General features: G+C 41.5%; 10 protein-coding genes and 1 long non-coding RNA gene across 18 annotated transcripts; 2 read left to right on the forward strand and 9 right to left on the reverse strand.

The window, feature by feature from the left end:
- Positions 1-2060: 2060 nt before the first annotated feature.
- Positions 2061-15342, reverse strand: LOC308121870 (uncharacterized protein; the record flags this gene model as incomplete). The annotated part of the gene is made up of 19 exons (XM_080483396.1): positions 2061-2088; positions 2864-2999; positions 3090-3272; positions 3814-4028; positions 4178-4278; positions 4840-4966; positions 5151-5322; positions 5514-5668; positions 5755-5858; positions 6718-7141; positions 10721-10856; positions 11045-11227; positions 11432-11646; positions 11844-11944; positions 12862-12988; positions 13818-13989; positions 14111-14265; positions 14362-14465; positions 14935-15342. 19 exons carry the CDS (start codon positions 15340-15342, stop codon positions 2061-2063), a joined length of 3246 nt encoding a protein of 1081 aa, XP_080339522.1.
- A 3160-nt stretch (positions 15343-18502) lies between these two features.
- On the reverse strand, positions 18503-23126 carry LOC308121751 (organic cation/carnitine transporter 2-like; the record flags this gene model as incomplete). Its single annotated transcript, XM_080483196.1, has 9 exons — positions 18503-18642; positions 18832-19014; positions 19216-19430; positions 19628-19728; positions 20659-20785; positions 21602-21773; positions 21895-22049; positions 22146-22249; positions 22719-23126. 9 exons carry the CDS (start codon positions 23124-23126, stop codon positions 18503-18505), a joined length of 1605 nt encoding a protein of 534 aa, XP_080339322.1.
- A 1323-nt stretch (positions 23127-24449) lies between these two features.
- LOC308121871 (uncharacterized protein) lies at positions 24450-38263 on the reverse strand (the record flags this gene model as incomplete). The annotated part of the gene is given in 20 exon segments (XM_080483397.1): positions 24450-24814; positions 27719-27854; positions 28044-28226; positions 28430-28644; positions 28851-28951; positions 29328-29454; positions 29581-29752; positions 29874-30028; positions 30126-30229; positions 30699-31122; positions 34678-34813; positions 34979-35161; positions 35976-36190; positions 36296-36390; positions 36629-36755; positions 36871-37042; positions 37134-37288; positions 37661-37767; positions 37771-37824; positions 37826-38263. Coding segments are annotated over 20 exon segments (3366 nt in total). The 3' UTR covers positions 24450-24747.
- Positions 38264-45584: 7321 nt separating this feature from the next.
- Positions 45585-55682, forward strand: LOC308121749 (organic cation/carnitine transporter 2-like). The gene is made up of 10 exons (XM_080483193.1): positions 45585-46018; positions 46481-46584; positions 47397-47551; positions 47643-47814; positions 48562-48688; positions 50704-50801; positions 51855-52069; positions 52170-52352; positions 53340-53475; positions 55170-55682. The coding sequence occupies exons 1-10, from the start codon at positions 45617-45619 to the stop codon at positions 55249-55251; spliced, it is 1674 nt and encodes a 557-aa protein (XP_080339319.1). The 5' UTR covers positions 45585-45616; the 3' UTR covers positions 55252-55682.
- A 2626-nt stretch (positions 55683-58308) lies between these two features.
- LOC308121750 (organic cation/carnitine transporter 2-like) lies at positions 58309-71242 on the reverse strand (the record flags this gene model as incomplete). 2 transcript variants are annotated; one of them, XM_080483194.1, is made up of 11 exons in its annotated part: positions 58309-58414; positions 58673-58808; positions 58936-59118; positions 65447-65661; positions 65795-65895; positions 68285-68411; positions 69041-69209; positions 69296-69450; positions 69538-69641; positions 69783-69965; positions 70981-71242. In XM_080483194.1, 11 exons carry the CDS (start codon positions 71185-71187, stop codon positions 58345-58347), a joined length of 1650 nt encoding a protein of 549 aa, XP_080339320.1. The 2 variants fall into 2 exon arrangements, with proteins under 2 accessions (XP_080339320.1, XP_080339321.1); XM_080483195.1 differs by lacking the exon at positions 58309-58414 and having other exon boundaries at positions 58669-58808; positions 70981-71187.
- Positions 71243-74621: 3379 nt separating this feature from the next.
- Positions 74622-87595, reverse strand: LOC308121872 (organic cation/carnitine transporter 2-like; the record flags this gene model as incomplete). Its single annotated transcript, XM_080483398.1, has 11 exons — positions 74622-74769; positions 79964-80099; positions 80218-80400; positions 81289-81503; positions 81637-81731; positions 84136-84262; positions 84897-85065; positions 85152-85306; positions 85394-85497; positions 85639-85821; positions 87389-87595. 11 exons carry the CDS (start codon positions 87593-87595, stop codon positions 74622-74624), a joined length of 1722 nt encoding a protein of 573 aa, XP_080339524.1.
- Positions 87596-91325: 3730 nt separating this feature from the next.
- On the reverse strand, positions 91326-99218 carry LOC308122333 (organic cation/carnitine transporter 2-like). 2 transcript variants are annotated; one of them, XM_080484096.1, is made up of 12 exons: positions 99170-99218; positions 98305-98549; positions 97447-97629; positions 97202-97305; positions 96960-97114; positions 96705-96873; positions 95948-96074; positions 93385-93479; positions 93037-93251; positions 91965-92147; positions 91701-91836; positions 91326-91442 (listed from the first exon to the last, which is right to left on the reverse strand). In XM_080484096.1, exons 2-12 carry the CDS (start codon positions 98545-98547, stop codon positions 91373-91375), a joined length of 1680 nt encoding a protein of 559 aa, XP_080340222.1. In that variant the 5' UTR covers positions 98548-98549; positions 99170-99218; the 3' UTR covers positions 91326-91372. The 2 variants fall into 2 exon arrangements, with proteins under 2 accessions (XP_080340222.1, XP_080340223.1); XM_080484097.1 differs by lacking the exon at positions 95948-96074 and having other exon boundaries at positions 91336-91442; positions 96851-96873; positions 99170-99205.
- Positions 99219-100885: 1667 nt separating this feature from the next.
- LOC308122334 (organic cation/carnitine transporter 2-like) lies at positions 100886-110242 on the reverse strand. Of its 2 annotated transcripts, XM_080484098.1 has the most exons (12): positions 109926-110242; positions 109416-109782; positions 107979-108161; positions 107734-107837; positions 107498-107652; positions 107285-107360; positions 106650-106770; positions 105480-105580; positions 105131-105345; positions 101926-102108; positions 101653-101788; positions 100886-100989 (listed from the first exon to the last, which is right to left on the reverse strand). In XM_080484098.1, exons 2-12 carry the CDS (start codon positions 109506-109508, stop codon positions 100920-100922), a joined length of 1437 nt encoding a protein of 478 aa, XP_080340224.1. In that variant the 5' UTR covers positions 109509-109782; positions 109926-110242; the 3' UTR covers positions 100886-100919. The 2 variants fall into 2 exon arrangements, with proteins under 2 accessions (XP_080340224.1, XP_080340225.1); XM_080484099.1 differs by lacking the exons at positions 107285-107360; positions 107498-107652.
- Positions 110243-110967: 725 nt separating this feature from the next.
- On the reverse strand, positions 110968-125364 carry LOC308122332 (solute carrier family 22 member 4-like). 5 transcript variants are annotated; one of them, XM_080484095.1, is made up of 13 exons: positions 125087-125364; positions 124453-124635; positions 122964-123067; positions 122440-122594; positions 122145-122316; positions 121745-121871; positions 119821-119921; positions 118522-118736; positions 117653-117835; positions 117366-117504; positions 116388-116439; positions 115484-115568; positions 110968-111423 (listed from the first exon to the last, which is right to left on the reverse strand). In XM_080484095.1, exons 1-12 carry the CDS (start codon positions 125294-125296, stop codon positions 115512-115514), a joined length of 1698 nt encoding a protein of 565 aa, XP_080340221.1. In that variant the 5' UTR covers positions 125297-125364; the 3' UTR covers positions 110968-111423; positions 115484-115511. The 5 variants fall into 5 exon arrangements, with proteins under 5 accessions (XP_080340221.1, XP_080340218.1, XP_080340219.1 ...); XM_080484092.1 differs by lacking the exon at positions 115484-115568; XM_080484093.1 differs by lacking the exon at positions 115484-115568 and having other exon boundaries at positions 110968-112145.
- Positions 125365-128775: 3411 nt separating this feature from the next.
- Positions 128776-130209, reverse strand: LOC308121320. Its single transcript, XR_013936094.1, has 3 exons — positions 130138-130209; positions 129710-129903; positions 128776-129396 (listed from the first exon to the last, which is right to left on the reverse strand). It is a non-coding gene; the product is annotated as an uncharacterized lncRNA (long non-coding RNA).
- A 1741-nt stretch (positions 130210-131950) lies between these two features.
- Positions 131951-135728, forward strand: LOC308121873 (sodium-dependent phosphate transport protein 2A-like; the record flags this gene model as incomplete). Its single annotated transcript, XM_080483399.1, has 12 exons — positions 131951-132086; positions 132192-132335; positions 132431-132542; positions 132745-132940; positions 133198-133299; positions 133516-133567; positions 133839-134006; positions 134170-134286; positions 134592-134716; positions 134842-134954; positions 135063-135346; positions 135463-135728. 12 exons carry the CDS (start codon positions 131951-131953, stop codon positions 135726-135728), a joined length of 1815 nt encoding a protein of 604 aa, XP_080339525.1.
- Positions 135729-139704: the final 3976 nt, after the last annotated feature.

Below are 139704 nucleotides of genomic sequence, written 5' to 3' on the forward strand. Positions count from 1 at the left end.
CCAACATGAGAAAAAGTGGACAAAGAAAGCAGAGCGCTTGGTCGGTGACTGCGTCAGCGTTTTGCTTTCACTTTTCTTTTTAATCGAAGGTTCGTGCCAAATACGGCTGAGGGGTAAAACTCGATCGGCCCCCCCCCCCACCCCTCAATACAGTGCTAATCACTTATGCATAAAACAATAACCATGTATTTAATCACTTATGCACGAAAGAATAAGTGTTTTTTGGTTGTTTTTTTTATTTTTTTTTAAATCACGTATATGTATACAAGAAGCCCGGCGGAGAGGTGAATGTGTTTATGTGTTTGTTTAAATACGCCTGCGCGTGGCTCTTCGCAGAAAGTGAAAGACGCTCCTCGGAAACAAATGACGTGTTTCTTCAGAAATGTTCGTTTCCTGATTATTGAAACCAACAGCGTTCTCAAATCTGTTTTCTTTGAAATACTTTTTTTAGAAACCTGGAACAAAACCGAAGGTTTTTTTTTTCTTTTGCTTTTTTTGTCCTAAAGTAAAGGTTATGGTGCGTTCCTGTACGTGGGAGTTTGGAACGATACTATTCGGTAAAATTAGCATCCACTCTATGAACCAGGAGTGTCAAAGAGGTTTCAGTTCAGGGGCCACATGTCATCTTGACTGAGCTGGATGGGTACAATTTAACCTTTCAATTTTAGCTCCAGGCATAAAGGGTTTCACAATTAGTATAAAAAAATTATTCCAAACTCAATATGGCAATTTTAGTTATAGTTTTTGCTGCAAAACACAGTGAAATGTTAAAAAAAAAATAAAAAATATCCGTTAGAACATTTTGCAGCATTTCACATAAATTTTTCATAAACTTGCAATACAATGAGTAGCTCTAGTAAACTGGTAAAAAAAAGTCAATGGTTGGTGCAGTATTTTGTTTTATTATTTGCTTGGTCATTTCCTGGGCCGTATTGGCGCCTTTGTGGACTGATTTTGGCCCACAGGCCTCATGTTTGACACCCCGGGTATAAACCAATGCATAAAAAGGATTAATGTTTGTAAAGTGTGCATCATTGTAGACTTTCATTCTAAATCGAGCTGTGTGTGCTAAAATAATCTGTTCCCAGCTGATCTTTGATAATGCTCGTCTGTTGCACAGTGCATCATTAACTACTCAATCATTTTGGGGGGCAAATGCTGCAAATCCCAACGACGACTAAAGTTTCCATCTGGTTTAAATAACCAAAAAACACCACAACATCCTGAAATGTCCCTGTAAGGAAATGGCAGTTCGTTCCTGATTTAAGAACTCGCAGCACTTTATTCCAGCACTGTAAATGTTCACCAGCACTTTGAGTAGCACACAGCACTTTAAGATCAGGCTATTTGCACATATAAATAAGTTTGCTCACAATTGTTGTTTTTAACTTATTTATTGAATTTTCTGTTGTCCGTAGATCCGTCCATCTGTGGAGGCAACGCAACAATTAATTGATGAATTGAGCATTGTGCAATATATGTGTATTTAAGACTGGCTGATTCTTTTAGTTGTTGATGTGTGTGCTGTGAATGTTTTAAGATGTGGGTGGGAGTGTTGTGTAGTGTGTGAGGAGAGTTTGCACTTATCCTCTCCTCTTGTGTTCAGGCCGGTGTCCAGGCAAAAGAGTCCCCCTTACACAGACACTGCTAAAGAAGGTTCCGGGCTGAACCAAGAGGAGGAGCAAGTGGGGGGTGGCACATAGTTTTAGAAGGGTTTAGGATTTAATTTATTATTTAGGTGTTTGGATTTTAGGTGTATTTGCTAATATGGGTTTTATTTTATTAATTTATATTTATGGTTTTGGTTGTGAGGATTTTAACTTAGTTTTAAGACACTAAGGTTAACTTTTATTACCTATAGAGTTTTAATGGTATCACCCAGTTGAGGAACTGCATTTAGAGCACCATTTTACGTCATTCAGGGTTTTGCTGCTGGAGAAGCCACACTCCTGAGTCCTCCAATGCACTTTTTTAGCACTTTTTGTTGTGCACTTTTGGAAAATAAAAAACAAAAAGATGTGGACCACCCAAAAACCTGACTCGGTCATCACTTGTTTTTCTCACTGCTCAAACCGCTCTCCGGCCAGTCTGAGGCCATATCGGGGATCCGAGGCTCACAGTCCCTATGTTTTGTACTTCACTGAGAGGGGTCCAGATTATTGGGTTTTAACCTGCAGCCCCATGATTCAAAACACTCCCTCATGGCATTGAGTTTGACTCGCATAACAAAAACAAGGCTGATCAAAATGTCATATTGATAGGTAATTAAACACCTTTTTAATATGCTGTGTGATCTTGAGATCCTGTGAACAGCTAATTACAACAAAGTTATACTCTTTTACAGCTGTTATACACAAACCTGTATGGTTGGAATAACGTGATCTAGTAAGATCGTACTGTAATACAGAAGAAAACAAACACAAGAATTTGAGAGACTTTTTTAGCGTCACAATGGTCATATCATTCTAAATTTAAGGAACTTGAAAATATGTGCAAACATTGTTGACATTTGTGACAATATTCAAGCTACAATTGCAATTACAAAAGAAGACATGTCAACATAAACAACATAATACATTACAGACAAATACATGCAAATAATGGAACATAAAAGTCATCCACCTAAAACTTAGTGTCTTTACTCTGGATATCAGATGTCCACTCTTGACTTTCAGCTTCCTTTGTCTTTTTGCCACACCTGGTAGGACATCAGGAAGACAAGAGTGAAACATTGAGGTATTTTGCAAAAAAATCATCCAAATAATGCAATATTGTTTTTCGGAACCTCCATGGAACAGTTAACATAGAGCCTCACAATAACCTCCTGTGATTTATTTGTGGTTTAGTGCAGATTTGAACTCACCTGCATATCTGTTGCATTTGGGATATTGACTCTGGCAAAGCCTTTCTGTACGTCTCTGGCAGAAACAGACATGAAATAGCCCCCAAAATGGTCAATCCTCCCATGAGTATGTAAGGAAGAGTTTTGAAGTATTGTCCTACCAAAAAGAAATATAAAGGTGAAATTAGTGGGTCCAAACAGACGGGAATGAATAGATTTACAGCTACACATGGCTCCGATCATTTACCCAGGTAAATGATGAAGGGGGAGGCAATGGTGCCGATACGGGCAGACATGGAGCAACACCCCATGACTGTATTTCTGATGACGGTGGGGAAGAGCTCCGATGTGACGGAGAACATCACACAGAAAGCTGCTGTGATGCCAAATTTTCCCAACATCTCCAGGAAAATAGCCACGCCGGGTAAACCTACAGAAAAGTAATGGTAACCAAAAAAACACTCTTATGTTGGCTGACGCTTGCAAAAACAATCAACTGAGATGGATGCAAAACTGATTAAGAATCTCAATATGTCTTACAGTGTAGCTCTGATAATGTTATATTGATCATTTTCATCAACAGGAAGTATCTTTTTTTTTTTTTTTTAAATGAATATATTTATAAAGGAAACCTTTACAAATAGTATTTGTTTATCTAATTATTTATACTTTCATTTAAAAAAAAAAAATCACGATGGAGGTGATGCTCAACATACACAAGCCTCTCATCTTTTATTAAAATAAAATAAAATAAAATAAAATAAAATAAAATTAAATTAAATTAAATTAAATTAAATTAAATTAAATTAAATTAAATTAAATTAAATTAAAATAAAATAAAATAAAATAAAATAAAATAAAATGAAAAACTTTCGAGTTTCAGTTATATGGACATACAGTAAGTAAAGCGTTTAGTTGTTTGTTTGTAGATCCATTGTGGATTTTACCAATGTCTTTTATAAAATGCCTACCTATTGGAATGAGGTTCACACAGAAGATCATAATGCCTCCGAGCAGGAGTGTGGAAGACTGACAGATGTGCCTGGAGCAGTACTGGAGCAGAATCAGGGCAAATGTGTAAGCTGGCACCTCCGTGACCGCTGACAGGAAGCAGTTTAGGTAAGGATCACCATGCAGGTTTGAAGTGTTGAATATTAATGCATAGTAACTGCTGGTGGTGATGAACCTGCCGTAACAATACACACAAGACACATGAGAGAAAAACACAGAAAAATTGTTGGCGCTTTAATCAAACACAAAAGCAAAGCGCCAATTGTGATGTTTGACTGAGTAATGGGCAAAAATTCATATGATGTGAGAGAACAGTATACGCACCACAGAAATGAACACAGTAATGTAATAGAGAGAACATTGCAGGATTTCAGAATGACGAGTATGTTGGATTTCTCTTCTTTCCTGACCATTGCATCTTCAACCTGAAAAAAAGAAATTTTTGAAGCAATTCAAATTGTCTGATCTTGCTTAAGGTGAATACTACAACAGCAAAAAAAAAACCAAACCTTTATAAGGAAAACTGAAACTCCCAAACCGAAAATAGAATATTGTGCCAAAATACAATAGTGCTTTGACTTTAAAAGACTTTTAAAAGGATTTAATATTTTAGTTTATAATGTAGTGGTGGCTTAAATCCTATGGCTGTGGATGTGGTTATTACATATAGAGTTGCACTGATACCGATAACGGTATCGGTATCAGGTCCGATACTAAAGGCTGTTAGGCTGTTGTAGGTGCGTCAATGCAGAGGCTTTGCAGAGGTGGTTTGTGGTGATGCATAGCCTTCACATATCATTTGTGTATGGAGTATAAATTAGGCTCAATGGCATTTGATAAGCACTTATATCAGTACTCGGTATCGGCAAGTAGTTAAAGGTATATACTAGTACATGTACTCCTCCTTTAAAACAGTGGTATCAATGCATCCGAATTACATACTATTGTTAGAATTCAAAATAAAATGAGCTTGTTCATAACAGTACCTCAACTTTAGTGAAAATATCCAGGGGAGCTTCTACTTTATTCAGCTTGGCGGCCTCTCTCAGAATGGCTTCAGCTTCCTTCACTTTCCCCTGAGAAAACAGCCATCGAGGAGATTCCGGGATCAACCTGATCAGATGAACACAAGAGTAAAACAATAAATAAGAGCTTAAACATAGTTGCTAATAGTATGCAATATTGAGAGTGTTATGAAGAGCCAACATTTCTTAGAGTAAAATAACATGAGCGATCCTCACCATCACCATCGTCAAGTTTTAAAAAAAAAAATACACCAACATATGAATAGTCTCACCACCACAGAGGAATGTAGATCAAGCCTGAGGCAGCCATGGGAATCATTAACATCCGCCAGTCACGGAGGAAATAGGCCACTGCAGGCATCACCATGTACCCCACAGCCGAGCTCATGAAGACTCCAAGAGAGCAGAAAATCACTCGGGTTTTAGGGCTGAGAATCTCTGAACCTGCGGGTGGTAGAAGTCAGAAGAGTATGGTGTACTTTATGATGCATTCATCTATAACTAAATATCTCCAAAGAAAATCACAAGGAGCGATTATCAAATCTTAAACACAAAATGATTTTTCAATAAAAAAAGTCCTTTCCAAGATCTCCATTTGGCTTTGGCTTACCAAATGAGGTTGTTAATAAACATACCGAGCACGAACGCAACAATAACATTGGAGTATCCGCCACCACCCACGAAGAAGAAGATGAGGCAGAAGAGCTCCCAGCTCGGGGAGAAAATCTGTGCTGTGACAGCCACAGTCTGAAGAACCATCATGATGAAGAGTATCGGCTTCCTCCCGAACCTGTGTGATGAAATCCTTTTTTTCACTCCTATCAAGAAAATTGTAAATATTGAATTGAAAAAAAAAAAGACATCTTCATTACAAACCTGTCCGACAACTGGCCTGAGACCAATGTTCCCACCAGCACGCCAACGTAATGAATAGATGTCGACAGAGGAAGTTTGTATGCATTGTCACACACCAAGTCCCACTGCAAATTGAAAAATAAAAACAAACATTTAGTGACATTGAAAAAAAAGTCTCTCTGAAAATAAATAATGCGTCGTTCTAGTAACACAACTGTAATAATAACTGGGGAAAAAGGCAGTTTATGAAGCTCAGACACTGATTTGCAGACCAAACGCAATTCACGTCAAACATAACGACCGTGTTAAGGATTGTTAAGGAAGTGAAATGGATTCCATTAAGACTTGAACCCTGCAAACATAATAACAGAACATTGAGTCATTGCAGCGTAGGACTTAACTGCCTCTTTGTGCGTTTAGTGGAACCTTGCTGAACTGGCTCTTTTGATAATTCACCCATGTTGAAATGTAAAGAAAGCAACAACAGCTGATTACGACAGAACATGTGAATGTGCTTTTCCGTCATACCAAAAACAAACACCTTTTTGAAGTTATTGCTTTTGGTGCAATAATGTAATTAAAAAAAAAAAAGAAAATCAATCAATATATCAATCTGTGCTTCCCAGTGTCAGCCAAGCAAGCAGCATTTACACCGGAAACTGATCTTTAAATTAAACATAACAGTGCATCTATAAATCATCTATAAATATTCAGTTGTAAATCCCTTAATGGCCACTGTTCTTTCACAAATTATAAATAAATGTATAGCTCAAAATGCATTGTTGAACTTTGCCTGCTTACTTTATCAATCCAGTTCTTAGTGGTTATAAGCTGCATTTACCAGACTTATTCCGCAGATCTAAAACACTAAATCTACTTGAGCATAGAATTTTTTCAAAGAACAAGTTTTAAGTTTTGAAAGCTAAACAATAACACATAGGAAACAAACGTGTTGTAAAATGAATGCACTTCACAAAAACTCACCTCTGTTACAATAGTTGACTGGTAGATTGCTGTGCTGTATGTCCAGCCATGGAGACAATGCTCCAAAGGAATTTCACTCACGTTCACATCTACATTTGGGATGAAGTTGTTTTGGGAGTAATTTTGAACCATTTCCAGGTTAAGCCTCGAACAGGAGCTGCGCTTTTCCACACCACTGACCGTTTCCAGTGGAATTGTCACGTTTCTCCACATCTCACTAAGTGTGGAGTCTTCAGGAATATGACATTCATGAGGTGGAGTGTCTCCAACAAATACTATGTAAACACCAGCAAATCCATTGGGGAAGATGCTGATGGCCAGAGCAAAGAAAATCCTTCGTTGGAAGGCTCCCCAGGAGCCGAGAAAAGATGTGACGGTGTCATAGTCCCTGATATTTTCACTGGCCATTATGCCACCAAAAAGTCTTGATGATTTTAACAAATGAAAATGAATTAAAAAAGAAGAATCAAAGTCAGATCATTGATGAGCACAAACACTGAGTGTGCGCCAGAGCCCGTACGACATGCATTTGAAATCATTGTTAACCATTAAGCTGGCTCTGCATTATATATACAGGCTTCACCTGATCTGTGACCGTACACAGTTACATGATGCGCTGTAAATATTGCGAAACATTCCCAATGATTTATGCTGATCCCAAATTAATTTTTTAAGCCATAAAACATGCGAAGGATGTGTTCTGCTGGACAAACATTATATAATACCTTTCAAGAGAAAACCAGTCATTTGCATGAAAGCTCAAGCAAACATTGGAGAGACCGTTAATGATTTGCAAAGAAACGTAAACCAGTTATGAGGAGCTATTATCATTTAACTGGTCGCTGACATTTTGCTTAGATGAGCAGTTTCAAGACTTAGGAATTTTGCTCAGTAATCATTGTTCATCTGTACTGTCTTATCTTTGAACACGTGTTGATGCTCGCCCCTTTAGCCTCCGCCAGGCATGGATTGAGATGCGGTGTTAAGTATATGTAATGATTACTTAAAGTAGTATTTTCAAGGTCAACGTGACTTAAAATCAGTTTGTATATTAAATACCTGTTGTGAGGACAATACATTTATAACCAAGCTGCAGGGAATGTAATCATCATATAAAAAAAATTAAATAACAAGCCATTCCTAGTTACTCGGTGAGCTTCAGATATGCTGGTAAGCAGTTTGTCACCTTTAGAACCCTGCAGTTATCAGTCTGTCTGCTCATCAGCACGTGGGAGAGTTTCTTTTAATCTGACATACCTGGGAAAGTCCAAACAATCTATTCTTGAGGAGAAAACGTGCGATAGTGTTGTGAATGAACATTTTATTGGCTGTTCTAATTCAAAAGAGGGGCCAGCGCAGACAGCACCTCCGTCATTAGTGTTGATCTATTTAATATTACTACAGCTGGAGTGCAATAACCAGCCTGAACGGTGGGTCTAAAAATTGATTAAAGATTGGAATCTGATGGAAGTTTAAATACAACACTAACCAAAGAGCTATACGTGGGGAAAATAAACCCCACTTCATTTGACAAACTTGAAGCAATGTATTTTCTTTTATTTGATGTGCATAATAAGGATTTACGATTGGTGTTTTCATATCTTTATAATAGTGTTTGAACTTGATTTAAGGAAAAAAAACATCTATTTAGTAGGTGTTTAATCAATCAATTGCTATTAATCATATGTGATTCACACCCCAGTAATTGTTAAACCATTTTTTTATTCAAGCTGATTTTAGCAAATGAATGAATCAGTGAATAAACTTAGGCCACGTTCACACTATGTCACAAATTGTGATGTAAATATCCACCTACCTCCCCTTTAGATGCAACCCGAGACTCAGAATTTATCCAGATCTCCACTGTGGCAGGAGTATTCAAGAACCATTGTTTGTGATGAGTCGTAGCTGCATTTCTGTGTAAATGCGCGGCCAAAACGCAGAGAAATATCACAGGTTTTTTTTTTCAAATACCCGGGTAGGCGTAAACGTGGCCTGAATCTAATGTTAATCATTGCGTTATGTTTGGCTCAGGAGAGGACTCAGGATGCCAGACACCGCTGTTTGAGGAATAAATGCTCATCTTTATTCCCAACAAGAAAAGTCAAAGGCCCTAAATGTCCAAAATAAGAAACTCTACAAGATCACAGGAGACAATTACTGAAGCACTCGAAAGCAGGACACAGGAACACACATTGATGCGGTAGAGAACACAGAAACACCGACGAACCAACAGCCGGAATGCCACAGAAAAGGCACCTACATATACCGCTGTACCAGGTGCAGACAATCACACACTCAGGCGAAACACATCAGGGTAGGGAACAGCGATCAGACGCGAGGAGGGGAAGTCAAGGAGCCAGAAGAAAACAAGAGACAAAACATGAACCATTACATTATTATTGTGTGTTGTTTGAATATAATACTAGGAACCTACATGTTTTGAGTAATTGACAAACTTTTTAATTAAAGAATCAGAACTAATGAGCATTAGAAACAAACAATGACATTTCACAGAATTAGAAATTCAATTATAAACATTTTACCTACAACAAAAAAACTCCTCCATTACGGAAAAACTGCCTGGAGACATTTCAAAAATAAACCATTTAGTGTTTATGTTTGGTTGGCTTTCAACAAAGATATTTCGAATTAACTTTCTGAATATCAGCGGTCAGAAATCAATAAGATTTAAATACATGCAAAAGTTGGGAGAAACAAAAAAACAAAAACAAACAAAAAAACTACAAAAAAAACTTAAATAATGAAATGAAAATTACAAGAGGAGCATCAAACCTCATTTTAAATAAAAACAAAACCAGATAAATAAGTGAAACAAACACAGGGTTTATAATAAATTATATTTAGATTTGAGGAAGCAAAGTTTTTCATCTTGAGCAGTGTTAATTATATTTATACATTTGAAGAACAGAGCCACGATGGGGGGGATTTTGCCATACGAGCTTTGTGAATATAGAATTTGGAAATGATGCCAATATTATTGACCGAAAAATGAATTTCTTTGTATTTCAAAAGCATTCCAGTCTGTATTGTTTAATAAGAGAAGAAGTCTGTGTTCACAGATCTTTCTATCAACGATTGGTGTATTGCCCTCCACAGATTTTGAACTGGAGCACATTCAAAAAATGTTCGTATCAATAAAAAATAAGAGCAAACCAGTTATTTGAAGTTAGACACTTTATTTTGTCAGTTTCATGTGTGTTACTCAAAATTCAACAAACTCAAACGTGGCTGCAAACAACATTTCATATTTTCAGCCTAACGAGACTGTCCAGTTTTTTGCTGTTCACTTACTTGTGCACATTTTCTTAACAAATCACAGAGTCAAAATACTTTTATCAATTCACTTTCAACAACTCATGAACAATATTCTCTATTTAATTATGCAGCTTACAAACATTACCCTGTTCAAAACAAAAAGATATACAACATTTGAAACAAATACAAGCAAATATATCTGCCGGGTAAAATCGGTTTTGAAATACATTGCTTGTCTTCGAAGTGCGGCAGTCTGCAAGATATGTTAATTAGATATAGGATGTATGTATGTTTATATGTACGTGTGAATTTATAAAAAAAATTCTAAATGAATTCTCAGAAAATATGACTTTAATTACTTACATTTTTATCAAAAGGTTAATATATGGATGTATATATATGTTTATGTATGTGTTTATATGGAGAGTATGTGACTGCACTCATGTTTGAAATATAACATGTCTGACATGAAATAATTGAAGAAAGTGCAGCAGTCCACAACACTATGAATGTATGGAAACAGAAGCCACAAGACACTACAACTTGCTCTCTCTGGTTGCGCTGTCTCCATTTTCAAATTCCTTTGTCTTTCTGCCTCGCCCCCTGTTAGAACAGTAACATTTTGCTTTAGTTATAGTTTTGGTGATAATATATCACATTTTGCAAGAGCAACTCAATAATGCAACAATGAGGCCAGTAAACATTTTAATATACATGAACTCACCTGCATATCAGCTGCATTTGTGATAATGTCTCTGGCAAAGCTTTTCCATATGTTTCTGGCAACATCCAACATATAATAGCACCAGAAATGGCGAGAGATCCCATCAGTATGTATGGAAGGGGCTTGAAGTATTGTCCTGCCAAAAAAATACATCAAGTTAGGATAAAACAGATATTTGTTGAAAAGTTGAATTTGCTGCTATAACGTGGTCACATTTTGAAGAGTTTAGAAAATGTGTTTGGTTGTAAAAATATCTGATGCCGTTGCTACTGTTTGATGAGAAACATTGCTCTGCTACCCAAAACAACAAACCATTACATTTACCCAGGTAAATCATGAAGGGGGAGATGATGGTGCCGAGACGCGCAGCCATGGAGCAACACCCCATCGCTGTATTTCTGATGATGGTGGGGAAGACCTCCGATGTGACGGCATACACCACGCAGAAAGCTGACGTGATGCCAAACTTTCCCAACATCTCAAGAAACACTGCCACACTTGGTAAACCTGTATGCAGGCAAGACAACAGAAGGAAAAAAAAAAAAGCATATTCATATTTAACTTCAAAAGCTACCTCATGATGAACGATGTAAATCTTCTGTAAAATACCAGAGCATGTTTGAAGATCCCAAAATGTCAAATGTTAATTGTGTTTGTATATCCCTTGTCAGTCTCTTTCACTGAAGAAATGATTGGACGTTTGAACATTACCTATTGGAATGAGGTTCACACAGAAGGTCATAATGCCTCCGAGCAGGAGTGTGGAAGACTGACAGATGTGCCTGGAGCAGTACTGGAGCAGAATCAGGGCAATTATGTAGGCTGGCACCTCCGTGACCGCTGACAAGAAGCAGTTTAGGTAAGGATCACCATGCAGGTTTGAAGTGTTGAGGAGTAAAGCATAGTAACTGATGGTGATGGCGAACCTGCAGAGACAATACACACATGAGAGTAAAACACAAAACCAAACCACAGCGTGTTTTGAAACCAACTGCATGAATCCCAAATATAAAAAATGGAATATTTTGTCTTGTAATAATTAAACATCACTGGTAAATGCAAAGAGTCAATCGTGATGTTTGTTGATTATATATATATAAAAAACAACAACCAGTATACGCACCACAGAAATGAATACAGTAATGTAATAGAGAGAACATTGCAGGATTTCAGAATGACGAGTATGTTGGACTTCTCATCTTTCCTGATCATTGCATCTTCAACCTGAAACAAAACAACAAATAAATGTTGTTAGCAATTGAACTTTTATTGATTCTGTCACTGCACTTAGACAAATATACCACTTGCAGTAGACTTTTTTATTCGTGTTGTCCTATAAAGACAGTTCTGTCAGGTCAATGTGTCTGCCTCTGTGTGTTTCCAATTAACCAATGTTCCACTTGTAATTAAACCCCTCTCCCTCCGTTGTCCTTGTCGGATCGTCTCGTCAACATGGCTTGCCTCTTGTCATCTTGTTGTGCCGTTCGTCGTTGCCCTTGTGTCCCCTGTGTGTCCTCGTGTTCCCTGGACTTTGTTACAATAAACCTGTTTTTTATGGCACTGGCTGAGTCTGTTTGGGTTCACCTAACCCTAACCCTAACCCTAACCCTTACTCTTACAGAACGATCATGGACCCAGTGGACTCACCAATTCCACACAAATCCTTTAAAATTCACAGTGACCTGTCCCAGTCCGGCCTGTTCGCCAGTGACCGTTTCCTGGGCACCTGGGACCTGTTCCAGTCCGGCCACTTCTCCTGTGGCTGCTCCCCCAGTCTCTAGTTTCCTGTGTTCCCTGACCTGTCAGTCTCTGTTCCTAGTTTCCCTTTGGCCCCTGTGCCTTCAGAGTTACCCGTGCCGATTGAGTCCCCCCCGTCCCCGTCCCCCTCTTGTTCCCTGGACTGTTACAACAAACCTGGTTTTTACGGAACTGGCTGAGTCTGCATTTGGGTCCACTCTGCATAACCCTGACAAGTTTGTGTTAGCATGAGCCACCAAACTAAAATCTGGCTCATGTTTGAACTTGAAACATCTTGTACACAGGGCTGGAGCCAATCCCAGCTGACATTTAGGTTTAGGTGAAGACAGAGTACAACCTGCACAGGCATGTGGAATTCAGAGTGACTTTTTGAACTTGCTTACCTCCACTTTGATAAAAATATTCTGCGGAGCTTCTACTTTATTCAGCTTGGCAGCCTCTCTCAGAATGGCTTCAGCTTCCTTCACTTTCCCCTGAGAGAACAGCCATCGAGGAGATTCTGGGATCAACCTGATCAGATGAACACAAGAGTACAGCATGTGCTGAGTAACATGTGTATGTACCCGAAAGAACTGACAGGGTTTGTTCTTTTATGGCACTGCATATACTGTAAGAAAACATTTCAAGAAAACTTTTATCAGTGTGTGTGTGTGTGTGTGTGTGTGTGTGTGTGTGTGTGTGTGTGTGTGTGTGTGTGTGTCCTTTAACAGGCATACTGCTCGCTTGTCAGTGTGCTTGAGCGAGCGTGCATATGCTGAGCAGATGTAGCAAGAAGCTGCACATAAAAGTAAGAGGCCAATAAATGCAACAAGTGTTCATCTCAGAAACTGAGTTCTATGTCTGCTTTCCACCAACTGTGAGGTGAGGGAGTTAACCCCGAAGCTGAGGACAGCTTTGGCTCCGCAGTAGAAGTTGTTCTACCTTGCGTCTTCCGACCACGGTCTGGAGACAGGAGCAGGAAGGGTTAATATTTTGTCATACACTGAGACCTAACATTTAACAAAGGTGCTTTCAATAAAACTTTGTCAGAGACCGCAGGGTTTCCGCTACATTCATTTAGGAGTGGCGGGCCACCCGGGGTGGGTGTGCGCTTGGTGGAACAGATCTTTGAGCAAACTGTGCGCCCCTCACTGGCCGCCCGCGCTTTGCAGTGAAGTGCCGTAAACCCTGCGCTGCCGTAAAGTGGTATCGGTGTCATGGCATCGGTGGCAGTTTTATGAGTACGAGTACGAGTACTCATGCCTGGTATTGAACCAATACCGGATACTGGTATCGGTATCGGTGCATCCCTAGTATGAACGATGAATTTCGGTGTGTCAAATTCATTCAATAGTCTCACCACCACAGAGGGATGTAGATCAAGCCTGCTGCAGCCGAGGTAATCACTAACATTCGCCATTCCCGGAGAAAGTAGGCCACTGCAGGTAACACCATGTTCCCTGCAGCAGAGCTCATGAAGACTCCAAGAGAGCAGAAAATCACTCTGGTTTTGGGGCTGAGAATCTCTGACCCTGCGGGTGGTAGAAGTCAGAAGATAGTCCAGTATAAGAGAATACAATAACCGTTTCTCTGTATCTAACAGTTGATTTTCAATAAATACTCTGGTTGATATCAAATTGGGGATATTCATACCAAGCACAAATGCAATGATATAGTTGGAGAATCCGCCAGCACCCGCAAAGAAGAAGATGAAGCAGAAGATCTCCCAGTTCGGGGAGAAAATCTGTGCTGTGAGAGATACAGTCTGAAGACCCATCATGATGAAGAGTGCTGGCTTCCTCCCAAACCTGTGTGACGAGTCGGGTTGATTAAAGTGCTGTTCTGAAACTACTAACAAGGACATTGGGAATAAGTTAATAAAAAAAAAAAGGTTCTTCACAAACCTGTCTGACAAGTGGCCTGAGACCAGCGCTCCCACCAGCACGCCAACATAATGAATAGATGTGGACAGAGGAACTTTGTATGCATTGTCACACACCAAATCCCACTGCAAAAGAATACATTAAAAACATTAAAAGATCTGTTTATGTCACACAGTGAGAGACACACATGCAGGCACACACATACTGTATACATTCACTGTAACCCTGATTTAGGCAGATGAAGACTTTTCTCATATCCACATCAAGAACGAGTCAGAATTCCTTGATTCCTTTTTTACAACACATTTCAGACGCTTTAGATAGAAGAACTTTGGAATTTGGCGTTTGTTTGCTCTCTCTTTAATTAATTAAGAGTATGTTTCTTTTCTCATGCACTTCTCAGTGGTTGGAATAAGGTCTCATGTGTCTTCTTGTACAGACACAACACAAAGTTAACATTTTCATAAGCTGATCTCTACTAATATACAAATTTTATAATTCAAATAAACTTGAAAACTGAACATGGTCACAAAATAAGCAACACAATTGCAGACATTTGTAAACTGAAGTGACAAACACTCAATGACTACTCACCTCTGTTACAATAGTTGACTGGTAGATTGCTGTGCTGTATGTCCAGCCATGGAGACAATGCTCCAAAGGAATTTCACTCACGTTCACGTCTACATTTGGGATGAAGTTGTTTTGGGAGTAATTTTGAACCATTTCCAGGTTAAGCCTCGAACAGGAGCTGCGCTTTTCAACACCATTGACTGTTTCCATTGGAACCGTCACGTTTCTCCACATCTCACTGATTTTGGAGTCTTCAGGAATATAACATTCATGAGGTGGAGTGTCTCCAACAAATACTATATAAATACCAATGAATCCATTTGGGAGGATGCTGATGGCCAGAGCAAAGAAAATCCTTCGTTGGAAGGCTCCCCAGGAGCCGAGAAAAGATGTGATGGTGTCATAGTCCCTGATATTTTCACTAGCCATTATGATACAAAGAATTCTTGATCATTTAGAGAAAAAAACCTGATCAAAGTTGAATCCAAGGCTGCGTTGCCACCGATTGACACACGGCAGACTGTGCTCTACAACTTCTTGACATGCATTTGAAGCCAAAGTGACCTGTTCAGATGAGCTCTCATTTTATATCCAGCCTTCAACTGATCCCTGAGGTTACAGAGTTAAGTGAAATTGCTGAAAAAAAATTATGAAACGTTCACTCGCTCGTCATAATTCTTGTCAAACCAGAGATAGAGTGCCTGGCCATGTCTGCTTGAAATGCAAATGTATTTTATAAAACGAGAAAACTGGAAACTCCATCAATGAGCCTTCAAAGAACAACTGAAAAGACAGTTAATCATTGTTAAGCAGATGTGAATGATGTGTGTTATAAACCACATAATTGTCACTTTCACACCTGGAGTGTATCCCAGAGCATAAAGATGAGAGTGAAGATAAAGTAAAATTTGGTAACACTGCCTCATGTTTGAAATGCTCTGTGGACCTTTTATTTTGTGATGCATTGTGGCAGGCAGTAGGTTTAGAGGCACAAAACTGCCGTAGTTCCATGTTTACCACAGATTTCTTTCTCCATCAAGTTATACAATGTGCTTAAGATACATCAGTGAGCATAATTTCTCACCTTTGGACCATTCTGGTCTGTTATTAATCTTTCTGCGAACCTAAGCTTTCCAGCTGCTGACAGTCGTCTTGCATTACACTATAAGCCTTTAATGAAGGACTTGAAAAAGGCTAAAACAGTCTTTGAAATGAGAGAAATTCATGCATTTTTAATTCATGGCAACAACAATGATGACTGAAAACCTGGCGTGTTTCTGAAAAACTAAAGTCAGAATAAACTTTGTGTCACTGTCAAATGTTAACATGAGGCATACATACACTGCTCACAACGAGTGAGAGATATTCAGTTATCAGCTGAAATTTCAGGATGAACCTAAAATGCACTATAACCTTTTACGGGTAAACTTAATGTGACTTTTCCTCAACTTTTGAATGCACTGTAAAATGTTTCAGAAGTTTTTGCAAAACTTTCTGTGCCAGAATGCACAACAGATGTTTGATCCATCAGGACACCAATACATTTCCTGGTTCAGTTCGATTTGGTATTTAAAGTCCTCAGCATTATGCTGCTCACATTTTGTAACACATGGTGGCTGTAGATGACTGAGATGTCTATTTATTTTGCTTTGTATGGTCTGCTGGAAGGAGCATCACATTGTCGGTGGCAAATAAAAGTTTACAACTTTCAATAGGTTGTTAGTATCAATAAAAAATAATAGTAAACCAGGTATATGAAATTCATCACTTTATTTTGCCAGTGTCATGTGTGTTACTCAAAATTCAACAAACTCGAACATAGCTACAAACCACATTTGATATTTCGAGTTAAACTAGATTGACTCTGTGATTTAAATATGCATCTTGAAAACATTACCATATTCAAAACAAAAAGATATACAACATTTTAAACACATACAAGCAAATTAATCTGCCGGGGAAAATTGGCTTTGAAATACCTCACTTGTAGTCAAAGTGCAGCAGTGTACAACACTATGAATGTACAAAAACACAAACAAGCCATAAGAATCTACAACTTGCTCTCTCTGGTTGCGCTGTCTCCATTTTCAACTTCCTTTGTCTTTTTGCCTCGCCCCCTGTTGGAACAGTGAGATTTTTCGTTAGTCATTTTCTTGGTGATAATATATCACATTTTGCAAGAGCAACCCATTCATGAAACATTGTGTTCCTCTTCATCGACCTAAAAAAAGCTTTTGATACAATCAACAACAACATACTAATCAAGAAACTGGAACGGTATATGATCAGGGTAACAGTTTTACACCGAGTAAAAAGTTATTTAGAGGGCAGGAGGCCGTTTGTGAAGCTGGGAATGTTTATTTCTGTATGCTTGGACATTGCTTGTGGCGTCCCCCAGGGGTCAGGATTGGGTCCCAAATTGTTCTCTCCTTACATAAAAGACATCTGCAGAGTTTCAAACGTTTTAATTTGGATTTTATTTGCAGATGACACCACTATTTATTGCTCAGTGTGGGAGCCACAGTAATGTCTGTGTGAAACATTGGATACCCCCATACTGATACCCCCATGCTTTCAATTATTTTAATAATGTTAATACTTTAATTGCTTATTGTTTATTTGTAATGTTCACTATATGTACCTTGGTTAACACTTTATGTACTGGCACTGTGGTTTATGGGCAGATAATGTACACAGGCACTTTGGGCAGCTAAAGGCACCTGATGACCACTTTTTTCAGTAACGACTAATCTAACGTGTTACTATTTCCAAACCAGTAATCAGATTATCCAAGTCACTGTGCGTTACTATTGCAGCGTTCAGCAGGATGAGTTTCTTGTCTGTAAAGCCGCTTTATTATTAAACAGAACTGAGCCCTGCTTTGTTCTCCGAACAGACACATGGACACACACATTGCATGCAGTCATCGGACCCACCCCCTTCTCCACTCTGAGCCAATCACTGGCCAACTCGCTCTTACGGTGCGTTCAGGTAACACAAAAGAATCGGCACAAACAAACATCATTACTAAACCATATCATTGCACCAAGAATACGACTGCAGGGGGATTCAGGATTCAGGAGGAAACATTTTCAAACATCCACCTGTGCACACAACTTTAAAAAGATTTAGCATTTCAGTGTGTGGAGTGAGACTGTGGAATAGACTGCCGGTGGAGTTCAAGCAATGTCCAACCATGAAGCAGTTCAAACACCGGTACAAATACATGCTGTTTAAAAGGTATAGGGAAGAAGAAGAATGGAATATGCAGTAGGTATTCTTACTGTTACCACTTGTTTGTTTATCTGTTACATACTCATTTGCTTTCTTTGCTTTGTTCTAGTTTGTTTTGCATTGTTTTGGGAATGTGCGATTGGTTAAAAAAATGCTGTGCAAATCAATTGGAGACGGGGTAGGATTTAATCAGCTTTTGCTTCCTCCAACTCCTTTTTGAACACATTTTCATCTAGATTTTCATCTTCAATGCATTTTGTTTTTGCTTGTGTTCAAAACAAAATAAATGGATGAAAGAATGAATGAATGAATAAATGAAACAATGAGGCCAGTAAACATTTTAATATACATGAACTCACCTGCATATCAGCTGCATTTGTGATAATGTCTCTGGCAAAGCTTTTCCATATGTTTCTGGCAACATCCAACACACAATAGCACCAGAAATGGCGAGAGATCCCATCAGTATGTATGGAAGGGGCTTGAAGTATTGTCCTGCCAAAAAAAGAACATCAAGTTAGGATAAAACAGATATTTGTGGAAAAGTTGAATTTGCTGCTATAACGTGGTCACATTTTGGAGAGTTTAGAAAATGTGTTTGGTTGTAAAAATATCTGATGCCGTTGCTACTGTTTGATGAGAAACATTGCTCTGCTACCCAAAACAACAAACCATTACATTTACCCAGGTAAATCATGAAGGGGGAGATGATGGTGCCGAGACGCGCAGCCATGGAGCAACACCCCATCGCTGTATTTCTGATGATGGTGGGGAAGACCTCCGATGTGGCGGCATACACCACGCAGAAAGCTGACGTGATGCCAAACTTTCCCAACATCTCAAGAAACACTGCCACACTTGGTAAACCTGTATGCAGGCAAGACAACAGAAGGAAAAAAAAAGCATATTCATATTTAACTTCATAAGCTACCTCATGATGAACGATGTAAATCTTCTATAAAATACCAGAGCATGTTTGAAGATCCCAAAATGTCAAATGTTAATTGTGTTTGTATATCCCTTGTCAGTCTCTTTCACTGAAGAAATGATTGGACGTTTGAACATTACCTATTGGAATGAGGTTCACACAGAAGGTCATAATGCCTCCGAGCAGGAGTGTGGAAGACTGACAGATGTGCCTGGAGCAGTACTGGAGCAGAATCAGGGCAATTATGTAGGCTGGCACCTCCGTGACCGCTGACAAGAAGCAGTTTAGGTAAGGATCACCATGCAGGTTTGAAGTGTTGAGGAGTAAAGCATAGTAACTGATGGTGATGGCGAACCTGCAGAGACAATACACACATGAGAGTAAAACACAAAACCAAACCACAGCGTGTTTTGAAACCAACTGCATGAATCCCAAATATAAAAAACTGAATATTTTGTCTTGTGATAATTAAACATCACTGGTAAATGCAAAGAGTCAATCGTGATGTTTGTTGATTATATATATATAAAAAACAACAACCAGTATACGCACCACAGAAATGAATACAGTAATGTAATAGAGAGAACATTGCAGGATTTCAGAATGACGAGTATGTTGGACTTCTCATCTTTCCTGATCATTGCATCTTCAACCTGAAACAAAACAACAAATAAATGTTGTTAGCGATTGAACTTTTATTGATTCTGTCACTGCACTTAGACAAATATACCACTTGCAGTAGACTTTTTTATTCGTGTTGTCCTATAAAGACAGTTCTGTCAGGTCAATGTGTCTGCCTCTGTGTGTTTCCAATTAACCAATGTTCCACTTGTAATTAAACCCCTCTCCCTCCGTTGTCCTTGTCGGATCGTCTCGTCAACATGGCTTGCCTCTTGTCATCTTGTTGTGCCACTCGTCGTTGCCCTTGTGTCCCCTGTGTGTCCTCGTGTTCCCTGGACTTTGTTACAATAAACCTGTTTTTTATGGCACTGGCTGAGTCTGTTTGGGTTCACCTAACCCTAACCCTAACCCTAACCCTAACCCTAACCCTTACTCTTACAGAACAATAATGGACCCAGTGGACTCACCAATTCCACACAAATCCTTTAAAATTCACAGTGACCTGTCCCAGTCCGGCCTGTTCGCCAGTGACCGTTTCCTGGGCACCTGGGACCTGTTCCAGTCCGGCCACTTCTCCTGTGGCTGCTCCCCCAGTCTCTAGTTTCCTGTGTTCCCTGACCTGTCAGTCTCTGTTCCTAGTTTCCCTTTGGCCCCTGTGCCTTCAGAGTTACCCGTGCCTACTGAGGCACTTGTTCCCTGGACTGTTACAACAAACCTGGTTTTTACGGAACTGGCTGAGTCTAAGTTTGGGTCCACTCTGCCTAACCCTGACAAGTTTGTGTTAGCATGAGCCACCAAACTAAAATCTGGCTCATGTTTGAACTTGAAATTTCTCCGTTTGACTTTCATCCATTTTGTACACAGGGCTGGAGCCAATCCCAGCTGACTTTAGGTTTAGGTGAAGACAGAGTACAACCTGCACAGGCATGTGGAATTCAGAGTGACTTTTTGAACTTGCTTACCTCCACTTTGATAAAAATATTCTGCGGAGCTTCTACTTTATTCAGCTTGGCAGCCTCTCTCAGAATGGCTTCAGCTTCCTTCACTTTCCCCTGAGAGAACAGCCATCGAGGAGATTCTGGGATCAACCTGATCAGATGAACACAAGAGTACAGCATGTGCTGAGTAACATGTGTATGTACCCGAAAGAACTGACAGGGTTTGTTCTTTTATGGCACTGCATATACTGTAAGAAAACATTTCAATAAAACTTTTATCAGTGTGTGTGTGTTTGTGTGTGTGTGTGTCCTTTAACAGGCATACTGCTCGCTTGTCAGTGTGCTTGAGCGAGCGTGCATATGCTGAGCAGATGTAGCAAGAAGCTGCACATAAAAGTAAGAGGCCAATAAATGCAACAAGTGTTCATCTCAGAAACTGAGTTCTATGTCCTGCTTTCCACCAACTGTGAGGTGAGGGAGTTAACCCCGAAGCTGAGGACAGCTTTGGCTCCGCAGTAGAAGTTGTTCTACCTTGCGTCTTCCGACCACGGTCTGGAGACAGGAGCAGGAAGGGTTAATATTTTGTCATACACTGAGACCTAACATTTAACAAAGGTGCTTTCAATAAAACTTTGTCAGAGACAGCATGGTTTCCTCTACATTCATTTAGGAGTGGCGGGCCACCCGGGGTGGGTGTGCGCTTGGTGGAACAGATCTTTGAGCAAACTGTGCGCCCCTCACTGGCCGCCCGCGCTTTGCAGTGAAGTGCCGTAAACCCCGCGCTGCCGTAAAGTGGTATCGGTGTCGTGGCATCGGTGGCAGTTTTATGAGTACGAGTACGAGTACGAGTACGAGTACGAGTACTCATGCCTGGTATTGAACCAATACCCGATACTGGTATCAGTATCGGTGCATCCCTAGTATGAATGATGAATTTCGGTGTGTCAAATTCATTCAATAGTCTCACCACCACAGAGGGATGTAGATCAAGCCTGCTGCAGCCGAGGTAATCACTAACATTCGCCATTCCCGGAGAAAGTAGGCCACTGCAGGTAACACCATGTTCCCTGCAGCAGAGCTCATGAAGACTCCAAGAGAGCAGAAAATCACTCTGGTTTTGGGGCTGAGAATCTCTGACCCTGTGGGTGGTAGAAGTCAGAAGATAGTCCAGTATAAGAGAATACAATAACCGTTTCTCTGTATCTAACAGTTTATTTTCAATAAATACTCTGGTTGAGATCAAATTGGGGATATTCATACCAAGCACAAATGCAATGATACAGTTGGAGAATCCGCCAGCACCCACAAAGAAGAAGATGAAGCAGAAGATCTCCCAGTTCGGGGAGAAAATCTGTGCTGTGAGAGATACAGCCTGAAGACCCATCATGATGAAGAGTGCTGGCTTCCTCCCAAACCTGTGTGACGAGTCGGGTTGATTAAAGGGCTGTTCTGAAACTACTAACAAGGACATTGGGAATAAGTTAATAAAAAAAAAAAGGTTCTTCACAAACCTGTCTGACAAGTGGCCTGAGACCAGCGCTCCCACCAGCACGCCAACATAATGAATAGATGTGGACAGAGGAACTTTGTATGCATTGTCACACACCAAATCCCACTGCAAAAGAATAAATTAAAAACATTAAAAGATCTGTTTATGTCACACAGTGAGAGACACACATGCAGGCACACACATACTGTATACATTCACTGTAACCCTGATTTAGGCAGATGAAGACTTTTCTCATATCCACATCAAGAACGAGTCAGAATTCCTTGATTCCTTTTTTACAACACATTTCAGACCCTTTAGATAGAAGAACTTTGGAATTTGGCGTTTGTTTGCTCTCTCTTTAATTAATTAAGAGTATGTTTCTTTTCTCATGCACTTCTCAGTGGTTGGAATAAGGTCTCATGTGTCTTCTTGTACAGACACAACACAAAGTTAATATTTTCATAAGCTGATCTCTACTAATATACAAATTTTATAATTCAAATAAACTTGAAAACTGAACATGGTCACAAAATAAGCAACACAATTGCAGACATTTGTAAACTGAAGTGACAAACACTCATTGACTACTCACCTCTGTTACAATAGTTGACTGGTAGATTGCTGTGCTGTATGTCCAGCCATGGAGACAATGCTCCAAAGGAATTTCACTCACGTTCACGTCTACATTTGGGATGAAGTTGTTTTGGGAGTAATTTTGAACCATTTCCAGGTTAAGCCTCGAACAGGAGCTGCGCTTTTCAACACCATTGACTGTTTCCATTGGAACCGTCACGTTTCTCCACATCTCACTGATTTTGGAGTCTTCAGGAATATAACATTCATGAGGTGGAGTGTCTCCAACAAATACTATATAAATACCAATGAATCCATTTGGGAGGATGCTGATGGCCAGAGCAAAGAAAATCCTTCGTTGGAAGGCTCCCCAGGAGCCGAGAAAAGATGTGATGGTGTCATAGTCCCTGATATTTTCACTAGCCATTATGATACAAAGAATTCTTGATCATTTAGAGAAAAAAACCTGATCAAAGTTGAATCCAAGGCTGCGTTGCCACCGATTGACACACGGCAGACTGTGCTCTACAACTTCTTGACATGCATTTGAAGCCAAAGTGACCTGTTCAGATGAGCTCTCATTTTATATCCAGCCTTCAACTGATCCCTGAGGTTACAGAGTTAAGTGAAATTGCTGAAAAAAAATTATGAAACGTTCACTCGCTCGTCATAATTCTTGTCAAACCAGAGATAGAGTGCCTGGCCATGTCTGCTTGAAATGCAAATGTATTTTATAAAACGAGAAAACTGGAAACTCCATCAATGAGCCTTCAAAGAACAACTGAAAAGACAGTTAATCATTGTTAAGCAGATGTGAATGATGTGTGTTATAAACCACATAATTGTCACTTTCACACCTGGAGTGTATCCCAGAGCATAAAGATGAGAGTGAAGATAAAGTAAAATTTGGTAACACTGCCTCATGTTTGAAATGCTCTGTGGACCTTTTATTTTGTGATGCATTGTGGCAGGCAGTAGGTTTAGAGGCACAAAACTGCCGTAGTTCCATGTTTACCACAGATTTCTTTCTCCATCAAGTTATACAATGTGCTTAAGATACATCAGTGAGCATAATTTCTCACCTTTGGACCATTCTGGTCTGTTATTAATCTTTCTGCGAACCTAAGCTTTCCAGCTGCTGACAGTCGTCTTGCATTACACTATAAGCCTTTAATGAAGGACTTGAAAAAGGCTAAAACAGTCTTTGAAATGAGAGAAATTCATGCATTTTTAATTCATGGCAACAACAATGATGACTGAAAACCTGGCGTGTTTCTGAAAAACTAAAGTCAGAATAAACTTTGTGTCACTGTCAAATGTTAACATGAGGCATACATACACTGCTCACAACGAGTGAGAGATATTCAGTTATCAGCTGAAATTTCAGGATGAACCTAAAATGCACTATAACCTTTTACGGGTAAACTTAATGTGACTTTTCCTCAACTTTTGAATGCACTGTAAAATGTTTCAGAAGTTTTTGCAAAACTTTCTGTGCCAGAATGCACAACAGATGTTTGATCCATCAGGACACCAATACATTTCCTGGTTCAGTTCGATTTGGTATTTAAAGTCCTCCTCATTATGCTGCTCACATTTTGTAACACATGGTGGCTGTAGATGACTGAGATGTCTATTTATTTTGCTTTGTATGGTCTGCTGGAAGGAGCATCACATTGTCGGTGGCAAATAAAAGTTTACAACTTTCAATAGGTTGTTAGTATCAATAAAAAATAATAGTAAACCAGGTATATGAAATTCATCACTTTATTTTGCCAGTGTCATGTGTGTTACTCAAAATTCAACAAACTCGAACATAGCTACAAACCACATTTGATATTTCGAGTTAAACTAGATTGACTCTGTGATTTAAATATGCATCTTGAAAACATTACCATATTCAAAACAAAAAGATATACAACATTTTAAACACATACAAGCAAATTAATCTGCCGGGGAAAATTGGCTTTGAAATACCTCACTTGTAGTCAAAGTGCAGCAGTGTACAACACTATGAATGTACAAAAACACAAACAAGCCATAAGAATCTACAACTTGCTCTCTCTGGTTGCGCTGTCTCCATTTTCAACTTCCTTTGTCTTTTTGCCTCGCCCCCTGTTGGAACAGTGAGATTTTCCGTTAGTCATTTTCTTGGTGATAATATATCACATTTTGCAAGAGCAACCCATTCATGAAACATTGTGTTCCTCTTCATCGACCTAAAAAAAGCTTTTGATACAATCAACAACAACATACTAATCAAGAAACTGGAACGGTATATGATCAGGGTAACAGTTTTACACCGAGTAAAAAGTTATTTAGAGGGCAGGAGGCCGTTTGTGAAGCTGGGAATGTTTATTTCTGTATGCTTGGACATTGCTTGTGGCGTCCCCCAGGGGTCAGGATTGGGTCCCAAATAGTTCTCTCCTTACATAAATGACATCTGCAGAGTTCCAAACGTTTTAATTTGGATTTTATTTGCAGATGACACCACTATATATTGCTCAGTGTGGGAGCCACAGTAATGTCTGTGTGAAACATTGGATACCCCCATACTGATACCCTCATGCTTTCAATTATTTTAATAATGTTAATACTTTAATTGCTTATTGTTTATTTGTAATGTTCACTATATGTACCTTGGTTAACACTTTATGTACTGGCACTGTGGTTTATGGGCAGATGATGTACACAGGCACTTTGGGCAGCTAAAGGCACCTGCAGGGGTCTTGCAGGGTCCTCCGGATGGACATCATTCTGTGGACCTCATGTGAGACCATATGCATTGGCTGAAGTGTGGTCCTGTGCTTCACGTTGCGGGAAAAAAAATCGAACTATTGAACCCATGCATGCCTGGATATCACGTATTTCTCTGAATGGGTGTGCAACAAATATTGGAGGCACTGCTGAGATAATTAATTAATGGAGTGTGGTAACAAGAGGGCCGCTGGGGATCGTGACTAAAAGCAACCACAAGAGGGCAGCGACATCACACAAAATGGACCTGGAGGAGTTGGGCGAGGTCTCAAAGAATTTGCAATCTGCAACAGTCTCAGCTCAAAGAGGTGTGTGTTAAAGCTAAAACCCCACCTGGCAATGTCACAACAAAGCGAGCGTTAATTCGATCAATCACTGAATCCATGGATAACGCGATCAACGATGACGATCAAGCTGTTGCAGCACATAATCTAAAGACTTTGCTAGAACACGCTGAGCAGATTACAGACATTGCTGATGATGTAAATCGAGAACAACCTGCAGAGATCTCACCTCAAACTAGCAATCAGATCTCAGACCAAATAAGTTTGGAAGAAAAGTATTCACAGCTTTAGCTTAGTAGTCAAGCCCTCCAGGCAGAAGTGGGGAGGCTGAACGACAGAGTGAACAATATGTAAGCAAACCAAGCCCCATCTTCACAAGATATGTTATCTACAGATTCGAACAGATTACCAGAAGTGATGATGCGATGACAGATCAAGATTTGCAGTCAGATTGGAGGGAGAGGTCAAAAGGACAAACTGTCCTCCATAAACCTAATGCAGCAGATAGACAGAGCTCTGAGCAAAGGACACAGTGAAGCTGAGGTTATCGAGGCAGTGGTTAGGTCGATCATTCCAGGTTCGAGTCTTCCCGACATGCTCGAAATTAAAAGTGACCTAATGCTTGACAGACTCGAGACGATTTTAAAGGGCCACTTCAAAGAAGACAGTCCAACTGACGTACACCACAGACTAGTTAACATCACTCAAGACAGTCGTGAGTCTCCACAAAACTTCCTTTTTGGAAGCCTTTTTGAGGCTTTTACTAGCTTCAAGGGGAATGGACTGCAATATAGCAGTGAACTTATTCAGAAGAAATTCTTAAAGTCAGTCAGTACAGGGCTGTGACATGACAACATCAAATTTCAGCTGAAACCATATCTTAATGATTGGAGAGTGACAACTGAGCTACTCATTTGAAAAAAATGAATGAAGTCAGCAACTGTTGAGACCAGTGATACCGGTAACGCGTTAATTAGTAACGTGTTACTCTCATATGACCACTTTTTGTCAGTAACGACTAATCTAACGTGTTACTATTTCCAAACCAGTAATCAGATTATCTAAGTCACTGTGCGTTACTATTGCAGCATTAAGCAGGATGAGTTTCTTGTCTGTAAAGCCGCTTTATTATTAAACAGAACTGAGCCCTGCTTTGTTCTCCGAGCAGACACATGGACACACACATTGCATGCAGTCATCGGACCCACCCCCTTCTCCACTCTGAGCCAATCACCGGCCAATTCACTCTTACGGTGCGTTCAGGTAACACAAAAGAATCGGCATAAACAAACATCATTACTAAACCATATCATTGCACCAAGAATACGGCTGTGGAGATGTTACACTAATTTTGTAATTTTCTTGAGTGAAAACATATATTGGCAGGAAGACCCATCAATCAACCAACCAACCAACCAACCAGTCAACCAATCAATCAATCAATCAATCAATGGGGGGGATTCAGGAGGAAACATTTTCAAACATCCACCTGTGCACACAACTTTAAAAAGATTTAGCATTTCAGTGTGTGGAGTGAGACTGTGGAATAGACGGCCGGTGGAGTTCAAGCAATGTCCAACCATGAAGCAGTTCAAACACCGGTACAAATACATGCTGTTTAAAAGGTATAGGAAAGAAGAAGAATGGAATATGCAGTAGGTATTCTTACTGTTACCACTTGTTTGTTTATCTGTTACATACTCATTTGCTTTCTTTGCTTTGTTCTAGTTTGTTTTGCATTGTTTTGGGAATGTGCGATTGGTTAAAAAAATGCTGTGCAAATCAATTGGAGAGGGGGTAGGATTTAATCAGCTTTTGCTTCCTCCAACTCCTTTTTGAACACATTTTCATCTAGATTTTCATCTTCAATGCATTTTGTTTTTGCTTGTGTTCAAAACACAATAAATGGATGAAAGAATGAATGAATGAATAAATGAAACAATGAGGCCAGTAAACATTTTTATATACATGAACTCACCTGCATATCAGCTGCATTTGTGATAATGTCTCTGGCAAAGCTTTTCCATATGTTTCTGGCAACAGCCAACATACAATAGCACCAGAAATGGCGAGAGATCCCATCAGTATGTATGGAAGAGGCTTGAAGTATTGTCCTGCCAAAAAAAGAACATCAAGTTAGGATAAAACAGATATTTGTGGAAAAGTTGAATTTGCTGCTATAACGTGGTCACATTTTGGAGAGTTTAGAAAATGTGTTTGGTTGTAAAAATATCTGATGCCGTTGCTACTGTTTGATGAGAAACATTGCTCTGCTACCCAAAACAACAAACCATTACATTTACCCAGGTAAATCATGAAGGGGGAGATGATGGTGCCGAGACGCGCAGCCATGGAGCAACACCCCATCGCTGTATTTCTGATGATGGTGGGGAAGACCTCCGATGTGACGGCATACACCACGCAGAAAGCTGACGTGATGCCAAACTTTCCCAACATCTCAAGAAACACTGCCACACTTGGTAAACCTGTATGCAGGCAAGACAACAGAAGGAAAAAAAAAAAGCATATTCATATTTAACTTCAAAAGCTACCTCATGATGAACGATGTAAATCTTCTGTAAAATACCAGAGCATGTTTGAAGATCCCAAAATGTCAAATGTTAATTGTGTTTGTATATCCCTTGTCAGTCTCTTTCACTGAAGAAATGATTGGACGTTTGAACATTACCTATTGGAATGAGGTTCACACAGAAGATCATAATGCCTCCGAGCAGGAGTGTGGAAGACTGACAGATGTGCCTGGAGCAGTACTGGAGCAGAATCAGGGCAATTATGTAGGCTGGCACCTCCGTGACCGCTGACAAGAAGCAGTTTAGGTAAGGATCACCATGCAGGTTTGAAGTGTTGAGGATTAAAGCATAGTAACTGATGGTGATGGCGAACCTGCAGAGACAATACACACATGAGAGTAAAACACAAAACCAAACCACAGCGTGTTTTGAAACCGACTGCATGAATCCCAAATATAAAAAATGGAATATTTTGTCTTGTAGTAATTGAACGTCAGTGGTAAATGCAAAGAGTCAATCATAATGTTTGTTCATTATATTTTAAAGAATCACATCACATCAAAAAAACAGTATACGCACCACAGAAATGAACACAGTAATGTAATAGAGAGAACATTGCAGGATTTCAGAATGACGAGTATGCTGGATTTCTCATCCTTCCTGATCATTGCATCTTCAACCTGAAACAAAAAAAAAACAAAGAAATATTGATAGCGATTGAACTTTTATTGATTCTATAGCTGCGCTTTGACCAATATACCACTTTGTTTGTGTTAGCATGGTTCACCAAACTAAGTTCAAAGGTGACCAGATTTTGATTTCTCAGTTTGGCTTTTGTCCATCTTGTACACAGGGCTGGAGCCAATCCCAGCTGACTTTACGTGAAGACAGAGCAACACCTGCACAGGCCACCAGTCATCATTAGGGCGAACACAGAGAGACAGACAACAAACACACTCGCATTCACACGCATGGACAATTTATAGTCTCTGATTAGCCTGACATGCACGATTTTAGACTGAAGTAGGAAAAACGAGTATGTTTTAATTTGCTTACCTCCACTTTGGTAAAAATATTCTGTGGAGCTTCTACTTTATTCAGCTTGGCAGCCTCTCTCAGAATGGCTTCAGCTTCCTTCACTTTGCCCTGCGAGAACAGCCATCGGGGAGATTCTGGGATCAACCTGATCAGATGAACACAAGAGTACAGCATGTGCTGAGTAACATGTGTATGTAACCCAAAGAACTGACAGGATGAGACTAGTATGAACAATGAGTTTCGGTGTGTCATATAAATTAAATAGTCTCACCACCACAGAGGAATGTAGATCAAGCCTGAGGCAGCCATGGGAATCATTAACATCTGCCAATCACGGAGGAAGTAGGCTACTGCAGGCATCACCATGTACCCCACAGCCGAGCTCATGAAGACTCCAAGAGAGCAGAAAATCACTCTGGTTTTGGGGCTGAGAATCTCTGACCCTGCGGGTGGTAGAAGTCAGAAGATAGTCCAGTATAAGAGAATACAATAACCGTTTCTCTGTATCTAACAGTTGATTTTCAATAAATACTCTGGTTGAGATCAAATTGGTGATATTCATACCAAGCACAAATGCAATGATATAGTTGGAGAATCCGCCAGCACCCGCAAAGAAGAAGATGAAGCAGAAGATCTCCCAGTTCGGGGAGAAAATCTGTGCTGTGAGAGATACAGCCTGAAGACCCATCATGATGAAGAGTGCTGGCTTCCTCCCATAGCTGTGTGATGAGTCGGGTTGATTAAAGTGCTGTTCTGAAACTACTAACAAGGACATTGGGAATAATTTAAAAAAAAATAATACGGTTCTTCACGAACCTGTCTGACAAGTGGCCTGAGACCAGCGCTCCCACCAGCACGCCAACATAATGAATAGATGTGGACAGAGGAACTTTGTATGCATTGTCACACACCAAATCCCACTGCAAAAGAATACATTAAAAACATTAAAATATCTGTTTATGTCACACAGTGAGAGACACACATGCAGGCACACACATACTGTATACATTCACTGTAACCCTGATTTAGGCAGATGAAGACTTTTCTCATATCCACATCAAGAACGAGTCAGAATTCCTTGATTCCTTTTTTACAACACATTTCAGACCCTTTAGATAGAAGAACTTTGGAATTTGGCGTTTGTTTGCTCTCTCTTTAATTAATTAAGAGTATGTTTCTTTTCTCATGCACTTCTCAGTGGTTGGAATAAGGTCTCATGTGTCTTCTTGTACATACACCACACAAAGTTAATATTTTCATAAGCTGATCTCTACTAATATACAAATTTTATAATTCAAATAAACTTGAAAACTGAACATGGTCACAAAATAAACAACACAATTGCAGACATTTGTAAACTGAAGTGACAAACACTCATTGACTACTCACCTCTGTTACAATAGTTGACTGGTAGATTGCTGTGCTGTATGTCCAGCCATGGAGACAATGCTCCAAAGGAATTTCACTCACGTTCACGTCTACATTTGGGATGAAGTTGTTTTGGGAGTAATTTTGAACCATTTCCAGGTTAAGCCTCGAACAGGAGCTGCGCTTTTCAACACCATTGACTGTTTCCATTGGAACCGTCACGTTTCTCCACATCTCACTGATTTTGGAGTCTTCAGGAATATAACATTCATGAGGTGGAGTGTCTCCAACAAATACTATATAAATACCAATGAATCCATTTGGGAGGATGCTGATGGCCAGAGCAAAGAAAATCCTTCGTTGGAAGGCTCCCCAGGAGCCGAGAAAAGATGTGATGGTGTCATAGTCCCTGATATTTTCACTAGCCATTATGATACAAAGGATTCTTGATCATTTAGAGAAAAAAACCTGATCAAAGTTGAATCCAAGGCTGCGTTGCCACCGATTGACACACGGCAGACTGTGCTCTACAACTTCTTGACATGCATTTGAAGTCAAAGTGACCTGTTCAGCTGATCTCTCATTTTATATCCAGCCTTCAACTGATCCCTGAGGTTACAGAGTTACGTGAAATGCTGTAAAACAATTACGAAACTGACTAATCATAATTCTGGTCAAACCAGAGATAGAGTGCCTGGCCATGTCTGCTTGAAATGCAAATGTATTTTATAAAATGAGAAAAATAGAAGTTTCATGAATGTGCCTTCAAAGAACAGCTGAAAAGACAGTTAATCATTGTTAAGCAGATATGAAACAGTTATAAACCACATAATTGTCACTTTCACACCTGGAGTGTATCCCAGAGCATAAAGATAAAGAGAGACCTAAACTATCTTACTTCGACAAATATCCATAGACCAATGACGTTACGTCAGCACTGAAATGGTCGACGAAGAAGTTGATAGAGGATTTGATATACTGTACCTGTGTCACAAGAAAATACATTTGTAACACTGCCTCATGTTTGAAATGCTCTGTGGACCTTTCATTTTGTGATGCATTGTGGCAGGCAGTAGGTTTAGAGGCACAAAACCAGCATAGTTCCATGTTTACCACAGATTTCTTTCTCCATCAAGCTTGTGCTTTCAAACTTAATCATTAAACAAAAGTTATACAATGTGCTTAAGATACATCAGTGAGCATAATTTCTCACCTTTGGACCATTCTGGTCTGTTATTAATCTTTCTGCGAACCTAAGCTTTCCAGCTGCTGACAGTCGTCTTGCATTACACTATAAGCCTTTAATGAAGGACTTGAAAAAGGCTAAAACAGTCTTTGAAATGAGAGAAATTCATGCATTTTTAATTCATGGCAACAACTTAACGACTGAAAACCTGGCGTGTTTCTGAAAAACTAAAGTCAGAATAAACTTTGTGTCACTGTCAAATGTTAACATGAGGCATACATACACTGCTCACAACAAGTGAGAGATATTCAGTTATCAGCTGAAATTTTAGGAAGAACAAACAATGTACTAAAAGCTTTAAACTTAATGTGCCTTTCCCAAAACCTTTGGATTCACATGTCTAACAGTTCGATATTTCAGTAATTGAAGTAGTAACACCTTGTTGTTCTCTTAGGAACTTAACGGCAGAATCCACATCAGATGTTTGATCCACAAAGAGACCAAAACATTTCCTGGTTCAGTTCAATTCGGTATTCAAACATTCCTTATTATGCTGCTCACATTTTGTCACTATGCGACCAAGAGAACACCCAACAATTGATCAACAGTACCTTGCAAGTCTTCAAACAGGAGGTTCTAAGATGAAAGTGTCCACTGAATGTCACAGAGTGTCACCAGCAGGTTGAACAGAGATACAGAAAGACTGGAAGAGTCAGAGAAAGACATAGAAGCGGACTTCCTTTGCCAAAACTACCCCAGGGAGCATTTAGCTGGACGAGGGACCAGTGGGCCTCAGCGCTGTTCTCTAATGAAAGTCTGTTGACATTGAGCAGAAATGATGGCCGCCAACGATGTTGGAGACGTCAAAGAGAGCCTATAGTGGTGGTGTTAGAGTGTGGCCAGGAATGTCTAGTCAATGTCTGTCCAGGAATGTCTAGTCAATGACTGTCCTAGACTTTGTAAGTGTTGCAGTGACAAGCCCAGACTTCCTGAATAACACCACTAATCCAGTCATTGTACCCCTGCACAAACAACACAGGCGTAATTTCATCTTCATGGGCAACAATGCTCCAGCTCATGGAGGTGGCATTATTAGCAGACTGTGGCACCTCAAACAGAGAGGTCTGAACTTTCTCTAGACATGAAACCCATAGAAAACCTCTGGGATCAGCTGTGTCGCCATGTACAGTCTCATAACTCTGTGCTGTCAAGGGATGTGGATGGACCCAAACACAGACACTCAGAGTTCTATAAAAAACTGAGTTTATTTGTTTAATTGTCAAGGGGTATCAATCCAAATGAGAGCAGAGAATGCAAAAACCATAAACTACAGTCCAGGGAACACAAGGAAACGGGGAGGAATCAGGAACGATAACACGAAACGACAAAGACAACAAAGGGAGAGGGGGTTAAATACACAGGGAAGGCGGGGAGACCAAAGATGCTGCACGAGTGCAGAGCAGTTGAAGAGGACGATAGGATAATTGAACACATGAGGTAGACACACAGAGGCAGATGCAGACAGGGACCTCACATGTGCCCCATAACCTCAATGACCTGACAGTCGCCCTTCAAGAAGAGACGGATGCCATGCCTCAGCAGAAAATAAGTGGAATTGTGGACAGCAGGAGACATCGTTGTCAAACTGTAATTGATGCTCAAGGGCTCACGAGAAATTATTGGGGCACTGACATTTTTGTACCCATTGCATGAGAGGAAGAAATCCTCATTGCATGATTCCACCTAAACTAACTACTTTAATGACGTAATATCACTGCAGCAAGAACTTTATATGTTTTCTAAAATTTCATCCAGAAGCCAACAATCCCAAACTTTTTGTAAAATATGCAGATCGTGACTTTGGAAGTCAGTGGTTGAGCTGCCCTTTGCGCTTAAATGTTAATGGCCTTAATCAGCGTGAAGCAGAGACAGGTTTTTATACCCTGTGGTAAAAATGATGTAACAGAAATGAGGATGCATAAAGCAGAAATATAAACCTCGCTAAGCTTATCACACCCTGTTCATGAGGAGAACATTATCACTTCGGAAAAAAAGATCATTAATTAGTACTAATCAAGTAGTAATTTTGAGTAACGTGCACAACATTGGTATTCAAAGGGTTTATTGTTCATTTGCATGCATCATATGACAATCAGATAAATGTATTTCAATCGCATACAAAAAAAAATAAAAAATGAAAAATATGTTTTATCTCGAGACGAAAATAAACATTTTCTGTAAGAACAAAAAAAGTCTTGATGATGAAAAAAGTGGAATTCTTAATCCCCAAAATACATTAAATTTTTTTGTCTGTTTTGAGAGGAATTTTACTCCGAGCTAAGCACTGTCATCCAAGAAGCTAAAGGGTGAGAGTTTGCACGTCAGATTTGGGCTCATGTTGGATGGGTGTGTTGCCCGATGCTCCATTTTCATAGTGTTTCTTCTTTTTGGGTCGACAGCACAGCCTGGAAATAAAAACATGCACATGAGCAACGGAGACGCAGAAATGATCAACGCCCTCTTTGCGTCTCCTTTCACCGCGCTATAAATGTTTACGTTGTCATTGGAGAATTATTTGGAATTTCAAATGATTTTGAAAAGAAATACAGAAAAAAAAAATATATATATTATAAGAAAATACAATAGCAGTTTCTGAAGAGGAAACTGCGTGGCATACTGGCTTTTTTTTTTATGCATCTGAATTAAAGTGTTGTTTTGAATGGTTAAAAGATTGTTTTTCAGTGCAAACCTCTGTAATATCTGATATTTAACTGCAGTGAGGACGAGATTTGTGTCAAAGTGATGGAAACACACCCCCGACATTCTTGCATCTGCTCCACTGTCTCTGGTAGATCTTTATGAAGTGTCTCTGGGAGGAAGAAGTTCACCACAGAAGAGGCAATCGTGAGACTTCCCATTAGAATATAAGGCAGAACCTTATTATATGTACCTGTAAAAGATAAAGGAGCACCATTACATTTGTCATTATGATTCCTAATACTCCAATAGTTTCCTTAATCTTTATACGTACTACCAATATCCTTTGCAGAGTGTTTTTGCTCTCAAAGCATCTATGGTGTATCGATACAATTATTATAGATTATCTCCAAATTACCTAAATAGATGACATATGGAGCCGTGATGCTGCCAATGCGAGCAGCCGAGGAGCACATCCCCATGCCGACGTTCCGAAGTACAGTGGGGTAGATCTCCGCGGTGTAGATGTAGACGATGCTGAAGGCCATGGTGAATCCAAACTTCCCCGTCATTTCTAGAGCCAGAGCGACGTACTGAAGAGCTGGGGAGGAAGGACGGTGACACGGTTGTTAGCGCCAAAGTTAAAGCACTGCATTCAACCTAATCTGAAGTCAGACACAAATTGAAAATGTCACTATCATGACATTTTATCGGAACAGTCTATGAATCAATGTTTGTGCAGACTTTATTTTATCTTTATATAATCTGGTTCAGGAATAAAGTTTCTGTTTCAGTGTTGCTTATAAATCTGTGTGTTAGATATCAGTACGTCCAGCTGGCTGATGAATGACAGATCACGCAGGATGTGTCATTCCTCATATCGGCTGCTCTGACCTCTCGGATCACTTTAGCTTAATCATCACCATAAAAGATCACCGATTGTAAATGTTTACAAGAGGTTATCTTTTACACTACAATGTGTCTATTGACAGAAGCTGGTGGTAATTCTGTTGAACTTGAAAACTTCAGACCTGTGTGAGGTTCGCTTTTACCTGACAATAAAAACAACGTTATACATACTTAGTTCAATGCTGTTCAGTCATTTTCTAATCTGCTATCTCCTTTTACAGATATAGCCAGTGTAAATGACTGCAACTTGCAATATATCTTATACCAGACGCACCACAGAAGACCAAAACCAGACAATTCTTTGATAGTGTTTTTTAAAGGTGCCTTATCTGTCGTCACAGTTAATATGTGTCATGCACATTAAATAAATATGGATAATATACCAGAACTCAAGGACTAATTAGCCAGCTGATTGGTCCTATAAGATAAAATGTAAAACAATTTTAAAAATCATGTATAACTCAGCTCTATTGAGAATTTATTTTTAGAAAAAAAGGACACCTTACTGTCTGGTATGAACTGGATGAGAAGAAGAACTCCTCCTCCGATGATGAGGAAGGATGACAGGAGAGCTCTTCTTGGACATTTCCCCAGTAGCCAGGTGGAAACCACATACGCAGGGACTTCGGTCGTGGCAGATAGGAAACAGTTCATGTAGGGGTTGCCACTCAGGTTGGAGGTATTCAGGGATAAACCAAAGTACCCGATGTTTATCGCCATCCTGAAAATAAGGACAGAATTTGTGGCGCATCACCTTTTTCTTGTGTCAATGTTGGACCGTTATGTTAATAAAAAGAGAGTAAGAGAGACAAAGAAAGAGATTCACCACAAAAGCAGGCACATCAGTGTGATGCATCTGAGGTTCCTGGATTTGAGGACATCCAGCATGGTATATCTCTTGGTGGGTGGCATTGCCTGGAGCTGGAAAATACAATTTATATGAATCAGTTTGACAAATATGTAGACATTTTCCACATTTCTGTATAGAATATAATTTGAAGATTTACTTTCAGAAGAACTATTAATAGTCCTCAATGTATTTCAGAGATGAGAGTAAAATAACTCTTATTTTGTCATATTCTTCAGAACTGAGAAAGCTTTCATATCGAAATAAAAAAAGAGAGAATTGCTGAAGTTGATGGATGCATCAGAGTCTTACGCCAGATTCTTTGAAGATTACAGGTGGCGCTTCAACTTTATTTTTCCTTGCAGCCTCTCTTATGATGACCTCCGCCTCTTCCACTCTTCCCTGAGTTATTAGCCATCGAGGAGATTCGGGGATGAACCTGCACAAATAATACAGGTTCCCAATAAAACGATTTTTTTCTTTGCAGTAAAAATGTAAATGACAATAAGCATCAGATTAGGTGAAAAAAGAAGTCATCATAATAGTAGGCATACCACCACAGTGGGATGTAAACAACAGAGGTTGTTGACAGAACAGCAAGCAGAGTCCTCCAGTCTCTGATGCCATGTGCAATCCAGGGTAGCGTCATGTACCCAATACAATAAAAAAGGAAGGCCCCGAGAGTAGTGAAGAGCACCCGCATGGTTTTACTTAACACCTCCGTTCCTGTAATTAACAAAACCATACATTTTAAATGAATCAAAAAGGCAGACTGCGAAAAAAAGATCAAAAATTTGGCAATAAAGTCTCTATTTACCGAGCACAAAGGCTGAAATGTAGATGGATATCTGAGATGCTCCAACGAACAGGAACATGATACAGAACATCCGCCATGAATGAGAGAAGGACTGAAGCAGGACGGAGAGACATTGGGCCCCAAGAGAGACAAAAACCACCTTCTTCCTCCCAAACCTGAATGGAAACGGGTCATTCATAAGTACACACAGAAATATTACATTTTTAAAAAATCATTAAAAGAAACTTTGGATCGCTGAGTTCCTGTGAATTTCTAAAACCCAGAATGAAATGATGACATTCAATTAATGGTTACGACTTTGAGTCTTCAGACGGAAAGGCCTGGGAGGCCCTGACCAGGTACAGTATGTTATGTACGTAGGAGTTTGCATCAGCAGATGGGGCTGTTGTCATTGATAACGCGATCCTGAATGCATACAGTAAATGACACAAAACGTTTGAAATCAATGCAAATTTGATGTCTAAATGAAAATAAGTGAAATCAAGAACATTTGTAATCATTTAGGATTACAATCAGGAATAAAATACCTGTCAGAGAGCTGTCCTGAGATGAGAGAGCCAACAAGATATCCCACAAAGAGAGTTGAGGACGCAAAGGGAACTTTCCACTGATTGTCACAAACAAGGTCCCACTGTCAGAGATGTAAACAAAAGGTGTATTTCATGCAAGAACTAAGACAACTTACATCTCTCATAAACAGACCCAGATGGAACAAACAAACACGTGCATCCTTTTCTAACCTCAGTGACGATGGTGGAGTGATAGATCTCTTTGCTGTAGCTCCATCCATCCAAACATCCCTCCTGCTCCAATTTAGTGACGTTAATGTCCCTTCCGGGTAAATATCCTTCAGCAGAGAGATTTCTAACCAGGTCTAACTTGTATCTGCTGCACTGGCTCTGAACCTCTTCACCTTTCACTAGCCTGATGGGAATGATGGCGCTTTTCCACTCCTCAGTTAAATTTACATCCGGAATGAGACAGTGGTGCTTTGGAGCTGCTCCTGCAAAGACAATGTAAAGTCCATTAAATCCAGTCGACACAAACACTGTGTTCAAGAGAAAGAATGTGGCCCAGAAGTAAGGACCAGTTTGTCCAAGGAATGCAGTGTCTTCATCATAGTCTCCCATCCTATCCGGGGGGAAAAAAAATCAGCCTCCCTGCTCTCGAGGGAGGAAAAAAGTGTTCTGTAAAATTCCTCAGAGTGTGAGACGCAGTATTCTTCCTCCAGTCCTGAGCTTAGAACCCGAGTGGTGGGGTTGCACTCCCTGCGGGGAAGAATAAGCTGCTGGTCCCTCTGTGGGACAGTTTCAATTGGAAAAACTTCACTTTTTTTTTTAGTCCAGAGGGAGTTTTAAACCTTCTTTGCACAGCACAACTTTACATCCCAAAGTAAAAAAACAAAAAAGAAAAGCACACTTTCAGGCCGTAACCCCCCCTTCCCTCTTTAGACGTTGACAAATTTATCTCCTGAAAAATCTGAGGTTTCTCTCTTTCTCTCAGCGGTTTGATTTGATTTACAGGAAGGTAAATAATCAAAACCTTCTGACCAAACTGGCCTCCCTGCCCCCACACTCCTGTGGGTATTTTCTCGAAACAACATTCCTCACTTTTAAATACTCCAAAGAAGTCCACGTGCCTGTACTCTAAATGTTGCTAAGTAGCATTAAGACCCACACTGGACGCATACTGTAGAGGTAAGCTTATGTAAAGTGCAGCAGAAAATCCAACAGTCTTCTATCCATGTCAGTGATACTATGAGGAGACACAACTAAAATACTCAATATGTGGGAAGAAAAACACCTCAAACAAGTCAACACTTCAAGTCTTACAAGTAAGCATATTCCCTTATCGCTCTTTAGTGGACTGGTATTGACGTGAACAGTACCTGATCTTACAATGGATTTTTCTCTGCTGTGCAATAATTTCAACATGTTGCAAGCATTTCTTCACAGTCTGTGGTGTGTCAGAAATCTGGGGCCTGATCCTGCAGCCACCGCTGCATTTCTAAATCAAAAACAAATAACCAAGGCTTTGCTGGAATCCAGTTTTATGTGGATAACTCAAATGAATTTGCTTCCAAAAAGGCCGTTAATTTAAAAACAAGACTTTACGTGCAATGTGTAACAGTGGCCTCTTTATTAGATCCACATGGAAATTCTATTGTGAGCTAAAATCTCTGTCAGAAATGGGAGTTTGTTCATGTCGATAAAAACTTATCAAACGCACAAACAAATAAAATTCATAGCAGTGTCGAGATGTGGAGAAATCTATGTGTGAGGCAGAAATAATGGGTTTAGTGTGTGTGTGTGTATATATATATTTATATATATATATATGTCTTTCTTAAGAAGGCCACAAAAATCTGAAAAACCAACACTTTTATAAAATTTCCCGAGAGACGGACGGGCCTTTATGGCGTGGCACTTGCCATCTGCAAGAGGGCCCTCCGCATGTCCCTCATCAGCTGGACACCTCTGAGCGACAGATTATAGTCAGCCCGCTTTCTCCACCAACATGGCAAGTTGACAGTAATCGTTGCTTTAGCCCCAACCGATGTCGCTGATGAGGATGCGAAGGATGTCTTCTTTGATCAACTCCACCAGGCTGTTGGCCAAGCCCCACCACAAGACATCACCATCATCCTCAGCGATGCCAACGTCACTCTGTCCAGCTGTGGTCGGTCCACAGGCTCATCCGTCGACAGGTCCACAAACGACAATGGCAACCGCCTTCTCCTTCTCTGCCACCACAACAACCTCTGTGTCGCTGATACCTGGTTTCCTTGGAAACTCGTCCATCACTGGACATGGTACAGCACAGATGGCAGAACCGGGAAAGCACTGGACCACATCCTTATCTCTCGACACTGGAAGTCGTTTGTCACCAACTGCCGTGTGTACCGAGGAGCAGAAATTGGCAACACGGACCATCGTTTGCTGGTGGCCCAGCTCTCGCTAAAGCTGCGAGCCAACCAGCACACCAAGACTCAGCCTCGCTTGGACTCCTCTCTACTCAGCGATCCTAACATCGCCACAGACCTCAGTTCTGCCATCCGCCGCACCTCCGATGCCCTGGCTACTGACAAAGTGAACGACTGGCTGACTTTCAAGGTAAACACCTGGAGTCCGCAGCCAACAACAACATGAGCCGTGTATTCAGTTTGCTGCGCCAAGCCTGTAATGGCCCACGCTTCAAGACAGCCCTGGTGAAAGATTCTGCCTCATAGCAACTGACGCAAACTGCCTCGAACGCTGGAAAGAGCACTTCAGCCTCCTTCTGCAGCACGGTGCCACCTCGGCTATCCCACCATCCTAGCAGCCGCTAATGCTGCAGTTCCTTGTGGCGCCTGCAGCACAGACCCTGTCACACCTTGAGGAAGTCAGAACCGCCCTGAAGAACTTTAACAACAGGAAAGCCCCCGGCATCTGTGCAATAACTGCTGAGATGCTCAAATCAGGAGGCAATAGCATCGTTGAGTGGCTCACCCACATATTCAATCAGGTGTGGGAGACAGAGAGGCTTCTGAGCGACTGGACCAGAGGAGTTATCCTACCATTCTGGAAATGTAAGGGTGGCAGGCTAAACTGTGGCAAACACAGAGGCATTACCCTTCTTTCCATCCCTGGCAAGCTCTTTACAAGGATCTTGCTCACTCGGGCTCTCCCAGCCATCAGAAGCAGCCGCCGTCCCCAGCTGACTGGCTTCATGCCCAACCGCTCCACAACAGACCACATCTCTGCCTTTCGTCTGCTGATAGAGAAGACCTATGAATTAAAGACCGCCATCTCTACATCAGGCTCATAGATCTGAAGGCTGCCGTCTGTCATGCTTCACTGTGGAGTATTCTACAGGCCCTTGGCGCACCACCTAAGATCGTTGCCCTGTTCAAGCTGCTTTACAGCAACGCACAGAGCTGTGCCCGTATTAACGGCAGAGACTGTGACAGGTTTCCCATCTCCAGTGGCGTTCGCCAGGGCTGCGTGGCTGCTCCCGACCTCTTCAATTGCATCATTGACCATGTCATGTTCAGGGTCTGTGAGCGGGTCCCTGGAGTGTCCTTCGGCAGCTACGACCTGACTGACCTGGAGTATGCTGACGACACCATTCTGCTCAGCACATCCCACAGTCAGCTAACAGATACTCTGGGAAGTGAAGAGACAGAGAAGCTTGGCCTCCAAGTGAGCTGGACGAATTCTAAGCTCATGTATGTCGGTGATGGACCAGATCCACATCCCCTACGGTTCGGTATCAACATTGTGGAGCCTGTCAAGAACTTTGTGTATCTGGGGTCCATAGCGAAAGACAATGGGGGCATGAAACCAAAGATTATCCGTAGAAGAGCCCTGGCTGCATCAGCTCTGTAGTCTCTCTGGAAACCACTCTGGCAGAACCAGACCATCTCACGCAAGACTAAGCTCCGGATTCACAACTCTGCAGTACTCTCCATCCTGCTTTAGGGTACGTTTACACTATGTTCCTGGCAGCCACGGAAGCCCCGTATGCCTGAAACGTTGTGCGCCGTAGGATTTTGGGGAATTCTGAGGAAGGCGTGGCACGTTTTTCACATTCTGTCAAGGCTTTCTACGGATGAAATGTGAACGCCGGACCATTTTGAAAGCACGTTTATGTCCCAAAGGGCCACCAAAAATGAAGGCAATCATTGTATCCTGAGACTTTTGCTGGGTGCATACATACCTCTTGATTTCTTTTTCGGTGGCATAGCTTGTAGAAGGTGTTCTGTCGTTAATTGCTCAGACTGAAATGAAACTCACCTCCGGGCTCGACCGTGCGCGTCGTGGCAGACTGGACTGGAACGCAACGCGTCGGGTCCACAAGCCGTCACACGCCGTGATTGAACGTGATGAAACGGCTACCATACACCGTAACTACACCGTGAGAACCATGACGAAGCACGGCGTGACGTGATAAAACGTGAAACAACCGTGAGAGAAGGCGCACTAAATGTCACTTCAGGTAAGCCTCCCGTCCCATCACGAACCGCCTCCAAGCCTTATTAATGCCAATTACGTGCTGCCACGTTTTGTGACGTTCATTCATTCTTGCTAGGGGCTACTAAGTTTCTCATCCGCGCCGTGGCTGACGTGGCAAATCTTTTGACAGTTTAAAAATCTGGCACGGCACCCACGGCAATCATGGCCTGTTACGTTTGCCTTTCCCGTCCCCCTGCGTTGTCTCACATCCATCCTGTTTTGTCCACAGTGGCCTGAAACGGGGCTGCCGTGGCTGCCATGAACATATTGTAAACGTACCCTTATGGCTCGGAGACTTTGCCCTTAAACAAGACTCGATGGCTTTGAAAGCAGGGCTCTCAGAACCATCAAGAACATCAGGTGGCCCCAGTGGGTTTCCAACGAAATGCTTAGAGCCCACACGTGCCAGCCCAGAGCATCCCGCCTGGCTGCGCAATGTCGCACCCGCTGGTTCGGCCATGTCATCCGCCTTCCTCCGGACCATCCGACGAGAGCCATTGTTGGAGATGACCACGAGGCAAACACCGCACCCGATGGCTCGACGTCATTACGGGCGACCCCAACAACATGGAGTTGCTGTGGAGAATGCAGAGCAGCTGGCACAAGACTGTCAGCTCTGGAAAGAACTGGTTCATTTGGTAGGGTCAACGCACAGGGACGGAATGCTCCCCCCACCCACCCCCCGCAGGAGCCCTGAGTAGGTAAGTAAAATAGTAAGTTATAAAATACCTTTAAGAGCAACTGATGTCATTGTGTAAATGTCTTTTCTGTATTTGCAAAAGTAGTGAGACTTTGTCTTCCTTAAAGGATATTGATGTGTGACAAGACAGGGCCAGAGCTATCTGTGTACTTCTTATCTTTTTGAGAGAACCTAATCAAAGTCTCAGAAAGAAATGTAAAAACATCCAAATATTTGGAGTTGTACAGTGTAAACAAAATTAAGATCCTGTCACAGTACCCCATGCTTAGTATGAGTGACAGAAAATACATTAATCAAAAGTAGATACTGTTGTTAACTGATTAACTGATTTACACAATGCTTAGTGATTGTGCTAAACATGCACATGAGATAACAAAGGAAAGACATGACATAACACAGCATGTAATCAGAAATGCCACCAGTGTTAAGCATTAGGAGTCTCAACATCTTCTATGTTCTGTCTTGTATCTTACCTCTTTTTTAAATGACACCATTAAATATTTCTCACATTTAAAAGATGTGCCATGACTGTATTTAAACTATAAGTAACTTCAGCTCATATTCATTTTTCAGGCAACTTTTTACATACATTTGAACACAAATATTTGTACTTTTGCACACGCTTCATAGAAGGCTTTTAAATATCAGCAATTCTGCATTGTTTTTGTCAAAGCGATGACTTTCTCAATTTTATAGCAGTGTTTGATCCAAACCCTACTTCAGCAGCCTCCTGTGCTCCTTCTCTCAACAGGATGTTTTGCTCTTCCATTTCATTCTCACCTTATTCTGTAGCCTTGCCCGTACGCTTTACCATGTACCAGTTTTGTCTTCCCCGTAGCCAGGGAGGACTAATGAAGGTTACAATCATAAAACACTGAGATACAGCATTCTTTTTCAACATGAGGCTAAACTGAAACACACATGAGCGACGCCTGCGTGAATGAGTCCTGTCACCCATTAACAGGTAAAGTTTGTTAGTGAGTGCAGCAGCAGCACTCCTGACAACACAGCTCCGTTGCTCCGTTTTATGGTCATATTGCACTCTGTAAACTATATCAAACCCCGCCTCCAACTCATTCTAAAGTGAGCTGATCACAAGGTCATTACCTGACTAAATGTATTACTGAAAATCAAAAAGTAGAAATCATGAAATAGCTTGTTTTCTCATTAAGTGTTTGGTCACGTCCATTTTGATTAACCTGAAACAGAAGAAAATGACTAGTATGGCCGCCCTCAGGGTTTCTACTCTTATGTATTGAAATAGGACAAGTAAAAAAAATGTTGCTATTATGGACAATGATCATGTTTAAAATTACTGTTTCAAATATAGCTTGCAGTCCTCTGCTCTCTCACCTTAGATCAAAGATAATCGTTAACAATGGTCTTTGTGGCAATAAAAGGGTCCACAGTGCAGATTTGTCTTGTGTAATAAGCATATAGTAAGAAAAGCAACTTGTAAATGTTCAGAAGACTTCACTCCTGTAGTTAATTTTTCATTTCAGCAGTCTTTTAAATTGCTAAAGTTTTAACTTGTAGTGCTGAGAAAAAAAAATTGTCATGTTGCATAGTTTTTTTCCTTCATTATGTCTAGTCACGTACATTAAGACACAGAAACATTTCAAACCACCACCTGGAGTTTCAAAACATGGTAACTCTTCATTTCAGGTTTGGTGGACCAGGACTTCACATTAACAAGAGGCCTTGCTTCAAAATGTACTCCTGTTGTTAACATATAGAGCCTATTGGTTCCACACAGAATTGTCTGACATGTGCTTTAGAAAAGGGACAACTTTCTCATTTTCATCAATTTCTCAAGACCAAATTTTAGCAGGTGTATTAGAGAAATGTCTATCTATTGGGAGGGACTCCAGTCTGTTTTACCAAAGAGGACATCATTTTCTGAGTTTTATGAAGGGTTCACCTCTCATCTGAAGGGAATTATTCAAAAATGTCCATGTCTGCAGGATCAAAACTTTTGGTTTTCATCGAAAGAAATCCCTCCCAAAAAGGAATAGCAGCATATGGGAGGAAACTTTGACGTTGCTTTGTGGTCCTTTATATGAAGGAGAAGACCTGTAGCTTTGTTTTGATGTATAATATGATAAGATTCAGTGAACAATGTGGCCATGGCTACAAGAGAAAAGCTCTCTCCCACTCTGTTACATAATCACCTTTCCACAGTACACACCCATTACAAACTCCGATGTTAGAAACCAAAAGGCACACTGTTTAAAATTGGTAGACGATTGGAAAAACCTCTTTCACGTCTGGAAAGGACAGATTTAAATAGAATGTATAGGTGAATGTATGAAGAAACCTCATGCTATTAAAGATTTATTGTGCATTTCATATAAATCCAATCCACTTTGGCAACAATGTCAGTTTTTTTGCGATTCTCGCAAAAACGGTTTGCAGAATGGTTCCCAGCGTGCCATAATACTATATTCCCCAATTTTATGCACGTTGTGATGTGCTTTGTGTGTATGTGCTTCAAAATATGGGTCCCAGGATAGTAATATTTACACCTCACCTATTACATAGGTAGGTACACCAAATAATATTATGAAGGATTATCATGGAGGCCTGAGTGATTTGGATAGGTACGGGGAAATGGTTTCAACCTAAACCCGCCAGGGGTTGTTTCTTTTAAGAAGAGAAGAATTAGTAAACCACTGACAGAAATGAATGCTGCGGGTGGTGTGGTGGGTTGGTTTTGTTGCTGAGACAAAACTCCCCGCATCAGAAATGCCCACTGCAAAGTCATCCATCCGCGCTGGCAACTAAATAACATGACACAAGACTATGAAGATGCGACCAGCTTCCTCGGGGAGTGGGGACGCTTCCAGCAGCAGATGTTTTTCCTCCTCTGCCTCACCACCGTCCACAATGGCTTCGCCGTGCTGGGCGTCGTGTTCCTGGCGGACACGCCGCTCCACCGCTGCGTCATCCCGGCGCACCTCAACCTGAGCGCGGCGTGGAGGAACAGCAGCGCGCCGCTGGAGGCGGCCGCGGCCGGAGGCGCGCTCATCACCAGCAAGTGCTCCAGATACCGGCTCCGGGATGTGGTGGACTTCTCGGAGAGGGGCTGGCTGCCCGGCGTGGATGTCAATCTGTCTCTTGTGCCCACGGAGGGCTGCTTGGATGGGTGGGAGTACGACCAGAGCAGCTACATCTCCACCATCGTGACTGAGGTTTGAACCTCTCCTATGATTAAAGAAAGTCTGCTGCTGGTCGCGTGAAGTGATGGGAGAAAGTGTGCCTCTGTGTTTCTTTTCAATTATTTAATTAAATGTAATTATAGTTTGATTTTTATGTTTGAATAAGCGGCTACTATTACAGTATATATAAACTTGCATTAAAAAATTACTTTTATAGGTGACATTTCACTGTGAAAATGATCATGATTAGGTATATTGATTGTATAATGAAGTCATTTAAATTTTTTCACTTCATGACATTAGGATTGTTGTTTGACCTTTGGTACTTAATAACACCAACCAACAATAAAGCAATGCATCCCTTATTAATGTCGGTTTGATCAATCATTAATGCCACTGTGTGTGTGTGTGTGTGTGTGTGTGTGTGTGTGTGTGTGTGTGTGTGTGTGTGTGTGTGTGTGTGTGTGTGTGTGTGTGTGCGTGTGTGTTGTACAGTGGGACCTCGTGTGTGATGATGGCTGGAAGAAACCACTCACATCTTCCTTCTTCTTCTGTGGGGTTCTTACTGGCTCCTTCCTTTCAGGACAGCTGTCGGACAGGTCATGCTGCTTTTTCGTTCTTTCTTCTTTTTTTTTTAAGGAAAAGAAAGTTATTACCCACCGTCTCCACCCCTCCCCCCTCCCCCCACCCCCCATTACATATTACATGTACTAGCTTATCAGTTGTCAGCAGGTCCACATTCTAACCTTCAACCCTGTTTTTTTGTGTGTTTTGTATTTTTTTTTAAGCGAAGCTCAACACATTATGCTCCTCAAACCGCCAGTCAATGACTTGATGTGTCACTATTATGATTTATTCTTAGATATTAGATTACATAAAGCCCAGTTTGGCCGGTGAAAAGTGAAATCGTCAGGTAATACAAGAATAAATGATTAGATGGTGCCTTGCATGGGATGATTGAATTGTGATGAAAAGTGTTTCCGAGTATTAACACTTTTAAAAGAGATATAAAACCGCTCAAGTCACCGATTTCACTCATCAACATGTTTCTAAATGTCAAAGCTTTTGTAAAGTCACTACTCGTATAACCCTATAAGGTATAACACTTACAAGAGTTTATATACAGTACTTTCTAGGCAGTTTAATAAATTAAAACTCTGTTTGTTCTTCTTGTCGCTCTTGTTGTGCTTCAATAAACTGTATTCTACTTTATTTCATGCACAAAGTAACAATCTATACTGAGAGAGCAATGATAATTCAGATATCCTTGGTGAAAGGGAACAATGTCAATATTTGTATTGTCTTGCTTTTACATAGTCGCGCAATGCAGCATGTGCCAGTCACTCTGAAAACGCATTCATGCAACACGCCGACTTCATTTACCTCATTTTCTTTTCTTCTTTGATTTCAGGTATGGAAGAAAAATTGTGTTGTTTGTCTTCATGGGAGTCCAGACAGTATTCACACTCATCCAGGTCTTCTCTACATCCTGGACCGTGTTCTGCGCCTTGTACTTCGTTGCCGGGATGGGACATGTTTCAAATTATGTGGCTGCCTTTGTGTTAGGTACATCTGATGGCATCGACTTATCTGTTCCCACATTCATTTGAAACAGCACAGTTGAACTTGTGTTTTGTCTCATCTTTTTTGTGCCAAGGCGCTGAGATACTAAGCCCAAGTGTGCGGACAGTGTTCTCCACCAGTGGGGTGTGTACGTTCTTTGGCGTCGGCTACATGCTGCTGCCGCTGGCTGCGTACTTCATCAGAGACTGGAGGATGCTCCTGCTGTGCCTCGGCTTGCCAGGCTTCCTCTACGTGCCTTTCTGGTGGTGGGTCGGTGTAATCCGGTGTAATCTATCCATCCATATTCAATACCACTTTATCCAATTCAGGACCACGAGAAAAAACAGGCTTATATTGTGTTGAGTTTGAGCGGTTGGATTGTACTTCACTGTGCATCAGATTTAAAAGAAATCCACCTAATACTTTTGCACATGCTCGGTTGTTTTTGCATCGCACAAATGGTAACGAGTAAATAGTAAGGATTTTAGCGATAATTTCAAAGAAAGTATTGAAAGTATTTACTTTTCAAAGAAAGTATTTGAAATACTTCCAAAGTATTGGAAGTCACTCTTTCAAAGAAAGAGTGACTTCTTTTTTGATTTTTGGAGTCAAAAAGGAAGCTGAGTTCTTGAGTTTTGGAATCCAAACTCATTTTGTGACGCAGAACCAGTAGCTTCTGGAGAGGCGGAGCATCCGGAAAAATCTTGAGATGAAGGTGCTGCCTTTTCCCAGCAAGATGTTTTTTTTTCTTTTTGGGTTCTTTAGAGAAGAAAAAAAAAGCATTTACTGCAACAGTATATATATGTATATATATATATATATAGAGAGAGAGAGAGAGAGAGAGAGAGAGAGAGAGAGAGAGAGAGAGAGAGAGAGAGAGAGAGAGAGAGAGAGAGAGAGAGAGAGAGAGAGAGAGAGTCTATTTGAAAAAGATCTTGAAAACGTTTTGAAAACTGTCTTTAGTGCTTACATAAGCTGTTTTTAGCTCCTGTCATTCTTTCCCCCCGGGACAGGTTCATCCCAGAGTCTCCCCGCTGGCTGCTCTCTCAGGGAAGAGTGGACGAGGCCGTGGCCATAGTCACAGCAGCTGCTAAGAAGAACAAAACTGAGCCTCCACCGGTCATCTTTCGGCCTTTGCTGGTGAGAATGTTTATCCTTTTGTCAGGAGGCGGTATTTTCAGGCCCCGTTTACATGACAATGAATATGAGTGTATCCGCAAAACTTTCTTCACTTTTGGGGGGGGGGGGGGGTCCGTTTACACGACACCGGTGTGCGGATCCACTGTATTTGTGAAGTTTTTATCCTGGCTCCAAAGGTGAAAAGATTCTTTCACGAAGGCAATGGTGCGTTCTTACTGTGCATGCACATATCTCTCCCGCTCCCTCCCCTTCTTTCTCCTCATCCACTTGTAAACAAACATGGCGGACCGTAGTGGTATTACTCGCCGTCCGTATTCTAGTTTCATCGTCCACATCAGTAGTTTTACAGTTGAGACTCTCCCCTGATAGCCGCATTCGTCATCAGTCCAGACGGATGTCGGGTTCTCTCCATTTTCTTCACTTTTATAGCGAATTGTTCTCTGCACACACGTCTGTGTGGTTTCATTACAAAATCAAGCAACAGCGCCCTCCCGTGGCCCGGCATACTAACTACATTGTTGTCTCTGTGTCCGCTGCTGCAGTGTAAACACACTCCTTTTTTTTTAACCGATTAGGTGTTGGCATGTGAAACGTTGTTGTGTAAAAGGGGCCTAAATGGAAATGGCATGCATTAATTAACAAACGTGAAGTTCTGTAACGCTTTAACCCTGAATATGTTAACCATTCTAGGTTTTAGCTTCTGTGAATTAGTTAACGTTCAGAAGGGTGAAAAAGTCTGAAGCTTCAGGGATCACAGCAAGGACATAATGAATAACTGTTCTTCTATTCTCCACGTGACTCAGCTCTAATCTGGATGCCAACGGAGTCCAGATTTATGCAACTTACTTCCACCAGCAAGTGGGGAGATTTGCCCAAAACATGATTGAAGAAAATGCCTTGAGTTCCCAGGGGAACTTCACTGTGGTGAAACTAACATTAAGTTCTTATTTATTGTTTTTCCCGTCATTGTACTTAGATTACTGTGCAGTAGTTTGTTATTACCCACAGTCCAATATAGCAATAGGTAATTCGCTGTTTGGTTCCCATCTCTGTCTGTTGGGTTAAAGCATTCCATTACTGGTACTGTGATAGGGTGATTAGGTTACTAGTAATGATGGTTCTGTGGCTACAGCTTGAAGAATGTTTCACAAAATTGGCCTGAATAAACCACTTCCTATATAAAAACCATTGCCTAACAACATAAAATAGCTAAAGAAAAAGCTTGTTTTAACTAATTAAATGATGAATACCCAACATATCAACTACTTTAAAAAAAATGTGAGAAGCTTAAGCAATTTATAACTAAACCTAACCCTTAAAATAAAGATGAACCTTCTTGCTCGTAGTGATTTTTAGTTTATTTCCTACTGTGATGAAGCTGTAGTATCAATTTCGGAAGCTAATATTAATAATCAGCTGTAATTGTGTCTTTATGCAGATGCAAACATGTGTGCCACACGTGACTTTTATAGTCTCCGTCACTTGTGTTGTATGTTCTGCCTTAAAAGCAGCGGACCCTAAACATGGATCCGAGATGTCCCATCAATATAGCTGATTTACAGGTTAAAAACAAACATCTTAGCTTTGTTTTGCAAGTCTTCATAAAGTTGTATTGTCACAGAGGCACTTGGTTACATACTTGATACATTTAGGGCCACATGGATGTTTTAGAATAAATCTTGGTTGTTCAGTTTAAAACTGTAAAAGTCAACTTTAAGCTGTGTGTTGAAACTTGTTCCGTAAATATAATGCAAATACTCCCAGTGCTAATTAACAATGTGATAGTATAATAAATGCAATGCAAATTTGTTCCGTTATCTTGCAACATTGAACTTTTACCCACTTTAATTTGTGACAATTGTGCTCGGGGATAAACTGTGTGAACATATTGCCATGCATGTGCTCACTCAGCAAGTGGCCATGCATTCACACGCCTCTCTCTTATGACATTATTTCCAGCTGGACGGGTCCGCTCGCTGAGTGTTTGTTTTTCTGCATGCTCTGTCGCCCCACAGAAAGAACTTCAGTCTGAGAAGAAGAAGGCCCACAACATCTGTGACCTCCTCCGTTCCCGAAACATCCGCTGGGTCTCCATCACGCTGTGGCTGGTCTGGTGAGTCCCACTGGTCCCATCTGACCTTCACATTCAGTACAGTGACCCCACACACACACACACACACACACACACACACACACACACACACACACACACACACACACACACACACACACACACACACACACACACACACACACACACACACACACACACACACACACACACACACACACACACACACACACACACACACACACACACACACACACACACACACACACACCTTCAGCCTGTTCATGCATCATCTCGACCACGTCAGTTCAGTTCACTAACAACAAATAATGACCTGTCGGGTGCTGTGAAGCTTGCAAGTGAGATCAAAATCTGATTTTATGTAACTACACAGTATGCAGTGTTCTTTTTTGACAGAAGGTCATCATAGCAGGTGCATATGCTTTTTATTTATTTGTTTACTTTACATCAAAAGACTGCTGTATTAATCATTATGGATATAAGAGGATTTTTTTAATGTTCAAGATTCATTTTAATACATGGTTTTATTTGATTCTTGCATAATGAATGTTTTGTTTGAATCTCTTAGATGCTGACACCTTTCTTTGTGGAGTTATATATATATATATATATATATATATATTCTTGTATATGCGTGGATTTTTTCTGTGCATAATCTAGCTTCCTCACACGTTACAAAAACCATTCTTATTAGGTTTAATAAGTGACTCAAAATTTGCTGTAGTTGCATTATTGTTTGCCTCTGTCCAGGGTTTACTACATCACGTTTACCCGAGGTTGGCTAGAACTGGGTTCAGCTTCTGAACTACTCTAATCTGTATGAAGTCCCTTTATCATATGGATAGCTTGAGTTGTACTTGCTCCTTGTTTCTCTCTAAAAATAAAAACCATTAAATCACTGAGATTGAAGCATGAAAACAGTGTGATGAGTAAGCCATATGGTCCGTGGACAACAAACAGTGATACAATCATGTAAGGTATCAACATACCTTGTTTTCATAACCTTTCTGAGGCGCTATGATTCAGAAAACATCTCAACATTTGTCATTTGTTCCTTCAAACTTTCTTCAACAGGAATACCGTTGCTATTGCCTACTTTGCCCTCTCCCTGAACACAGCCAACCTCCATGGAAACATGTACTTTAACTGTTTGCTGTCGGCTATGGTGGAGATCCCTGCCTACTTTTTGTCCTGGGTCATGTTTCGCTGGTGGTCCAGACGACTGAGTCTCTGCTCAACCTTTATATTCGGAGGATCAGCTCTCCTGCTCATACAGATCCTTCCCGCAAGTAAGACATCGGCATCTGTGGATTTTCCTCCTCAGTGCTCTTTTCCCCACCGATATCGAGAACAAGTTTTTTGACTGATTCAATATTTGATTCCCCGCAGACCTGGTGTCTCTGGCCATAGCCCTCGAGATGACAGGCAAGTTTGCGCTGACGACAGCGTACGCCATTGTGTACGCCTACTCAGCGGAGATCTACCCGACGGTCCTGAGGAATACGGCTGTTGGCGCCTGTTCCATGGCCGCCAGAATAGGCAGTATCACTGCTCCATTCTTAGTTTACTTGAGTAAGAATTCATTATCTTCCACCTTATGCACATACAGTTATTATCAGCTGCATTATCAGTTTTAATGAATTTATAGTTGTCATATACTTGAATGTTCTTATCCTCTTCTCCAAGTTATTCATACTAATAATGATGCTACTATTTCTCGTGTCTTGTCTTGTTAATAGGCATTCCTGGTATTTTTATTGTACAGTTTGGTGCCAGACGCCACAGCAGACCTTCACAGTTCAAGAATGATATATGTAAAATGTGTTGTTAATTTACACTATTGTTCTTTCCTGCCTTCTGGCCGGGCCAAATTTTTATTCTTTTGCCTAATTAATAGATATGACGTGTGATCATGGTGGAGGTCTACTTCCTTTTTTTCATGGGATCATTCTTTTCTTTATTTAGATTTTCAACAAAGAAACTTGATAAGTCGGTTTTTGTCATTTGTTGTTGACAGTTCAAAGTAACGGAATTAGGTCAATTAGACTCTCTTGGAAGATGTTTTGCCTTTTGTTTGATTAATTCATTCTATTGCTTTGAGAAGCAAGTACTTTTAGTGCACATATCTATCTAGTGTCTGTGCCTGTCTGTTCTTTACCTGAACCCCTGATCCCATATGGGTGGACGTCGAGGACCAGCTCTTTGACATTCACAGTCACACTGACAGGCAGTTTGGACTTTCCGGTTAATCGAACCTGTCTTTCTTTGTGCTCTTGAAGGAAACCAGAGCACACAGACTCAGGGAGAACAGCCACTCATTCAAAAAACAGAAGAAAGTCAGCTTGATTAGCAATCAGAACAGCTTCAACTGGCTTCTGAAGTCCTGAATCCCTCTGTTGAACTTCAAAGATTTAATGGACTGAATTTAAACCACCAAACTGCACAACTTTGAACCGTTTTTTCCTTGAACTCTTCATTGTTCCTCTTTTGGTTTTTAGCAGCTCTTTGGCACCATTGTAGACGTGGTTGTTTGTCACTCTCTGTGATGTGTTGCCACAGGAAGCTATTCTGTTTCACTGCCTTACATCCTCGTGGGAAGTCTGACGGTGGGATCAGGGTTGCTGAGTCTCCTGCTGCCTGAGAGCTTTGGAATGCCTCTGCCCGACACCATCAGTCACATGCAGAGCTTCCCCGGGTAAGACTGCACCTCCCTGTAATTAACTTTCCTTGAAACCAGCCCCATTCGAGATTAGTTTCCTCCGTCTGTGTTGCATCTCAGGAGAATCGCGATCAAGATTGTGGTAGCTTCTAATGTAAAATTTCTAATATTCTTGTTTTAGTTTTTAAACTATCACAAATGAATGAATAACTGATTATTGTGTGCAAGGCTATAGGATACTGCGTTAATCCTTCACTCAAATATGGTGATTTCGTAAAACAGTTGACAGATTTTCACTTTGCTGAGTCCACCTAATGTTTAAGGTGTTTGCCTTTGGACTGTCACATGAATATTATGACTAGTGGGGCAGGAGAGCACAGCAACAGGACTGAACTGAGGCCATGTGTCAGGGACCGAGGGGAATCCAGAAGCACACTCAAATTCAGATGGCAGGTTTGCAGCATTTATTGGGAAATAGGGCTGACAATTCCAGAGGGGTAATCCAAAGGCGAACGATCAGAATGCAGGCAGAGGTCAAAAACCACGAGGCGAAACTCTGGGGTCATGAGACGACTCTACAATGATGATCGAGCACTGAGACCAGGGGAAGAGGGGCTTAAATACACAACAGAAGGGCCGACAGGTGATACAAATCTACACTAATCAGACATACACAGAGGGAGTGAGAACAGGAAATGTGAGGGAACAAAGACACAGATTTCAAAATAAAACAGGAAGAGACGTATAGGTTAGTGATGTGGACTTGACAGAGACACAAGAGGGACTTTGCAAAGTGGTGAAACGACAAACAAGACAACCAACTGTAAATATTTTGATAAATTATAATGCTGTTTCTAATTTGTCCAGGGGGAATGGTCATCCTTTTTTTTTTTTGCCAAATCAGAAGTTATAAGACAACTCTGAGACACAGACCTGGATTACATCTGTGACGGTTTATTTGTGTAAACATGCAAGATATCTTTAAGTAAATGTGCAGTCTGAGATTTGTCAGGCTTTTGCAAACATTAGTGAGAATCTCTGCAACGGGGTTTTTTTTTGTTCCGAAGATATTTCTGGTTGTATTGCTTGCATTAGATATTGTCTGAAAAATGTCCTTTTTAATCCTTATATTTTCACTAAAACTGACAAATGTGGAAGTTGTTTGAAAGTTAAAATACCATCATTTTACTGGCCCTGCCCACTTGATATCAAACCGACAGAATGAGTCTGAGATTAAACCAGGAGGAGACAAGAAGATTGAATTAAATAAATAGTTTTAAGGAATGTATTAACTGGTTGCAGCGAAAAACACAAGTGTTTTTTTTTTCAGAATGAAATTATACAGCTTTACCGAGCGTCTATTTGTCTGCTTTGTTTTTGACAAAGTCACAGCAATTTATAGTTTAGACCTGGCAAATTATTATACAGAATTCTGATCTTGCAGCAAATCCAGATTTCCTTTATCCAATGTGTGAAAAGGAGGCAAATTAACAATTAGGAAGGCAAACACTAACCTCACTTAAACTCACTTTACTAAGCTAAAAAAAAGAATTGAGTCAATTCAGTCATCTTCATCAATGCTATACAGTTATTAAGTATTTAAAAACCTCATTTATATAAGTAAATTGCAGTGAAGAAAGGGCATAAGATGCATTAAAACTACTCGGTCCTTGGAGAAGGTGACAGTGTACTGACAATAAACCGCATGTTACTGTTTTGTTTTTCTTTAGATGTTGTCGTAAGACTGAAGACACTGAAGAAAATGAAGAAGCTGTGGAAAAAAAAGACCTTGTACTCAAGCAGCAGAGCTAAAAACAGACTTTTACTTGCTCTGTCTACATTTCCGCTACTTTAAGGAAATAACAAAATTTTTATGTCTTCACCAGATAATATGAAAACACTGAATTCTGCTGGGAAAATAAACTGTTAAAGTTTTACGACAGATGTTTTTTTTTACTGCCACAGCAACAAAGTATTGTAAAATGATAACTGAAACTTTTTGTGCATGCTCCTCTCCCCCATAATTACCATGAACAAATTAAATGTGTGGCTTGTGAATGAATATGCATGAAATGCTCAACGTGGGTGACAATCTATAACATAGTACCTTTGTTCGAGTGTACAACTGCAATTTTAGAAATAGTGAAATGTATAGTGGACACTGTGATTTATAATGCTCAAACGTTTCATTTGTGAAAGTTGAGAAAAAATATTTAATTAAAGGTTTTTGATTAATTACATTTAACTGGAAGTTTCTTTATTGTGTAGTTGCATACATTCACAGATAGATTACAATAAAGAATGAGTAAATGTTTCTTATTCAAGTATAGTACAGGAAGAAATGCCAATGTCACTGATGTGATTAATCAAGCAGATTAAAAATAATTAAAATTCTTACTTCAGTACAACTATATTTCTAATATACCACACAGTAAATTTGTTTTGCCATTAAGGTTTTCTTTATCAAAACAAAACAAAAACTTTGAATGCAAATGACACAAAATAATAACATTGATACAAAACATTTCTTCATATTTATTCTCATAACAAACAATCACAACTGACTTTCAATCATCACCACAGACTTTGAGTTTGCTTTTCTCTTCATGCACGGACACTTTATCCTGTTGAGAGACACAACAAACAAGATGTGATTAGGTTTGGTGTTCTGCAAAAAAAGGAGTACTGCAACAATGGAAGATGAACTATTTCAATACACAGAAATTCTAATTATGATCATCACTAATATCAGATCGTCTTCGCTATAATGGAAAGTGTATTTATAGTGATTCTTGCATCAGAAGAACTAAAAATCCATATCACATTAGGTTTGCAAAACCTCTTGCTTTAATTGTTGCTTCAGTTCAGTTCAGTATACTCACTCAGCTCTTGTATAAATAGTGCAATACATTTTCCGACTCCAGACACGGGCGTGCACGTCCCAGTCGCCGCGTTCCTGAGTGCTGTTGGATAAAGCTCAGCGGTGTACACAAACATCAGGGACAAACCAGCGGTGAAACCGCATTTTCCCACCAGCAATAGACAGACCTGACAAATCTAAAGTGAGAGAACACAAACAGGGCACGGGAACACAGCGCTATGTTTAATGCTCATCTTGTTTATTTACTGTACTAAACCACATGGTCCTGCTGGTCTTAAAATAAGTTGTGGTCAAGTGCATTTGAAGCATGTTGCTATCTAGAGGCAACCCCCGCCGCCCGAAAACAAACTAAAAGTCTGCTGTCAATGGTGCAGTGTTTTGATATTCTAAGACTGCAGGAGTACCTGTTGTTTTACTGAAAGGTTCACACAGTGTAGCTGTTAAAGTGTGCGTGTCCTCTCTCTGTTACTGCTTGACAAATCCATACTTATAATGTCAAACGGTTCATGTGTAAGTGCGTATCAAAGACTCGAACTGGCACTCGGCGGAACGCATACCTTCACCAACGCCACATTTCTTTGCGAAACCAAGTTAGCATCGCTAGCATGTTAGCTCATCTCAATGCCAACTAGAGTGGAGGCACACAGATAAACCACTACCCGAGTCAATGTTGTCGCGCTGGCGTTTCTGGATACTCGCCGAACCGAGATATTAGCTGCGAGCTCCGGAGCGGAGTGAGCAGTGGGCGAGCAGGTGGATTAGGGTTATGGTTTCATACAATTTGCAAATTGCCTTTATGTGAGTAGGTTCAAGGTTCGAGGTTGAAGATGACTTTATTCGCACCTGTGGGTAGATTTGTTTTGCAGATTGTGATTGCATTTGGCATGTCGTAACAAAGTAAAACACAAATTTGGCCAGGTTAATACTAAGCATGCAGGATTAATTTTTCCTCCAAGTTAAGTGTTGTGAGGTCACCCATCAGGAAAAGTGCAGGTGACACCAGAATGGCTCAGGCATAACCAAAGGTCTTCACAGATCCTTTGCCAAAATGTTTGGGCTGGTGCACACAGCGAAAGTGCGTCTAAATAGGTATCCGGGAGACTACCTGTGCAGTTTGAGCATGCATTTGTAGAAGTGTTAGTATATTTATAATCATTTTAGGTTAAATGCATCAATTGGGCGAAATGATGGAGGGAAAACAACCAAATAACATCAGCAGCTCCTGTAACAATGTTTCAGAATGACAATTTAATCACGTATTCTGAGACTGCCATCAATGTACAATTACGTGTTTGAAAACAACAGGGAGAAATGCGGAAGTCACCAAATATGGTCACTTGCATAAAACTTTAAGAATCTGAGCAATATTAAGAGCTGTTTTAGTGATTCCTTCACTACAGATAGCCGTGATAGCATGTTCATGATTGTGCTTGAGGAACGTTGCTGTTGTCAAATTCATCCCTTCGTAAAACGTGCCCAATAAGCCTTCCATACCTCTTCCATACTTGTTAACTAACTGTTGTCCTCTTTGTCTGTCTGTATAGCTCCTTGCTGGTCAATTTCATGGGCTAGAGGATTTGAAGAATTTTTTTGAAAATACTTTATCTGAAATCTGTTACCGTAATCTTATTCTAAAATCTGCCTCGGTCATTCTCCAAGTTTCGCAATTATAAAGTAGGACTGAGTCAAGAACTCCAAAATCCTTCAAGCTTTACTGTTAATTCTGGTAATTGTAATTAATTTAACTATTAATTAAAATTCCTAATTAATTGACTAGTATATGTTATGAGACTGCTATAACTGAATTGGCTATCATTTCTGTTAAACAGGTGGTGCTCCCGAGGTATCTGATGCTGATCAGTATACATTTTTAATAAAATAGTTAACTATCTTTGATCATTTTTAAACATTGTCGATAACTAAACTACCAAAACCCAACATAAAAGGTACCACGTGATCTTTATGAGGTAAGAAATCCCCACAGAGATAAAATATTTCTTCAAATTTATTCTCATAACAAACAATCACAACTGACTTTCAATCATCACCACAGACTTTGAGTTTACTTTTCTCTTCATGCACGGGCACTTCATCCTGTTGAGAGACACAACAAACAAGATGTTATTTGGTTTGGTGTTCTGCAAAAGGAAACTGTGACAATGGAAGATGAGCTATTTCAATACACAGATATTGTAATCATTATGATGATCTCTGATATCAAAGCCCCTTCATTATAATGGGAATTGTTTTTACTGTGATTCTTACATCAGAAGAATCCTAAAATCCAAATCACATAGTTACATGACTGTTACATGCAAATAACGCATCAAAAAGCTGCTTTGAACAGCTCACCTTTCTCTTTTCTCCATCTGCTGAATAGTCTGTGGAAGAGGCTGGCCAAAACTCTCCGGTAGGAATATAGAGGCAAAGACAGCCAGGAAGGCAAGCGTGCCCAGTGTCATCTGAGGCAGATACTTGGAGTATACGCCTGCACAAGCCAGTCGAGAAAAATAGAATTAGAGAAAGGCCTGGATCATTGCATTAGGTTAAAAAAAACATGACGTGGATAAACATCTTGCTGTTATTGATACTTTAGTTCAGTTCAGTGTACTCACTCAGCTCTAGTATAAATGGTGCGAAACAGCTTCCAACTCGAGACAGGGCTGAACACGTCCCGATTGCCGTGTTCCTGAGTGCTGTTGGGTAAAGCTCAGCGGTGTACATATACATCAGGGAGAAACCAGCCGTGAAACCAAATTTTCCAACCATTTCCAGAGTAATAGACAGACCTGACAAATCTAAAGTGACAGAAGACAGACAGCACACGGGAACAAGATGTTTAATGCTTGTCTTGTTTATTTACTTTACTCCACCACATAAGAAGATGTCGGTTATGACCAGTATTTGTCATCTATCTCAGATTGTTGACCAGGCCACAAGAAAATGGTGCAAAGACATCCACTTGCATAGATCTCATATTCACTCATGTACCTGAACTCTGTTCAGAAGCTGTATCCAGGGCTGTGGGCTGTAGTGATCATAACCTGATTGCAGTATCAAGAAAAACTAAAATGCCTAAATCAGGGGCTCGCATCATACAAAGCAGGTCATTTTAAAAATTTAATCCAGATTCCTTTTTAACAGACATTACCAATTTGCAATGAGCTGATGTTTGTGACCAACATGATGTAAATATTGCCTTAAAAGTATTTATGGATAAACTACTGGAAGTAGTCAACAAGCATGCACCACTCCGGAAGAGAACAGTAAGGAGTAACAGTGCTCCTTTGGGTGGATAATGAACTAAGATCTTTAATGCTACAGAGGGATAAGGATAAAGATACTGCTCAGAAATCAGGGAATCATGAGGACCAGAACATTTATCGTGAATTAAGGAACCATGTGTCCAAAATGAACCATTATAAAAAGAAAGATTACTTTAAGCAAAAAACTTGTGATTCTGCTGATGACGGCAAAAAACGGTGGAAAACACTTAATGTACTGATGTGCAAAAGGAATAAGTCAACCCCAAGGTTTGTGGAATTGGAGGGGAGATTTATCACCAGGCCAGCAGATGTCGCCAACTATGCATGACAAAACATGCCACTTTAATATCAAGACAGTGGATGATAAGACTGTTGGAAGGTTGTTAAAGAGTATCTCGGAAGATACTTCTCCTGGCGTTGACAACCTTGATGGAAAAATTATTAAAGTTGCAGCTAACATGCTGACAAAACCAGTTGGTCACATCTTTAATCGTTCAATCATCAGTGGAGCATTTCCAGATCTTTGGAAACAATCAAAATTTATTCCTCTCCCTAAAGATGGAAAACTGCCATTTACTGGTTGTAATTGCAGACCAATTAATTTACTCCCTATACTCAGTAAATTATTTGAAAAAAATCATTTTTATCCAAATTATGAAGTATTTTAATGAAAACAAACTCCTTACAAGTGCTCAGCATGCATATAGACAGGGGCATTCTACCAACACGGCTCTAGTTCAGATGACGGACGAATGGTTGACATCCTTAGATGAAAATAAATCAGTGGGAGCTGTTCTTTTGGATCTCACGGCAGCTTCTGATGTTATTGACCACTGCATTGTAATTGAAAAACTAAAATATTGTGGGTTCTCTCAAACAGCACTCAAAAGGACGAGCACTTATCTTTCTGATCGTGTTCAACAACTGTTTTTTAATGGCAGTTTGTCAAATACTAAAATGACACCATGTGGTCTGCCTCAAGGAAGCTCCATGGGTCCACTTTTATTTTCCATATTCACAAATGATTTCCCACTCTCACTGATGAAGGCCAGTATTGTAATGTGTACTGATGACATTACTCTGTATTCTACTTCAGCAACAATATCTGAATTGAGCAGCACTCTATAGGAGGAATTAGACCTGGTTGTGAAGTGGATGAAAATTAATAAACTTGAGCTAAACACATCCAAAACTAAATGCATTGTATTCAATAACATGTGTGTTCAGCCAGGTACCAATGCTCTTCATCTTTCACTAGAGGGAGCAGTAGAGCAGGTCTCTAAAGTCAAGCTGCTGTCAAACCCCTGTTCTTAAAACTGTTGTTCAAAGCATGGTATTGTCTCACCTACATTACTGTCCAGTCGTGTGGTCCAACGCTACACAGACGCAGCTAAAGAAACTTCAGATCGCTCAGAACAGAGCAGCTCGAGTTGTACTCCACTGTCCGTTTTATACTAATGTTCGGGAGATGCATAAAAAACTGTCTTGGCTTATGGTAGACACAAAACTACAAGTGAGTCTTCTGATGTTTATGCATGAAGTTTTGACAGATGGAGAGCCCATACTCTTTTACAATAAGCTAAAATTCAAGGGTTTCTGTCACAATTATTTGACTTGCCAAGTGACATCAGGCGATTTGGACGTCCCCAGGCACAAAACGAACTGCATGAAAAGAACTATTGCGTACAGAGGAGCAAAGGCCTAGGACTCACTTCCTTTTAATATCAGAGACACTAAAAATTTATTATTTCATAAAAGGAAGATAAAAGACTACATAAAACGTAATCATTAACTGCTTTGTACCACTGCATGCGGTGTCAAGATTTGTTTTTATTACTATTTACATTATTGTCAATGTATTGTGTTTTTATGCATTCATTTACTGCTTTGTACCACTGCGTGATGTGTAAAGATTAGTTTTATTCGTATTCATATTATTACTATTATTACTGCAATATTTTTTATGCACTTTTTAAATGTCTGGTGAAATGTTTGTTTTATTTTTATCATTGGACCTCAGGAAGACTAGCAACCAGTTTGTGGGAGCTAATGGGGATCCTAATAAACAATAAACAATAAACAATTAACCACATGGACCTGCTGGTCATAAACTCAGTTGTGGTCGAGTGCATTTGAAGCATGTTGCTATGTAAGGGCAAACAACAAAACAAGTCTGCAGTCAATGGTGCAGTCTTTCAATTATCTCAGAGTGCAAGAGCACCTGTAAGTTTTACTTCAGGGTTTTCATTAAAATATTGTCACAACATTGTTCTTTGAGTATATCAAATACCCACATTAGCATATGGGCTCCCCCAAACCATAGAAACCTGTGTGCATAGCTGTAGAGACATCTTATAAAAGAGAACAGTCTATATTTGTCACTCTGACACAGTAAGAAGTTAGGTTAAAATGTTTATGCCCTCTCAAGGTTACTGCTTGACAAATCCACCCATATAATGTAGATAATAGAAAACTTAGGGAGATGAAAGCAGTCTCTGACATAACATCCAGAATAAGAACATACAATAAAAAAGTTATGATAATAAATATTGCTAAGAAATCAATTTAATGAATAAGATGAAGTTCATTGTCACTGTTCTTTATAAGCTCAGGGACAGTAGGAGGAACAACGCTGCTTTTATAATGCTTTGTCCTGCACCTTGGGACTAAAAACCAAAGGTGTGGGTCTGTCTCACCACATTGTAAAAACATTTGTTTAGGTTTAATTAGTGACTCTAAAATTGGCAATAAGTGTATATGTGTGTGACTGTTTTGTGATGGACCAAGTTCTATTTCATCCCTGCTGACCGCCAGAGGCGGGGCTTTGAGCACTGAATATTCCCCTTCGCGCATGTGCAGTGCGAGTATGTATACCAACAACGTCACCTTTGACGCCTGGATGACCCGGACAAAGGTTATATCTTCATCTGTCACTCAATGGCACTTTCCTTTTTTTCTTCTCGTGGGCAGTTTGCTGGAATATTGTGCATACAAGCTAAAGCTTCTGTCGCTAATAGCTCCGAGACCGTGGTAGGTCGGCACAGCGAGCGTTCGCCCTCCAGGAGCTGCGACGGTGTTTTGGAAAGCGGTAGCTTTACCCGTTAGCAACCTTGTTGGCAAAGGCCGCGTGAGCAACGCCTCCCCCCAGCATATGGTTCGTGTTTGGTCCCACTGTGTCAAGGATTACAGGGGGTGTGCGGATGGACCCAAAAGCAGACTCACAGAGTTTGAGTCCAGGGAACACAAGGAAACACAAGGGTGACGAGAGGAGCGACATGATGACAAGTAGACAAGCTAACAAAGACAACAGAGGGAGAGGGGTTTAAATATACAGGGAAAGGTTGGACACAGGTGGAACACAACGATGGGTGCACAAAGAGGGATAATGCTATTGGTTAATTAGAAACACGAGGTGAGACACACGGGCAGACACAGAGACCTGACATGCTGATACACGCTGGACAAGTTAAGTAGCCTCTTTAGCAGTAAAACAGAAAGATATTGTTGATGATGGCCGCATTTGCGCAGCCTCCTCCTGATGGTTACGTTGGCCGGCTTAATTTGTTTGCTGGTAGGTCATGTGCGCGTGCCCAGAGCCCAGCGTGGTTTTGTTGGTGTTAGCTTCACCAGCCGTAAGTTGCTGTCATCCTCTGTTGATAAGCCCAGTTCGTGTGAGGACCACAGTACAGTGGTTATTTGGTGTTGATTATATTTGGGCCTCTACTGTGCAGGTGGCGTGCGTGCTCCCTTCCCCAGTATACGGTCCAGACATTTCAGTTCACCGACTTAATTTGTTTGCTGGTGGGTCGCGTAAGCGCCCAGAGCCCACCGTGGGTTTGTTTTCATTAGCCCACATGCTATAAACTGCTATCATTCTCTGTTAATAAGCCCAGCTCGGGTGAGGACCACAGTACAGTGGTTGTTTTTTGTTTATTATATTTTAGCCTCTACTGTGCAGTCAGTGTGTACGCTCTCGTCCCCAGTATACGGTCTCTGTACTCGGGCAATCTCCTGCGAAAGGGCTTACATGCTCATAGGCGTCCCTATAGGCTCTGTTCCATCTCGCAGGGAGATCGTTACCTAAGGATGGGGTGCAGTGTGGCAGAGCACAACGGCCCAAGGGCGGTAGCCTGTGGAGGACCAAGGTGCACACATCAATGTGTTGGAGCTGCGTGCAGTTCACCTGGCTCTCAGGCACTTCTTGCCACACCTGAGGGACAAACATGTTCTTGTGCGGTCATACTACACGTCAACAGTGTATCACATAAATCATCAGGGAGGTACCAAGTCTGCACGGCTGCTGGAAGTGGCAAAGGAGCTCGTCACATGGGCAGCCCCCCGCTTGGTCAGCACAGGAGCAATGCATATACCAGGAGAGTAGAACCACCTCGCAGACTTCCTCTTCCGTCAGAAACTTCCATCAGGGGAGTGGCACCTCCACTTGGAGGATGTAAACATTATTTGGAGCCTGTTCGGCAGAGCAGAGGTGGACCTCTTCGTGTCAGAGAGGTCGACCAACTGCCCTCTGTGGTTCTCCTTGGCCAAGACAACCTGTCCTCTCGGGCCAGGATGCATTGGCTCATCCATGGCCAGATGGCCTCTTGTAAGCCTTACCCTCATTTCCTCTTATTCGGCTGGTACTCCACAGGGCCCTTCAGGAGGGCCACAGGATCCTGCTTGTAGCTCCCTTTTGGCCAGGAAAGAGCTGGTTCCTGCTGCTGCAAAGCCTCTGTCACGGCGCACCATGGCGCATTCCCGACAGGAACGATCTCCTTTCCCAACTGGCAGGGTGGATCTAGCACCCTAATCCGCAACGCCTTCAACTATGCCTTTGGCCACTGGAGGTGCCGATATGCTCTTAAGTGTCTGTGCCGACCCACTGAGATGCACTATAATGCGAGAGCGCCATCTACTCACCTCCAGTATGAGAACAGATGGAAACTGTTTTCTGACTGGTGTACAAGGCGGGATGAGGACCCAGTGCACTGCCCTGTGCCAACTATTCTGGACTTCCTCCAGTCCCTTCTGGACAAAGGGCTTTCTCCCTCAACGCTGAGAGTCTATTTTGCAGCAATATCTTGTCGATATATGATGGTCGACAATGGCACAATTGGTAGCCACAGGCTGGTGTCCCTTTTCTTGAACGGGACTTGGAGGTTGCCTCCTCCGAGACCCTTGAGGTTCCCAGCATGGGATCTTCCCCTGGTGCTGGAGACACTACGCCTTCCACCATTTGAGCCCTTGGCGCAAGCAGACCTAAAGTGGGTTACGCTTAAGACTAAATTCCTTCTGGCCATTTCCTCTGCGAAGCGTGTCAGTGCTCATCTCAACCAGCCCATTTGGCTTGCACGGTTCAACCTTCCTCCCAGGGAGCCAGTGGTCCAGCCTTAACTGTTGTGCCTAGTGTTCAACCTGAGGGCCTACATTGCAGCTACTGTTGGCTTTCGGGGGTCTGATCAGCTCTTTCTCTGTAATGGTGGTCCTAAAAGGGGTTGTGCTGTCTCCAGACAGCTGAATCGGCTGAATCCTTGTGTGATCGCGAGAAGTACCTGTAGGAAAGTGCCCTGGAGTGACACCTGAAAATATAACCTTCGTCCGGGTCATCCAGGTGTCACAGGTGACATTGTTGGTATACATACTTGCAGTGCGCATGTGTGAAGGGGAATATTCAGCGCTTAAAGCACCGACTCTGGTCATCATTCGGGATTCATAGAACCATAGTTACATTCCTAACTGTTCAGTTTATTCTGCTCAGACCATATAGTCAGCTCCAGCTCCCCTAAGTCAGATAAAGTAAGAAGAAACCACAGTAGATATTGAGAAATTGCAGACGATTGTTATCTCAGTGTTTATAGTTTACCTTCAGGAACTAGTTGAATGCCGAAAAGAGACACTCCTCCAAGCACCAATATACAAATTATGGCCAATCGGCGAGGAAGGTATTGCAGAGCCAACCAGCTGGTAACAGAAGCTGGAACCTCTACAGCCGCTGAGATGAAGCAGCTGATGTACGGGTCAGTATGAAGTTGAGATGTGTTGAGGGACAGTCCAGCGTAGCCGGTACTCAGAGTGAACCTGGAAATATATCAAGAGGTATGGTAACCAGGTCTGGTTTTACTCTGAGTGCAGTGATTAGTCCTTCATTTGCATCCCACTGCAATTACAGCTTATTTTACCTTTGTGTCAGCTGGTCTGAATGGATACTCACCACAACAGGCAGAGGATCAGAGTTGTGTTTCGGATGCCTGCATTCTTCATAAGGGTGAAGACGTTGTAATGTTCTCTAGATGGTGCCTTATCATCCTGCAACTATATTGCCTCAATGTTAGAAGTTGCCTCTGTTTCAGCAATGCTGTGCAGATCTGAGGAAAGCAACATTAGCCGGCTGATACACAAATGATAGATCTTGAATTATGGTTAGGCAGATATGGACGTCATCTAACACTCACATTGATAGTAACTCAGAAGTTTTTCCAGCATGTCACATGTGCAACGAGAAGTCATAACATACTGGATAATTCTTACACCAACATCAAGGACGCATATAACGTCTCTCCCCCCTCCCCCACCTCGGACAATCAGATCATCTGTCCCTGTCTCTCACACCAGGATACAGACCCCTCATACAAAGAACAATGCCTGAAGTGAGATACGTACGGATTTTATCTGAAAATGCCATCCTACTGCTCCAGACGTCTAAGCACAGTGGGAGTTAATGGACTACACATCCAATGTTGTTTTATATGAAAACCTGCAGGGATATTGTCACAATCAGACATTCAATTTACTGGAGTAAAATTTAGATACTAACAGCAGATGCAATTGCAATATTCATTACACATCCATTGAAGTATCACTATTATGACAAAATTCCTTGATGTATTTTTTCAGCACTTTCAAGCTATTGTAAATAAACATCCTGATGTGCGATTTCCACCTGCGAACATCGTTATGATAATCATAACTTTCTTTAAAATTCTTTAAATTGGATACAATTTTCAGTTTATTTCTCAAAAGAGTTTCATTCAAAGAATGATTTCCTGAAAGGAAAATTTCTTAGTATATTGATGATTATTTTAGGTTAAATGCATCAATCGGAGTCCCTGGTTAGCTCAGTTGGTAGAGCATGAAACTCAAGGTAGTGGGTTCATGTCCCACGCTGGGCCCCACCTTAATTAAGGTTCTTAATCGGTGCAATGTGATCTGGGTGACAGTGCTCAGACTGCCACCCCCGCGACCCGGAAAAAGGATAAGCGGGAGAAAATGGATGGATGAATGGATGGATGCATCAATCAGGTAAAGTGATGGAGGGAAAACAACCAAATATCATCAGCAGCTGCTACCTGAATGTTTTAGAATGACAATTTGCTCATGTATTCTGAGACTGCCATAAATATGTAATTATTATTCTAAAAGCAACTGGAAGAAACGCAGAAGTTACCAAATATGGTCACTTGTCTAATAAAGCATGAAGGATTTGTGCAAGAGTCGAAGCTTTTTGGTGATTCCTTGACTTTAGGCCGCTCATGACAGCATGCTTATGTATGGATTGTTGTTACGAGTGGGTCGTTCTTGTGAGTGTGTTTCTGTGTGCTTCTGTGTGCTTCTCCTTGACGTGCCAGTTGAGTCTGTGAATAGGCCTGGACCTGTCCTGAAGACTTGATCGGCCGAATCCCCGAAGTACACCAGTACTTTAGGAGGAAGTATGACATCACCAATGGCAGAGTGGGTCAGATGGTGTCGAGGAGAAAATTATACCAGCTCATGTAGAAGGTGTCTAAAGACATACCAGCCTGTGTCATAGTGTCTAAGCAGATCTGTTAAATACTTGTGTTAGTGAGAGGATGCAGCTTCATGATGTGCTGCAGTCATGTTATGTTTTATTGGCATAAGTGTTTTTTGTTATACATCCATAACTGTATTTCTAAAAAAATAGAACGCTCTATCAATGGTTCAAATCGTGCCATAAGCAAGGCCATAAAGATGAGATGACCAATGGGCAGATAGTAAAACTAAAAAACCATTAAAACTCACAAACAAGGTAATAACTCAAGGGAGGGGCTTTCCATGGAGGACTTTTGAGGACACGATTAGATCCAAGTGTATGATGGATGTTTCAAAAAATAAAAGCAAGACCAGAGTTGGGAATAAAAGGAGGAATCAAACGCTGTACAAACTAGTCTTTGACTGTTTATGGGAATAAAACTAATTTGCATCCAAGTCCAGCTTCTCATCTGATTTTTGCCTCGTGGATCAGTTTTTCAACAGTAGTGTTGGGGAATTAAGAGACAAATGCTCGTGGGATCACCTATCAGCTCATCTGGCCCAGAACAATACACCTGATTGGGAGTGTCAAACATTGGAATTGTGAAATAAGCTGCGCAATTGAAAAGTTAAAACACTGCTTCACAGATGTGTGCCTGTCGTGAGGGGGCGTGGCCTATGAGTTCAGCAGCTTCTTCACGGAGGATGAACTCTCCTTTTCGGCAGCTGGCTGACGTCACAGCTTTTCTTCTTGTTCTTATGGGTTCTTATGGGAGTGTGCAGGGGCCCTAAACCATGACATTGTTCTTGAGCAGTAATTTCACCAAAAAAATGACTTATTTTTAATGTTGTCTGCTCTGTGTGATCTGAGGCTGATGTTCATGTTTGACACTTTTACTCAGGATCTGCATAATTTCAGTCGAAGGCAACTTACATGTACACCGGCAAAGATAGGTTGTGGAGATTCGACTTTGTTCTTCTTGGCAGCCTTTCTCAATATGGCCTCTGCCTCATCTGCCCTCCCCTGAGAGAGCAGCCAGCGAGGAGACTCTGGGACGAACCTGCCCCGAAAAGAGCCGAGGGTACAAACAGTCATTCAAACCCAAAAAGGTGAACATAGGTTGCAAAATTGTGGCTGGTGTTTCTGACAAGTCAAAGTGAAAACATGAGTCAAGTCAGGGGTGGTGATGGGAATATTGAAGCTTTTAAGTTATTGCTAGACTGGCAGGCTGAATGTTAATACACTGTCCATCTGTTATACCTATCATAGCCAAGTTACGTTTCTATATAATACCTAAACACAGCATGCTCCCAATGATTATATATGTTAAAATTTACATATGGCCCAATATATAATCAGGTTATTTACTGGCATTTACTGAGCATGGGGATTGTTGGCCTTATGGAGGATCCAGGTATACCTTTTCTCACAGTATTCAATTAAATTTCAAATGAAAAGACAGTGTTGTTAACATTTTGAAATCTATTCAAAAGCAAGACATCTGGTAAGGTGTCATCATAAGGAGCCTTCCCCTTTGAAATATAATGCTATCAATTGTACTACCTGCTTTAGTAAAGCTTTTTTAATTCTTCAAGTTCAAAAAATGTGCTTCATTAAAATATGAATTAGTTGACAGTTTTCTACATGTTTTTATGTTCCGCTTAAGTTGTCATCATTGAATACACTTACCACCACAAGGGCAGGTACAGAAAGCCAGGCAATGACAAAACCAACATGAGAGATGTCCAGTCCCTTAAGAAGTAAGCTAAAAGAGGCAATAACATGTAGCCAACAGCAAAGCTCAGAGTTACACCAGAGGAAAAGAGGACCCGCACCTTTCCGGTGAGGATCTCACTGCCTGCACAAAGAAAGAAAAACATTACCTCAATAGCAGTTTAGAAAATCTTAATTGCAGCATGTGAAATGCAAAATGTGCACATTTACCTAACACAAAAGCAGATACATAATTGGAGACTTGTCCTACACCATTGAGGAAAAAGAGGATGATGAAGATGACCCAGGTAGGCGAAAACATTGCAACCAAAGTGAAAATGGCTTGAACTCCCACGGTTATGAAGAGGACAGGTTTTCTTCCAAATCTAGGACAAGAAGTTGAATGATAATGATAAACCTCCTATGTTCACACATAGATAGCAATAAAAACATGCAAGTTCCTTTAACTTCACCTGTCTGAAATGGGTCCTGAAATGAGGCTTCCAGTTAAAACACCCAAGAATAAAACAGTGAAGGTGAAAGGCTTTTTCCACTGCTCACTGCAAACCAAGTCAAACTGAAACATCCACACATGATCAATTAAACACGAAAATAAATGAACCACAGGGAGTCAATGTCTGTGTCATTTGGTAATCTTGAGCTACAAAACCAGCAAAATGAAAAAACCATCCAGGTCCAGAAGAACAAAGACACAGACCTCAGAGACCAGGGTGGACTGGTAGATGTCCTTGCTGTAGCTGAAGCCATCCACACAGCTCTCCTGCTCCAGATCAGTGAGGTTGACATCCCTGCCAGGAAGGAAACCCTGAGCAGAGAGATTTCTGACCACATCCAGCCTGTATCTACTGCATCTGCTGCTCTCCTGTTTCCCATCCACCACCTCATAATCACAACAACACAAACGTCAGTGTCTTTTATCGCAGTTTTTCTATTACAGAACTGATTCTTGTACGTATATAAGTGTCGCGGGGTCCTCTCAACAACCTTCCCAAACTGGGAAAAACGATGGCGTAGTCTTCAGCTGTGTTTGTTGTTTTTCGATTTATTTTTCAGGCCTCTCCAAAACAGTGAATCATAATATTTACAAAGTGCAAAACCCGAAAAATACCCAAATGTGAAAATAAACAAAGCAAAGAAAACTATATAGAAATTTGTACAGGCTATTTACATCTGAGCTCTTCCTCAACCTCAGGATTCCACAATGACACTCCACAGATCAGTACTGGTTACCACCTCTAACCAGAGTCCAACTCTCCCTCATCAGGCCCAGCGCAGCCCGTTTTATCCAGCACAATAAGGAAAAACCTTTGATCCTGTGGTGAGCTTCCGAGAGTAAAACATTAACAACTGTGTCCTTACATGACATGTATCTTCACAAATATATACTCATCACTGTATGTAGCAGATTGATCTTTGTTTGAAGGTGGAGTTTTGTAACATGATCATTTGGATTTCGGCATCATTCAATCATAGGTTTTATCTGAAGTAATTCCTCCACCATTAACAATTCTAACACTAAACTACTAGTTTATGGAGGTATGCTTGTGTCACCAAAACTAAGATCAAGGTTTTAAATGTATTCAGGTAGGTGATGTGACTATTATTGAAGTCATGGTGAATAGGTTAATAAAGCTTTGAGGCTTGAAATGTAGAGAAAAGCCTCCATACAGTACCTGCACTAGGAAAGTGGAAAGCATCATTTTTAGTATATTTTTCTAAATCAAGCCTTTAAATAAAGCATTTATCAAGGGGGCAATTGGCCATTACAAGGAAAACACAACAAATGAATTAATGACAAAATCAATGAATAAATAACATGAATGCACAGCAAGGACACCAGTAAAAGAATTGTCTGATGACTTTAAGTAAAATTTAAATACAATTGAATCACAAACCTCAATTGGGATGACGGCTCTGTCCCAATCAACGGTCAAGTTTACATCAGGAATCAGGCAGTGATGAGCCGGAGTGTCTGCCACAAAGACGATGAAAAAACCTCCCAGTCCATTGGTCAAGATGCTGACACAAGTCAGGAAGAAAACCTCTTGCTGGAAGCGTCCCCAATGACCCAGGAACGCTGTGGCGTCTTCATAGTCCTGCATAGTGTCAGAGAGGTAACTGCTCTCCTGTCTTCATCCCTTTGAACAAAAGTTATGCAGCAGACATAAGTCATTCTCTTGGTAGCAGCAGGGAGTTCAGCAAACTCAGCAGAATTGTTGCGCAAACCAAAGTTTAATGTCTGTTATCAGGTTAGAGATTAGTGGAAATAAGTGAACATAGCTAGTCAATGAGTGTTAAGTATGCTGAAGTTACATTAAGAAAACAAATCAGATGGTTTATAAAAGGCAAGTATTTCACTTACTCCTGTTGGGGTTTATGATTGGTTATTAGCATATAATTACTGTAAGTAATAGATTACTAAAAGTAATAAATCACTGGAAGTAATTTATGAAAAATTGAAATTATTAATGGAAGTAAACGGTCATTTACTCATTAACAACTCCTAAAGTAATTGAATAATTACTTTAAAAAAAAATAATAATAATAATTATCAAAAATAATTTTTAATAAAAAAAATATATTAATTTGCATAAATTTCTTATTTATGTATTAATAATAAATCGGGGCACCACCAGATAAACTGGAAATAGCTAATACCAAAATATCAGTGTCGTTTGTAAAAAGTTTATTTAAGTTAGTTAATATTTCTGCATAAAATATAACAATCTTAAATAGTATGGAAGGTGTGAGATCCGAGCACAGACTGTTACAAACCAGTGAATTGTCAACAATAAATACACAATAATCACCAAGAAGCGTACAATTCAGCTAACAGGCGTTTATTAATAAAAATGGATTAATTCATAAATAATTCGGAAATCATCTCAAAAATCAACACATTCAAATAGCAAACGACATCTAACACGGAGATCTAATCTATTAAACAGCAAACACTATGTACAAAGAGTGTGTGTGTGTGTGTGTGTGTGTGTGTGTGTGTGTGTGTGTGTGTGTGTGTGTGTGTGTGTGTGTGTGTGTGTGTGTGTGTGTGTGTGTGTGTGTGTGTGTGTGTGTGTGTGTGCGCGTGCGTGCGTGGTCTGGAGTGACGAGGGGGTGTAATGACCTCAAACGTCCACCAGGTGGAGGTAGACGTCCTCAGGTCAAAGTGAGGGGGTGTAATGACCTCGAACATCCACCAGGTGGAGGCAGACGTCGGCGGGTCAATACGGTGACTGTGACGACCACTAGGGGCGTGCGGCGGCGTGCAGAGGGAGAGCGCAATAACCTGATGTGTCCACCCGGTGGATGTCAAGAGGGATTGCGATGACCCACTCGACCACTAGGGGCGTTTGACTCGCTCTTTCTGGGGACGCGGCGGTTGCTTAGCGGCCAGATAAACAAGACGTCCGTCGAGCGCGCGTGCGCGAGGGCGGTCTCGGAGCGAGTTAGTCTACCGAGGGCGTAACGAACGGGCGGTTCCATTGGCCCGGTTCTGAGCACCTAAGTGGAGGTCGGGACCGGCAGTTAGGGCTCTTGTGATCACAACCGATCTGCTCTGCAGCAGCTGACATGCAGTAGTGTGTGACATGCAGAGGTGAGCTTATCTCGATCAGATAAGGGGGGAGCAGGGCTGCGAGGAGATCCGGGTTAGTGGAGAAAGGGGGAGAATGAGAGAGGATGAAGACAAGAGAAAGACAGAGAATTCTGACGACGCTCGGTTCTGAACTCTGGTTCCTCCACACAGAGCTCCCAGTGGGCCTGGAGCTCACTTGGACCTCTGGTTCTGAGGTGGAAAACCAGAATTCTGGACTTGGTGCGCGTGAATGCGCATACACATACAACATGAGATGCTGCTGCCTTCTGAGCGGCACATGGAAACACATTGCATTTTCAACAGAACATCATTCTAACTATTATCTGCCCAGACAAAAGCTCTCACCCTTATAGTTCTTGGTTCTGGACAGCACCGTCCGTGGTGCTGTTGGTTCTGGGAGGCTGTGGTAACTGGTTGTTACCGGGTCTGATTTCAGCGTCCTGAATTCAGAGGCCTGGCTCCAGCTGCAGGAGTGCAACTGAGAGGGTGGTCTCCTCCCGAGAATCTCCCAAAAACAGGAAAAAGAGCGGAAAACAGAAGATGTAGTCCAAACTAGGTCCTGCTCGTCCAGCGGGCTGGTGTTGGTTCTGTCTCTTTGTTTCTGCTTGGTGCTCTCTAATACCATCCTGATGAGGGAAAGATGTTTCTCCCTCCATGGTCGGATTGAACAGCCGAGAGTGTTGGGAGAAAGTGAGTCTCACCAACTTCAGTTTTGGACCCCTATGGTGATTCAAGCATCCTCATTGGCCACTTCCGGGGTCTGGCTCGCTCCCCTGCTGTTTTATGGCCTATCCATTGTGGCTGGTGTTTTCCTTTCGGGGGAGAAACCTGGAGAAACAGTTCACTGAATCTTGGCCCCAACACTCCTTCCTGTCTATGACTGGGTTTACTTCCTTGTTTTCCATACAATAGTTACTGATGTAGAACTACACACCCTAATAACAAAACACAAAATGTGCAGCCTACACATTACTAAACACAAAATAATCAACACAACTATTACTGTAATAGTGGCTTCAATGTACCCTTCTATCTTTCTAACGACTTAACTCAATGAATATGCATGAAACCAATTAGACAAGGACACTTTTACAACTGGCTGACAGGCCTCTATTAGCATCTTAGCATTCCTTATTTTCTTATGTTTGACATATTGTAAACATGAAACATGCCACCAAAAATATAAGATAAGTGTAATAACAGTAATATATATGGGACGTGTGCATGTTATGCACCTGCAAATACAGAAGAAACACAGATTATGATCAGCATTGACTCACCTGTCTGTTATCACGCCTGTTTATGACTTGAATTACTTCCTCATTTGTCAGGAGAACAACCAGTTTCTTACAGTAATCAAACTGAGTACTGACTCCTAGTGGCGAGAATGAATATCGCTCGAGAAATACCTGGTGAGTTTTCCTCATTTGTAGAAGTAACACAAGGCATTTTACATTATATTTTCATAACTGTTTTGTCATTCATATTTTTTTTAAACAAAACAAAAACAAATACAAACTATTCAAAATAATCATGTTAATACAAAACATTTCTTCAAGTGTATTCTCATTACAAATCACAACTGACTTTCATACATCACCAGACTGTGAATGTGCTTTTCTTTTCATTCACAGACACGTTTTGAAGCTTAGAGACACAACAAACAAAATTTGTTTTTTTTTTTTAAAGGAAAACTAGAACAAATGAAGATATCTGTGGCTCATTTCACAATCCCTCCTCCCATCACTCACGAATAAGACCCCGAGATACTTGAATTCCCCCACCTGGGGAAGGTCCACCCCCTTACCTGGAGAGGGCATGCCATCCTTTTTTGTGAGAAGACATGGACTTAGATTTGGAGGTGCTGATCTGCATCCCAACTGCTTCACACTTGACAGGGAACCGTTCCAGTGAATGCTGGAGGCCGCGAGAAGGACAACATCATGAGGACAGTGGAGGGAGATGATGGACCCCTGGCTGGTGTGCGGAGTAGAGTGTTAAGAGGTGTGAGGAGGTGCCGTTATGTTCTCTGAGATGGAGGTGGCAAGGGCTGTGGAAGGTGCGGTTGTGCTGCTGTATGGTCTGGGTACTGGCGTGAGGGGGAGGGAGTGGGAGAAGAGTGAAATCTTTAAAAAATAAACTAAAACTGATTGAATTCATTGCTCGTCCTGGTGCACGGACAACTCATCCATACACAACTCGTGCACAAAACTACTACCCTGGACAACTCGTCCATTTGGTTCCGGACATCTCGTCCATGACAAATTTTTAATTAATTCATTCTGACACAAAAACATAAGATAGATATTTCATTATGAAGCAGTGTTTAGGGTTAGGGTTAGATCTGAGGTGTGACCAGGCGAGTGTAGGTGTGAGGGTGGTGTGATAAGCTAAATTTGAGCAATTCTCAAGAGAAACAAAGCCATGTGCTACTATACTAAATATATATGGACATATACTGGATGAAAAATATGCCATGTACTATTGCAACAACACCTCATTTAGGGTAACACTAACCAGTCTCACGACGGTCTAATCCCAACCTACATTCCCTATTAGTGGGTGAACAATCCAACGCTTGGGTAATTCTGCTTCACAATGATAGGAAGAGCCGACATCGAAGGATAAAAAAGCGACGTTGCCATGAACGCTTGGCCGCAAGGTGACGCAGTGGTTGGCGTGTTAGCACCTCACAGCGAGAAGGTCGTGGGTTCAAGTATGACCCTGGGCCTTTCTTTGTGGGGTTTGTATGTTCTCCCTGTGTTTGTGGGGAGTTTCCTTCAGGTGATCTCTTGTCCTCACCACGGTCTGAAAACATACACATGAGGTCAATTGGTGACGCTAAATTGCCTCTAGGTGTGAATGTGAGTGTGTGTGGTTGTTTGTCTATACGTGTTTGCACTGTGACAGACTGGCGATCTGTCCAGGGTGTACCCTGCCTTGGCCAACAGTACGCTGGAATCAGTTCTAGCACCCCCCGACCCTGAATTGGATAGGCGGGAAAGATGATGGATGGATGAAAATTATATAAAATAGCAATTAGAAATAACGATATGTAAGCTCCCCCTTGAACTGCTACCTTATCGTGGTGGGGGAGTTTGAGCACCCGAATGATCCTAGGGGCTACGTTGTCAGGGGGCTTTCCCCCCAGTAGGGTCTCCCAAGGCAAACTGGTCCTAGGTGACGAGTCAGACCAAAAGCAGTTCAACAAGCCCCCTACGAAAACACTACAAAAGAGGAAAGTGATGGCGAGGCGCAGCCAGGGCCTCACCCTGAAGCCAGGCCTGGGGTTGGGGCTCGCATGCGAGCGCCTGGTGGCCGCGCCTTTGCCCGCGGGGCCCGGCCGGGCCCAGCCCGAAGGGATGACGCGGGTCCCTCCTCTTCATCTTGTGAGCCCACCACCCACAGAGGCAACTGTAGGGGTTGGGTGCAATGTGGATTGGGTGGCAGTCGACGGCAGGGGCCTCGAGGACCTGATCCCCGGACACGGAACCTGGCTTTTGGGACATGGAACGTAACCTCGCTCGGGGGGAAGGAGCCTGAGCTTGTGCGGGAGGTAGAGAGATATCGTCTAGATATAGTCGGGCTCACCTCCACCCACAGCTTGGACTCTGGAACCCAGCTCCTTGACAGGGGCTGGACACTCCACTTCTCTGGAGTTGCCCGCGGTGAGAGGCGGCGGGCTGGCATGGGCTTGCTTATTGCCCCACAGCTCAGCCGCCATGTGTTGGAGTTCACTCCGGTGAACAAGAGGGTCGCGTCCCTACGCCTTCGGGTAGGGACAGGTCTCTGACTGTTGTCTCGGAATACGGACCGAACAGCAGGACAGAGTACCCGACCTTCTTGGAGTCCCTGGGAGGGGTGCTGGATAGTGCTCCAACTGGGGACTCTGTTGTTCTATTGGGGGACTTCAATGCCCACGTGGGCAACAACAGTGAGACTTGGAAAGGGGTGATTGGGAGGAACGGTCTCCCTCATCTGAACCCGAGCGGTGTTCTGTTATTGGACTTCTGTGCTAGTCACAGTTTGGCCATAACGAACACCATGTTCGAGCACAGGGGTGTCCATAAGTGCACTTGGCACCAGGACACCCTAGGCTGGAGGTCGATGATAGACTTTGTGGTCGTGTCATCTGATCTCCGGTCACGTGTCTTGGACACTCGGGTGAAGAGAGGGGCAGAGCTATCAACTGATCACCACCTGGTGGTGAATTGGATGCGCTGGACGGGGAGAAAGCCAGACAGACTCGGCAGACCCAAACGTGTCACGAGGGTCTGTTGGGAACGCTTGGCCGAGCCCTCTGTCGGTGCAGTCTTCAACTCCCGCCTCCGGGAGAGCTTCTCACGGATTCCGGGTGAGGTTGGAGACATTGAGTCCGAGTGGACTATGGTCTCCACCTCCATTGTTGAAGCTGCTACTCGGAGCTGTGGTCGCAGGGTCTCTGGTGCCTGTCGTGGCGGCAACCCCCGAACCCGGTGGTGGACACCGGAAGTAAGGGATGCCGTCAAGCTGAAGAAGGAGTCCTATCGGGCGCTGTTAGCTCATAGGACTCCTGAGGCAGCTGACGGGTACAGCCAGGCCAGGCGGGCCGCAGCCCGAGCCGTGGTGGAGGCAAAAACTCGGGCCTGGGAGGAGTTCGGGGAGGCCATGGAGGAAGACTATCGGTTGGCCCCGAGGAAATTCTGGCAAACCGTTCGGCACCTCAGGAGGGGGAAGCAGTTTTCCACCAACACCGTTTACAGTGGAGGTGGGGAGCTGTTGACCTCAACTGGAGATGTCCTCGGGCGGTGGAAGGAATACTTCGAGGACCTCCTCAATCCCACCATCACGTCTTTCGCTGAGGAAGCAGAGGCTGGGTTCTCAGAGGTAGACTCGTCCATTACCCAAGCTGAAGTCACCAAGGTAGTTGCTAAGCTCCTCGGTGGCAAGGCACCGGGAGTGGATGAGATTCGCCCTGAGTTCCTTAAGTCTCTGGATGTGCAGGGACTCTGCAACATTGCGTGGCGGTCGGGAACAGTGCCTCTGGAGTGGCAGACCGGGGTGGTGGTCTCTCTTTTTAAGAAGGGGGATCGGAGGGTGTGTTCCAACTACAGGGGGATCACACTTCTCAGCCTCCCTGGGAAAGGTTATTCCAGGGTACTGGAGAGGAGGATCCGGCCAGTAGTCGAACCTCGGATCCAAGAGGAACAATGCGGTTTTCGTCCAGGTCGCGGAATACTGGACCAGCTCTATAGCCTCCACCGGGTACTCGAGGGTTCATGGGAGTTCGCCCAATCAGTCCACATGTGTTTTGTGGACCTAGAGAAGGCGTTTGACCGTGTCCCTCGGGACATCCTGTGGGGGGTGCTCCGGGAGTATGGAGTCCAGGACCCTTTGCTAAGGGCTGTCCGGTCCCTGTACGCCCGGAGCAGGAGTTTGGTTCGCATTGCCGGCAGTAAGTCGGACCTGTTCCCAGTGCACGTTGGCCTCTGGCAGGGCTGTCCTTTGTCACCGGTTCTGTTCATAACTTTTATGGACAGAATTTCTAGGCACAGCCAGGGACCGGAGGGGGTCCGGTTTGGGGACTACAGGATCTCATCTTTGCTTTTTGCAGACGATGTGGTCCTGGTGGCTTCATCAAACCTGAACCTTCAGCGTGCACTGGCGGGGTTCGCAGCCGAGTGGGACGCAACTGGGATGAGGATAAGCACCTCTATATCCGAGGCCATGGTTCTCGACCGGAAAAAGGTGGCTTGCCCCCTTCAGGTCGGTGGAGAGCCCTTGTCCCAAGTGGAGGAGTTCAAGTATCTCGGGGTCTTGTTCACGAGTGGGGGGAAGATGGAGCGTGAGATCGACAGGCGGATCGGTGCAGCGTCTGCAGTTATGCGGTCGCTGTATCGGTCCGTTGTGGTGAAGAAGGAGCTAAGCCAAAAGGCGAGGCTCTCGATTTACCAGTCGATCTTCGTTCCTACCCTCACCTATGGTCATGAGCTTTGGGTCATGACTGAAAGAACGAGATCCCGGATACAAGCGGCTGAAATGAGTTTCCTCCGTAGAGTGGCTGGGCGCACCCTCAGAGATAGAGTGAGGAGCTCAGTCACCAGGGAGGAGCTCGGAGTAGATCCGCTGCTCCTCTGCATCGAGAGGAGCCAGCTGAGGTGGCTCGGGCATCTGTTTCGGATGCCCCCCGGACGCCTCCCTCGGGAGGTGTTCCGGGCATGTCCCTCCGGTAGGAGGCCTCGGGGCAGACCTAGGACACGCTGGAGAGACTATGTCTTTCGGCTGGCCTGGGACCGCCTTGGGGTCCCACCGGAAGAGCTGGAGGAAGTGTCTGGGGCAAGGGAAGTCTGGGCTTCCTTGCTTAGACTGCTGCCCCCGCGACCCGGCCCCGGATAAGCGGAAGAAAATGGATGGATGGATGGATATGTAAAAGTATATTGTACAGGGTGCTGTCCTTGGACGAGTTGTGCAGGGTTACAGTTTTGTGGACCAGTTGTCCTACAGTCGCTGGTCCGTGGGTCTCTGATCCCCTCCATTGGTCTTGATCCGGCCAGTGATGGTGTTCAGACCCTTCCAAACGTCCTTCACATTGTTCTACTGCAGGCACTGTTCCAAACCCCTCTTGTAACAGTCTTTGCCTCTCCTTGTTTTACTCTTTAGGACACTCCTCAGCTCCTGCCCAGACCTGAAGATCTCTTCTGCACACTAAGCAGGGCCTTTAGACTAACAATGTAAAGTACTTTGGGACTGCTCAAGAAGTTGAAAAGCGTTATATAAATGAAATCCATTTACCACTTAAAGAAGTGAGTAAACATTTCAAGTATAGTACCGAAAGAAACACCATTGTCACTGATTTGAATTGTTTTACCATTAAGGATTTCTTTTTGAATACAAAACAAGAATTTTAAATTGAAATGACACAAAATAATAACATTGATACAAAACATTTCTTCATATTTATTCTCATTACAAACTATCACAACTGACTTTCGATAATCACCACAGACTTTGAGTTTGCTTTTTTCTTCATGCACGGGCACTTTATCCTGTTGAGAGACACAACAAACAAGATGTTATTTGGTTTGGTGTTCTACAAAAGGAAACTGTGACAATGGAAGATGAAATATTTCAATACACAGATATTGTAATCATTATGATGATCACTGATATCAAAGCCCCTTCATTATAATGGGAATTGTTTTTATTGTGATTCTTACATCAGAAGAATCCTAAAATCCAAATCACATAGTTACATGACTGTTACATGCAAATAACGCATCAAAAAGCTGCTTTGAACATCTCACCTTTCTCTTTTCTGCATCTGCTGAATAGTCTGTGGAAGAGGCTGGCCAAAACTCTCCGGTAGGAATATAGAGACAAAGACAGCCAGGAAGCCAAGCGTGCCCAGTGTCATCTGAGGCAGATACTTAGAGTATACGCCTGCACAAGCCAGTGGAGAATAATAGAATGACAGAAAGGCCTGGATCATTGCATTAGGTTAAAAAAAATCATGACGTGGATAAACATCTTGCTTGATACTTCAGTTCAGTGTACTCACTCAGCTCTAGTATGAATGGTGCGAAACAGCTTCCAACTCGAGACACGGCTGAACACGTCCCCGTTGCCGTGTTCCTGAGTGCTGTTGGGTAAAGCTCAGCGGTGTACATATACATCAGGGACAAGCCAGCCGTGAAACCAAATTTTCCAACCATTTCCAGAGTAATAGACAGACCTGACAAATCTAAAGTGACAGAAGACAGACAGGACACGGGAACAAGATGTTTAATGCTTGTCTTGTTTATTTACTGTACTCCACCACATGGACCTGCTGGTCATAAAATTCGTTGTGGTCGAGTGCATTTGAAGCATGTTGTTATGTAAGGGCAAACAACAAAACAAGTCTGCAGTCAATGGTGCAGTGTTTTAATATTCTCAGAGTGCAAGAGTACCTGTAAGTTTTACTTCAGGGTATTCATTAAAATATTGTCCCACATTGTTCTTTGAGTATATTAAATACCCGCATTAGCATATGGGCTCCTCCAAACCATAGAAACCTGTCGCTGTAGAGACATCTTATAAAAGAGAACAGTCTATATTTGTCACTCTGACACAGTAAGAAGTTAGGTTAAAATGTTCATACCCTCTCTAAGTTACTGCTTGACAAATCCACCCATATAATGTAGATAATAGAAAACTTAGGGAGATGAAAGCAGTCTCTGACATAACATCCAGAATAAGAACATACAATAAAAAAGTCAAGGTAATAAATATTACTAAGATATAAATTTAATGAATAAGATTAAGTTCATTGTCATTGTTCTTATTAAGCTCAGTGACAGCAGGAGGAACAACACTGCTTTTATAATGCTTTGTCCTGCACCGTGGGACTAAAAACTAAAGGTGTGGGTCTGTCTCGCCACATTTTAAAAACATTTGTTTAGGTTTAATTAGTGACTCTAAAATTGGCAATACATGAATATGTGTTTGACTGTCTTGTGATGGACCAAGGTATATTCTGCTCAGACCATATCGTCAGCTCTAACTCCCTTAAGTCAGATAAAGTATTGAAGAAACCACGGTAGGAATTGAGGAATTGCAGACGATTGTTTTCTCAGTGTTTATAGTTTACCTTCAGGAACCAGTTGAATGCCATAAAGAGACGTTCCTCCAAGCAACAATATACACATTATGGCCAATCGGCGAGGAAGGTATTGCAGAGCCAACCAGCTGGTAACATAAGCTGGAACCTCTACAGCCGCTGAGATGAAGCAGCTGATGTACGGATCAGTATGAAGTTGAGATGTGTTGAGGGACAGTCCAGCATAGCCGGTACTCATAGTGAACCTGGAAAAATATCAAGAGGTATGGTAACCAGGTCTGGTTTTACTCTGAGTGCAGTCATTAGTCCTTCATTTGCATCCCACTGCAATTACAGCTTATTATACCTTTGTGTCAGCTGGTCTGAATGGATACTCACCACAACAGGCAGAGGATCAGAGTTGTCTTTCGGATGCCTGCATTCCTCACAAGGGTGAAGACGTTGTAATGTTCTCTAGATGGTGCCTTATCATCCTGAAACTATATTGCCTCAATGTTAGAAGTTGCCTCTGTTTCAGCAATGCTGTGCAGATCTGAGGAAAGCAACATTAGCCGGCTGATACACAAATGATAGATCTTGAATTATGGTTAGGCAGATATGGACGTCATCTAACACTCACATTGATAGTAACTCAGAAGTTTTTCCAGCATGTCACATGTGCAACGAGAAGTCATAACATACTGGATAATTCTTACACCAACATCAAGGACGCATATAACGTCTCTCCCCCCTCCCCCACCTCGGACAATCAGATCATCTGTCCCTGTCTCTCACACCAGGATACAGACCCCTCATACAAAGAACAATGCCTGAAGTGAGATACGTACGGATTTTATCTGAAAATGCCATCCTACTGCTCCAGACGTCTAAGCACAGTGGGAGTTAACGGACTACACATCCAATGTTGTTTTATATGAAAACCTGCAGGGATATTGTCACAATCAGACATTCAATTTACTGGAGTAAAATTTAGATACTAACAGCAGATGCAATTGCAATATTCATTACACATCCATTGAAGTATCACTATTATGACAAAATTCCTTGATGTATTTTTTCAGCACTTTCAAGCTATTGTAAATAAACATCCTGATGTGCGATTTCCACCTGCGAACATTGTTATGATAATCATAACTTTCTTTAAAATTCTTTAAATTGGATACAATTCTCAGTTTATTTCTCAAAAGAGTTTCATTCAAAGAATGATTTCCTGAAAGGAAAATTTCTTAGTATATTGATGATTATTTTAGGTTAAATGCATCAATCGGAGTCCCTGGTTAGCTCAGTTGGTAGAGCATGAAACTCAAGGTAGTGGGTTCATGTCCCACGCTGGGCCCCACCTTAATTAAGGTTCTTAATCGGTGCAATGTGATCTGGGTGACAGTGCTCAGACTGCCACCCCCGCGACCCAGAAACGGATAATCGGGAGAAAATGGATGGATGAATGGATGGATGCATCAATCAGGTAAAGGGATGGAGGGAAAACAACCAAATATCATCAGCAGCTGCTACCTGAATGTTTTAGAATGACAATTTGCTCATGTATTCTGAGACTGCCATAAATATGTAATTATTATTCTAAAAGCAACTGGAAGAAACGCAGAAGTTACCAAATATGGTCACTTGTCTAATAAAGCATGAAGGATTTGTGCAAGAGTCGAAGCTTTTTGGTGATTCCTTGACTTTAGGCCGCTCATGACAGCATGCTTATGTATGGATTGTTGTTACGAGTGGGTCGTTCTTGTGAGTGTGTTTCTGTGTGCTTCTGTGTGCTTCTCCTTGACGTGCCAGTTGAGTCTGTGAATAGGCCTGGACCTGTCCTGAAGACTTGATCGGCCGAATCCCCGAAGTACACCCACCAGTACTTTAGGAGGAAGTATGACATCACCAATGGCAGAGTGGGTCAGATGGTGTCGAGGAGAAAATTATACCAGCTCATGTAGAAGGTGTCTAAAGACATACCAGCCTGTGTCATAGTGTCTAAGCAGATCTGCTAAATACTTGTGTCAGAGAGAGGATGCAGCTTCATGATGTGCTGCAGTCATGTTATGTTTTATTGGCATAAGTGTTTTTTGTTATACATCCATAACTGTATTTCTAAAAAAATAGAACGCTCTATCAATGGTTCAAATCGTGTCATAAGCAAGGCCATAAAGATGAGATGACCAATGGGCAGATAGTAAAACTAAAAAACCATTAAAACTCACAAACAAGGTAATAACTCAAGGGAGGGGCTTTCCATGGAGGACTTTTGAGGACACGATTAGATCCAAGTGTATGATGGATGTTTCAAAAAATAAAAGCAAGACCAGAGTAGGGAATAAAAGGAGGAATCAAACGCTGTACAAACTAGTCTTTGACTGTTTATGGGAATAAAACTCATTTGCATCCAAGTCCAGCTTCTCATCTGATTTTTGCCTCGTGGATCAGTTTTTCAACAGTAGTGTTGGGGAATTAAGAGACAAATGCTCGTGGGATCACCTATCAGCTTTCTCTTTTATTACTGAAACAGTTCAGTGAAATGTATTTCTGAAACCATTGGAATTGTGAAATAAGCTGTGCAATTGAAAAGTTAAAACACTGCTTCACAGATGTGTGCCTGCCGTGAGGGGGCGTGGCCTATGAGTTCAGCAGCTTCTTCACGGAGGATGAACTCTCCTTTTCGGCAGCTGGCTGACGTCACAGCTTTTCTTCTTGTTCTTATGGGTTCTTATGGGAGTGTGCAGGGGCCCTAAACCATGACATTGTTCTTGAGCAGTAATTTCACCAAAAAAATGACTTATTTTTAATGTTGTCTGCTCTGTGTGATCTGAGGCTGATGTTCATGTTTGACACTTTTACTCAGGATCTGCATAATTTCAGTCGAAGGCAACTTACATGCACACCGGCAAAGATAGGTTGTGGAGCTTTGACTTTGTTCTTCTTGGCAGCCTTTCTCAATATGGCCTCTGCCTCATCTGCCCTCCCCTGAGAGAGCAGCCAGCGAGGAGACTCTGGGACGAACCTGCCCCGAACAGAGCCGAGGGTACAAACAGTCATTCAAACCCAAAAAGGTGAACATAGGTTCCATAATTGTGGCTGGTGTTTCTGACAAGTCAAAGTGAAAACATGAGTCAAGTCAGGGGTGGTGATGGGAATATTGAAGCTTTTAAGTTATTGCTAGACTGGCAGGCTGAATGTTAATACACTGTCCATCTGTTACACCTATCATAGCCAAGTTACGTTTCTATATAATACCTAAACACAGCATGCTCCCAATGATTATACTGTATATGTTAACATTTACATATGGACCAGTATATAATCAGGTTATTTACTGGCATTTACTGAGCATGGGGATTGTTGGCCTTATGGAGGATCCAGGTATACCTTTTCTCACAGTATTTAATTAAATTTCAAATGAAAAGACAGTGTTGTTAACATTTTGAAATCTATTCAAAAGCAAGACATCTAGTAAGGTGTCATCATAAGGAGCCTTCCCCTTTGAAATATAATGCTATCAATTGTACTACCTGCTTTAGTAAAGCTTTTTTAATTCTTCAAGTTCAAAAAATGTGCTTCATTAAAATATGAATTAGTTGACAGTTTTTTACATGTTTTTATGTTCTGCTTAAGTTGTCATCATTGAATACACTTACCACCACAAGGGCAGGTACAGAAAGCCAGGCAATGACAAAACCAACATGAGAGTTGTCCAGTCCCTTAAGAAGTAAGCTAAAAGAGGCAATAACATGTAGCCAACAGCAAAGCTCAGAGTTACACCCAAGGAAAAGAGGACCCGCACCTTTCCGGTGAGGATCTCACTGCCTGCACAAAGAAAGAAAAACATTACCTCAATCACAGTTTAGAAAATCTTAATTGCAGAATGTGAAATGCAAAATCTGCACATTTACCTAACACAAAAGCAGATACATAATTGGAGACTTGTCCTAAAGAACTGAGGAAAAAGAGGATGATGAAGACGACCCAGGTAGGTGAAAACATTGCAACCAAAGTGAAAATGGCTTGAACTCCCACGGTTATGAAGAGGACAGGTTTTCTTCCAAATCTAGGACAAGAAGTTGAATGATAATGATAAACCTCCTATGTTCACACATAGAAAGCAATACAAACAAACAAGTTCCTTTAACTTCACCTGTCTGAAATGGGTCCTGAAATGAGGCTTCCAGTTAAAACACCCAAGAATAAAACAGTGGAGGTGAAAGGCTTTTTCCACTGCTCACTGCAAACCAAGTCAAACTGAAACATCCACACATGATCAATTAAACACGAAAATAAATGAACCACAGGGATTCAATGTCTGTGTCATTTGGTAATCTTGAGCTACAAAACCAGCAAAATGAAAAAACCATCCAGGTCCAGAAGAACAAAGACACAGACCTCAGAGACCAGGGTGGACTGGTAGATGTCCTTGCTGTAGCTGAAGCCATCCACACAGCTCTCCTGCTCCAGATCAGTGAGGTTGACATCCCTGCCAGGAAGGAAACCCTGAGCAGAGAGATTTCTGACCACATCCAGCCTGTATCTGCTGCATCTGCTGCTCTCCTGTTTCCCGTCCACCACCTCATAATCACAACAACACAAACGTCAGTGTCTTTTATCGCAGTTTTTCTATTACAGAACTGATTCTTGTACGTATATAAGTGTCGCGGGGTCCTCTCAACAACCTTCCCAAACTGGGAAAAACGATGGCGTAGTCTTCAGCTGTGTTTGTTGTTTTTCGATTTATTTTTCAGGCCTCTCCAAAACAGTGAATCATAATATTTACAAAGTGCAAAACCCGAAAAATACCCAAATGTGAAAATAAACAAAGCAAAGAAAACTATATAGAAATTTGTACAGGCTATTTACATCTGAGCTCTTCCTCAACCTCAGGATTCCACAATGACACTCCACAGATCAGTACTGGTTACCACCTCTAACCAGAGTCCAACTCTCCCTCATCAGGCCCAGCGCAGCCCGTTTTATCCACTTAGCCCCTCCCACTGGGCGTAACCTTTCGCTAGCAAAGATCATTATTTTATTCTGAACCCCAAATCCTAATGCATAAATAAATAGTTTTTCCATAATTAAATACATATTATCACTTACTGACAGGATTATGCCCTCCCACAATAACCCCTCAGTACACCCGGCAATAAGTTTTAAAGAAAATAAATAATAATGTTGTTCACGTGACTGAAACCTTCCGGGCCCAAACCATTTAACCCGACTGGTGGTATGGCCCGGGTTCGTCAGTCACCCTGCCGGCGCGTCACTGCCGGCTGCCCTCCACTACTCTGGAAGGTGAGTGAAGGTGTGTGTGTGAATGTAGGAGTGCCGTGTAGGCAGCGAGTGTGCACCCTCGTCTGCCTACAGCAGGGAAAAATGTCCATGGACCCGTGAAAACAGTTTCTGGAGTTGCTCTCCACCATAAGATTGACAGCGCCGTGTGCGCGTGCCCCCAGCGCCGGCACTCTCCGGCCAGCAGAGAGAGGAAAGGCGCACCGCTCCGGGCATGACGGTGCGTTCACGAGTGCTCCGGCACAATAAGGAAAAACCTTTGATCCTGTGGTGAGCTTCCGAGAGTAAAACATTAGCAACTGTGTCCTTACATGACATGTATCTTCACAAATATATACTCATCACTGTATGTAGCAGATTGATCTTTGTTTGAAGGTGGAGTTTTGTAACATGATCATTTGGATTTCGGCATCATTCAATCATAGGTTTTATCTGAAGTAATTCCTCCACCATTAACAATTCTAACACTAAACTACTAGTTTATGGAGGTATGCTTGTGTCACCAAAACTAAGATCAAGGTTTTAAATGTATTCAGGTAGGTGATGTGACTATTATTGAAGTCATGGTGAATAGGTTAATAAAGCTTTGAGGCTTGAAATGTAGAGAAAAGCCTCCATACAGTACCTGCACTAGGAAAGTGGAAAGCATCATTTTTAGTATATTTTTCTAAATCAAGCCTTTAAATAAAGCATTTATCAAGGGGGCAATTGGCCATTACAAGGAAAACACAACAAATGAATTAATGACAAAATCAATGAATAAATAACATGAATGCACAGCAAGGACACCAGTAAAAGAATTGTCTGATGAAATTAAGTAAAATTTAAATACAATTGAATCACAAACCTCAATTGGGATGACGGCTCTGTCCCAATCAACGGTCAAGTTTACATCAGGAATCAGGCAGTGATGAGCCGGAGTGTCTGCCACAAAGACGACGAAAAAACCTCCCAGTCCATTGGTCAAGATGCTGACACAAGTCAGGAAGAAAACCTCTTGCTGGAAGCGTCCCCAATGACCCAGGAATGCTGTGGCGTCTTCATAGTCCTGCATAGTGTCAGAGAGGTAACTCTGCTCTCCTGTCTTCATCCCTTTGAACAAAAGTTATGCAGCAGACATAAGTCATTCTCTTGGTAGCAGCAGGGAGTTCAGCAAACTCAGCAGAATTGTTGCGCAAACCAAAGTTTAATGTCTCTTATCAGGTTAGAGATTAGTGGAAATAAGTGAACATAGCTAGTCAATGAGTGTTAAATGTGCTGAAGTTACATTATGAAAACAAATCAGATGGTTTTTAAAAGGCAAGTTGTTGGAATAATCTTACGAAAGGTTATCACATTCATTGTACCAACATTCTTTCTCATCTAATATGACTTGTATTTCTCCACTGTGATCTTTCATGGTAAGGAGGAATGTGGTCTGCAGATGGGAAGTGCCTTGAAATCAGATAAGAGGAACCCTAATAAAAGGAGAGGAGGCGGCAGAGGTTTTTCAGAGCGGGTTGGAGATTGTAACTGAAACACTCTCTGTCCGTTCTCCTCGCGAGAAAAACCATTCTTAACTTGGTGTGTGTTCTTCCTTGCAGAATTAATAAATGTTCAGAGGTTGGACCTGACACAAGTATTTCACATACTCCTTCCTGTCTATGACTGGGTTTACTTCCTTGTTTTCCATACGATAGTTACTGATGTAGAACCACACACCCTAATAACAAAACACAAAATGTGCAGCCTACACATTACTAAACACAAAATAATCAACACAACTATTACTGTAATAGTGGCTTAAATGTACCCTTCTATCTTTCTAACTACTTAACTCATTGAATATGCATGAAACCAATTAGACAAGGACACTTTTACAACTGGCTGACAGGCCTCTATTAGCATCTTAGCATTCCTTATTTTCTTATGTTTGACATATTGTAAACATGAAACATGCCACCAAAAATATAAGATAAGTGTAACAACAGTAATATATATGGGACGTGTGCATGTTATGCACCTGCAAATACAGAAGAAACACAGATTATGATCAGCATTGACTCACTTGTCTGTTATCCCGTCTGTCTATGACTGGAATTATTTCCTCATTTGCCAGGAGAACAACCAGTTTCTTATATAAATAAAACCCATTACTGACTCCTTATGGCGAGAATGAATATCTCTCTAGAAATACCTGGTGAGTTTTTCCCATTTGTAGAAGTAACACAAGGCATTTTACATTATATCAATCAGATATTTAACAATGGGAGACCAAGCTGACCATAGGAACTAATAAGTCTAGACATTATAGAGTGACGAGTGATGCAGAAAAATCACACAGGAAACCAATCATTTCCTTTAATGCCGGCTCCAAGCTACAGAGGCTTTTTATTTTGATGCACAGGAACACCATGGCAGGACGACATGACACACAAAACCCTCGTCACTCCTCGTTGCTAACTTACAACTATTAAACTAAACTAAACTAGATCAACTAACTAACTAACTACACAAACTAAACAACAAAAACACAATCATTACCAACACTACAAGCCTAATATAACCCTCAAGAAACACAATTAATTCACCACCAACCCAATTCCCATAATGCATTGCGGCGATCAGCTCCACGATTGCACATTACATGTGGTTTCTTGCATAACTGCTCACAATTTGAAATGGTCTCATCAACTTCTACCAAAGCAAAACGTCCCAACGTCTCAACTGGAGATGTCCTCGGGCGGTGGAAGGAATACTTCGAGGACCTCCTCAATCCCACCATTACGTCTTCCGCTGAGGAAGCAGAGGCTGGGTTCTCAGAGGTAGACTCGTCCATTACCGAGGCTGAAGTCACCAAGGTAGTTGCTAAGCTCCTCGGTGGCAAGGCACCGGGAGTGGATGAGATTCGCCCTGAGTTCCTTAAGTCTCTGGATGTGCAGGGACTCTGCAGCATAGGTCGGGGTCGGGGACAGTGCCTCTGGAGTGGCAGACCGGGGTGGTGGTCCCTCTTTTTAAGAAGGGGGATCGGAGGGTGTTTTCCAACTACAGGGGGATCACACTTCTCAGCCTCCCTGGGAAAGGTTATTCCAGGGTACTGGAGAGGAGGATCCGGCCGTTAGTCGAACCTCGGATCCAAGAGGATATATATATATTTATATATTTTATATATTCCTCTTATATATATAAGAGGAATACTGGACCAGCTTTATACCCTCCACCGGGTACTCGAGGGTTCATGGGAGTTCGCCCAATCAGTCCACATGTGTTTTGTGGACCTGGAGAAGGCGTTCGACCGTGTCCCTTGGGATGTCCTGTGGGGGGTGCTCCGGGAGTATGGAGTCCAGGACCCTTTGCTAAGGGCTGTCCGGTCCCTGTACGCCCGGAGCAGGAGTTTGGTTCACATTGCCGGCAGTAAGTCGGACCTGTTCCCAGTGCACGTTGGCCTCTGGCAGGGCTGTCCTTTGTCACCGGTTCTGTTCATAACTTTTATGGACAGAATTTCTAGGCACAGCCAGGGACCGGAGGGGGTCCGGTTTGGGGACCACAGGATCTCATCTCTGCTTTTTGCAGACGATGTGGTCCTGGTGGCTTCATCAAACCTGGACCTTCAGCGTGAACTGGCGCGGTTTGCAGCCGAGTGTGACGCAACTGGGATGAGGATCAGCACCTCTAAATCCGAGGCCATGGTTCTCGACCGGAAAAAGGTGGCTTGCCCCCTTCAGGTCGGTGGAGAGCCCTTGTCCCAAGTGGAGGAGTTCAAGTATCTCAGGGTCTTGTTCACGAGTGGGGGGAAGATGGAGCGTGAGATCGACTGGCGGATCGGTGCAGCGTCTGCAGTTATGCGGTCGCTGTATCGGTCCATCGTAGTGAAGAAGGAGCTAAGCCAAAAGGCGAGGCTCTCGATTTACCAGTCGATCTTCGTTCCTACCCTCACCTATGGTCATGAGCTTTGGGTCATGACCGAAAGCACGAGATCCCGGATACAAGCGGCTGAAATGAGTTTCCTCCGTAGAGTGGCTGGGCGCACCCTCAGAGATAGGGTGAGGAGCTCAGTCACCAGGGAGGAGCTCGGAGTAGAGCCGCTGCTCCTCTGCATCGAGAGGAGCCAGCTGAGGTGGCTCGGGCATCTGTTTCGGATGCCACCCGGACTATGTCTTTCGGCTGACCTGGGACCGCCTTGGGGTCCCACCGGAAGAGCTGGAGGAAGTGTCTGGGGCAAGGGAAGTCTGGGCTTCCTTGCGTAGACTGCTGCCCCCGCGACCCGGCCCCGGATAAGCGGAAGAAAATGGATGGATGGATGAATATGTAAAGTATATTGCACAGGGTGTATTTTCTCAAAAAAAAATCTGAAATCGCATCCATGGACAAGTTGTCCTACAGTCGCTGGTCCGTGGGTCTCCGATCCCCTCCATTGGTCTTGAGCCGGCCAGTGATGGTGTTCAGACCCTTCCAAACGTCCTTCACATTGTTCTACTGCAGGCACTGTTCCAAACCCCTCTTGTAACAGTCTTTGCCTCTCCTTGTTTTACTCTTTAGGACACTCCTCAGCTCCTGCCCAGACCTGAAGATCTCTTCTGCTCATTAAGCAGGGCCTTTAGACTAACAATGAAAAGTACTTTGGGACTGCTCAAGCAGTTGAAAAGCGTTATATAAATGAAATCCATTTACCACTTAAAGTGAGTAAACATTTCAAGTATAGTACCGAAAGAAACACCATTGTCACTGATTTGAATTGTTTTACCATTAAGGATTTCTTTTTGAATACAAAACAAGAATTTTAAATTGAAATGACACAAAATAATAACATTGATACAAAACATTTCTTCATATTTATTCTCATTACAAACTATCACAACTGACTTTCAATCATCACCACAGACTTTGAGTTTGCTTTTTTCTTCATGCACGGACACTTTATCCTGTTGAGAGACACAACAAACAAGATGTTATTTGGTTTGGTGTTCTGCAAAAGGAAACTGTGACAATGGAAGATGAAATATTTCAATACACAGATATTGTAATCATTATGATGATCACTGATATCAAAGCCCCTTCATTATAATGGGAATTGTTTTTACTGTGATTCTTACATCAGAAGAATCCTAAAATCCAAATCACATAGTTACATGAATGTTACATACAAATAACACATCAAAAAGCTGCTTTGAACTTCTCACCTTTCTCTTTTCCGCATCTGCTGAATAGTCTGTGGAAGAGGCTGGCCAAAACTCTCCGGTAGGAATATAGAGGCAAAGACAGCCAGGAAGCCAAGCGTGCCCAGTGTCATCTGAGGCAGATACTTAGAGTATACGCCTGCACAAGCCAGTGGAGAATAATAGAATGACAGAAAGGCCTGGATCATTGCATTAGGTTAAAAAAAATCATGACGTGGATAAACATCTTGCTTGATACTTCAGTTCAGTTCAGTTCAGTGTACTCACTCAGCTCTAGTATGAATGGTGAGAAACAGCTTCCAACTCGAGACACGGCTGAACACGTCCCCGTTGCCGTGTTCCTGAGTGCTGTTGGGTAAAGCTCAGCGGTGTACACATACATCAGGGACAAGCCAGCCGTGAAACCAAATTTTCCAACCATTTCCAGAGTAATAGACAGACCTGACAAATCTAAAGTGACAGAAGACAGACAGGACACGGGAACAAGATGTTTAATGCTTGTCTTGTTTATTTACTGTACTCCACCACATGGACCTGCTGGTCATAAAATCCGTTGTGGTCGAGTGCATTTGAAGCATGTTGTTATGTAAGGGCAAACAACAAAACAAGTCTGCAGTCAATGGTGCAGTGTTTTAATATTCTCAGAGTGCAAGAGTACCTGTAAGTTTTACTTCAGGGTATTCATTAAAATATTGTCACAACATTGTTCTTTGAGTATATTAAATACCCGCATTAGCATATGAGCTCCTCCAAACCATAGAAACCTGTCGTTGTAGAGACATCTTATAAAAGAGAACAGTCTATATTTGTCACTCTGACACAGTAAGAAGTTAGGTTAAAATGTTCATACCCTCTCTAGGTTACTGCTTGACAAATCCACCCATATAATGTAGATAATAGAAAACTTGGGGAGATGAAAGCAGTCTCTGACATAACATCCAGAATAAGAACATACAATAAAAAAGTCATGACAATAAATATTACTAAGATATAAATTTAATGAATAAGATTACGTTCATTGTCATTGTTCTTATTAAGCTCAGTGACAGCAGGAGGAACAACGCTGCTTTTATAATGCTTTGTCCTGCACCGTGGGACTAAAAACTAAAGGTGTGGGTCTGTCTCGCCACATTTTAAAAACATTTGTTTAGGTTTAATTAGTGACTCTAAAATTGGCAATACATGAATATGTGTTTGACTGTCTTGTGATGGACCAAGGTATATTCTGCTCAGACCATATCGTCAGCTCTAACTCCCTTAAGTCAGATAAAGTATTGAAGAAACCACGGTAGGTATTGAGAAATTGCAGATGATTGTTTTCTCAGTGTTTATAGTTTACCTTCAGGAACCAGTTGAATGCCATAAAGAGACGTTCCTCCAAGCAACAATATACACATTATGGCCAATCGGCGAGGAAGGTATTGCAGAGCCAACCAGCTGGTAACAGAAGCTGGAACCTCTACAGCCGCTGAGATGAAGCAGCTGAAGTACGGGTCAGTATGAAGTTGAGATGTGTTGAGGGACAGTCCAGCGTAGCCGGTACTCAGAGTGAACCTGGAAATATATCAAGAGGTATGGTAACCAGGTCTGGTTTTACTCTGAGTGCAGTAATTAGTCCTTCATTTGCATCCCACTGCAATTACAGCTTATTATACCTTTGTGTCAGCTGGTCTGAATGGATACTCACCACAACAGGCAGAGGATCAGAGTTGTGTTTCGGATGCCTGCATTCCTCACAAGGGTGAAGACGTTGTAATGTTCTCTAGATGGTGCCTTATCATCCTGAAACGATATTGCCTCAATGTTAGAAGTTGCCTCTGTTTCAGCAATGCTGTGCAGATCTGAGGAAAGCAACATTAGCCGGCTGATACACAAATGATAGATCTTGAATTATGGTTAGGCAGATATGGACGTCATCTAACACTCACATTGATAGTAACTCAGAAGTTTTTCCAGCATGTCACATGTGCAACGAGAAGTCATAACATACTGGATAATTCTTACACCAACATCAAGGACGCATATAACGTCTCCCCCCTCCCCCACCTCGGACAATCAGATCATCTGTCCCTGTCTCTCACACCAGGATACAGACCCCTCATACAAAGAACAATGCCTGAAGTGAGATACGTACGGATTTTATCTGAAAATGCCATCCTACTGCTCCAGACATCTAAGCACAGGGGGAGTTAACGGACTACACATCCAATGTTGTTTTATATGAAAACCTGCAGGGATATTGTCACAATCAGACATTCAATCAAATGTTTGACTGTGCAATCGAACCGTTTTAAACAACAGAACTTTTACTGGAGTAAAATTTAGATACTAACAGCAGATGCAATTGCAATATTCATTACACATCCATTGAAGTATCACTATTATTACAAAATTCCTTGATGTATTTTTTCAGCACTTTCAAGCTATTGTAAATAAACATCCTGATGTGCGATTTCCACCTGCGAACATCGTTATGATAATCATAACTTTCTTTAAAATTCTTTAAATTGGATACAATTCTCAGTTTATTTCTCAAAAGAGTTTCATTCAAAGAATGATTTCCTGAAAGGAAAATTTCTTAGTACATTGATGATTATTTTAGGTTAAATGCATCAATCGGAGTCCCTGGTTAGCTCAGTTGGTAGAGCATGAAACTCAAGGTAGTGGGTTCATGTCCCACGCTGGGCCCCACCTTCCCGTGGGTTCACCACCCGCGGGAAAGGTTCTTAATCGGTGCAATGTGATCTGGGTGACAGTGCTCAGACTGCCACCCCCGCGACCCAGAAACGGATAATCGGGAGAAAATGGATGGATGAATGGATGGATGCATCAATCAGGTAAAGGGATGGAGGGAAAACAACCAAATATCATCAGCAGCTGCTACCTGAATGTTTTAGAATGACAATTTGCTCATGTATTCTGAGACTGCCATAAATATGTAATTATTATTCTAAAAGCAACTGGAAGAAACGCAGAAGTTACCAAATATGGTCACTTGTCTAATAAAGCATGAAGGATTTGTGCAGAGAGTCGAAGCTTTTTGGTGATTCCTTGACTTTAGGCCGCTCATGACAGCATGCTTATGTATGGATTGTTGTTACGAGTGGGTCGTTCTTGTGAGTGTGTTTCTGTGTGCTTCTGTGTGCTTCTCCTTGACGTGCCAGTTGAGTCTGTGAATAGGCCTGGACCTGTCCTGAAGACTTGATCGGCCGAATCCCCGAAGTACACCCACCAGTACTTTAGGAGGAAGTATGACATCACCAATGGCAGAGTGGGTCAGATGGTGTCGAGGAGAAAATTATACCAGCTCATGTAGAAGGTGTCTAAAGACATACCAGCCTGTGTCATAGTGTCTAAGCAGATCTGCTAAATACTTGTGTTAGTGAGAGGATGCAGCTTCATGATGTGCTGCAGTCATGTTATGTTTTATTGGCATAAGTGTTTTTTGTTATACATCCATAACTGTATTTCTAAAAAAATAGAACGCTCTATCAATGGTTCAAATCGTGTCATAAGCAAGGCCATAAAGATGAGATGACCAATGGGCAGATAGTAAAACTAAAAAACCATTAAAACTCACAAACAAGGTAATAACTCAAGGGAGGGGCTTTCCATGGAGGACTTTTGAGGACACGATTAGATCCAAGTGTATGATGGATGTTTCAAAAAATAAAAGCAAGACCAGAGTAGGGAATAAAAGGAGGAATCAAACGCTGTACAAACTAGTCTTTGACTGTTTATGGGAATAAAACTCATTTGCATCCAAGTCCAGCTTCTCATCTGATTTTTGCCTCGTGGATCAGTTTTTCAACAGTAGTGTTGGAGAATTAAGAGACAAATGCTCGTGGGATCACCTATCAGCCTTCTCTTTTATTACTGAAACAGTTCAGCGAAATGTATTTCTGAAACCATTGGAATTGTGAAATAAGCTGTGCAATTGAAAAGTTAAAACGCTGCTTCACAGATGTGTGCCTGCCGTGAGGGGGCGTGGCCTATGAGTTCAGCAGCTTCTTCACGGAGGATGAACTCTCCTTTTCGGCAGCTGGCTGACGTCACAGCTTTTCTTCTTGTTCTTATGGGTTCTTATGGGAGTGTGCAGGGGCCCTAAACCATGACATTGTTCTTGAGCAGTAATTTCACCAAAAAAATGACTTATTTTTAATGTTGTCTGCTCTGTGTGATCTGAGGCTGATGTTCATGTTTGACACTTTTACTCAGGATCTGCATAATTTCAGTTGAAGGCAACTTACATGTACACCAGCAAAGATAGGTTGTGGCGCTACGACTTTGTTCTTCTTGGCAGCCTTTCTCAATATGGCCTCTGCCTCATCTGCCCTACCCTGAGAGAGCAGCCAGCGAGGAGACTCTGGGACGAACCTGCCCCGAAAAGAGCCAAGGGTACAAACAGTCATTCAAACCCAAAAAGGTGAACATAGGTTCCATAATTGTGGCTGGTGTTTCTGACAAGTCAAAGTGAAAACATGAGTCAAGTCAGGGGTGGTGATGGGAATATTGAAGCTTTTAAGTTATTGCTAGACTGGCAGGCTGAATGTTAATACACTGTCCATCTGTTACACCTATCATAGCCAAGTTACGTTTCTATATAATACCTAAACGCAGCATGCTCCTAATGATTATATATGTTAACATTTACATATGGCCCAATATATAATCAGGTAATTTACTGGCATTTACTGAGCATGGGGATTGTTGGCCTTATGGAGGATCCAGGTATACCTTTTCTCACAGTATTTAATTAAATTTCAAATGAAACGACAGTGTTGTTAACATTTTGAAATCTATTCAAAAGCAAGACATCTGGTAAGGTGTCATCATAAGGAGCCTTCCCCTTTGAAATATAATGCTATCAATTGTACTACCTGCTTTAGTAAAGCTTTTTTTAATTCTTCACGTTCAAAAAATGTACTTCATTAAAATATGAATTAGTTGATAGTTTTCTACATGTTTTTATGTTCCGCTTAAGTTGTCATCATTGAAAACACTTACCACCACAAGGGCAGGTACAGAAAGCCAGGCAATGACAAAACCAACGTGAGAGATGTCCAGTCCCTTAAGAAGTAAGCTAAAAGAGGCAATAACATGTAGCCAACAGCAAAGCTCAGAGTTACACCCAAGGAAAAGAGGACCCGCACCTTTCCGGTGAGGATCTCACTGCCTGCACAAAGAAAGAAAAACATTACCTCAATAGCAGTTTAGAAAATCTTAATTGCAGAATGTGAAATGCAAAATCTGCACATTTACCTAACACAAAAGCAGATACATAATTGGAGACTTGTCCTAAAGAACTGAGGAAAAAGAGGATGATGAAGACGACCCAGGTAGGCGAAAACATTGCGACCAAAGTGAAAATGGCTTGAACTCCCACGGTTATGAAGAGGACAGGTTTTCTTCCAAATCTAGGACAAGAAGTTGAATGATAATGATAAACCTCCTATGTACACACATAGATAGCAATAAAAACAAACAAGTTCCTTTAACTTCACCTGTCTGAAATGGGTCCTGAAATGAGGCTTCCAGTTAAAACACCCAAGAATAAAACAGTGGAGGTGAAAGGCTTTTTCCACTGCTCACTGCAAACCAAGTCAAACTGAAACATCCACACATGATCAATTAAACACGAAAATAAATGAACCACAGGGAGTCAATGTCTGTGTCATTTGGTAATCTTGAGCTACAAAACCAGCAAAATGAAAAAACCATCCAGGTCCAGAAGAACAAAGACACAGACCTCAGAGACCAGGGTGGACTGGTAGATGTCCTTGCTGTAGCTGAAGCCATCCACACAGCTCTCCTGCTCCAGATCAGTGATGTTGACATCCCTGCCAGGAAGGAAACCCTGAGCAGAGAGATTTCTGACCACATCCAGCCTGTATCTGCTGCATCTGCTGCTCTCCTGTTTCCCGTCCACCACCTCATAATCACAACAACACAAACTTCAGTGTCTTTTATCGCAGTTTTTCTATTACAGAACTGATTCTTGTACGTATATAAGGAAAAACCTTTGATCCTGTGGTGAGCTTCCGAGAGTAAAACATTAACTGTGTCCTTACATGACATGTATCTTCACAAATATATACTCATCACTGTATGTAGCAGATTGATCTTTGTTTGAAGGTGGAGTTTTGTAACATGATCATTTGGATTTCGGCATCATTCAATCATAGGTTTTATCTGAAGTAATTCCTCCACCATTAACAATTCTAACACTAAACTACTAGTTTATGGAGGTATGCTTGTGTCACCAAAACTAAGATCAAGGTTTTAAATGTATTCAGGTAGGTGATGTGACTATTATTGAAGTCATGGTGAATAGGTTAATAAAGCTTTGAGGCTTGAAATGTAGAGAAAAGCCTCCATACAGTACCTGCACTAGGAAAGTGGAAAGCATCATTTTTAGTATATTTTTCTAAATCAAGCCTTTAAATAAAGCATTTATCAAGGGGGCAATTGGCCATTACAAGGAAAACACAACAAATGAATTAATGACAAAATCAATGAATAAATAACATGAATGCACAGCAAGGACACCAGTAAAAGAATTGTCTGATGACTTTAAGTAAAATTTAAATACAATTGAATCACAAACCTCAATTGGGATGACGGCTCTGTCCCAATCAACGGTCAAGTTTACATCAGGAATCAGGCAGCGATGAGCCGGAGTGTCTGCCACAAAGACGACGAAAAAACCTCCCAGTCCATTGGTCAAGATGCTGACACAAGTCAGGAAGAAAACCTCTTGCTGGAAGCGTCCCCAATGACCCAGGAACGCTGTGGCGTCTTCATAGTCCTGCATAGTGTCAGAGAGGTAACTCTGCTCTCCTGTCTTCATCCCTTTGAACAAAAGTTATGCAGCAGACATAAATCATTCTCTTGGTAGCAGCAGGGAGTTCAGCAAACTCAGCAGAATTGTTGTGCAAGCCAAAATTTAATGTCTCTTATCAGGTTAGAGATTAGTGGAAATAAGTGAACATAGCTAGTCAATGAGTGCTGGTTTTTAAAAGGCACGTATTTCACTTACTCCTTCCTGTCTATGACTGGGTTTACTTCCTTGTTTTCCATACAATAGTTACTGATGTAGAACCACACACCCTAATAACAAAACACAAAATGTGCCGCCTACACATTACTCCATATTATACATTACTAAACACAAAATAATCAACACAACTATTACTGTAATAGTGGCTTAAATATACCCTTCTATCTTTCTAACTACTTAACTCATTGAATATGCATGAAACCAATTAGACAAGGACACTTTTACAATTGGCTGACAGGCCTCTATTAGCATCTTAGCATTCCTTATTTTCTTATGTTTGACATATTGTAAACATGAAACATGCCACCAAAAATATAAGATAAGTGTAACAACAGTAATATATGTGGAACGTGTGCATGTTATGCACCTGCAAATACAGAAGAAACACAGATTATGATCGGCATTGACTCACCTGTCTGTTGCCACGCCTGTTTATGACTTGAATTACTTCCTCATTTGTCAGGAGAACAACCAGTTTCTTACAGTAATCAAACTGAGTACTGACTCCTAGTGGCGAGAATGAATATCGCTCTAGAAATACCTGGTGAGTTTTCCTCATTTGTAGAAGTAACACAAGGCATTTTACATTATATTAACTGTGGAACAGTCCAGGGTGCCACAACATGACCGAATACAAAACATATGATTCAACATTTCCTTGAGCAAACACTACACACTGTTCAAGTTAAGGGTGTTTTTTAACCGTATAGATGAATATTGAAAATAGATCAACCAGCCCAAAAGATTAAAATAAAGATTGAGTCAACATTTCATATTCATGGATAGTACAGAAAGAAAAGGCAATGTCACTGACATGATTAATCTAGCAGCATAAATAACTTTAAATTCTTGTTCAAGTACAACTTTGTTTCTAATATGCCACATAGTAAAACTGTTTTGTCATCAATATTTTTTTAAACGAAACAAAAACAAAAACAAACTATTCAAAATAATCATGTTAATACAAAACATTTCTTCAAATGTATTCTCATTACAAATCACAACTGACTTTCATACATCACCAGACTGTGAATGTGCTTTTCTTTTCATTAACAGACACGTTTTGATGTTTAGAGACACAACAAACAAAATTTGTTTTTGTTTTCTGTTGAAAGGAAAACTGGAACAAAGGAAGATATCTGTGGTTCATTTCACAATCCCTCCTCCCATCACTCACGAATAAGACCCCGAGATACTTGAATTCCCCCACCTGGGGAAGGTCCACCCCCCTACCTGGAGAGGGCATGCCAGGGAACCGTTCCAGTGAATGCTGGAGGCCGCTAGAAGGACAACATCATCTGCAAAGAGCAGAGAAATTACCCACCCGCCACCTCCACATGATGCCTTCATGATGCCCTCCTGACCCCGGCTGCACTACGACACTGTGTCCATGAAAATCACGGACGGGGGTGACAAGGCGCAACCCTGGCAAAGTCCAGCGCCACCCTGAACAAGTCTGTCTTAATTCCGAGTATTCGGACGCTGCTCTCACACCAGGAGCACAAATACCGAATAGTCTGGAGCATTTTGTAATTTCATTACAAAAAATCACAGCTGAGAGGTGAGCGGTCAAGGCCACATGCCCTTGGGGTGCAACGTCGAAAGGCTTCCCCACACTGTGAGATTTTAACTGGTCGTTTGTGATGTGACTGCTTCGCGCGGGGCGGGTTGCACAGTTGTAAAATAGCAATTAGAAATAACTTTATGTAAAAGTATATTGTACAGGGTTTATTTTCTCAGTGATGGTGTTCAGACCCTTCCAAACGTCCTTCACATTGTTCTGCTGCAGGCGCTGTTCCAACCCCCTCTTGTAACAGTCTTTGCCTCTCCTTGTTTTACTCTTTAGGACACTCCTCAGCTCCTGCCCAGACCTGAAGATCTCTTATGCTCATTAAGCAGGGCCTTTAGACTAACAATGTAAAGTACTTTGGGACTGCTCAAGCAGTTGAAAAGCGTTATATAAATGAAATCCATTTACCACTTAAAGAAGTGAGTAAACATTTCAAGTATAGTACCGAAAGAAACACCATTGTCACTGATTTGAATTGTTTTACCATTAAGGATTTCTTTTTGAATACAAAACAAGAATTTTAAATTCAAATGACACAGAATAATAACACTGACACAAAACATTTCTTTATATTTATTCTCATTACAAACAATCACAACTGACTTTCAATCATCACCACAGACTTTGAGTTTGCTTTTCTCTTCATGCACGGACACTTTATCCTGTTGAGAGACACAACAAACAAGATGTTATTTGGTTTGGTGTTCTGCAAAAGTAAAACTGTGACAATGGAAGATGAACTATTTCAATACACAGATTTTGGAATCGTGATGATCATGACTAATATCAGGTCCTCTTCACTATAATGGGAACTGCATTTACTGTGATTCTTACGTCACAAGAACTATAAAATCCTAATAACACTGAGTTAGATTAAAAGATTAAAAAAAATATGTTGTTAAAATAAACCCGTTTTCCAGCTCCTAAAATGCCGCCTCGTGTGGATGATCGGCCAAAAATTCTGCATTAATGGGAAGTGAGACAGCTCCAGATGTTTGTGTGACATCACTCAACATGATATTAGTGCATTTGCATTAAAGACAGTATTTCGTAATGATGCACTCTGCAATAAAAAAAACCTGTTATTTCTCAGTTTAAGTGAAAATAATTATCCTTCACTAACTTATTCAGTTTGCAACAAAATACTTTTATCTCTATATGTGTCATCTATGTGTTTGCTTACAAGGGCATGACAATGCTGTTTATCATCCCACTGCAGATTTTAAAGGTGCTTCACTTGTTTCTTGTGATTAAGGGAAGAGAGTTTCCATATGCATGAATGCTACATGAATATAACATATCAAAGGTCTGCTTAAGCTTCTCACCTTTCTCTTCTCTGCATCTGCTGAATAGTCTGAGGAAGAGGATGACCAAAACTCTCCGGTAGGAATATAGTGGCAAAGATGGACAGGAAGGCCAGAGTCCCCAGTACAATTTGAGGCAGGTTCTTAGAGTATACGCCTTCACAAGGCAGTGGAGAAAAATAGTATGAGAGAAAGGCTTGACTCATTGCACTAGGTTCAAAAAATCATGGCGTGGTAGAACATCTTGCTGTTATTGATGTGTCAGTTCAGTTCAGTTCAGTTTAGTATACTCACTCAGCTCTAGTATAAATGGTGCGATACAGGTTCCAACTCGAGACACGGCCATGCACGTCCCTGTTGCCATGTTCCTGAGTGCTGTTGGGTAAAGCTCAGCGGTGTACACAAACATCAGGGACGTACCAGTGGTGAAACCAAATTTTCCCACCATTTCCAGAGCATTAGACAGACCTGACAAATCTAGTGAGAGAACACAAACACAGGAACACAGGGCTATGTTTAATGCTCATCTTGTTTATTTACTGTACTACACCATATGGACCTGCTGGTCTTAAAATCTGTTGTGGTCGAGTGCATTTGAAGCATGTTGTTATGTAAGAGCAAAAAAAACAAAAACAAAAAACAAATAACCTAACAAACAAGTCTGTCAATGGTGCAGTGTTTAATGTCGAACTGCAAGAGTAACAGTTGTTTTACTAAAGGGTTTTCATTCAAATATTGCCACAACATTGTTCTTTGAGTATATCAATATACTTGCATTAGGAGATGGACTCTTCCAAACCATAGAAACTTGTGTATATATGTTGGGGCCATGAGGACATGTTTCTGAAACTAAGAAAGCGCAGCCTACATCCCTTTTTCTGAGCCTAATGAGAGAGAGAGATTCTAAAAAAAGTGTGGCCCGAGAAAGGTCAGGAATATTTCATGCCAGGATGTGAAAACCCACGTCAGATGCATGTTGGTGCCACCACCGGTTGAAGACTGACCAAACCCCCTAGTGACATGACAAATCCAGGACGTCACTGCAGTATTAAACCTTCTGCACGAGTCGCAGCTCCATGCTCCGAGTGATTTTCGTGGAGAAATAGCGAAAAGAAGACACAAAAATCCAAGTTTCAACTAAAAAGCCTATGTCGCAGTTTCTCTTGATGGACAAGTGAGAAACTGTTTGCAAGTTCTCTGTGGAAAACTCTTTGAGAGGCGGTAAGGCAGCTGGAGGGACCAACTGATCCTCTTGCATGCTATATGAAGACCCATCTTCAGAAATAACCAGATGTTTGAGTCTTTCAAACACTGTTCCTCCGACTGGAAGCCTGGAACAGTAAAACTGGACTTTTCACTGGACGCCTGCATTTGAATCTAGGAACCAAGCCGTCGCAAAGACAGAAGCACACTACTCCACGACATCGACCGTAGGTTCAGTCTACCTTCCTGCCTCTGTGTGAGAAAGGCTGATGATCATGCACCACTTGCCCCCACTTAAGGCCCCTTCATGCTACCCATGTCTGTGAGAGTCTGGGAGTGTCCGCGAGTGCGCAAGGTACTCGTGACGTCAAAATTGTCATCTGCCCCCATGCGCGAGTGTCCTGTCCGACCCCTCTGCGGTTGACCACACACAGCCCAATTTATGTGACCGCGCGACCTGCACGCAATTGTGCGTGCAGACTGCGCATGCGCCAGTCTCTACCTATTCTGGCGCATCACAATGGAGGCAAACTTTGAAGAGCGTTTATGCAAGGAGGTCTGCCGATATCCTCACATCTACAATACCAACCTGAGGGAGTATAAAGACTGCCAGAGGCTGCTAACTCTTGGAGTGAAATAGCTGCCACTCTGGGCAAAGAGGAGCAGGTACGCCGCCAGAAATGGAAGTACCTCAGAGACCGGTACGTGAAAGCCATTTTCGATGCTCAGCGTCCTTGGCGACGGGGATGCGTGGACCAATCCGCATGCATGGAACGCATGCTACCGTGAGTCAAGAAGTAGAGCATGGCCACAATCGTGTGCACCCTGCGGACACTCACGTACTTTGCGCACTCGCGGACACTCGCAGACATTGGTAGCATGAAGGGGCCTTTTGCCGAATTTGACGCTTTTCTCTCTCTCTCTCATTCCCTCTCTCTTTCTACGTATAACCCCGACTCCATGTGCGCATTCATGCATATCACACTCACACAGTGGTCTCACAAGCTTTTATCAGCCGTAGCACATCTGTTAGCACTCCAATTTTGAGTTTCACTGTGTGCTTACAAGCGCTGCTTGAGTTTGGCAATCCCATGATTTTCTTTCATAAAATTAAAAGAACACAAGTTACAATTGTAACAATTATTTTTGATCCAATTCACACTAAAATCTTATGGGTTCTTCTTTTGATCAAAATGCACCTGTATACCAATTTTCATGATGATCCGCCTATTAGTTTTTCAGATATCTTGTAAATGGATAGGTGCACAAACAAACAAATGTCTGCCAAAGTTTGATCTGGACTCTGAAAAAAAATGTTTCTGGATCACCTACAACATTTTATGGAATCGTCCATGGCCTAATATCTGTGGTGAAAATGTCGACACAATCCATGTAGTTGTTTTTATGTAAACTTGCTAACTGACATACAAACAAATATATGCTGATGGTTTTATTACTTCCTTGGTGGACGTGATAAACGCAGGTGATTTTACCACCCCCTTGGCGGAGGTAACAATCACTAAAAACCTATCAAACATAAAATGGCTCCTGCAATAGTTATTGTGTGGTGGTTGTGACATTTGCTGGTTGTAACAGTCTGTACTCAGATTTCATACCTTCTGTTTTATTTAAATCTTAGCTATATTTTGTAAAGAAATATGAACCTCATTAAATTCTTTCAACTGAGACTTATAGTTTGGTAATTAGTTTAATTTCTGTTTCCCCGGGTGGTGCCCCACAGTTATTAACAAGAACAATCGGGACCTAGGATCCACAATTTGTTCCGGATCACCACCAAAATGATCCGCTCATTCGTTTTTTAGATATCTTATTAACAGACAGACAGACAGACAGAAAGACAAATAAACACGGGTGATTTCATAACCGCTTTGGTGGAGATAATTAGTAAAAAAAAATTATTTGTTAAACTGTGCATGCTGTTACTGTTTGACAAATTCATCCATATAATGTCAAAATGTCAACGTGTGTCTGTATTCTGTTAGACTTGTCAGCTCCAGCTCCCTTCACTTGGATAAAGTATTAAAGAAACTACAGTAGATATTGAGAAACTACAGACTATTCTTTTCTCATTACGTCCGCCATGGATGTAATAAAATCTTCGCCATATATTTACCTGTATGTCTGTTAGCAATATGACGCCAAAACTACTGCAGATTTTTGGCCCTGAAAGATTCCAATAAATTTTGGAGGTTATCTGGAAATTTTTCTTTAATTTTCTCTTAAACCTTTGGCGGACGTCAGATATCTGTGGCTGCTCTTGTTGTTTTTGGTTTACCTTGAGGAACCAGTTGAATGCCATAAAGAGATGCTCCTCCAAGCACCAATATACACATTACAGCCAATCGGCGAGGAAGGTATTGTAGAGCCAACCAGCTGGTAACGAATGCTGGAACCTCTACAGCCGCTGAGATGAAGCAGCTGATGTACGGGTCAGTATGAAGTTGGGATGTGTTGAGGGACAGTCCAGCGTAGCCGGTACTCATTGTGAACCTGGAAAAATATGAAGAGGTATGGTAACCAGGTCTGGTTTTACTGGGAGTGCAGTCATTAGTCCTTCATTTGCATCCCACTGCAATTACAGCTTATTATACTATTTGTGTCAGCTGGTCTGAATGGATACTCACCACAACAGGTAGAGGATCAGAGTTGTGTTTAGGACGCCTGCATTCCTCACAAGGGTGAAGACGTTGTAATGTTCCCTAGATGGTGCCTTATCATCCTGAAACTATATTGCCTTAGTTAGAAGTTGTTTTTGCTGTTTTTGTTTCAGCAATGTGTGCAAATCTGAGGAAAGCCATATTAGCTGGAGGCTACACAAATGATAGCTCTTTAATTACTGTTGGACAGATAACAAAAGCCAGTGTCCTGACAATGTTTTTACTGTATTAAATATTGCGCAAATGTACTCAGTTCAGTGTTCCAGGTGATTTCTTCTTTGAAAGTCTGCAAGTCTTTGCAAATGCAAGATGTTTTTGTAAATGTAGAAGGGAAAATATCCGTTTTTGCAAAAACCCAGTTACACGTAAATGTGGCCTTTGAGCAGTTTAAGAAAAAATGGCAAAAATTGGAGGGCTGGATTTCACTTTTAATTAAAGATCACAAAAAGTAGGAATAAATAAGGTTCATGAGTTCTACACAAGGGTGTGTGCTGCCGCCTCTTTTATTATCCTTAAACATGTGTCAGAGCTTTCCAGGACTGGACAACAACCAAAGTCCTTTTTGTTGTTACGAGTGGGTCGTTCTTGTGAGTGTGTTTCTGTGTGCTTCTCCTTGACGTGCCAATTGAGTCTGTGAATAGGCCTGGAACCCGTCTTGAAGACTTGATCGGCTGAATCCCCGAAGCACACCAGTACTTTAGGAGGAAGTATGACATCACCAATGGCAGAGTGGGTCAGATAGATGGCTCAGACACAAACTTTCTCTTTTATTACTGAAATGGTTCAGTGAAATGTGTTTCTGAAAACATTGGAAGTGAGAAATAAGCTGTGCAGTTCAACAGTTAAAACGCTGCTTCACAGATGTGTGCCTGCTGTGAGGGGGCGTGGCCTATGAGTTCAGCAGCTTCTTCACGGAGGATGAACTCTCCTTTTCAGCAGCTGGCTGACGTCACAGCTTTCCTTCTTGTTCTTATGGGAGTGTGCAGGGGCCCTAAACCATGACATTGTTTATGAGCAGTAATTTCATCAAATAAATGACTTATTTTTAATGTTGTCTGCTCTGTGTGATCTGAAGCTGATGTTCATGTTTGACACTTTTACTCAGGATCTGCATAATTTCAGTCGAAGGCAACTTACATGTACACCGGCAAAGATAGGTTGTGGCGCTATGACTTTGTTCTTCTTGGCAGCCAATATGGCCTCTGCCTCATCTGCCCTCCCCTGAGAGAGCAGCCAGCGAGGAGACTCTGGGACGAACCTGCCCCGAACAGAGCCAAGGGTACAAACAGTCATTCAAACCCAAAAAGGTGAACATAGGTTGCAAAATTGTTAGCTGGTGTTTCTGACAAGTCAAAGTGGAAACATGAGTCAAGTCAGGGGTGGTGATGGGAATATTGAAGCTTTTAAGTTATTGCCAGAGGGCAGATTGATTCGCAGCATAAATGTTACTATAATGTCCCTCTGTTTAGATCTATCACTGCAAAGTTATATACACATCAGTGAAACACAGCATGCTCCAAATGATTATATAAGTTACAATTTACATATGGACCAATATATAATCAGGTTATTTACTGGCATTTACTGAGCATGGGGATTGTTGGCCTTATGGAGGATCCAGGTATACCTTTTCTCACAGTATTCAATTTAAATAAAAAGACAGTATTAATATCACATTCTTCAAGTTCAAAAAATGTGCTTCATTAAAATATGAATTAGTTTTCTACATGTTTTTATGTTCCGCTTAAGTTGTCATCATTGAAAACACTTACCACCACAAGGGCAGGTACAGAAAGCCAGGCAATGACAAAACCAACATGAGAGTTGTCCAGTCCCTTAAGAAGTAAGCTAAAAGAGGCAATAACATGTAGCCAACAGCATAGCTCAGAGTTACACCCATGGATGAGTAGAGGACCCTCACTTTTCCATTGACAGTTTAGAAAATCTTAACTGCAGCATGTGAAAGGCAAAATGTGCACATTTACCTAACACAAAAGCAGATACATAATTGGAGACTTGTCCTACACCATTGAGGAAAAAGAGGATGATGAAGACGACCCGGGTAGGTGAAAACATTGCGACCAAAGTGAAAATGGCTTGAACTCCCATGGTTATGAAGAGGACAGGTTTTCTTCCAAATCTAGGACAAGAAGTTGAATGATAAACCTCCTATGTTCACACATAGAAAGCCATAAAAACATGCAAGTTCCTTTAACTTCACCTGTCTGAAATGGGTCCCGAAAAGAGGCTTCCAGTTAAAACGCCCAAGAATAAAACAGTGGAGGTGAAAGGCTTTTTCCACTGCTCACTGCAAACCAAGTCAAACTGAAACATCCACACATGATCAATTAAACACGAAAATAAATGAACCACAGGGAGTCAATGTCTGTGTCATTTGGTAATCTTGAGCTACAAAACCAGCAAAATGAAAAAACCATCCAGGTCCAGAAGAACAAAGACACAGACCTCAGAGACCAGGGTGGACTGGTAGATGTCCTTGCTGTAGCTGAAGCCATCCACACAGCTCTCCTGCTCCAGATCAGTGAGGTTGACATCCCTGCCAGGAAGGAAACCCTGAGCAGAGAGATTTCTGACCACATCCAGCCTGTATCTGCTGCATCTGCTGCTCTCCTGTTTCCCATCCACCACCTCATAATCACAACAACACAAACGTCAGTGTCTTTTATCGCAGTTTTTCTATTACAGAACTGATTCTTGAACGTATATAAGGAAAAACCTTTGATCCTGTGGTGAGCTTCCGAGAGTAAAACATTAACAACTGTGTCCTTACATGATATGTATCTTCACAAATATATACGCATCACTGTATGTAGCAGATTGATCTTTGTTTGAAGGTGGATTATTATAACATGACTTCATCTACAAATCATTAAAATTTTGGCTTCATTCAATCACATTTTATCATAAGTAATTCCTCCGCCATAAACAATTCTCATACCACAAATATAACAGTTTTCTTCGTTTTCTTAAACTTTTGATTCATGGAGGCATCCTTGTGTTACCACAACCATGAAAAGGCTTTAAATGTATTCAGGTAGGTGATGTGTTCTGCTCCATGCTCATGGAATGCTTGATAGAAAGACTCTCTGGTCTCACTGGGAGTTTATGGCCCTTTTACAGCACCTGGAAACAAATAATTCACCTTGTTCTTGTTTTAGCGAACTTACCTATTGGCTTTTATAGTTTTATTTTTCACATGCTCTTACTCTGTGACCTGTTTTTCATGTACTTGTCTTCTCTGCAATTGATTTGTTTTAAGAACCTTTTAGGATTATTTGTTTTACGTACTGCTGACAGGACACACTTGTAAAAGAGATTTTTAAGCTCAATGTGGTTGAAATGATGTGACTATTAGCCAAATCATGGTGAATAGATTAATAAAGCTTTGAGACTTGAAATGCAGAGGAAAACCTTCGTACAGTACCTGCACTTTGAAAATGGAAAGCATGATACTATTTATTTATTTTTTTCAAATAAGGCCTGATATTCAAAATATATCATTTATCAAGGGGGCAATGGGCCATTACAAGGAAAACACAATACATCAATCAATAATTAATCAATAACAAAAATAACAGGAATGCACAGTGAGACCAGTAAGTCTCAGGTCTAATGATTTTAAGTAAAACTGACATAATATGTAAGTTAATGTAATGGAAATTAATGGAAAAAATGTTAAATTCTTGCTTGAACAAATCTTTAATGAACTCTGTCATTATACTAATAAATAACAAGCGGTTGTGAAACACCTGACATCAATCATCAAAATGACATTATCTTGTACAGTATAAGTTCAGATTTTATGTCTATTTTTGATTCTGCTATGTTATGTGTCTGCCAATCACAATGAGCCAAAACTGCAGATGAAGTTGAATAACAAACCTCAATTGGGATGACGGCTCTGTACCAATCAACGGTCAAGTTCACATCAGGAATCAGGCAGTGATGAGCCGGAGTGCCCGCCACAAAGACCATGACAAAAACTCCCAGTCCATTGGTCAGGGTGCTGACACAAATCAGGAAGAATAGCTCTTGCTGGAAGCGTCCCCAATGACCCTGTCATGGTTCCGGAAGGGCAGACCCAAGATGTAGAACACACGGGACAGGTTTGAAAGGGGAAAAAATCAAATGTTTATTGAGAAGGCGGCTCCTTCGGCTCCCAGGAAACCACTGCTGAGAAGCCTCTCCACGGCGCAGGATGGGGAGAAGGTGGCGAGCACCGGGAGTCCGCAGGGGGGAACAGAAAACGCTGCGAAAGCAGGGGGGGGGGGGGGGGGGGATTAACCAAAATCCAAGGATACAAAACCCAGTCTTGGCTCAATGTTTCAAATCGCGAGCTCCAAGATCAACACTAGAAAAACGACTCTGAAGAGAGCTAGGCCAAACAATTACCGCAAGCAGTAGTACGGACTGGCAACGACCCTCTGGCAGCTCCAGGCTTTTAAGGGTGGAGCCGCTGATGAGCCACAGGTGAAATGAGTTATCCTCCCCCACGGCTGCGCCTGCTCTGCTGTCAAAATGCGAGGGGGAGGAAGACACACCACACACCGAACAGAAAGACAACACTCACCAAAACAAACAGAACACAACATAAAACATAAAACTGCCAGGACCGGAACCACCGAATCCTGACAGACCCAGGAATGCTGTGGCGTCTTCATAGTCCTGCATAGTGTCAGAGAGGTAACTCTGCTCTCCTGTCTTCATCCCTTTGAACAAAAGTTATGCAGCAGACATAAATCATTCTCTTGGTAGCAGCAGGGAGTTTAATGTCTCTTATCAGGTTAGAGATTAGTGGAAATAAGTGAACATAGCTAGTCAATGAGTGTTAAGTGCGCTGAAGTTACATTAAGAAAACAAATCACATGGTTTTTAAAAGGCAAGTATTTCACTTACTCCTTCCTGTCTATGACTGGGTTTACTTCCTTGTTTTCCATACGATAAAACAAGGAATTGTTGCTGGCTGACAGGCCTCTATTAGCATCTTAGCATTCCTTATTTTCTTATGTTTGACATATTGTAAACATGAAACATGCCACCAAAAATATAAGATAAGTGTAACAACAGTAATATATATGGAACGTGTGCATGTTATGCACCTGCAAATACAGAAGAAACACAGATTATGATCAGCATTGACTCACTTGTCTGTTATCCCGTCTGTCTATGACTGGAATTATTTCCTCATTTGCCAGGAGAACAACCAGTTTCTTATATAAATAAAACCCATTACTGACTCCTTATGGCGAGAATGAATATCGTTCTAGAAATACCCGGTGAGTTTTTCCCATTTGTAGAAGTAACACAAGGCATTTTACATTATATCAATCAGATATTTAACAATGGGAGACCAAGCTGACCATAGGAACTAATAAGTCTAGACATTATAGAGTGACGAGTGATGCAGAAAAATCACACAGGGAACCAATCATTTCCTTTAATGCCGGCTCCAAGCTACAGAGGCTTTTTATTTTGATGCACAGGAACACCATGGCAGGACGACATGACACACAAAACCCTCGTCACTCCTCGTTGCTAACTTACAACTATTAAACTAAACTAAACTAGATCAACTAACTAACTAACTACACAAACTAAACAACAAAAACACAATCATTACCAACACTACAAGCCTAATATAACCCTCAAGAAACACAATTAATTCACCACCAACCCAATTCCCATAATGCATTGCGATGATCAGCTCCACGATTGCACATTACATGTGGTTTCTTGCATAACTGCTCACAATTTGAAATGGTCTCATCAACTTCTACCTAAGCAAAACGTCCCACTTACCGCTTCACGTGGCTAAAAGTTCCGCCTTGGGAGCTGGTATGAAAACGTCACGGTGGCAGCGGATCCCAGTACTAGTGTCACGTAAACAGACCTGCCAAAAGTTAAAAAGCTTTGCGGTTACACGTTGTCGTGTAAAAGAGGCATTTGCCTCTATTCACTCGAGCCCTCACACCTCGTCTCTTTCGCTGTGGTTCCACTGTGCAGTATGTGCCAGGACTGGACGGGTTTTCGTGCGTCCCCACTGACAAAAGTTGTGGAGGGAACCGTAGCCAACGGTTACGATTTTTTTTCACATCAGTACGGTTCCATAAGGAGGGCTACAACACTGCCGTCTACTGATTGGTCATGATGATCGTTCCTCTCGACAAGCCCGCAATATTTAAATAGCTCATCAGCCATATAAACCCTGCCATTGTTGTTTACATATGCTGCTTTGTTTGATTAACTGGGCTTGTTGAAACGTTAGCGGGCGACACAGCCCCCCGGTGGTCCGACGAGATGCAGCTTGTCCTCTAAAACAGGAAAGGAGGAGATGCAGTGGGAGCTCGAAGCTGCTGTTCCGAATGAGAAAGTTCTGCTAGCTGTGTCACAGACAATGGAGCTGCGGCTGCAACTTCCCCGTTGGTCCCGCGACTACTGTTGCGTAATGACGTCACATACCTCCGTCGTTCACAAGACCACTTACAATCTAACCGTACTTTCTGGGGTGGGACCGCGCAACAGAGCTGGGTCTTGGTACGCTCTGCCTTACTGTACCGGCCCGGCCTGGCATATACTGTGCAGTGGAACCGCGGCTGCCCCCAAGATAAGGTACTGGAATACAAAACACATGATGCAACATTTCCCTGAGCAAACACTCCAAAGCTATGCAAGTCAAGGCTGTTTATAAATACAGTAGAACCTGTGAGGAGAGGACTCGGTAAGAGCGGACACCCTGTACTAGGCGGACACGTCATTGTGCACGAACCGTTCACATCTTAATGAGCGGATAACCTGCCGAACTCGGACAACGGACAGGTTTTCCTGGCAAATTTCATGCTGAGCGGACACTAAAACGGCCAAACGACTTGGACTGGACCTGATTATTGGAATATTCAGGCCGCGGGTGCTACATTATTGCATCCGTACTACACTCCTGGTTCACTTCCGTGCGTGTTCCATAACATAACGTAACGATCCCGAAAATATCTCCACTTCTGCAGCCCGGCGTTCTCCACCTTTCCTGAAGTAGTTCATGTTTCACTTCAGGAGTTCTGAGCCTCCGGCTCTTTATTTGCTTTTAAATTGTGACTGTTCAGACGAGAAGACGGAGGAGTGGGCTCTGGGCACATGCACAGTCGACGCGCACAGATAAGCGCGGTCAACTGCAGAGGATCGGAGCCTAGCGCACTGGGTGGATGACGATTTGGACTTCACGCGTACTCTGCGCACACAAAAGTTTCACTTTCCCTACATTTCATTGTATTTTGCACCAGAATGTTTCATCAAAATTGACTTCATGGTGAGATTGTAATCATTTTCAGTACTCACCGTTTGATGTTGCAAAAATATAGACAATTCCATTACATACACTGTGACCACAACAAAAAAGAACTTTGAAGTGTAAATTTCAAGGTTATTATAGCAATATTTGCCAGTCTGGTCCACTCAAGATGGACTGTATATGGTCCTGCCAGTAAATGAAATCTTATTTAATAATTATTTTGTATACATCTTATATACATGTGTATATATGTATTTATATGGTATACATCTTGTATTTGGTATTTGGTTCATTCAATATCAACTGGTTGTACAATTTATCCTTGTGACCCGTCCCTCCGAAGAGAGGACACCTGTCTTCGGGGGACACTTGCCCTTGGATTTTAGGGTGTTCCTACCTCAGAGGTTTTACCGTATATGAACAAATATTGAAAATAGATCAACCAGACCAAAGGATTAAAATAAAGAATGAGTAAACGTTTCATATTCAAGCATAGTACAGAAAGAATTGACAATGTCACTGATGCGATTAATCGAGTCGCACAAATTACTTCAAATTCTTTCAGAACAACTTTATTTCTAATATGCCACATAGTAGAACTGCGTTTTCTTTTTGACTCCAAAACAATAACTTTAGATACAAACGACTCAAAATAATTATGTCGATACAAGGCATTTCTTGAAATTTGTTCTTCGCAAACAATCACAGCTGACTTTCAGACATCACCACAGACTTTGAGTTTGCGGGCACTTAAGTGATTCTGAACTGACCAACAATTAAACGCAAGGAGTCAAGCAACTTTTATCAGAAGTAATTCGTCCACAATTAACATTTCAAACACCCAAAACATTGGACTGAAAAAGGTTTTCTTAATTTAGATTATGGAGGCGTCCTTGTGTTACGACAACTATGAAAAGGCTTTAAATGTATTCAGTTAGGTGATGCGACTACGAGTGAAGTCATGGTGAATAGGTTAATAAAGCTTTGAGACTTAAAATACAGAGGAAAACCTTTGTACAGTACCTGCACTAGGAAAGCCAAGAAAAGCATAAAAAAAAAAAAAGAATGAAAAAAAAAGGCTGATATTCAAAATATATCATTTATCAATTGGGCAAATGTGCCGAAATTAAACAAATAAATACACCATTAAATAATTAATTAAATGTGTCATTAATGAATTAAAATTGGAATTACATAAATAAACATGCGTAATTACCGTAATTCATTTTATGTTTAAAAAAAACCATTTAATTATTTCACTATTTGATTACTTATTTAATGGTGTATTTATTTATTTACTAAATTTTGGCACATCGTGTCTTCCATAGAACACAGGTAGGGAATGAGTGTTAAATACGTTGATGCTACATCAAGAAAACCAATCTTTTTTATTACAAAATAAATAAAAAGTGCATAAAGAAACAATCCTAGATTTCGCTTCAGTACCATAGCCACGCTGACAAAAAGTCACAGCTCTGTCGAACCTCATATCCCTTTAACTTTGAGCAGTAATGACTTCGTAAACTTCTTTAATGACAAAATTCTAACTATCAGGGATAAAATTAAAGACTCACTGCCCAGTGCAGTTGCAGATCGACCAACCACATCTTCAGACTTGTTAGTGGAGCTGGATTTCCAGTTATCCAGCTTCCACCCTATAGAAGTCCTTGAGTTACAATCAATCGTGGCTTCATCTAAACCAACAACTTGCCTGCTAGATCCAATCCCCACTAAACTATTTAAAGATATTTACAAGGAGATTACGTAATATTTCCAAAATTAGAAACAGACTGAATCAGAGTGATGCAGCAAGGGTCCTGACAAGAACCAATCACATCACTCCGATACTAACCTCTCTTCATTGGCTCCCTATTAAATCTAGAATAGAATAATAGAAAATCCTTCTTTTAACTTATAAAGCTCTTAACAACCAGGCTCCATCACATCTTAAAGAACTGTTAGTCCCATATCTCCCCAGAAGAGCACTTCGTTCTCGGAGTGCTGGCTTACTGGAGGCTCCTAGATTTTCTAAAAGTAGAACGGGAGGCAGAGCTTTCAGCTTTCAGGCTCCTTTTATGTGGAACCAGATCCCAGTTTCAGTTAGGGAGGCTGAAACAGTCTCTACTTTTAAGACGAGACTCAAGACTTGTCGATTTACTAAAGCGTACATTTAGGGCTGCGTCAAACCCCCAACTGGTCAGCAGAAAGCCGCCACCTCTGAGTCTGGTTTCTGCAAAGGAGTTTTTCCTTTCCACAGTCGCAGATAAATGTGCTTGCTCATGTGGATTTGTTGGGTTTTTCTCTTTTCTCTGTTAAAAGCACCGAGAGATGACTGTGTTGTGTTTGGTGCTATAGAAATAAAGTTGAATTGAATTGAATTGAATTAAACACATTTATTTCACCTACATTTACCATGACATGACCGAATACAAAACACATGATGTAACATTTCCCTGAGCAAAAGCTCCACTGCCAGTCAAGGCAGTTTATAAATGTATAGGCAAATATCAAAAATAGATCGACCAGACCAAAAGAGGTCTTTCCCGTGCAAACACTTTTTTTTTCTCAAAGCATAATTTAAAATTAGAAGCCTAAACCTGAATAAAAGGTCAAATACGGAACAACTGTAAACAGGAAGTATTGACACAGATTTCAACATGTCACCTACTTTAAAAAAAAAAAAAAAAAGCAGTCTCTCATTGTGGACTATCCACCATGACCACTTTTTTCCAGTGATGTTCGGGCCGATCGTCCTGTTAAAAATACAAGAGACAATCATTCAAGCTGTGTAATTTACCATCTGTATAGAGTTTGTGTGTTTTATCTTTTTTTTTTTTTGGTGACTATTTTGGTGTTTTAGGAGAAAAACGCAGGCAACTTTCTAAACTGTGAAACGGTTGTATTTGTAGTTTTTTTGAAACAATCTGTTCATGTATGGATTGGTTTTTTTCCACTGATAATGTTAAAAAGGTGCTTGAGTGATTCCAAAAGCCATTTTGTTAGTATTCTATCCATATTCTAGACTGTTTTGTCAAGTTTAGGATCACAGGGGGCTGGAGCCAATACCACATTCACATTCACACCTGTAAACAACTTTGTGTCACCAATTAATTTCAAATGCATGTTTTTGGAATGAAGGAGGAAACCAGAGTACCCGATGAAAACTCACACAGAAAAGTAGCCAAGCCTAGATTGGAAGCGGAGATTTAAACATTTAAACATTTAACATTTGTGAATTTCTATAAGTTGTAAACTGATAAATCTAATTTAATGAAGAGCCCCATCAACGGGGACCTGGGGTCAACCAAGTATACCTGCCTTTACATTATCGCATACATTCTGCACATCATATTTAAACACCTGTGAGAGAGAGACGACACCAACTATCCACATCAAAGCAGCTTCTACCGCCATCATTCTTTGCATTATGATTACAGTTGCAAACGCAGTCTGATATTCCATTTGTAGGGAGTAGCATTTACTTTTAGTTCGGGTGTTACAATCATGAGGAATTGTGTTACAAGTGTCTGCATATTTGTCACAACAAGTACAAGACACAGTCGTAGTCGTACCTCAGATGTAGAGTTTTGTGTTTTTGTTCCGGTGACGCATGGACACGCAATCCTGTTAAAAAACAAGTGAAGACACTTACGTGAACCCAACATCAGCTGTCATATCCTGCTTGGATAATAAACTACTTGTTTTGCTACTAAAAGTTTATTGCATTTCCGTATAAAACTCAACACATAAAAGTGTGACTTGTGAAAAGAATTCTTCTGCCTTAAACCGAATGTTTGACCACTTGGGGGCAGTGTAATCCAATTTTTCATTACAGCTACTTTACACCAAGGAGGATGTAGTTTATATTGCATGTATTGTTAATGAGATATCATACAATATGTCCAAAAGTCATTTTACTTCAGAATCCGATGCATTTTGATTTGATTTCATTTGGAATAGTAACACAATCACATTATTGTTTTTCATGCGGTTTCCTTCAGTGGTCGCCACAGCAGATCACCTGCCTCCATCCCAGCCTCGCCACAGCCTCCCCTGCTGTTACATTCTCAAATTCCATGTCTTCCTTCACTGAATCCATGAATCTTCTCTGAGATCTTACTCTCCCCCTATGAGGCAGCTCTAACTCCAACATCCTCTGGTATATCCACTATTTCTCCTCAGCGCATGACTAAACCGCCTCAATGTGGCTCTAAACTGTTTAACTTCTGGTTTGTTTTGTTTAGTTCTGGTCGATCTCGCTCACCCACAAAGAAAATATCACTATCGTCACCTCTACCACCTACAGCTATACAGTTCTAGTACGACCCCCAGTGGACAAATGGAGACAAGCAGTTACCTTTAATAAAACAAATTGCACTTAGTTTAGTTCTTTTTTTTCCACTTGACAATATATAGTTTTGACCCACCGACACTGGATGCTACACCAATGGATATACATCAGGCAGTATTACAGAATGTAAAATTACTTACTTGTGGATTAAAATTAAAACAAGGAAATTGGAAGAGGACACTTCATTGAAGCAACCCACCTTTCTCTTTGCATTTGCATCTGTTGAATGGTCTCAGGTAGTGGCTTTTTGAAAGTCTCCGGAAGTAAAAGGGTTGCGATGGCAGATAGAATATCCAAAATCCCCAGAATAATGTAAGGCAGGTACTTATAGTGACTGTCTAAAAATAAAAAGGGAAGGTTTAAAGAGAAATGTTGGAGTGCATTTACAATATGTTTGAATCCAAAGCATGCCCAATGCATTCAATATTCATTGTAAAAGAAAAAAAAAGAAGGATTATAATTAATATTGATATCCAGTTGACTTACTGAGAGTTAACAAATAAGGGGTAATGCAGGATCCTATTCTGCCGCAGGTGTTGCAGATCCCTGTTGCCGTGTTCCTGATCACTGTTGGGAACAGCTCCGAGACGAAGGCAAACATCAGCGCCAACCCAGTGGTAATGAAATATTTACCCAGCATCTCCAGCACAAGGGTAACATTTGGTAGATCTAAATGACAATACATTAAATAAGAACACAAATGAAAAAAATAGAGTACTCAGAAAAGCAAAGAGGCACACAGAATAAGCCATGATATTATGACCAAGCTGATGTGAAACTCCCCTTTTGCCACCACAGTTGGGACCTTTCAAGACAAAGATATGTGTGAATGTGTCCCGTGTTTCTGATACACACACGCGAGGAGCGCACCATGGTTCAGTACATCTACAGATGTTTGATTTGAATAAGATTTGTAACACTTAGTGAGTCAAATGAGCAACTAGAGCCTATTGTATATTTTCGATAAACCAATAGTTTATGTTGCGTGGTCAAGGTGCATTATCCTGTTGACAGAGACCAGCGGCATGAAGAGTTGCCCATACATCAAGGTTTACATCAGTAGTGATGTGTCTGTCCAACTTCCACAGGAAAGAACAGGTACTGGTGACATGTATTTTCTCCAACATGCATCCTGCTGCCATTTCTTAACCTATGTAAATTATGCATCACCCAACTATTAATACAATATAGCTGGAAACGTGATTCATGTGCATTTGGATGCGTTCTCTGTACATCAAACTGTAATTCAGTCGTTTCGCGTCTGACAAATTCACCTCAGTCTCATCAAACCACTTGGGATTCTCCATGTGAATATCAATATATCTTAAGTCTTTTTTTGTTTGTTTTCCGCTTACCTTCTGGCACCGGTAGTAGGAGGAACAGCGGCAGTGCTCCACAAACCAAGGAACCGATGACGGACACTCTTCTTGGCAGGTACTGCAGCGCCAACCAGCTGGAAACGTACGCCGGAATCTCAACCACTGCTGAGATGAAACAGCTGAGGTAGGGGTCTGGATGGAGCTGGGCTGTGTTGAAGGACAGACTGTAGTAGCCTGCAGAACAGGTGAACCTGGGACAGTCGAAAACACAAACAGTAAAGATATAGGGTGACCAAATATCCTCCTCCTTTTCACTAATCCAGTGCTTCCCGGGGTTTTTCTTTGGGTTTTTTTACCGGACTATTAACCATCTATTTAAATGGTCTTGCCCTACTTTGTTGCGTGTGACATGATCCCCAAGAAAGCTGCCTCGTGAGCGGCTTCACTAAGCTCACAAACAAAGAAATCAGATGTCGAAGGGAGCATCTGCCCACGACAAAGGTTTGTTAAGCTGGTACCCTTGTGAGATTCTGGTTTTAATGGTTTACATTGTGACACTGGCACGGCAGGAAGGGAAAGCAGGAAGAAATGTTCTGAGAAAGCTTGATTTTCTAATACAGAAGAGATTTTCAAACCATTGCTTCATATTTATTTATCTGGCCTGTAAGACTTTAAAAAGAGAGCTTTTACTTATTGTTTTTATTGCATTTTGAGGCGTAATAAGGAAGTGTTTGTGGCAAAAACCCATGAAGGCATTGGGATAACATTCTATGATATAAATGTTACTCTTCTGTTTAAAGTAACTTAATTCAAGTGGTTTACCACAGTTCCTATCGCTTTAGTTATATGTTTTGGCTTTTTTTTTTTTTTTACAAGGTGTGCAAATGCTGACTTCCTGTCGAACTACATGGTGATTGGCTGGTAATAATATACCGCACTGCCTTTTAGTGCATTTAGAGAGTAGTGCAGGTAAGGAAACCTAAACAGCAACTTGCACACTGTATCTGCAATTTAGAGAGACATATCAAAAACTGATCTGTGTGCTGTTTGTCGTAGTAGCACTCTGGCCAATACATAGTCCATCCACCAAGGTTAATTACAGTTCAGAAACTCGAATATGAAAGTTGAAACATTGCAGTAAGTTTTTTCCTCACAGTTTGTGCACTTTTGTATTCAATTTGCTAAATTTGCTGATATTTTTGCACTCTAGTTCTATTTAGAATCTTATATTCAAACGACCATCACGTCTGCAGCGTGGCGAGCTCTTTAAAACAGCCGCTGTTACTGATGCAGAGATAATGAGTGCTAGTTTAAAGAGTCCGACTGTTCACTCACCAAACCAAGCAGATGATTAATGTTGTGTTTCTGATGCTGCTGTGCTTAAGCAGCACAAAGAAACCCAGATCTTTCTTGCCTTGCTTCTCTGTTTTGATGGTCTGCAAGACACGCATATAGGTTTCGATTGCACATTTTCTTTCTGCAGCTCGGGGATTAAGAGGAAAATGACAGTTTAGTGGGGGGGGGGCTGGTGGGCGTTAAATTCATTCACACACTCATAAAAAAAGAAATCTATACATTTTCACATGAGGACATGTTTTAGGATCAGACTGCGATTAGGCTTAGGTTCCCTTTAAAACCAGGATTAGAACTGGGTTCCAGTGACTCCGCAGGTAATGAAGGCAAAGTGTGTATGTGCATGTATGCACATGTACAAGTATTCACCTTTAGGGACTGACATATGTTCTGACATCCATCCATGGGAGAAATAGAAATTCAGTTGAAAGAACATAGAGTTCTTTCTCAGAGCGACAAGATGTTCTTGGAAAAACCTGGAGAGTAGGATTTCCGAAGATAATTTGGGCTATCTCGAGCTGAGTGTAAATGGAAATATCAGGATGTATTTCATTCAGAACGCTGTAACTCCAGACCCACAAAGCTATAAAAACAACAAAAGAAACGGTGTGTATGCCACATCCAAAAAAAACAAAAAACACAGTCATATCTTATCTTGGTGTTTTTTTTAAGTTGTTTCAATGCAAAATGGTAATTCTGGCCAGAAGCATGTACTGTAGGTCTTTTACAACTTTTGCATCTCAACTCAAAAAACAAAGTGACATTTTTTAAATGTGAGGACAACTGGAGTGAAAATCAAGTGAAGGACAAGCACCTCATTGTGACGTCTGAAGAAGTGCAGTGTCATGGGATCTGTCTTGTATTCCTTTCTCATTTGTTGGTATTTCGGACTCCTTTATGTTCCCTGTGTTTCTGAAAAATTATGCTATAAATGCCGTTTTTCCTCATGTCTAGACAACATGATTTTATATTTGTTCAACATGACGTGGGCGTTTTAATTGATGTCGTGTGTGGTGTTTGTACTTCCTCCATTTCTTGTGTCCTGTTCTGACTCCTTCTCTGACTGCTCTTCAATTGTTTACACAACTGTCATCCAGTGTGTATTTAAGCTTTCACGCTATCTCAGGCCATGGTTACATGTATCCAGGTATTTGAAAAAAAAACCTGGTGATATTTCTCTGCGTTTGGGCCGCGCATTCACACACAAACGCAGCTACGAGTCACCACAATGATTTCTGTAACCTCCGGCCACAGTGGCGATTTTGAAATACTCTGTGTCTCCGTTTGCATCTGATGGGGGCAGGCGGAGAGCGACGTCACAATTTGCAATGGTTCGTTTTTTTCAGGCTTGTGATTGGCTTTATGCTTCTCGTTACACTGCTCCCAGCAGGTTTGGCATGCTCATTGTAGGTCTGAAACAGGTGTATATGCGGGTCTGGGTAAATCAAGATTTCTTTTCTTGTAAGCATAGAGGGGGAAATATCAGGTTTTTTTTCAAAAAAACCTTCGCGTAAACGTGGCCTAGTCATGCGTTTGGGTCCTTTGTCAATGGTCCATGATACAAAGGACTATTTATTTATTTGTGTATTTATTTATTTATTTATTTAAATAAGGTTAGACGAATTAAAAACTTTGAATTAGGTTCTGAGTTAGACAAGTAATGAGATTTTGGAATAAGCCTGTTCGTTCATATGCAGATTTGACTTCCATGTTACAGACATGTTTGATTTGGGAAATAGAGCAGCTCCAACATGATCTCTACATGATCTACTCACATAATTCCGCATGGATGAGCTTGGCCAGCATTGACTCCATCTTACCGCATCAGTCAGAGGTGAACACATTACGCCTTTGAGAAACTGAAGAGCCTGTGCGTTCACAACCGTTCCGTTTAAAGTCAACTTACGAGGTATTCCTCGAAGATGACCTCGGGGGCTTGAACTTTGTTCCACTTTGCAGCCTTTTTCAGAATGTACTCAGCTTCCTCAACCCTGCCTTGCGTCAGCAACCATCGAGGAGACTCCGGTATGAGCCTGGGGAATTTCACACAATGACAGAAAGATTCGGACTGGGTTAGAACACTTTAAGAACACACTTCTGATGCAATCAGCATATATAATACTTTCTTTCTGATTTTGATTTAAATGATTAGCATCATGTGTGGGTTTTTTGTTTGCTTTGATATACAAGTCGGTTTTCGGTTAAATATTTAAATGACTTTCTGTATTTCGATGTGGTTAATATTTCCTGGTTGAAGTGAAGAAAATCTAATTCAATCCTATTGTATTGTTATGACTGAAACCTACCACCAAAAGGGGATGTAAGCAAGGCAGGGCACAGACAAAGCCAATTGGAGAGACTTCCAGTCTCTCAGAAAGTAAGCAATGAGTGGCAGTATCATGTAGCCGACAGTAAAGGCCAACATTGTGCCCATAGATGCGTAAATGATACGCACGTTGCCAATCAAGATCTCCGAACCTGCAAACAAGGAGACAGGAGTACAACAGGAGTCACACCAAAGCAACCAGGTGGAGCTGCATTGTGTATACAGTAAATGTTATTACTTTAGTTGTAGGATTGATTAAATGCAGTAATACATACCGAGCACCAGGGCTGCTACAAAGTTTGACATCTGGCCCAAACCACTGATGAAAATGATGATGACGAATAGAATCCATGAAGTTGAGAAGATTTGAATAAAAGTGAAGATGGTCTGCAATGCGATGGTTGCAAATAAAACTGGTTTCCTTCCAAACCTATGGAGGAAAAAAAAAAAAAAAAAAAGCATGGGGGGAAAAAAAACCAGTAAGCATAATTCTAATATTCATATTATGATATAATATGAATCGAGTGTTAGGGATCTGTATGCGTTCAGAACATAATTACTGAAAATGATTTAATTACATTTTAATGATGTTTAAACATAGCCATCAAAAGTTATTTCATCCAAAAAAATCACATGTCTTTTTTTCCCCTATCATTACGAGAGCAATATAAGCAACATTACAAAACATGCACAGATGCAACTGTTACAGTTCTCACTATTTTAACAGTATGCGTAAAGAACATACTGAAGTTAAAAATATAAATAAACAGTTTAGTTTATGTTCTTGAAATCTCTCTACCTGTCTGACAGCTGCCCTGAGAAAAAACATCCAGTGAGGACTCCCGTGAAGAAGATCATGGTGGTGAGGGGCTGCTTCCACTGCTCACTGCACACCAAGTCAAACTAGAACAGAAGAATGGATGTTAATGTTTCATTCATTCTCAACAGGTTTGCAGAAAAAGAAAATTATTGGAATATTGAGGGAAGTTTGTTCAGTCCTTAATACATCTTCACATTCAACTCTCTAACAGTTTTATCTAAATCGATTTTTGTTTTTTACTATATTGTTTGTTTTTCTTGTTCTTCACATATTTAAAAAAAAAATACATCCATTGAATGCATTTCTATCTTAAGTATTTATGTCTATATATCTTTTTTGTTATAAATTCAGAAGCAAAAGCTTTTCACTTATCAGAGATCCAATATGCTGCCCTTCATCCAGTTTAAATGGGATTTCTGTAATCCCATTATTACCTCTGCAGCACAAAATTCAGTTTCCTCTATTCACTACTTTGTAGTTAATCTGTGTCCACTTATCTGCAACTAAATAAGGACTAAAGAGTTTTGTTGATTCATGATGGCAATAATTCTCCCTGGCCTCCACTGCTGAGTGCTTTCAATTCGTCTGCATTTCAGTCTGTAATGGAAGTGAGGGTGTAAAACAAAGCAAATTTGCAGGAATAGTGAAGGCAAAACCAGATGAGTTAGTGTTTTGCTGTCTCGGCTAAGTTTTTATTGTCCCTGAAATCTATGTGGCAGAAGATGGGGAAGTGGATAAATGTCAGCGGGCGTGAGCGAAAAACGAAAATGAAATTACAACTAATCCCAGGTTTATTTAGACATAAAAAAAATTTTAAAAAGTCATTCTGCTGAATGAATTGCGTGCGGTAGTTTTGAGGAAGCGGGTCTTGTGTGAACAAGTCCTTGTTATGGGGGTAATCTCACCGCACGCACAGCAGCTGAAGTAGGAAAATGTCTGTTACACCATATGTGACATGACACAGAGCCAGCATATAGGCGGTCTTATACAGGCGGGGTAATAATGTAATACAGCCCCTGTGGCATTTTGTGGCGGCGAACATATAGACATCTTGCCTGACTGGAGTAACAGGTTTTGCTTAAATGGATGGCATGAAGGTGTCAGTCACACGGTTAAAAACTGTAAATCTACCGGACTTCAAAGAAAGGTCAGGACATTATTATTTTTTACCTCCCCAGACCAAGACAAGCACCCAAACTACTCAACAATATATGAAGCAGTAACAATGATTCACTGTGGCTGTGAGGGAAATCGTTCCACGGGTGCCGTGACGATCGCCCACTGAGGTGTGCAGACACACCGTGGCTGGGTTCACACGCGAAAACGTTTCTTGAAAGTGCCCGAGCTCCTTTCAATGCGCTGTTAAATCAGATGGCGCGGCGACAGACAGATATGGACAGAAAGAACGGTCAAACAAACCGACATGAAACTCAAAGACGGAGGCACTTTCACAGGGTTACATTCATACCTCGGTGACAATGGTCGACTCGTAGACATCTTTGCTGTACTCCCATCCGTCCACGCAGCCCTCTTGCTCCAGACCGTTGAGGTCAACATCAACACCAGGAATCTTTCCATGAGACGAGAGATTCTGCACCACGTCCAGCCTGTATCTGCTGCATCTGCTCAGCTGCTCTTTTCCATTCACCACCTTAAAAATGCACGTGCAACGTGTGACGTTCATTTGTGATTTCTTAAACTTGACAATGCCATATCAATGATGTCTGTTTGTTTGTTTGAAATGTTTATTTCGAATATCAAGGTACGAAAACAAAGAAAAATAAGGAAAAGTCCCACAGTGACAGACAGTGGGTTAACCCAGCAACCATATTGCAACAATATGGCTGATTGTCCTTTTGATTTAGAACTTTCGTAACAAAATAAGCAATGAAAGATTCGAGGGGAATTACAGAAACTACTCTCGCTTAAATTTTATTTCATACACAACTTTCACACATTCAATTCAGGATTACTTACAATATTATGAGTATTTCTATTACATTTATATAGTTGTAGTATGTAACGTTTGACTTATAGAAGGTGAGTTTGACCATTAAAACACTGAAAAGTGTCATTTTTAAACTGTGTTGTGAGGCACTGACCTGCAGCGGGATGACGCCGCCTCTCCAGGCCGCCGTCAGGTTGCTGCTGTCGGGGACCCGGCAGCGGTGCTCCGGGATGTCGGTCAGGAGAACCAGCACGAAGCCCCCGAACCCGTTGGGCAAGATAGTGGCGCACAGCAGGAAGAAGACCACCTGCTGGAAAAGCCCCCACTGCCCCAGAAAAGCCACGGCGTCATCGTAGCTCTTCATATTAAGAGGCGCAGGAGGCAGGTGTGTCTTTTGTCTGTACCGTCAGTCAGACGCTCCTTAGTAAAGGTGATATCACTCCGCCCCACACCGGGGGGGGGGGGGGGCAAGTCTCTACAAACATACAAACAGGTCAGACTGCATTAAGCTGAGAAGATACACTTTTACTTCATTGTACTCCAATAAGTAAAGTAAATGGAATGTTTTTCATGGAATTTGTCCAAACATGCTCATTGACTTCTCTGGCTGTGCTTTCATGTGAGGAATCAGGTTAAACGCTCTGACTAATCCCAGTAAGTCATGTCTGTCTGATTAGGTCGAGCCAGGTAGAAAAAAGGTGGTGTGACCCTGTTTGAAAATTCTGCCCTGGGGATTCTTTCCTCTTTCAGTCAGTTCACCAAGGGAAGTTTTAAGCAATGGGAAAGCAGCGCCTGTCAAGCTGGCACATCATGCCACATATGTCTTCTTCTCGTCCTGAACTAACTCTGAAAATGGAGAATTACAAAAGAAGAGAATAGCTCTATTGCCATTCTCTCTCTCTCATGTAAAAAGGAAGACAACTCAAATCAAGAACTTTATTTGCCATTTGTACAAACATATTTCAACAGAGGAATGTTTTTGACCACACATGACAATTTATAAGGTAATCATAGATTACTCAACAATCTGATGGTCCAAGGATAAAAAACAGTTTAATAGCCTGGATGTGTGGGCCTTCATCTACCTGTAGTATATATAAAATATCAGCATAGACTAATCTAGTTGTGTTTGATCCCAGAATTCGTCATGCCTTTTCCAGAGACCAATATATTTTGTGTTTTACTGTATTTTGACCAGCGTTCATTCTTTGCTCAAATCTCTAGGATGATTTTCCCTCCGGGCATTATCATTAAAAATCCGGACTGTCCTGTTACCGTGATGCCGCATAACCAGTTCACGCATACGCGACCTTCAGGAACAATGCCTTGCTGCACTCCATATTAATTACATGTAACTCCGTTCATGAGAAAAGTATGCAGTTGGACAAGCGCTTGAATCAGAGATTATCAAACCAGCTGTAGCAAGTTTGAAAGCTGTCACAAAAAACCTTCCCAGCAGAAGATTTTAATGTCAGAGTAATGGCATCTTGTGGTTTTGTGAGTATTTCAACAAGTCGAACGTGAGGAAACTTGTCTATGAATACATGAGGTAGACATTTGCTCTATCTTCAACCACGCACCGCAACAAATTGCTGTGAAAATACGGCATATTTTGTACAGTAAAATACCTTTCTATGTAAAGACGGTTTAATACTGTAAATTTGCTCAAGAAAGAAATGATTACAGCAAGCTACTGTACGATACAGTATGTTTCTGGTTTCTAGCTGACTTGAGTGTGACAGTCTGACCGTCACTCCTCTGGGCAAACTCCCGGCACATCACCTGGTTTAGCACAGAATCAACACAAAGCCACAAAGAAATCGATGTAAAAATATTTTTGCATCTGCAATTTTATTCACCATTGATAGAAGAACAAGAAGAAGAGGAAGAAGAGAGGATGAAGATTTTCTGCTGAGCTCTGACCTGCTCAATGAAGAGCAGCACATTGACTACATACACCGCTCACCTTCATCCAGGCCCCGGGTGGCTGAGCGTTTACCACGGGCAGCTTCTTTTTTTTGCAGGCGTACCCTGATGACGTCACACGTCCGTGCACTCGGTCAGTGGGTTTGAAAGATGGATAGAAAGAGCAATGTGGAGCAGAGGAGGCTGGACTTAAAAAGAGGAAGGCTCTGGAAACAGATGCAACAAAATGTTTACTGTTTAATTTACGGATTTCTCTTCAGCTTTTAACACCGTAAACACTGACACTGTGTTGCGCTGCCTCCTGAACCTACAGATCCACCCAACTTTGATTTTATGGATAAAAGACTTCCCAATGGCAAGACCGCAGCAAGTGCTTTTGAATGGTTTTAAATCCGGTAGACTGGTTTTAACCTCAGGGCTCCCACGTGGATGTGTTTTATCCCCCATTCTGTTCTCTGCCTACACTGATGACATCACCTGTAGCAGGGAGGGAATGGGTCTTTTTAAATATGCTGATGACTTGGCCCTGGTGGCCCACATTATGGACAGTATGGAGGCTCCCATCCAGTACCAACTGGCAGCCCATGACCTGGCCACAACCTTCAGGGGGAAATCACTAGATCTAAATACCCGAAAGACAAAGGAGGTGTGCTGTGTGGACAGGGACAGGGCCGCAATTACACCTCAGCTTTTTAAACCTCTGAATATCCAGGGAGAACAGGTTGAAAAGGTGGACTGTTTTAAGTATCTGGGGACACCCGCCTGTCCTTCCAAACACACTCCGACACTATTTACAGTAAAGCGCTCCAGTGTCTCCATCTTCTCTGGAAAACCCAGGTTTACCGGTCACTCATAGAATCCATTCTCACCTTCAATATCACATCTTGGTACTACTTCCTCACCAGCAAACAGAAAATAAAATCACAGACCCACAGGTGGCCGAAATTCAAACTTGGTGAAACTTCCTTCCAAATAACTGCTCCTCGCTTTTCACCCTCGACCGCCGAGAGAGATCTGACAAAGCCGCCCGGTCTTTACAGGAGTAGGTGAGACCGCTGGCTCCAAGACCCTATCGCAAATGCGACCGTGACGACGTCTTGTTTATTTGTTAGCTAAGCAACCGCCGCGCCCCCAGAAAGAGCGAGTGAAACACCTCGAGTGGTCACGAGGGTCATCGCAATCCCTCTTGACATCAACCTGGTGGACGCATCAAGTCATTGCGCTCTCCCTCTGCCCGCCGCATGCCCCTGGTGGTTGTCACGGTCACCGCACTGAACCCGACGTCTGCCTCCCTCTGGCGTCTGTTCGAGGTCGCTACACTCACTCACATTGACCCGCCAACGTCTGCCTCTACCTGGTGGATGTTCAAGGTCATTACACCCACTCACACTGACCCATCCAAGGTCTGCCTCCACCTGGTGGACGTTTGAGGTCATTACACCCATTCACCCTCATCACTCCAGACCCCCCCCCCCAACACACTCGCGCACACGTTATCTGTTAATACTTATTTGAAATCTAGATTCAGAAATTATATTAAAAACAAAAGATATATTGTATCTAATGGTGCACTTGTGGTGAACTACATTTTCAATATGAAGCAAATCTTACTTGCAATGAAATGGAAATATTTTCAAAAAATACACTGAATTACAAGGCTTTACAGAAGAGTGCTATGGATTTCACATTTTTAAGATTAAAATTATATGATTTTAATAAGTCCTGATCTAAAGTGGGTTGGCCTGAGGTATGAAACTCCAGGGCTGAAAATGAGTCCCATTCCAGCCCGGCCTTCATCCATCCTGCTCAGGTGGTTCACCTAACGTGGTAATTGGGTTCTTATTAACTTCTAAATTAAATTAATCATAGTTCAAACCTGGGTTCGTCCTGTATAAAATTCAAAGCAACAAACAATTTGAACTGGTTTCTTTATTCATAAATAACCTTTGTATCAGATATACATTTCAGACCAAGTCTGTATGATATAAAAACAATGTCCAACAGGTTAAAACATACCAACAAAAGGTTTCAAACAACGAATTCACGCTGCCAATCGAAAAACCGCCCAAACAAGCGTGGGAACAAATTGGTGGAAATAAAATCATATGTTGTTGCTGATTTTGGAAATGAAACAGAACAGAAATAATCATTTCTATGTCACAGAAATGCAATGAAATAGATAACCTACATATTCTCGAATACCCACATACTCAAAACCTCTAAAACCGGTTTGTTCTTTGAACCTCTAAAAACGGTTGTTTCTTCCCATATGTTCCGTTATCTTTCCTGCATGTTCTGCGCAGTGTGGTACTTCTTGAAGCACTCCACACGTAGTGGCACGTCACACTTTTCACACGCAAATAATGTGCGTCGGTCACATTTCCTGCAGCGCTTGTACCTGCTCCCAGTGTTGCTGGGCCAGAGGTTGAGATTATCCAACTTGGTGGCATTAGTTATCACCACCGTCATTGAAGATCTTCTGCCCCGCCTACTTGGCTTTGTTCCATGGTGCAGGAGGAGGGTCTGGGCTACCAGCCTCTGGAAGGAGAGGAGATCGATGAATCATCAATATCATCCTTTCTAGAGCGTCATACCCCGTATGTAGAATGTACTTTAAAAGCAGTATCACAAACTCGGTTGTGATATCGCTAAAAAACCTACAGCCTTGTGTACCTGTAATAGCACCAGGTGTCCACCATGGCACTGTTTAGGGCCCAGCCGAAGCATGGCCACCACCACCTCTTGGAAGAGATGTTTATTCTGTAGCGGCTGACAAACTGGTCATGCAGGTTCTCTTCTCCCGTGTGTGTGTGTGTGTGTTGTAGTCTTGGATACATTTGGGCTGTCTGACCTTGTCCATGTTCCGCTTCCGTTTGTTCCATCTCTTGGCTTCATTTTAGGTGAACTCCCTCTCCATGTTCGACGCCACGGTGACCACACTGTTGTCATTCGCCATGTCGTCGGCCAGAAGGAGCACGAAGCAGGTGATGTCATGTGACAGGAAGCACTTTGAAACCATTTTTTTATGGACCGAGTCTAAGTTGTCTACGAGCATATAAGTGGAAAAAGTTGCATTAGTTCCTTTGACATTTTTTATTGTGAGTAGAAAATGACAGAGACTGCCAGAGGCAACAGAGCCTGTTACTGCACATGCATATCTCTCCCCCTCCCTCCTGCTCATCCAGTTGTAAACAAATATGGCGGCCACGCAGTGATACGACCCACGGTCAATATTCTAGTTTTATCGTCCAGATCAGTAGTTTAATAGTTGAGACTCACCCCTTATAGCATCCGATGTGTCATCAGTCCATGCGGATGTCAGGTTCTCTCCATTTTCTTCACGTTTATAGTGTTTTGTTCTCTGCACACGTCTGTGTAGTTTCATAACAAAATCAAGTAGCAGCGCCCTCCAGTGGCCCGGCATACTAACTACATCGTTGTCTCTGTGTCCGCTGCTGCAGGGTAAACCCACTCCTTTTTTTTGCGGATTAGGTGTTGTCACGTGAAAAGTTGTCGTGTAAACAGGGCCTGTATAACATTTGCATCCACTTCAGAGGAAAATGCATACACACCGGAAACCTGCTTCCTTTAACAGCTGGATTCACATTATTAACTGCTTAAAAAAGGCTCTCGAGAGGAAATGTTTTGTTTTGTTTTTATAAGAGATATCAAGCTGTAATGTTTCCATCCTTTGGGTAGTTTGTGAGCATAATTTCAATTCAAATACTTCAGAATGTGAATGGTCTTTTCTCCTTTAAGGTTTCTTGACTCGCAATGTGTTTGGCCTTCACCATTGGTCACATCAGTTCATTACACTCCTTAGTCTGCTTTGTAAAAGGTAATTCAAGGAACACAGGTACTTGCTTTTATCGAACAATCCAATCAGACTTGTGCTTTCTGGCAGGTACACGCTGTCCCTGGTCTAATCCCAACAGAGAATTAAGTGTTCTGAATTTGCTTTGGGGCAGATGACAAAACCTGCACTTTCTGGTCTGTAAGGCTCTGCCACTATTATGATAAGGAGGTTTAAAAGGACTGGAAGCAAGTCTAACAAATTAAGATGTTGACAGAATTTTTCTGTGGTTTGAATTTAATTGCTGATTAAAATGCTTTGATAATATGCCGTGGACATGCCCGTGGGAAAACTATCAGCTTATGAGTGAGATGAAGTCGGTCCATTAGTGAAACTGAACAAACTGACTAACACATGAGCAGGACATGGATAAACTAAATATTAAAGTCAGAATTAAAGTCTACCCTTAAATAAAAGTAGAACTGTGTAGGGCCAAAGCTTTATGTGCTTTATGTAACGTTCAAGTATTTCTTACATTTCAGCAATAATTATGTTCAAAACTAGGAAAAACCATCTCAATATAATATTTTGAACTACTTTAGTCTTGATTTTCACAACTTATAAGATAAAGTTATAAAGAGTAAAGCAATAAAGGTTGAAAACAATGTCTGTTTTTATTGTTGAGAAAAAGGCTAGATTATATTGAAAATTCACTTGGTGAAATAAATCGTTTCTATACTGAGATGCTGTTTATACTTACACATATTTGTAAATGAAGCTCAAAGGTAGTTAACAAAGACATGAAGAAGGAGGGGAGTTTTAGCTTATTATCAGTTAACAAAGTTAATCAATACTTTGCAGGAGCGCCTACCTTTTCTTTCCCACCACTGTGCTCTTCTTTCCTTCTCCTCTTTTCCTTTAGTCTCTCTTTTTTGCCCTCTTATTTCATTCAAAGCATCTACTTTCTGAATCAAAGGCACCATAACAACAATTCCTCAGGTATGTAAAGAATATCCATTCAGCAAACTACTGCTATGTGTCTATAATGGGATGGAGTCAATGTGCAATTCAGTTTTGTTTGCGGGGGGGGGGGACTCAAGAAAAACTAAAATAACACCAGAATGTACGTGAGAAATAAGAATTGTCACGATGTCATGTTTTTGTGTGGTAATCATTGTGGCATGAGTACGAATCGCTGAAATCGTAGACCATACTCACTTGAACACTATCTCATGCCATTCCTAGAGATACTGACCAGTATTATTTTTGCTCCATAATGATGACATCCAAGACCTGATGATGGAAAGCCTCTCCAGAGCAAAGCGAGCGAGTGTGATTGTTTCCACCTTCAGCAAAATCCCCTTTCTCTTCCTGCTCCTGTACCTCTTCGTGTGTTCCCTTGACATTTTGAGCTCATCATTTCAACTTGCTGGAGGTAAGCACAGACAGGTCATTCCTTTATTTAAGACGTTTAGTCCTTTTAAAAAGCTTCCCTATTCAAATGTCTCTCTCTCTCTCTCTCGTTCTGGTCTTCTTGCAGGGAGGGTGGCTGGCGATATCTTTCAGGAAAATGCTATCTTTTCTAATCCAGTGGCAGGGCTGGTGGTGGGAATACTGGTCACGGTGTTAGTCCAGAGCTCTTCAACCTCCACCTCTATCATAGTCAGCCTGGTTTCCTCGGGCTGTGAGTTCACACTTTAACAAGTAATGAGCTTGTGGTCCGATTGAGAAGGCGTTGAGTTAAAGTCACAGCTTTGGCAAACTTTTTTTCTTCTACAGTGCTGGAGGTGCAGTCTGCTGTTCCTATCATCATGGGCTCCAACATTGGAACATCTGTCACTAATACCATTGTTGCTCTAATGCAGGCTGGGGAGAGAGAGGAGTTTAAAAGGTGTGTGTGTGTGTGTGTGTGTGTGTGTGTGTGTGTGTGTGTGTGTGTGTGTGTGTGTGTGTGTGTGTGCGTGTGCGTGTGCGTGTGCGTGTGTGTGAGAGCCCTCATCCAAATGATCTTCATCAGTACGGCTGTTCCCTTTGGCTGGCTGGAATGTTTATTATGACTATAGATGCATGCATATGTATCGCACGTCCGTCAGGGCATTTGCTGGAGCGACTGTCCACGACTGCTTCAACTGGCTGTCGGTGTTGGTGCTTCTCCCTCTGGAAGTAGCGAGTGGCCTGCTGAGGCGACTCTCGCAGGCTGTTGTTGACACTCTGCAGCTCAGCGGCGGAGGAGAAGCTCCTGAACTCCTTAAAGTCATCACTAAGCCACTGACTACACTGATCATCCAGGTAGTGTGTCAGTACTGCAGTGGGTTTGTCCTCTTACTTAAAAAGAGGCAGAGGCAAGTAAGGTGGAGCGCAGCGTCACTGGACGCATTTGAAGAACAGCGCCCTCTGCTGTATTGAATTAATAGTGATGACAAAGAGTTATACCTCATAATCCATCCATAACTTTGCACTCAAAAGCTGATGACCTAAATATACTATAATATATTACCGGCCTTGTAGAAAACATTGTAATGCTGTTTTTGTCTTTGCGTGTGCAGCTGGATCAGTCGGTCATCACGGCCATCGCCACCGGAGACCAGACAGTGAGCAATCAGAGTCTGGTAAAGCGATGGTGTCTCACCACAGCAATCACAATAAAGGTACACAATCAATTTGTCGTCTGTTAGAGTGTCTGTATGCCGACTAGAATGTGTGTCCTGTTTGTTATAGTGGTCAAAAGAAATAGCAAATTTTAGAATTGTAAAAGCGAGGCATGGATCACTGTTATGCTACTAGTTAAAGTTACTGTTTATATATTGTATGCTAATAAATGCCTTGAATTAATCTCTTTGCCTCTTGTTTGTTCCTGTTGACAGGATAATGAAACCTCTTGGCCATCTCGCAACCTTTCACAACAAACACAGAAATGTAAGACTTCCTGTCAAATTTTCTTCTTTCTTTCTTTTTTTTATGTTTTTCCTGATTTCAGATTCCTACACCTTCACTGCAGAATCAACTTCATTTCTAATCAACTGTTTCAATTCAATCATATATTAATTGTGCATATTCAAGGTACATAAAATCAAAACATTTTACAATGAATCCAGGTTTTTGTAATCATCGTCATAGTTTTGCGTCTTCCTGATACGGTCTGCTTCTCCACAGTGCTATGACATCATGTTGCTCTTCTCCTGCACAGGTGGACACCTCTTTGTGAACTGCTCTTTGTCGGACTCGGCCATCGGCCTGACCCTGCTGGCATGCTCCCTGCTGGTCCTGTGCAGCTGCCTCATACTGCTGGTGAAACTGCTCAACTCCCTGCTGAAGGGGCGGGTGGCCGGCGCGATAAACAAAGTCATAAACACAGGTAACATCAGAACACAGCACAATTAATTCGAAATATGCAAACAGCAGTGTGTTGTTTTGTGCAACAACAATACACTAAAGCCTCCAGTCAATTACAGTACTCGCTTCCTCTGATTTCAGCTGGCCATAAAAGGTTTTTTTGTGATTCCTCTCTTGTCCCGCAGACTTCCCTCACCCCTTCACTTGGCTGGCAGGTTATCTGGCCCTGTTCGTGGGAGCGGGCATGACTTTTCTGGTTCAGAGTAGCTCCGTCTTCACGTCTTCCATCACCCCCCTCATCGGTAAAACTGCGCATTCTCAAAGCACAAACATGATGTACGAGATCTCTTTGTTCACCGTTGAATCTAACCTGGGCAAGTTTGTTAAACAATGTTGAGTCCTTTCGTCTGGAAATGTTTACAGCCTGAATCAAGCCCTGACCCAATGAGTTACCGCCTCAGGGGGTTTTCCCGCTTTACTTTCTTGGTTAAGCATTAACTGGACTGGTATGGCTCCCGGTGGAGGATGTTTGCAGAAAAATGTTCCCTCTGTTGAATTCTTCACCTCCAGTTAACAGTACGTATCTATATTCTGTATATTATATTAGGTATGGGTGTGATCAGTATTGAAAGAGCCTACCCTTTAACGTTGGGGTCCAACCTGGGGACGACTACGACGGCGACCCTTGCAGCGCTGGCTAGTCCAGGTGATAAACTTGCTGCGGCCACGCAGGTATACATACAAAGCGCAAAATTAAGACGTCTACCTCCTTGTATTTTCACACAACAAATGCTGTTATTTACTTTATAATCCACCCAAGTCGGACGCTAGTTTCCTTCTGTGTCCTTTCCTTTCAGGTTGCTTTATGTCATTTTTTCTTCAACCTTGTTGGCATCCTGCTGTGGTACCCCATCCCGGCTGCCCGCCTACCCATACGTATGGCCCGCGCTCTCGGGAGCCACACTGCCAGGTATAGCAATTGAAAGTAGTGAGATGGAATTACTTTAGAATTAAAAAAAAAATGTAAATAAAGAATAGCAATAATGAAATAACAGACACACCGACGGTGTGCATGCAGGTACCGCTGGTTTGCAGTCTTCTACCTCCTCCTCTGCTTCCTGCTCCTCCCGACCCTGGTGTTCGCTCTCTCCGTGGCTGGGTGGGAGGTGATGGCTGGGATTGGGGTGCCGGTCATTGTGGTGATGATATGTGTCGCGACGGTGAACATCCTGCAGGTGCACAAACCCCACTATTTGCCGCTCGGACTTCGGAACTGGGACTTTCTTCCGGCGTGGATGACTTCATTGCAGCCCCTGGATGACTTGATCACCAAGATGACCCTATGTTGCAGAAAAGACAGGGGTAAATATATATATTATTTCAAAAAAAAAAAATTGATATTTGAATTTCGTGCAGTTTTACAGGCGATGTCGCAAAGACGTTCCATATAAACACTGGATCCTTTTCCTATTTTCTAGGCAGAAAACCTAACCTGGATGGTATCACTGTTCACCCTGGGAGAAAAGGAAAGAAGACACGGAAGCCGAACAATCGAGACAAAGAATCCGAGGAGAGCTGTACCAATCGAAGTGATTTGGACGGCGCTGGATGTTGTGATCACGAGGGAAGCCGCGCGAGCAAAACAGGCACCATCTCCTCAGAGTGCAGTGTGTTTGAAATGACGCTGTGGTCCATTACAGGAAATGCAAACGCCAGCGCTCGGCTGCAGACCACTCGTTTATAATGCCGCGAGACATCCAAAAGCAAAACGGTCACAAAAGGAACTTTGAATACATCAAAAAAGTGCTTTCAACTCAGGAAGTTCGCCGGTTTTGATTGTGCAGCTTTGATGAAATCTAAAACCCGCAAGATCTCAGACCAACAGAGCAAACAAGTCTCTACATTGGTGCTACCAGGCGGCTTAAAATAGCTGGAGAGCAGATGAAGGACCGAGGCGTGGGAGAGCGACTCACATCACAAAGTTGACAGACTTACATGACATCCGTGGTGCTAAACTTACACTAAACTCACTTCAGCAAAAAAACAAAAAACAAATGTGTTACCAGAAATTCTCACATCTCTTCACTTCAGCTTAACCAGTAAAACAGCCTGCATGCTGCACAGAGAAACCGCAGTGCAAAAGGCATGGTGCGACTGAAATGCTTCCCCGACAAGGACGTACAGATCATTTCACCTTTCTCATTTCCAAATGTAACTTCTTTTTTTTTTTTTTGTCTTTGGGTTGAATGTAAGACTTTATTCTTCTCATTGTACAGAGAGATAATTAACCCACAGCGGTTATATTTTGAATAACATATTCCCAGAAGACTCTGTTAATGCTGAAACAGGGCTTGACAATGATTTTCAGGAGCGCTTCTCGTGAACTCAACAAACTTTGTTCACGTGCAGTGCGAATTGAGGCAGAAAGAGCAAAAATAAAATCATGTAATATCTGATCCCAATTGTTGTTCAAATGCAATGTGACGTGCCTCAGTGAGGAACGTGGAAATGATTTAAGCTTCAGTGTGTGTGTGTGTGTGTGTGTGTGCGGTCGCAGTGTTCTTGAGACACTGTTTTACTTCAGTTTCAAATCCAGCACAGTGGAAACAAATTCAGACAACAGACATTTTGTTTGCAGTGCTTGTGCTGTGTGTTTGGAAAGGGAAGTGAATGGCGTCACATATGCGGCTGATGTTACATGAGGAGAAAAATGATTTTCAGTCTCATGAACCAATGCTAGAAACACTTATCATGAATGATGGGATGATTATCCCTCTTCTTTGAGTGGGGGAGTTTGCCTTTTCTTTCCTTATCGGTTTGTTACGACGTGCTGTAGTGGGATCGTTATGTCAGGAACTGGAAAAAAGCCCCAGATTTATTTGTTTCTTTCATCTGCTAGTGAATGTGGCACTCGCATTGACGAGAGAACGACAAACTGACAGAACGTTGCAGACCTTTGCGCCACAACCTCTTCACATTAAAAGCTGTTCCCCTTCCCTCCTGCCACTTACCAATAAACATTTTCTCAGCGTGTTTTGTTTTTTTCCGACAGCCTGGGTAATGTCTCATCTTGATGTTTTAGTTCCTCACTGGTGAATCGTGACACGTTTTGCACAAGGGTCTCGATGTGAAAGAACTCTGTCTGTAACTCGATAGTTCGATGAACGATGCAACAGAAAAGTTGTGCCACGGTTTTGAGAACAGCAGCACCTTGCTTCTCGACAAACTGAGGGGCACCAGAGGGGGGCCAGCCTACAAAGCCGGCCCTGCTGTTGGTCGTCATGTTCAGTCTCAAACAGGCGCCCAAGCACAGTGGATGTGGTGAGTGATGAGCAGCGACCATGCGCTTCATTTGTCATGATGGTACCATTTGCATAGATTCTGTATAAACCTCTCGATTCTGACATCCATTTAACAATTTGGAATTGATATGAAATGAACTTTTATTTGGTCTGGAAAACGGGTAAATCACTGGATTGATCGTAAAATATGATCACATGTTAATATCTAGAATATATGTGTTACAGAAACAATGAATTTCGTCTGTATGGTTGCGACAGTCCTGGCAACAATGGTTGTGACAACAGGTAATCTCTTCTTTTATTTTGATCTTTTTTTTTTTTACCACGAGAGGACATGAAGATGATATTTAAAGAGTTTAGATGCTATAGATTCTTTATTATTCTTTAGAATGTTATTCTTTAGATGATTTAGATTTAGATTTCTTATTAGATTATTTAGGTCCTTCAGTAGAAAGTACTTGAATGTTGAATAACTGTGTAGTGGTTTGCACTTGCACCTCGTGGTGAGAAGACACGTTTTATTCTCGGCTTGTGTGTCTTTCTATGCGTAATTTTCTCACATGCCGCAAACACCTGCATTTGAGGCTGCTCGCTGATTAAACGTTGCATATGAGCCTACCTGGTTCTGTCTTTTACTGCACTCCCATAATAATATTCGTTTTCTTCTTTTCTTACAGCTCCTTTTGAATGCAATTTGTCTGAAGCCAATGAAACTCATCTGTGTCGTGGGGAAGAAGGAGCACCGGTGATATTCCATCTGTCGAAAGTAGCCACATCTGAGATCCGCCTGGTAAAAGATGACCAATACCTGGTTTTAACAAGAGAGATCTCCGGGGCAGTGAAAACAGAAGAGGGCTATAACTTTGAACGCATTGACATGGGAACATTCAACCTGATCAACAGCTGGAAAAATTACTCTGGAGATTACAAGATGGAAGAATTCAACTCTGATGGAAAGTTACTGAAGAAAATCACTATGAGATTGGAAATATATGGTATGGATCTTTATTTTGTTAATGAACTAAAGAATGCAACCTTTGATCTCCTTTTTTTTTTTTTTTATAATTCTATTACGAAGTATTTTATACATTTCTCAACTAAACAAATGAGGATTATTTTGCCAAATATTTAAAAAGTATCTTAATGAAAACATACAATTTTGTAAGAATTAATTTAACAAGACAGAAAACTGTCATTACATGATTTGGGCTCAATTACAAGCGTGCATCAAATAATAGAAGAAATCGTAAGTCATCAATTTCAGGAATAATACATTTCATGATTATTGATCAGACAATTAAAATAGAAGTAAAAGCCTTTCCGGTGTGGACGACCCCCAAATGTGGCTGTTTCCTCACCTTAGTCCTCAGTGCCCTGTCATGTCTTTATACTACCAGGCATGTCTGCATATATGTGTGTGAGTGTGAATGTGTGTGTGTGTGTGTGTGTGTGTACATTTGTTTTCCTATTATGCGTCTAGCTTTGCATTGTTTTTAAATCATGTTAAGCACTTTGTATTACATTTATTGTATAAAAAGTGCGATATAAATAAAGTTGATTTATTGATAAACTTTAAAGTTGGTAATTAATGCAATATATTGAAGAAAGCTTTTGGTTTGAGTAATTATATAATTATCAAGAAATTGACACACTTCCACACTGCACTTCTGGCAATATATATATTATTTTGTATATTTTCTGCGCAAAATTGACAATCTCTGGTATAGTTTAAATAATTACCAACATTATCATGCATTATCATGCATTATATATATATATATATATATATATATATATATATATATATATATATATACTTTTTTTATTTATTATTTTTTTATTTAATTTAATTTTTTTAATTGATGTGAGAGATTTTTTGGGATAACAATGCAAGTCTGACTTAAGTGGAAAGACTAGATTCAAAGCATTATAAAAATTCTAATTATGGTAAAAAATTCTATATTATTTTGTAATCTGTTATTAAATCTTGCAAATTTTTAGTATGGAAAGAAGAAAGCTGATCTGTTACATTAAAAGTATTATTGTTTCCCGTAATCTCTGCTACTAGGAAAATAAAAAGCTGTGATCTGTAAAGTGAGAAAAGCTGAATAAATATAGTGCAGTAGAGTGGAGGGATGGAATCACAAATACTCAAGCCACAAGTACTTCAAATACCTACCTCAGTGCAGTGTTTGAGGGAAAGTGCTGACTTTCTGTCTATCACTGATATTATAGAAGACATACATTTTTTTTGTTTTCAAAATTTTTATATTTCCTGATATTTATAGGAATGGATTCAACTAACACCTGTTAGTGGACCCCCAGGATCAAACCCAGGTTTTTTCAACTTTCTTTTCTTTTAATAGCTAGGATCCACTCTGTATGATAACTTTCTCTGGCTTTTCAAACTAGAAAAGG

The sequence above is a fragment of the Lipophrys pholis genome (genome assembly GCF_963383615.2).
Source record: "Lipophrys pholis genome assembly, chromosome: 16".
Classification (NCBI taxonomy): Eukaryota; Metazoa; Chordata; class Actinopteri; order Blenniiformes; family Blenniidae; genus Lipophrys; species Lipophrys pholis.

Bases quoted from the DNA above. Each gene is read 5' to 3' on its own strand.
- LOC308121749 (XM_080483193.1), top strand. From the start codon at position 45,617: ATGACACAAGACTATGAAGATGCGACCAGCTTCCTCGGGGAGTGGGGA. The intron at 46,019-46,480 runs GTTTGAACCTCT...TGTGTTGTACAG, and splicing joins TCTCCACCATCGTGACTGAG to TGGGACCTCGTGTGTGATGA. The intron at 52,353-53,339 runs GTAAGAATTCAT...GTGTTGCCACAG, and splicing joins TCCATTCTTAGTTTACTTGA to GAAGCTATTCTGTTTCACTG.
- LOC308122332 (XM_080484091.1), bottom strand. From the start codon at position 125,296: ATGAAGAGCTACGATGACGCCGTGGCTTTTCTGGGGCAGTGGGGGCTT. The intron at 123,068-124,452 runs GTATGAATGTAA...CTTCTGTTCTAG, and splicing joins AGTCGACCATTGTCACCGAG to TTTGACTTGGTGTGCAGTGA. The intron at 122,317-122,439 runs GTATGTATTACT...CCTTGTTTGCAG, and splicing joins TGTAGCAGCCCTGGTGCTCG to GTTCGGAGATCTTGATTGGC.
- LOC308122333 (XM_080484096.1), bottom strand. From the start codon at position 98,547: ATGAAGACAGGAGAGCAGAGTTACCTCTCTGACACTATGCAGGACTAT. The intron at 97,115-97,201 runs GTGAAGTTAAAG...TTCTTGTCCTAG, and splicing joins TCAGGACCCATTTCAGACAG to ATTTGGAAGAAAACCTGTCC. The intron at 91,443-91,700 runs GTGAGAAGTTCA...GTCTCTCAACAG, and splicing joins CAGATGCGGAAAAGAGAAAG to GATAAAGTGTCCGTGCATGA.
- LOC308122334 (XM_080484098.1), bottom strand. From the start codon at position 109,508: ATGGTCTTTGTGGCGGGCACTCCGGCTCATCACTGCCTGATTCCTGAT. The intron at 105,346-105,479 runs GTGAGTATCCAT...ATATTTTTCCAG, and splicing joins CTGATCCTCTACCTGTTGTG to GTTCACAATGAGTACCGGCT. The intron at 101,789-101,925 runs GTGAGTATACTA...TGCCTTGTGAAG, and splicing joins ACCATTTATACTAGAGCTGA to GCGTATACTCTAAGAACCTG.